Below are 144,179 nucleotides of genomic sequence, written 5' to 3'. Positions count from 1 at the left end.
ACAACCCCATACCCAATTTCTCATTTTTGTCCATTACGGGTGGTGGCAGTGGTGGCTTTACTGCCACCCCCCTACGGCAAAGTTCTTGACCGCAGGTGGTTAGATTGATAGATTTTATCCATATCTTCAACTCGTATCAATTCCAGGGTGGGAAAGTGCACCTGAAGACTTCACTGTCCATCCAAAGTCTGAGGTACCTATACAGTAATGGGTATGGGCTCACGTTTTCACTCTTTCTGTACAGTTCCCTACGGCAAAGTTTTTACCCACACCTAGTGGGATTAAAAGCTTGTCCCAGACCCTTTTATTCATGAAAATGCCCGGGTGGGAAAGTGCACCAGAAGCTGACAACCCCATACCCAATTTCTCATTTTTGTCCATTACGGGTGGTGGCAGTGGTGGCTTTACTGCCACCCCCCTACGGCAAAGTTCTTGACCGCAGGTGGTTAGATTGATAGATTTTATCCATATCTTCAACTCGTATCAATTCCAGGGTGGGAAAGTGCACCTGAAGACTTCACTGTCCATCCAAAGTCTGAGGTACCTATACAGTAATGGGTATGGGCTCACGTTTTCACTCTTTCTGTACAGTTCCCTACGGCAAAGTTTTTACCCACACCTAGTGGGATTAAAAGCTTGTCCCAGACCCTTTTATTCATGAAAATGCCCGGGTGGGAAAGTGCACCAGAAGCTGACAACCCCATACCCAATTTCTCATTTTTGTCCATTACGGGTGGTGGCAGTGGTGGCTTTACTGCCACCCCCCTACGGCAAAGTTCTTGACCGCAGGTGGTTAGATTGATAGATTTTATCCATATCTTCAACTCGTATCAATTCCAGGGTGGGAAAGTGCACCTGAAGACTTCACTGTCCATCCAAAGTCTGAGGTACCTATACAGTAATGGGTATGGGCTCACGTTTTCACTCTTTCTGTACAGTTCCCTACGGCAAAGTTTTTACCCACACCTAGTGGGATTAAAAGCTTGTCCCAGACCCTTTTATTCATGAAAATGCCCGGGTGGGAAAGTGCACCAGAAGCTGACAACCCCATACCCAATTTCTCATTTTTGTCCATTACGGGTGGTGGCAGTGGTGGCTTTACTGCCACCCCCCTACGGCAAAGTTCTTGACCGCAGGTGGTTAGATTGATAGATTTTATCCATATCTTCAACTCGTATCAATTCCAGGGTGGGAAAGTGCACCTGAAGACTTCACTGTCTATCCAAAGTCTGAGGTACCTATACAGTAATGGGTATGGGCTCACGTTTTCACTCTTTCTGTACAGTTCCCTACGGCAAAGTTTTTACCCACACCTAGTGGGATTAAAAGCTTGTCCCAGACCCTTTTATTCATGAAAATGCCCGGGTGGGAAAGTGCACCAGAAGCTGACAACCCCATACCCAATTTCTCATTTTTGTCCATTACGGGTGGTGGCAGTGGTGGCTTTACTGCCACCCCCCTACGGCAAAGTTCTTGACCGCAGGTGGTTAGATTGATAGATTTTATCCATATCTTCAACTCGTATCAATTCCAGGGTGGGAAAGTGCACCTGAAGACTTCACTGTCCATCCAAAGTCTGAGGTACCTATACAGTAATGGGTATGGGCTCACGTTTTCACTCTTTCTGTACAGTTCCCTACGGCAAAGTTTTTACCCACACCTAGTGGGATTAAAAGCTTGTCCCAGACCCTTTTATTCATGAAAATGCCCGGGTGGGAAAGTGCACCAGAAGCTGACAACCCCATACCCAATTTCTCATTTTTGTCCATTACGGGTGGTGGCAGTGGTGGCTTTACTGCCACCCCCCTACGGCAAAGTTCTTGACCGCAGGTGGTTAGATTGATAGATTTTATCCATATCTTCAACTCGTATCAATTCCAGGGTGGGAAAGTGCACCTGAAGACTTCACTGTCCATCCAAAGTCTGAGGTACCTATACAGTAATGGGTATGGGCTCACGTTTTCACTCTTTCTGTACAGTTCCCTACGGCAAAGTTTTTACCCACACCTAGTGGGATTAAAAGCTTGTCCCAGACCCTTTTATTCATGAAAATGCCCGGGTGGGAAAGTGCACCAGAAGCTGACAACCCCATACCCAATTTCTCATTTTTGTCCATTACGGGTGGTGGCAGTGGTGGCTTTACTGCCACCCCCCTACGGCAAAGTTCTTGACCGCAGGTGGTTAGATTGATAGATTTTATCCATATCTTCAACTCGTATCAATTCCAGGGTGGGAAAGTGCACCTGAAGACTTCACTGTCCATCCAAAGTCTGAGGTACCTATACAGTAATGGGTATGGGCTCACGTTTTCACTCTTTCTGTACAGTTCCCTACGGCAAAGTTTTTACCCACACCTAGTGGGATTAAAAGCTTGTCCCAGACCCTTTTATTCATGAAAATGCCCGGGTGGGAAAGTGCACCAGAAGCTGACAACCCCATACCCAATTTCTCATTTTTGTCCATTACGGGTGGTGGCAGTGGTGGCTTTACTGCCACCCCCCTACGGCAAAGTTCTTGACCGCAGGTGGTTAGATTGATAGATTTTATCCATATCTTCAACTCGTATCAATTCCAGGGTGGGAAAGTGCACCTGAAGACTTCACTGTCCATCCAAAGTCTGAGGTACCTATACAGTAATGGGTATGGGCTCACGTTTTCACTCTTTCTGTACAGTTCCCTACGGCAAAGTTTTTACCCACACCTAGTGGGATTAAAAGCTTGTCCCAGACCCTTTTATTCATGAAAATGCCCGGGTGGGAAAGTGCACCAGAAGCTGACAACCCCATACCCAATTTCTCATTTTTGTCCATTACGGGTGGTGGCAGTGGTGGCTTTACTGCCACCCCCCTACGGCAAAGTTCTTGACCGCAGGTGGTTAGATTGATAGATTTTATCCATATCTTCAACTCGTATCAATTCCAGGGTGGGAAAGTGCACCTGAAGACTTCACTGTCCATCCAAAGTCTGAGGTACCTATACAGTAATGGGTATGGGCTCACGTTTTCACTCTTTCTGTACAGTTCCCTACGGCAAAGTTTTTACCCACACCTAGTGGGATTAAAAGCTTGTCCCAGACCCTTTTATTCATGAAAATGCCCGGGTGGGAAAGTGCACCAGAAGCTGACAACCCCATACCCAATTTCTCATTTTTGTCCATTACGGGTGGTGGCAGTGGTGGCTTTACTGCCACCCCCCTACGGCAAAGTTCTTGACCGCAGGTGGTTAGATTGATAGATTTTATCCATATCTTCAACTCGTATCAATTCCAGGGTGGGAAAGTGCACCTGAAGACTTCACTGTCCATCCAAAGTCTGAGGTACCTATACAGTAATGGGTATGGGCTCACGTTTTCACTCTTTCTGTACAGTTCCCTACGGCAAAGTTTTTACCCACACCTAGTGGGATTAAAAGCTTGTCCCAGACCCTTTTATTCATGAAAATGCCCGGGTGGGAAAGTGCACCAGAAGCTGACAACCCCATACCCAATTTCTCATTTTTGTCCATTACGGGTGGTGGCAGTGGTGGCTTTACTGCCACCCCCCTACGGCAAAGTTCTTGACCGCAGGTGGTTAGATTGATAGATTTTATCCATATCTTCAACTCGTATCAATTCCAGGGTGGGAAAGTGCACCTGAAGACTTCACTGTCCATCCAAAGTCTGAGGTACCTATACAGTAATGGGTATGGGCTCACGTTTTCACTCTTTCTGTACAGTTCCCTACGGCAAAGTTTTTACCCACACCTAGTGGGATTAAAAGCTTGTCCCAGACCCTTTTATTCATGAAAATGCCCGGGTGGGAAAGTGCACCAGAAGCTGACAACCCCATACCCAATTTCTCATTTTTGTCCATTACGGGTGGTGGCAGTGGTGGCTTTACTGCCACCCCCCTACGGCAAAGTTCTTGACCGCAGGTGGTTAGATTGATAGATTTTATCCATATCTTCAACTCGTATCAATTCCAGGGTGGGAAAGTGCACCTGAAGACTTCACTGTCCATCCAAAGTCTGAGGTACCTATACAGTAATGGGTATGGGCTCACGTTTTCACTCTTTCTGTACAGTTCCCTACGGCAAAGTTTTTACCCACACCTAGTGGGATTAAAAGCTTGTCCCAGACCCTTTTATTCATGAAAATGCCCGGGTGGGAAAGTGCACCAGAAGCTGACAACCCCATACCCAATTTCTCATTTTTGTCCATTACGGGTGGTGGCAGTGGTGGCTTTACTGCCACCCCCCTACGGCAAAGTTCTTGACCGCAGGTGGTTAGATTGATAGATTTTATCCATATCTTCAACTCGTATCAATTCCAGGGTGGGAAAGTGCACCTGAAGACTTCACTGTCCATCCAAAGTCTGAGGTACCTATACAGTAATGGGTATGGGCTCACGTTTTCACTCTTTCTGTACAGTTCCCTACGGCAAAGTTTTTACCCACACCTAGTGGGATTAAAAGCTTGTCCCAGACCCTTTTATTCATGAAAATGCCCGGGTGGGAAAGTGCACCAGAAGCTGACAACCCCATACCCAATTTCTCATTTTTGTCCATTACGGGTGGTGGCAGTGGTGGCTTTACTGCCACCCCCCTACGGCAAAGTTCTTGACCGCAGGTGGTTAGATTGATAGATTTTATCCATATCTTCAACTCGTATCAATTCCAGGGTGGGAAAGTGCACCTGAAGACTTCACTGTCCATCCAAAGTCTGAGGTACCTATACAGTAATGGGTATGGGCTCACGTTTTCACTCTTTCTGTACAGTTCCCTACGGCAAAGTTTTTACCCACACCTAGTGGGATTAAAAGCTTGTCCCAGACCCTTTTATTCATGAAAATGCCCGGGTGGGAAAGTGCACCAGAAGCTGACAACCCCATACCCAATTTCTCATTTTTGTCCATTACGGGTGGTGGCAGTGGTGGCTTTACTGCCACCCCCCTACGGCAAAGTTCTTGACCGCAGGTGGTTAGATTGATAGATTTTATCCATATCTTCAACTCGTATCAATTCCAGGGTGGGAAAGTGCACCTGAAGACTTCACTGTCCATCCAAAGTCTGAGGTACCTATACAGTAATGGGTATGGGCTCACGTTTTCACTCTTTCTGTACAGTTCCCTACGGCAAAGTTTTTACCCACACCTAGTGGGATTAAAAGCTTGTCCCAGACCCTTTTATTCATGAAAATGCCCGGGTGGGAAAGTGCACCAGAAGCTGACAACCCCATACCCAATTTCTCATTTTTGTCCATTACGGGTGGTGGCAGTGGTGGCTTTACTGCCACCCCCCTACGGCAAAGTTCTTGACCGCAGGTGGTTAGATTGATAGATTTTATCCATATCTTCAACTCGTATCAATTCCAGGGTGGGAAAGTGCACCTGAAGACTTCACTGTCCATCCAAAGTCTGAGGTACCTATACAGTAATGGGTATGGGCTCACGTTTTCACTCTTTCTGTACAGTTCCCTACGGCAAAGTTTTTACCCACACCTAGTGGGATTAAAAGCTTGTCCCAGACCCTTTTATTCATGAAAATGCCCGGGTGGGAAAGTGCACCAGAAGCTGACAACCCCATACCCAATTTCTCATTTTTGTCCATTACGGGTGGTGGCAGTGGTGGCTTTACTGCCACCCCCCTACGGCAAAGTTCTTGACCGCAGGTGGTTAGATTGATAGATTTTATCCATATCTTCAACTCGTATCAATTCCAGGGTGGGAAAGTGCACCTGAAGACTTCACTGTCCATCCAAAGTCTGAGGTACCTATACAGTAATGGGTATGGGCTCACGTTTTCACTCTTTCTGTACAGTTCCCTACGGCAAAGTTTTTACCCACACCTAGTGGGATTAAAAGCTTGTCCCAGACCCTTTTATTCATGAAAATGCCCGGGTGGGAAAGTGCACCAGAAGCTGACAACCCCATACCCAATTTCTCATTTTTGTCCATTACGGGTGGTGGCAGTGGTGGCTTTACTGCCACCCCCCTACGGCAAAGTTCTTGACCGCAGGTGGTTAGATTGATAGATTTTATCCATATCTTCAACTCGTATCAATTCCAGGGTGGGAAAGTGCACCTGAAGACTTCACTGTCCATCCAAAGTCTGAGGTACCTATACAGTAATGGGTATGGGCTCACGTTTTCACTCTTTCTGTACAGTTCCCTACGGCAAAGTTTTTACCCACACCTAGTGGGATTAAAAGCTTGTCCCAGACCCTTTTATTCATGAAAATGCCCGGGTGGGAAAGTGCACCAGAAGCTGACAACCCCATACCCAATTTCTCATTTTTGTCCATTACGGGTGGTGGCAGTGGTGGCTTTACTGCCACCCCCCTACGGCAAAGTTCTTGACCGCAGGTGGTTAGATTGATAGATTTTATCCATATCTTCAACTCGTATCAATTCCAGGGTGGGAAAGTGCACCTGAAGACTTCACTGTCCATCCAAAGTCTGAGGTACCTATACAGTAATGGGTATGGGCTCACGTTTTCACTCTTTCTGTACAGTTCCCTACGGCAAAGTTTTTACCCACACCTAGTGGGATTAAAAGCTTGTCCCAGACCCTTTTATTCATGAAAATGCCCGGGTGGGAAAGTGCACCAGAAGCTGACAACCCCATACCCAATTTCTCATTTTTGTCCATTACGGGTGGTGGCAGTGGTGGCTTTACTGCCACCCCCCTACGGCAAAGTTCTTGACCGCAGGTGGTTAGATTGATAGATTTTATCCATATCTTCAACTCGTATCAATTCCAGGGTGGGAAAGTGCACCTGAAGACTTCACTGTCCATCCAAAGTCTGAGGTACCTATACAGTAATGGGTATGGGCTCACGTTTTCACTCTTTCTGTACAGTTCCCTACGGCAAAGTTTTTACCCACACCTAGTGGGATTAAAAGCTTGTCCCAGACCCTTTTATTCATGAAAATGCCCGGGTGGGAAAGTGCACCAGAAGCTGACAACCCCATACCCAATTTCTCATTTTTGTCCATTACGGGTGGTGGCAGTGGTGGCTTTACTGCCACCCCCCTACGGCAAAGTTCTTGACCGCAGGTGGTTAGATTGATAGATTTTATCCATATCTTCAACTCGTATCAATTCCAGGGTGGGAAAGTGCACCTGAAGACTTCACTGTCCATCCAAAGTCTGAGGTACCTATACAGTAATGGGTATGGGCTCACGTTTTCACTCTTTCTGTACAGTTCCCTACGGCAAAGTTTTTACCCACACCTAGTGGGATTAAAAGCTTGTCCCAGACCCTTTTATTCATGAAAATGCCCGGGTGGGAAAGTGCACCAGAAGCTGACAACCCCATACCCAATTTCTCATTTTTGTCCATTACGGGTGGTGGCAGTGGTGGCTTTACTGCCACCCCCCTACGGCAAAGTTCTTGACCGCAGGTGGTTAGATTGATAGATTTTATCCATATCTTCAACTCGTATCAATTCCAGGGTGGGAAAGTGCACCTGAAGACTTCACTGTCCATCCAAAGTCTGAGGTACCTATACAGTAATGGGTATGGGCTCACGTTTTCACTCTTTCTGTACAGTTCCCTACGGCAAAGTTTTTACCCACACCTAGTGGGATTAAAAGCTTGTCCCAGACCCTTTTATTCATGAAAATGCCCGGGTGGGAAAGTGCACCAGAAGCTGACAACCCCATACCCAATTTATGGCTGGTATAGCTATGAAAATACGGAAAGTCAAACAGAAAATAGCCTATTAAACATGTAAAAAGAACATTGATGTTTTTATAAACTATCTTTGAAGGCTAAATTAGTAGTCAGCTGTCTGAAAATGAATTTTATTGCACAACAAGTTTCATATATAAAAAATCCACAGGGGCCAAAATGCGAAACCAAACTCCTAACTGTGTATTGATGTCTTCTGGTTCCCCAAAAATTCCAGAATAAAAACAGGTACTAAGCCAACTCTACAACGGGGGGAATATGCCCTGTTTTTTATAAAAAATTTTCTGATTATTATTCAACACGGGTCTTTAGTGATCTTAAGTGAATATGCTTTCATTTGATACCAAAATGAACTACTAGTAAATATTATACTAATTGACAAAGATTTATAAATATGCATATTTACTATTTTGTTTGATATACTAGCTACTTTGATCGGGGCGATATCGTTATTTATTATAAAAATTAATGTAATAGGACTAGATTGTTTCCCTTTTCAGTTATCAATTATTTTCGACTGTTTTTTACTGTTTTTTATTAGCTTATATCATATTATATTTTCATTTTATTCATTCTAATTGATATTCAATAATTGAACATGACTGACATTCCAGATCCTTTTTTATTTGACGTTTGTTATAATTTTGTAATGTTATTTACTTTTGCTTACCATTTTTTTCAATACTTGAAATAATAATATTACAAATGTATCTTCATGTGTAATATATACTGACCGTGCAAGGGCTGTATAGCCGGTCAAGGTCGTTAAAAACTTCCATTTGTTGTAATATATAATAATTGAATTATAAATGTATAAATGTTGAATGATTGAATAAAGGTAAAATAAAAACAAGTTGATACCCAAATTCAACGAGCTATATTTAAAACTTAATCTGATTACATTTGAGAAGATAAGAAAGAATATTCACACAACATTAGTTTTTGTCATTAAATCAGAATTTTTTCTTGACATTGCATTGTGTAATTGATAAAAAAAAATACGAATAATTTATATAAAAAGAATGTATTGAATAAGGAATAATGTATAAAATGTTATCTGTTAGACAACTTATTACTCTTTTGTCTTTATCGGACACTTTATTGATAACATGCTACATAATGTCTGAATAAAGGTTGAAACTTGGGGAAAAAAAGTTGTATCTTCACAGAAGGAATTTACTTAAGAGGTTAAACAGTAAAGTTGACCTTATACAGTATAAAACATTATATAACTATTCTGTATGAATACTTGTGTGATGCAAGATGTATGAGAAATATTTTTGAGCAACACTTTTTAAAGAACAACCGAAGGATTCATAACATTTATTTTCTAATTTTCGTGTTGATTATATATGTCATTATACTTAAAACATTCTTGTGATATTTTTGAGTAATATGTAATAAATCTGTTGTATATAAATATTAAAGATTTTAAAAATGCATCTGGCTGAACGTAGTTTAAATGTTTTGACTTGATGATGAATGTTGCATTGAATAAATTTTCTTTTTTCTTTCTATTATATTTTTATTTGTTTTACTGCTTTCAGTATTATCTGAAGTGCCTTGGACTATACCCATTATACTGTTTCGAGAACCACTCCCCTCAAACCTAAATGGTTTTTCAGGAAATACTCGATATTTTTCTAGTTCCTTGTTCACTTAAACATTTTATTTATCTCACCGTGAGTGGACATTTGAACGGCTGTACTTAATTTTTTTTATTCTGTTTTACAATACTTACGAATATGTTCCGAACCATATCAATATTTGGACCATATGCGTGCGGTCATGACCATATGCGTATACTCATATGGTCTGACCGTACGCGTATGATTGGACCATATTAGTATTATATTCGTTTTATTATCAACGGGCTGGACCATATGAGGTATTTGGACCATAAAGGTTTTTCTTTTTAAATATCTAATCTGGAAACAGTATATCTAGTTAAAACAAAAATCTCGATTTGAAATAAATGTATAATACCATGTAATATAAAGTCTTCAAAAACTGAATAACTGATTTAGAATATTAGCCTCCAGCAAGCAAGCACGCTACTCATGTTTTTTTGTTGGAATCCAAAATAAAATTGAAACAAAATTAATAGGTGTTTCCTTTGCAATGTTTCCTTTTCAAAGTATATTTAGTATGTATTTTTTCTATCAATAGCGATACCTCATGTATTAAATATTAGTAGAACGTTGTAGTATATGTCATTTTGTGATTTTCAGACATATCTCGAAATGGTTCTGTTATGTGTTTATGCTCAGTGTTAACTTAAGTGGTCGATAGAATTGGTCGCTAGGTTGATTGGTCGCTAGAATTGGTCGCTCGCTTGAGTCTGGTCAGTAAAGACCGTAATGTATCTGATCTGTAGGTTTGTTCGTTCGTTCGTTTTTCCGTGTATCCATCTATTTATACTGTGCGAGCAAATTATCATAGACAAAAACTGTTGTTTTTTTTTCTTCTAATTCAATTCGTTTACTTTTTATTCTCATTTCGTATCCGTAAATTACTAAATAACTATTATGTGATGGGGGATATACGATCCGTTTTTAATAGTTTATTTGCAATCCTTGATTTTTGTTTACCATCTCGGTTAAGAGTTTGGAAAACCGAGAAAACGTAAATTAGACCTCAAAATATAGTATAATATGCCTTTCTCTATAGAGTAAAACACGTAGAGGAGCGCACTTTCCATTCTATAAATACATATATAATAACATAAAGTATGTGTTTATGTAGGAGAATAAAAATCGTTCGCTAAAAAAGATTGTTCCTTTGCTTTTTGTGTATTTTTCGCTGTGCATTTGCTGATTAAAGATACCCTATCTCCTTTGTTGTTCTATTGTATTACGATATTTTGACTTTTTACGATTTCTGGGACGTTCTCCCTTTACTAATTTATATTGATGCTGACATTTAGCAACCAAACTAGTCAGTACATTAGGCTACAGACAACATTGATGTTGTAGTGTCTCTTCTGACTTGATATGATGGATATCTCTAGTTATTTAAAGGTTAAAAAACAATATAAACCGTATTGGTAGCCATATTTTATTTTTAACAGAACGTTGTTTCATTATGTCGTTTTGTGGTTTTCTCATATACCACATTATGATTCTTTGACAAGTTGATTCTCATTGTGTTCTTCAGTGGTCGCTAGAATTGGTCGCTAGCTTGATTGGTCGCTAGGATTGGTCGCTAGCTTGAGTCTGGTATCGTATATCGATAGTACAGATAACAACTTCAACAGATAATGTTATTTTTTACCAGGGTCTTTCTATATACTTGATTTTTTTACTGTGAAATTATTTAGTCATGGACTATATTAGGCATCTCCGGTTATTTCTATGGAAACAGCTAGTTCACCGACTTCGGGCACTATCAAAATAGTGAAATTGTTGTCACCACTGGGAAAAAAATAGAAAATATATTATTTTGCTGGCATTATATTAGGTAAACGGAAGCCAAGCTAAAACCGATATTGTTTACACATATGCAATTCAAATAAATGACGTTATTTCATGATCAAAAGCAAGTTTGATTTAACCATGTTTGAAGTTATTTTATTGATAATGTTATATAGTATCAAATTTATGATGCAATACGATTTTTAGCTTTTATTTTTCTTATAATTAACATAGTTTATAAAATCTGGTTTAACTATGCGTCTCAAATAATTTTAGCTGTTTTCGTATACTTAACTACTGGTATATCAGTATACTTAACTACTGGTATATCAGTATACTTAACCATGTTAACTGATTGATTCTTTAAGTTGACAGTGCACATTTTCATAGTATTTTTCAGAAGCAAAAACTAAATTTTATTTTTTACAAAGAACTGGGAAAATAACATATTCACTATATTGCTGGTGCCAGTAAAATAGCAATTTCTATAAAACTTGTGACATGCTATTTTGCTGGCTTGAATGAATATATATGTTTATATAGTCAGAACTGGCACTATATATTATAATATATATTTAGCCACTGCCAATTATTTATCGGTATACAGTATTCATGTTCTTACAAATAATTTTATATATATTTTTTTTATAAATCAGTTTAATATAATCGTCTAGTTTCTGGACGGATGCCGCCAGACTCACTGTTTATAATTTATCTTTCATTATATATGCACGTCTTCAAGTCCCCATAGATAAATTATATTTAAATATACAGGAAACGTTTGAAGTAGAAAATAGTTTTATTGATAAAATTATAAAATACCTCTTCAATCTGCCCAGCCATCTGTCCCTGTTTATAATATCAGTACCACCATGAGGGAGAAGTCTCATAGGTGTTATAGTGCTTGATACTCAATGATCACGAAATTCTACAGAAGTCAAAAGTTTAAGATCAAATAATAAACCAAAGGAAGTAACAGAAAAGCCACTGACAACAGTCCCAATAAAGACAAGTTTTCCACCGGGAAAGGATAGGGATAGAGTATTAACTTCCTCAACACTACAATACAATTGTGATGATGAATTGCTGATTAGATGAGCGGCAGTTGAATAACTATGCATATTCATGACGAGGACATGTTATTAATTCTTCTTCATACTTGAACGAAACGCTGAGCCGAACTTTTATTAACCTGCTAGTATCAGTCATCACGAGACATTTTACCTTTCCTAGACACATTATCACGGTGGGTATGGTTGTCCTGCGAGAGAACGTACTGTGCTGGTGATTTGGTCCTGACGGGTGCTGGTGGGTCCTGATTCTGTGCTGGTGGGTTTGTTTACATTGTATCAGAACGGCAATAAAACGACTGTTTTGTTGCTTAATTTTTCTCTGATGTGTCATAAGTACCATGCAAAGTATATTACAACAATATTATATTGCAAAAGTCGTACACGTTCGTTAAACGGAATTGTCCTGACGCTGTGCTGGTAATAAGAAAAACGGTCCTGGTTCTGTGCTCCTATGTCCTGGTTCTGTGCTTTTATATTTTAGTTAAAAGTGGCATATATTCAAGATCATTGATGCTGTACTTTTATTGACTTATTAGCTGTTGTCTGCTTTCTTGAAATTGACATTATTGTGAATCTGTTTACTGGTATTATGAGAGAAAAAAAAACCTATTTTTTTTTAAATAACTGTAATCTTATTTATTGGCCTGTTAATGGAACCCTTCTTGCCCCCTTTTAAGATAAGAAATATGTTAACGATTTTCGGGATTACGATCATTTTGCAAGATCACCAAAATACGTTGTAATTTATACAATACTTATATAAAGTAGATGATGTGGTATGTTTTTTGGCAATGGACAAATTTCCATAAGAAACCAAAGAAGTATGTGTTAACAACCATACGCCATCGTACGACCTTAACCCATAAAATAACAATGTAAAAGGTTTTGCATAAAAATGGAGAGCAAAAATATAGAACAAAGGACTTTCTGAGCGTTTGAATCATGTCTTTAGCAGCTTAAAACACATTTGCTTGTGAACAATTGAGTGCTGACTATAAGAATGACAATAGTATTGCGGGTTTGTTTGGTGTGGTTTTTTTTTGGGGGGGGGGGGGGAGGGATGGGGATAAGTTAGAGCGAGGTTACAGTGAAAGCTTGGAATAGTTTCCCGTAAGATTTAAAACTCGTATTGTAAAAGAAAAATGTATCTTATAGCTATTAAGAATCACTTGCTGTAAGATTTTTCCAACAATTTTTTTTTGTCTAAACGGTTATCAGGTATTTTTTTTCTTCTCGAAAGTTCGATAGAACACTAAAAAAAATCACTATTTTACGAAAGGGCAGGCTAGAATATGTCAGAGAATGAAGACGAGATAACCTAGAGAACACTAATAAAATTAAGATTTCTTAGCTTTTTTCATTTCAAAATAAATATTTTTGATAAAGAATTACGGGGGAGGAAGTGAACAATGTGTATATAAATATTTTTCATGAATGAAAATAAAATGTGCCTTGATTATAATTGAAAATGAGTAAATGGAAAAAATACCCAACTAAAATACACATTTATTTTAATATTGGTAATATCACTAAGCTTTTAAGTTTTGTGTGTCAAACACACCATCTCTGTAGTAATGACTCCTTACTAAGATATTTCACTTCATTAATTTTTTTTCTGCATTTTTTTGATATTGTGAATTCATAGAATTATTATTTTAAAATGTAGCCTTAATTTATATTTAAAAAAAAACTGAATCTAAAGCCAGATATATCAAACATTTTTGTTTCCATCTATCCGTTTTCAGGACTTTAACAATCAACAATAACACGCCTGGAAAGTAAAATGCGTACTCGGCTGTCTGTTATCGACCATTTTTAGACACCCCAGGCTCCTAAAAAAACAAGCCTGTGGGTTCAAAGATGCAAATTAAGTACTTCTATCAATATTTTATCTTTTCGTGTACGGGTTATGACCCCTCCTGTGGCCTGTCAATTCCGAAATGTGCAAACTGCAATAGTATCAAAACAGCACAGACAATGAATAATAGTGATATAATTTTGTGCATATATCAAGGGGAAACGTTTTGCAAAGCATTAATATTTATAGTTCATTATTGTATTTAGTAGAAAAAAAGAATTTAGTGAATTTTTTTTTGAACAAATTGACACATAAAAATGAATTATATAGTATTGTGGAATTTTTAACTTATTTTAGATACTATATATTGTTATCTGATATTGGACGAAAGATGCTGCCCTTTTATGTTATTATGTAATACAAGTTCAGATCATTTGAAAACACATATTAAACAGCCAAATGGATACACAAGAGCTAAATTAGGAGTCATAGATCATGTTGGCAACAATTATCTGGCTAATTTTATTGATTTTGTAACATTTGTTTCAAATATGACCAACTTCTTATCCAAAATCACCAGCACCGTATCAGGACCCACCAGCACAATGACAGTACCCACCAGCACAGTATTAGTGGAAGATATTAGCAGGCAAAATCGAGGGAATTGTGCAAATGATGATACAAGCATGAAAATTAGCACAAAGCATCATTTTTATATACTTTTAAAGAAACAACTGCTGGCCATTAAAAATGGCTGTTTTTTCAGTTTGAAAATACTGATTTTTTTCTGGAAATCTTCTCGTTTACCTTCTTTTAGTGAAAAAAGCTGTAAGGTTTGGTAGCTACCTTCTTAACATGTGAATAATTCACAAGACATGAGTATTTGACACATACAGGGTTTGTGCATGCGCGAAAATGTAACAAAATTCATTAAAAAATATTTTAACTATTTACAATAAAATAAGTGATTTGGGATTTTCCATAATATTATGATTTGGTTTGATAACATTTTTCAAGGTTAGGACACACATGATTTAACAATTTTGCGCATGCGCAAACTATTTATAGACATAATGAGTGATTTGTATGCATTACCAGGGCAAACTGGTACAAATCGTAGTTCATCTCATTACTCTTAAAAGCAAGTAAGTGTAAAATCTATGATGCAACTGTTTGAAAACAAGCCAATTCAGTTGCAATGATCAGATAAGACGAAAAATGTGGTTAAAACAAAGAAACATCAATAGTAACGGCAGATCAGCCACTTTTGGTAATGGATATTCATTGGGAATTGCCTGATTTGTACAGAGAAGATAAGTTTATCGTCATGTAAGGTGGATTTCAAATTGGAATGACTTGTTATAAAATTCTGGGTGATATATTACGTGCAGGTAGATGGTCACATGTGTCATGTGTCCTCACTAAAACTATTATTGCAACACCTAGAACGGCATATTCTTGTATGTATGTTCAAATGTACCTATGACTAGACACGCGCATCAGATAACTCTATGTGTTTTAGCTTGAAAGGTATATATCGGCTTAAGAAAGCTACACACAGAAATTATAATCATGTCATGACTATGTGACGTTCAATGATTTGATAGACTGGCGTAAGAAAATATAGTCATCTCTACCACAGTTCAATTCCTGGCGTTCAATTATAAAATAAGAACTTATTGTGAATTTGGTAGACGATGAGTATGCTTATTTCATGAGTCAGATTTTGTGCAAACAGTCCATATAAAGCATGATACTGTATTCATTTAGGTCTTGCTCATGTAAAATATTCTCGATCGCGACCAACCTTCTCCGAGATATGGCTTTCCTTCTCTTAAGTCACCCACAGGCGGCAATTGATTTTGAAAATGATAATTTTACTGTACGTAAGTCCAGAAAATATTTTTCTTATAACACAATTGATCAGACAAAAACAGAATAATGCAATTGTAAAGGGCGATGTGTTGTCATAGGTTTACCCGAAGACCTCATTAAGACGAATTGATGGTAGCTAGACCAGAAGTCAGTAGACTATCAGATAAATTTGCAAGATCTAGTGGTTTGAGACATTCTATAATAGATAAACGACTTAATGAACACACAAGGGTTTCTTTAAAAAGATTAAAGGCAAATAATTTGAAGATCGTTTGAAGCAATTACAAAACGAAGAAGAACCGGTTTCTTATAACAACATTCAAAAGAACAACTCCTATTATGTCGGTAAAATAAAACTGTAAACGTTTTTGTAAAAAACAAAGCTAGAGCTCTTAGATATCTTTTCTAGACTTTTATTTTTTGTCGCAGTGGACAAATTGATTTTGGAATATTTCTTAATCCATAACGACAAACTGCTCCTCCGTTTTTGTCTTCGGATGTCATTTTAAACAGTGGTATTAAACCGGTGCAAATGGATAAACTTGAAACGTTTTGTAATATGCAGATCCAAATTCTGACGCATTTATCGTTGATAGAGCAGCAATGGTTAATTCCAGGCCACCTTGTAGAGAATCAATATTGGATGATTTTGTAATTGTGTTATACGGCCTTAAATAAAATCTTGCATCGATAAGTATTCAAGAGTAGATATTGTGTTAGATTTACTAAATGAATCATTGAAAGGCTAGATGTGAGAAGACAAAAGTTGGAGTAGTTTTTTCTATGAAGATGAAAACGAAACGAAATTTTTCAAGTGTCTTGCCGACAAAAATGCTTCTGTAGAGACTAATAAGGATACTTTCCAGTTACTCCTTGTAAGCATTGAGAAGCAGTTATACGAATCTTTGTCCATGTTCGGCATGATTATGAAAAATGTTGTAGGACGGTAATTTAAGGTAGCACCGACACAGAGGTAGTAGTATTAAGAATTGCAGCACTCCAAAAATATGGTGGAACAAACTGTGAATAGGTTTTGGCAGGAATGAAAACTTTTGATGGCTTCCTGTACGTGATATATCTAATGCGTTTGGTCCTCGTGTAGCTACTCTTCCTTTCATTCATACATTCAGTGCATGTGACACTAAGGGAATAGGTCAGTTTGGATGACATAGGAAGTATTTCAACATGTAAGGGACGTACTTATTTCTTTGCTGAAGTATAAAGACACATACAAGGACATAAAAGAAGCATTTATTTGCATTATGAATGACAGAACAACATCACCATTTGCTGTTAACGAGGCACGATGTAAATTTTTACCCAGGAAGCAGCGGCATTGTGATGTAGTTCCGCCTACAAGAGGGTTTTTTTCGGAGCACACCCAAAGAGCAGCGTATCAAGGAGGATAAGTTTGAGCTCAGCCTAAGTTATGTACCAATTCATGAACACTGGGGTTGGATGAAAGAAAAAAATTGAGGACTTCTTCGGCTATCGTTAAAGTTGCATCCTCCTGTCGGGAACTTTTGAAATGAGGAGGCGAAAAATCCAGTTGTGTTGGTGACTGTAAATGCTACCGTTCTGTCCTTCCTTGTACGAGTTTTGTTATTGGCTACTTTCCGATAATTTTAAGATAACGAACCTGTCTTTCTAACAAAAGTAGGCATTTAATCTTAACAAAGAATGTGATATCACTTGTTAAGTTGATGAAAATTATAAAAGAATACATTTTCAAACATTTTGCCGCCATTTTGAAACTGGAAATCACTCTTTTTTGTCATTTATGTGTTGTTTTTCCGTACTTTAGGAGCTGTAATTTACGCTTAATAAAACTTTACATTGGATTATACATATAACACAACTTTCAAAGATTTACAACTGGATATGCCGCCATTTGCAAAATGATCGGTGGCCATCTTGAAAAAATGGAAATTTTTGATGGCCAGCACCTGATTTCTTTTAATTATCGTTTAGTCCACCCGTATGCTTGTATTTCATGCTTGTGTTATTAATTGTTAAGTTGATGAAAAGTATTAAAATATTTTTTACGTATTTGCATCTAATTTGGAACCGGAAACCACTATTTCTCTTCAGTTATGTGTTGTTTTGTCGTACTAAGGAGCTGTTTTTAACTTTTTATCATATCTTACATTGAATTATACATAACACATCTTTCAAGGATTAAAATCCCTTGTAAAATTGCTTGAAAGTAAAAAAAATCGAAATTTTTGACTCGTTAGCCGAAATTTTGAAACCGGAAGTCGCCTTAAGTTTCATTAATGTATTGTCTAGTCGTTATTTATAAACTGTCATTTTCTTTTTATCAAATCTAACAATGGATTTTACATATATCACACCTTTCAAAGGATTAACAAATATTGGCTGATTTGTTATGACGCCATTTTCAAAATGTGTGGTGGCCATCTTGAAAAAATGATTATTTTTTCTGGCCAGCAGCGGATTTTTTATAACTATCATTTAGTTAACCTTTATACCAAATTTCATGCTTGTATCACGATTTGCACAATTATGTCCATAATATCTCCCACTATATCAGGACATGAATAAATTGAGAAAATGCTAAATTTTAATAAATTGCAATGTTTTTTCACAAAATTGTTTTGTCGTGTGGATTGCGGTATAGAAAGCGGACTCTATGTGAGCCTTTTTGTTTTATTTTTTAAGTTCGAGATTTTCTGAAAATGAGCATTTTGTTGTTACGCTAACTGAAACAGTTTAGAGGGTCATTTTTTAATGGTTTATATATGAACCCATAAGAAACGAAATTGAAAAATCTCAACTGTTTTCTTCCATTTTTTATGAGTGAAAACGTAAAAAATCATCATTTTCGTCTTTGTTTACATTTTTTCATTGATCACCAGCACCCGTCAGGACCGAATCACCAGCACAGTACGTTCTCTCGCAGGACAACCATACCCACCGTGATTATTTTGATGCCCGTAAAAGAGGCAACTGAAATAACAAATTTAAAGTCTTCATAACTATACGAGAATGTACCAACATCAGGATTTAACTTTTGGGGTAACTATTATTGAATAAAAAGGATGAAATTCGTCAATTTTGCAAGCGTAAACACAAGGGACTCGACAATTGTAATTTGAATCAGGGGGGGGGGAGGGCTTGAAATCCTTTTTAAATGAAGAGGAGGGTTGTTCACTTTGCAAATACTTCAGATGAAGGAAAGGGCGTCGACAGTTTAAGTATCGAGATTTTTATGGAAGAGGAGGGTGATTTTTTGTTTCATTTCTTCTGAAGAGATCGGGGTAGCGGATTTATTTTCCTTCGATCCTTAATGGGGGATGCATTAGATATATATGAAAAATTTCGATAATAAGTATGAAATGATTAGTCAGTTAATTAATTGATTTTGATATTAGATTATAATTATGTGTTTATTTTTTTATGTATCTTGTTGAACCTTTTTTTATCTAATCTATGTATTTTGCCATTACGCTGTGCCCTTGGAGTTGAGTGCTAGTCTTGTGTTTTATGAACCAAAGGCTGTCTGGTGTTTTGTAGTGGTTATGTCTTTTGGTATTTGGGAAAACTTGTGATGTTTTCGCGCCAGTGCCCATGTTAAATCATTTTCATATGTGTACCCATCTTGTCAGTCAACATGAGGACAGATAGTGATTTCCAAAGCTCTCATAAACTTTGAAACTTTGCAACTTGATATAAGCTGACTAGTCGTCGTATATACTTAGGCATGCATCAAACAAAGTAACTGCATAATAATTCAAATGACAAAAATATTTTAAAATTATTAAAAAAAATATAAAAGTATAAGATTTTTTTTATTTTAATATATGATCTAAAAAAAAATAGTTTGCGTTTAGCAATTACAAAACCTTGTTTAAAAGATTAATTGGGATAAAAATTCATCCCGAACTCCAGAGAATCAAGCGGTAGCTCATTTAAACAGATTATTTTTTTTCTTCCATTTTGTCTATACTATTTAACAAACTATAGATTGAAACCTCCTGGAAATCCATAACCAAATAAGTTACTCCAACATGCACCATACACTATGACTCCAAACATTTGCTTCCCTGATACGCTTTGTAGAGTTTGATAACCAACTTGTGAAGGAATAGTAATCGAAGAATAAATCATATTCTTCACAACAACAGTCCTTGTGGTTATGTATTTTACATGACTTAGTGGTGAACCGTTATACAAAATATCATTTTTGACAAAAGAATCTGTTGTAATTGAAATAAAACGCTGATTACCAGTTCTATTAGACCAAGTTTCTCCACATGCTATATCAAAAGACAAATACGCGTCCTCAATATACGTATATGGTACTACAATCATGTGTTTTTCTTTATAATGTGTCAAAGACGGAACTAATGTTAGAAAACCTTCTTTAGAATTTCCATGTCCTTTCCCAAACGCATTGTATCCAAAAATAGCGGTTAGAATTGGACGACTCGATTTGACATATAATGGTCCATCAGTTTTCATAACAATATCTATAAAATCTCCATGGAATATGAATCGAGATATAGATGTTAGATTACTTACTACAGACACTTTAGTGTTCGATTCATTAGCTACTATCCTTAAAATACTTTCTGGTTTTTCAAAATTTAAAGATGGAACAATGAATTCCTTTCCCCATTTCTCAATTGGAATTAGTTGCTCCCTCAATGGCGAGCAATCACCGTTATAACCAGAATATCCTAAAAATGCACACTGATTTCCTGAGATAACAGATATAGGTTTTGTACTCTTAATAAATGTCCCTGTCATGTCACTTTTATGGGATACAACAAAAGTCATTCCCTTGTTAAGTGTAACTGTTAAAATGTCCGAATTAGTGTAGACTTTTGCTTTGTAGGACAAACTTCCAGTTATTCTCAGATGTAAATTAACCACAGTATTATCCTTAGTTGATACTATTCCTATCAGACTACCTCTTGCAGGTGTGTATGATAATGCCATATATTCCGTAGACAAACTATGAGCAGGTAATACATAAAAGCCTTCCTTATTTGTAAATTCTTCATTGTAACCGAACACAGAAACAGGTATTGAAGATATCAAGTGAATCCCTTTGTTTTCAATTGTGGTTATATTTGAAGATTTCAGAACTTTTGGTAGGTCAATGATAGTCATACCTTGACTTAAAGTTTTATTAAGAGTCTTGGGTAATGCTGAACTTTGTATCAACATCCAACCTTTTTCTTCCGAGGCAACACTAATATAGATATGGCGGTAATGTTCGATATCTGACCCGCCTATAGAGAGTTCATACTTAAGATGAAGAAACATAAGCCAAAATTCAAACTTAGAACCTACAAAGTACAGAAAAAAGTTACTCGTTCGATCATTTTGATAAACAATGATATAGTATTGACAAACATTTTCAACATTTTCTTATTTATGTAGATGAACTTCCCATTTAAAAGTCCGTGTATATTTTTAATTTGAAATTTTTAATGGTAGTTCATCCACAATTCTATAGTATCTTTTTTGTTTTTGGTAAAAGTTCGTGTGACATTCGTTTGAAAAGTTTCACATGAGTTTCATGCGAACCTTAATTCACATGAAAATTTTAACTTGAGTTTCATGTATAAGCTCATTTGATGTGAATTTCATGTGAAATGCATGTGATCAAGTTTTGCCTGAGTTGCAAAATGAAAATTGTGTTTTTAATTTCCCTGTATTTATTAAGCATGTTAAGTACTACCGATTACACTTTTTCATTTTGTGGTGTTTACATTGAATGACTTATTTGATTTCCTCATATCTTCACCTTGCAAAAAAATATGTATAAATGCGGTCCCATTATAAAAACTGTCGGTTAATTTATATGATTCGGGAAAGGTTCTATTCCCTAGAATGAGATGAATAATTTGGATAATTTCCCAGACAGGAGAAGATATAAAATATAGAATAAGGTACAGTATAGGTAGTCATGACCCGCACGATGAATAACTTTTATTTTTAGCCATGGCTTTGTCAGCTTATTTTCTATCTATGAGTTTAACTCTCCCTCTGGTATCGTTCGTCCTCCTTTTGTCTTTACTGGTTTACATTGTGTGTGAATCAACTTCAGGCTGATATATGATTTTGATCTGCTTGTCATGTTTTACAATTTTTCGGAATCCTCTTCTTTATCAATTTTAATGCCTTAAAATATCCCCTATGAACACCCAATTCTCTTTTTATCTTTAACATGCATAATTATTATTCATTTGTAAAAGTGGTATAAAATTTTGTTTAACTTTTGATTGTATTTAAGAACTTAAACTGGTCAATGATGAAGCTATGAAAAATCAAGAGAGAACATTTCCCCGCCAAAGTTCCAATTGCTAAGAAAACAAGCACACTGACCTTATATTTTTTTTTTTGATTTCTCAATTTATTCCCTATCAATACATACTAGTTTTATGAAAAGCTATTTATTTTGAAACTGAGCAGCGAACACCCTTAAGGATGAATAAATGCTTTATTTGTATTTGCTTTGCAACACTGTGTGAAGCTAAATGTTTGTATGGGAATAGTATAATGTCAATATATCTAGTCACACGCTTCATTACTTTGCAGCCCTCTAGCAATTATAATTTAACAAATATCGTGACAGAATATATCATATGATATAAAATACTATGACATCACTAGAGACCTTACTCGTATTTTGGTGATAAATGCTAAACGTGATAAAAAATATGTACACTTTGAATTTCAAAGAGTGTCAAACCAAAACTCAATGTAAGACCAGCTCATATTATACGTTCATGCACTCTGAATTTCTCATTAACCATTCTTCTCAAAGCAATTTTACTTAGGTTGTTTTGTGATCAAAATATACAAGTCACTGACAGATATTCATACAATTTCATTTGGTTTTTATTATCATTCCAATTTCCATGTTTTATAAGCTTTAAATGAGGAAATTATTTAATTTACAATAACACAAAAGAAAAATCATTTTGAGTTCTTAAAATAAAGTGTCGTTTTCTTTATAAAGTTTGAAAAAGTCTTTAACTAATCCTTGCAACTTTAGAACTTATATTGTTACGAAAAAATGAATTCTTACGAATGCGGCCACTTTCATTGTTGACAACAACCACTTGAAAAGTTACGATTTTTTGCATATTTAATAGATTTTTCATATTTTAGCTTGAATCGGAGAGTTTTTAATGACTTAACAGTTAAAATCTGAGGCAAAAACTGGCCCTTAACGGACTTACTTCTTTCCATATAGATACTAGCTTATTATCATAAACAACCTTCTGTCCCAGTTTGGTAGAAATCCAGGATAGGAAAGTTATTGAAATTTAAAAAAATGAGTGAATGTAATGTTTCCTGGCAGAATACTGAGTCCATTTTTTGTAAAAAAAAAAAACCGAAAAAATGTATTTTTTTCACAAAATTTATTTCTTTATACTATCTTATGATTATAAACAAGCCGTTCTATACTATCTTATGATTATAAACAAGCCGTTCTGTCCAAGTTTGGTAGAAATCCAGGATATGAAAGCTATAACAATTTGTGAAAACTTTTAACTTCAGAGTTCATTTGTAAGTAAATATTACTTCTGGATTCTATCTTATGATCATAGATTCTGTTCAAGTTTGGTAGAAATTCAGGATAAGTTAAAGGGACATTAGCTGCGTGATATATAAAAAAATATTTTTTTTTTGGCTCAATCATTAATGAAATGCAAAAAGTGAAATAATAATTCGCTTTTAGCATCCAATAAGGTTCAATTTTGTCAAAATAAGCTTAAAAAACATTGATTATGTATTATTCACTTGCAAGTGAATAATTCGACTTCATTGAATCCGTATTCGATCATGTGAACTTCAATTTAACCCCTTAGCTTGAGGTGAATAACATGGATAGCACATGAAGTGTACGTGTTAAGTTATTTAAAGGAAAATAATGTCAACATTGAAAGTGAAACAAAGGTTTCGCATTTGATTAACAAATTTTCATACAGGTAAAAACTATGATAAACTTAAATTTTTCAACTGTAATATGAAATGAAATAGACTTACAATAATCCAACAAAACGAGTTTGCATAGTCTATTTAGATCTATATTTATCTTTCATCACTTATATGGTAATAGGATGACTTTAGAAGTCAACTCGATGATTAATTAGGTGGCGTCTGGACTAAAACACACACGAAACGAAGCTACGTATTTTCTTGCCCGTGTCCTGTTTAATTGCTAATTGTTAATTTAAGAATTTTAATAGTTTGGATACATATTTTAGTTACTATTTTAGTATTATAAAAGCAAATATGAGAACTTGATTAAAATCGGTAAACACGAATTTGACAGCTAGTGTCCCTTCAAGAAAGTTTTTAAAATTTCAAAATTTAAACAAATAGTGAATATTCGTGGACGCCGCTGACGCCATCACCGACGACAACTACGCTGACGACGGAATGTAGGATTGCTATGTCTCGCTTTTTCGACAAAAGTTGAAGGCTGAACAAAAACAGAGCTCGTACCAATAGGTATATCGGTAGTTGTTTGTACAAGATCAAGCTTAGACGATGACGCTGTTTGGAAAGATGCTGATCTAGTTGTAACTGTCGTTGAATGTATTGTTGTAGCCATTGACATGTTACCTACAATGCAAATCAAATAACACGCGTAAATATGATATAGCTATCAAATGGAACGTTAACTTAAGACAATATACCAGTACTTGTAGTAGTGATGCTGGTACCAGATTACAAAATTCAGGATGAAGGAGCCTTAATGATTCTTGATTAAGAATGTTTGTGTTTAAGGCATTAATAAGGTTTATTTACTTATCAACAGTGGTATACAGCCGTGATATCGTTTTGTTTTATTTGTTGTATAAAAAAGGATAAAAAGAGCAAAAAAAGGTCACAAAAGGGACATTCAAAGTCATGAGTCAAAAATAAACTGACAACGCCGTGGCGAAAAAAACAGACAAACAATTGTACACAAACCACAACATAGAAAACTAAAGATCGAACAACATTAACAGCTTTCCCCATTCCCATTTTATAACAAACTAAATTTTTATGAGATTTACAACGACCAAAACGACTTTTTATATGTCATTAAACTGAAACTTACTAATATCGTTACATAAATCTGTGGAGCAGCAGCTGTGCGTTGTTCGGGATGAATGAAGGTCACGTTTCCCAAACCCATGCGATACTTCCGATGGACTGCAAGCCTTAAAAAAGTATTTGACATAAATACTATTTACGCACTTATAAAACATGAATATCGTGTTAATTTATAGAATCCTAAACAAAAGAAAAGCATTGAACTGTTGGATTTAACGTTTACATGTTTTAAATAAATATTTTTAGTCCGTAATGTTTCATACAAAAGAGGCTGATGAGCAAAGAAAAAGTTGAAGTATCATTCATATCCAATGAACCTGTGTAGACCAGTGCCATGTTACGTAGTATTTGAACTTGGCCTTCCAATATGTTGCAGCACGATATGTGAGTATTTTAAAGGTTGCACTGATCAGCTTTTAAATGCCTTTAAAGAACTAATCGTCATAATATAGTCTTCGAGATATATCGTAATTTCTGTACAGAACTGTATTTATAAGTGAATGTAGCCGATGACAATTAACATTTTGAGAAGAACAAGGATTTATCACACACTTACAGAAGTCCGTCTACAACCAGCGGAGAAGAAATGATCGCCAAATTCCATAACCTTGTCAATGAAACAAACCTAGAAACAAAATTTGAAGGATTAATCAATAAGCAGTGGACAGAAATTCTGAATCTAGATATGGAAAATTTTCTAATTGTGATTTGATTTTTAAAGAATTATCGCAATAATTAGTACCATATATAGCACTGAAAGTTGGTCACGTTTTTTCTTTCACGCATGACCCTTGTGATTCAAAGCAAACATTCAATCAGGATCTCATGCTACAAAGGAGAGACAGTCACTGTGTGTGTCGACACAATAAGCGTTTCCTTTTTTGTGATTGAATGCACCTTTAACAGGACTTGTTCAGACTAAAACAAAAATAGACAAGCTTTAGACGACTATTTTCGAACAATTAGAATGATCTGATATACACCTAAAACTTGCATTTAAAATCGGTAGTAACCGATATGATGCTGTTCATTTTACATAGAGGATTTCTTGACTATGTTTAACATACTTTTTGGTGTCTTATGATTTCATTAGCTCTTTAGAATTGGTATATGGTTTTGGATATTACTATGCCAGTAGTTTGGCATCGGGCATCACAGAAGAGAAAGTAACTGTCGAAATGCATAGTTGGTGCATTAAAAAGCATTTAAACATGTTTGAAGTGGCACGTTAATCTTATTCATACACCAATTGCGAATATTTGGCAAAATATAGCTTACTTCATTTGTTTCACATACTGATACTGAATGGCAAATAGAAGGATCAGGCGTTAAGTTACAGGATAAACAAACTGGACCTCTCTGTGCTGGAAAATCTAAAACAGAAAACAATGAGAGCGCATCATCATAGGAAATAATTAATTTGGTGCTATTGAAACCGACGGAAATTTAAATAAGAATGATTACGTGTAACATTGTGTAAAGAAGGAGCTGATACGAAGAAGAAATTAATTTTTTGTGATAAAAGACCGAAAAGAAAAAAACAAGTGAAACCGAAGAGCCCGAGTTATTCAACCAGTAATTTTACTGTAAAATAAGGCGTATTGATATATATCTTTAACTATATTGTAATCCTGTACGTTTATAAAATTGAGAAAGGAAATTGGGAATATGTCAAAGGAACAACAAGCCGACCATAGAGCAAGCAACAGTCGAAGGCCACCAATTGGTGTTCAATGTAGCGAAAATTTGTTTATTAGTATATCTCAATCAGTGATATAGTTTTAGATTTTGTACTGATGATACATTTACTGTTTTCAGTTTATACCTATCTATCCAAGATTTAAACAAAAGCAACAAAATTATTAAAATAAGTGAACAATCGTCATTTAAAAGGCATTTAATCCTATACGAAATTTTAAAGTTGACTTATATGTAGATCCTACTTGCCAAAAAAATCTGAAAAATAAGTTCTATATGAGTTATCGGTTATAATTTCAGTCATAACACCAGATCGCAGATCTTATTGTGCTCAACATTATTAATTGTTTCTCTTTATCAAAGTATGCAAAAATGGGGGGAAATCAGTAGTATGAAAAAAATGTTTCTTAATTAAGATGCTATTCCTTGATCTTGAAATAACATTTTGTTTTAGTTTCAATTCATGAAGTTTAAAACATCTATCATGTATCTCAAACTGTCAGTCTGTAAATAGTAACTGTAAAATACCGAGAGAAAAAATGTATTTTTTAACCTTCTGCTTCAGATATCTCAAAATATTGAAAGCGCTTCGGTATTGACATGAATATCAATTATATGGTCATTTTTATAAATTTTATGTTTACAAAACTTTGAATTTTTCGAAAAACTGAAGATTTTCCTACCCCAGGAGTAGTTACCTAACCCGTATTTGTCACAACTGTTTGAAATTTTGGGTCCTCAATGCTCTTCAACTTTGTATTTATTTGGCTTTTTTTTTAACTATTTTGATCTGAGCGTCACTGATGAGTCTTATGTAGACGAAACGCGAGTCTGGCGTATAAAATTATAATCCTTGTACTTTTGATAACTATTTGCCAATGTTTCCTAAAAAGCTTTTGAGTTGTTGCAGAGTTAATAATGTATAACATACGTTAACCAAGAACTGCTTCTACCCGTGGATTTAAACATTTCTAGGAAACTCATATGATATTGACTCAAGAACTCCGTTTGAATAAAATGTTTGGCATATTCCTCAACTTGTAGTTAAAAAAGTAATAGTTGTTACGCCATGTTGTTCGACAAATATGAATACTGGAGTAATTCAAACATCCATATTGTAAAAGTACTTTTGATTTATCTTTAGTCATTCTTTAAAATGGTAGTTTGTAATTATAACAAAAAACACATAGTTTATTTATTGTTACCGACATAAATAAATAACTGTGAATTTTAGTAGAAATTTGAATTACGCTTTAGATATGACACATCTACGAATAGTATTAAGAGATTTTAATTGAAGATACCCATTCTTGATTTCACGAAAGTAATGACGATTGTTGAATTGATAGCGCTTGCGACAAATACAATATTTGGACGTTCGTGCTTATTTTTACTTCTGTGATCCTACCTGGTGCACCGCATCCAACTGAATTACACATGTTGTTACTGCAGCACTTCATGCAGTCAACGTTGTGGTCTGTATATCTACTAAAGTCTGATTCAACATAGGAGCTGTTCATCAACATAGATCTTTTTGATTGTCCGCACATCTTTGTGAAGAAAAATTGTATACATTAAAAGTTATTTTCATATTCTGCTATTGCTCTTTGTATTCAAGGTTGCATCAGAATGTTGCAACTAACTGTCATAATATCATCCAAACTAACTAATAAAAGAAACCACAAACATAATTGGATATTGAAATTGACGCGGAGGATACTTCAGGAAAACAAGAGATGATTTCAGCCACATACAAGTACCTCCATATGAAGCATGCTATATCACTCATATGATACGATTTCCTAAGACTGCTTTATATGGTTAATCAAGAGTTATCATTTGTCAAGTTGAAGTCACAATGTTTTTGTTGAATGTACATTTATAAACGAAAAAATTGTCGTTGCAAAAATCCAGTACTTTTGTCCTTAATTATGACATAAGGTACAAATGAGATCTGCCACCAAATATTTATTAACCATGATCACCGGCTGGCCATTAGGGGGTGTCAAACGTTGAGCAGCATATATTTACCTTAACGGTGTATCTGATTTTATAAAGAGTACCGTGTAAATAATACTTTTGTTTTCTGTGTTTTGTTTGAAAACGGCTATTTTATTTTTTCTGTCTCTTATTTGTTTTATCGTATATTCAACCGTTTTAATAATAATTAAATTTTCCAAAAATGAGATAATCTTATTTACTAAACACTTGTAAATTTGCCTTAATTTGTTTGTTAAATGTATCACTTATTGAAATGGTAGAACAGTTTTGCAATAAAGTGACTAAATTGTATACTTTCCCTTTTTGGTTACTAAAATTAATACAATATTTTACAGTTTCCGAGTCAAACAACTGGCTGTTATGATACCATGCATGACATTTGCAATTATGTCTTTTTCATATGGAAAGATACACATGTACCTGTTTAACACCACATCCAATCTTGTAGCTGTGACTGCTCCCATCGTACTGGTATTTCTCAAGAATACAGACCTGAAAGGTGTACTTGAAATTGATAAACTGTGGACGGCATGTATTCCATTCTTATTTGACGTTTAAAAGTGTTTTTTTTTTAAATTTGATTATGAAAGATATTCTATGGCAAAATGTGAGAAGATGTGACATGATAAGAATAACAAACAACTACATAACTAAAATGGGTTCTTACATATATGGAATACAAAATTACGGACACACACAAAAATAATAGAAAACATAGCTTAAAAATGAGAACGATCTGATCAATTCCCCACCAGACCATCATAAATTCTAAGTTTGAAATGAATGAGACATAGATAAACAATCTTAGAGTTTTTGGCGCCTTCCAAAATACGAGATTCTGTATGTGCGTGTCCAAAGTTGCATTTTCTTTTCTCATTCCGCTTGTTTGTTGCAATTAAAATTTACTATCCACATGTGCATATGTAATTAGTTCTGATCTGATGATGATCTTGCTTATATCAATTGATTATGTTCAAACTACACAGAGCTTTAATAATAATCGGCGTCCTTTCAATATATGACTCAGAATATTGAAGAAACAATTGTTTTTGAAGTCTACAAAAAAAGGCAATAAAAACTCATAAGTAGAAAATAAACTGACGATCCAATAACTTAAAGAAGAAAAGATAAACAATAGTACTCATACTACAACATAAAAATACTCAAACCTGAACAACACGAACCCCCAAAAAATCTTTGAGTGGTATCAGGTGCTTCGGAAGTTAAAGCGGATCTTGTTCCTCCTGTGGCATCCCTCGTGTTGCTTAAATTAGTACAGGCCATAGTGGATCATAGTGAAAGGTCTATTTCGGTAGGTCACATGCGTGGGGAAACGGGGACATGAATGTAAGTACGACAGAAAAGTCAAGTGTAAATTACTATAAAATTTGGAATGAAATGATTCTGTTAATAATGTTGACACGGTACAGTGTCAGAATATTCAAAGTAAAATTCCTTCGATCATTGATGATGCGTACAATTTCGATAAAGGCTAATTTTCTAATAGGTTATATAATTTAATATATTCATCTTTTTGGACAACGTCATAGTATTGCATTTTAACATCGAAAATATGGTATAATATTTGACAAATGCATTAATTCATCATATTAACAGGATTATTGTATTCGTGTTGCTGTTATACCCAAGAAAAACAGTAAGTCGCATAGATAGTGTATGAATCAACATTTAGTTTTTGTCCTTGTTCAGTCACGTAAATATTATTATTGTATAGCAATATAATATTTCCCACAGAAAGTAACCAAAAGTTAGCGTGCAATAAATTCTAATATTGCACTAGTACAATAAATCTTCAAAATTCATGACGTCATCAACGACAAAATCTTAGTTTACACCAATTTTTACTCTCAAATATTATATTGCTATACAATAAAAGGGTTATTGTATGAATATTGGGGAATATTGTCCCTCGTAGAACATATATTGCACTCGCAAGCTCGTGCAATATAAAGTTCTACTCGGGACAATATTTACCAATATTCATGCAATAACCCTAAATTATCGATTCAATAATACTCAGGGAGAATAAAAACAAACCTCATTTAATGCACAACGTTCAATAGTTTTGCAGTGACGTGGCTGGAAAACTTCATCACAGGATAGACATATTAGAGCGGATTTTGTTGAAACTGAAATAAGTATATACCTTATGTTAGGCATGGATTTCAGAATTTAAACAAGGAGCCTCGTTGGCCGAGTGGTATAAGTAGTTACTTATGTAATCACTAGCCAGTCAACACTGAGGCTGTTATAACAGGAGCAGTTTTATAGGACACTTTATACATCTAAGTCATTCAATAATGATGACAATCATTTTTAATCGTGACATAAAGCTCAGTGCAGAACAAAGGCTTCTTCGTGAGGGAAACTTACCTTTTAGGGAATGTCGGGAAGCTTTAAATCAGATGCAAAATGGCAAGTCTCCTGGATCTGATGGATTTGCAGTGGATTTTTTCATTTTTTTGGGAAAGATGTTGGTCCATTTGTCTTTAGATCTCTGCAATTTGGATACGAGTTGGGTAATTTTTCATATATTCGATACCATATATTATTACTTGTATTCCTAATTATAAGGAAGGGAAAGATAGGAGGTACATGGGTAACTGGCGACCGATCAGCTTTATAAACACAAAAAAGAAAATTGCATCTGCAGTTCTTCCTGGTAGAGATATAAAGGTACTGTTCGCCTTTATTAGTGGCACACAAAACATGCAAAAGGGCTTTATGAAAGGGAGATTTATAGGAGAGAACACTAGACTTCTATATGATTTAATGCACCTTGAAAAAAATATATATAGAAGGATCGTTATTACAAGTAGATTTTGAAGAAAAAAACATTATTTAAAGTAGGCTTTGATTAGTATTACTTTTGGTCATTCATTTTGTAAATGGTTTGATGTGCTTTATGCAGATGCGAAGAGCTGTGTTATTAATAATAGCAATGTGTCCCAATTCTTCAACCTTTGAACATGTTGAAAGAGGCTGCCGCCAGGGCATTATCTCCCTATTTGTTTTTTATTGGAGTGGAATGACTTGCCATACAGCTAAAAGGGAATCTAAAAATAAAAGGGGTGAATATAAATGGGAATCTGCCACTCATTAGTCAGTATGCGGATGATACGTTTCTTACACTGGATGGAAGTAAAGATTCATTAAAAGATACTCCTTCTTGTCTTGAAAATTTTCACAATGTTTAAGGATTAAAGATAAATACAACTAAAACAAAAGTTGTTTGGATTGGAAGTAAGAGATATTCTGACTTGGTTTTATGTCCTGAAACACATCTAAGTTGGTCCTGTTCAAACTTTAAGGTTTTAGGATTAAATTTTTCTTAAGGTCTAAAGAGTATGCCAAAATTTGTTTTTCAGAGCAAAAATCATTGATATTTCAAAATTGTTGAAAAGTTGGCACCATAGGAAGCTTACACCAATCGGCAAGGTTATTGTTTTTAAGACTCTTGCACTTCATAAATTGATTCATTTGCTTACATCTTTACCTAATATAATTCAATCCATGTTGAATGAAATCAACAGATTATTCTTTGATTTTGTATGGGATGGATAAACAGAAAAAATCAAACGTGATACACTAATTATATGCACTATTACAGTTTAATATCAAATATCCCTATAGAGTGTACTAGTATTAGGGAAAACACTGATACTGAGTAAGAAAATTTTACTCCACAGGATATTTTTTGGAGGAAAATTACTAGCAGTAAAAACATCAAATTCATATATAATAATCTTATTGTAAAATGTGCATATCCTCCAGTTGTAAAATCTTCAAAATGTGAGAATGAGCTGCATTCTAACATGAAAGACTGCAAGAAATACTTATATATACTTCAAAAAGGTTGTAGAGATAAATATTTGTATAATTTCCAATATAGGATTTTACATAGAACTATTCCTACAAATACATTTGTATATAAGATACAAAGTTATGTTCTTTTTGTAGATGTGAAGATGAAACTATTGGACATTTATTTTATGAATGTTAAGTTACATCACATTTTTTATATTTGTTTTGTGCTTGTCTGAAAAATTTCAGTCTATGTAATCATTGAATTGAACAAAAATGTGTAAAACTTGATAAAACAATAGTCTTTTGTGGTTATATATTTGAAACCCTGTACCACATTAGTCAGGTGGTGTAGTAAGGTTGATGTTTAATCCTGCCTATTGCAAAAATAAATAATAAAAAAAAAAAATGAAAAACAACACTGAGGTTGTAAGTTTGAACAACGTTCTTGCGGGTGCATTCGACTTCAACCTTAATTGACTAGGAGTGTGAATTTATTATACTGTTTGTTCAGAAGAACAAATAATAATCAAACTTACCAGCCAACCTCAAGAAGAGAAGATAATTTGAAAGTATGTGTCTGAAACAAATAGATAAATAAGGCTGTAACTTTTCTCGTCCGAAATATTTACATTGTCATCTCGGGGTCGTTTATAGCTGAATATGCGATATGGGCTTTGTTCATTGTTGAAGGTCGTAATGTTGCCTATAGTTGTTAATTTCTGTTTCAAGTGGTCTCTTTTTGGAGAGTTGTCTCATCGGCAATCATATCACGTCTTCTTTTTTTTTTTAATATATTTCATAAAGTAGAGTGACTAGCAATAACTATTACATTTTTTATGCCCTCACCAAATATACGGCTAATATACGGCTAATAAAAATAACATTCGAAAACTCAAAATCTCTACTATCTGGTTTACTAGTAATCGGTAGTTAAAAATAAATACGGTGCAATTTCCGCTTATTTAAAGATCAAAGGTCAAAATTACAAATGTAGATATACAATTTTGTCTTAAAATATTGTTTGAAACAAAGTTAAAATATTTATAAAAAAAATATTTCATCTATTGCCTGACGTATAAAGAATTTATGGAAGTAAGGATACTACAGATACAGTTAAGTCGGCTTCATATCTTGACTTACATCTAGAAATTGACAATGAGGGTCGGTTGAAGACTAAACTTTACGACAAAAGAGATAATTTCAGCTTTCCAATTGTGAACTTTCCATTTCTAAATAGCAACATTCCAGCAGCACCTGCATACAGGGTATATATCTCCCAATTGATACGATATTCCCGTGCTTGCATTTCCTATCATGATTTTCTTGATAGAGGGTTACTGCTCACAAGGAAGCCATTAAACCAAGAGTTCCAAATGGTGAAGTTGAAATCATCCCTTCGTAAATTTTACGGACGCCATCACCAGTTGGTTGACCGTTATGGAATAACCGTTTCACAAATGATATCGGATATGTTCATTACGTCGTTACTACAATCCCGTTCCCTTTCAAGAATGTGACCTACCGAATAAGATTATTTACCTGATTTGTAATCACATAAGCAACACGACGGGTGCCAGATGTGGAGCAGGATCTGCTAACCCTTCCGGAGCACCTGAGCTTTTGGTGGGGTTCGTGTTGTTTATTCTTTAGATTTCTATGTTGTGTCATGTGTACTATTGTTTTTCTGTTTGTCTTTTTCACTTTTAGCCATGGCGTTGTCAGTTTGGTATAGATTTATGAGTTTGACTGTCCCTTTGGTATCTTTCGTCCCTCTTCTAATATAGAAGCGGATATTCATATTTTGTGTGGTGAGAGAGTTTAAAAATTAATTATTTGAACTTAAACTTTTGGAAAAATGAAAAACAATCAGTTTGTTTTTGTTAGAAATTTATTTAGAATTTCACTTGGGTGAAGAATCACTAATCGAGTATTCGACTATTCGTTTCAGTAATAGCTTGACAAAAAAAACCGCTCTAACGGTGATTTATACAATAATACTTGTTTTATTATCCGATGGGTGTTTACAAGAAAATCAATTTAATTAAAAAGCTACAATGTTCCAACTGTCATCCGATTATTTTGATATTCAGAACTCGATTTATTACAGAGCGATATCACATAGGTACGACATTAAGCATTTAAGTTACCTTGATTATCCCTGCTTATTAATTGCTTTTTCTGCATAACATAAAATAATATAATCTAAAAAAAAACAATTATCTTCCCTTCCAAACCTACTTCTTTAAATCAAATGGATCGGTAATAATTATAGGCTTTAAATTTTGCTGTATAAATCAAGTGTTTATGTATTTCCATTATAAGTTTCAAATTTGGTAAATTCACATTTTGTGTATGAAATGTCAGGTTAATGACAGCTTTGTTAAACTACATATCCAATGAGTAAAATCAACTGTGCAATGAACGAAGAATCTCAATACTTACAAATTCATTAGGCTAATAGTGAGACGTCGATTAACGTTTTTTTGTTCTCCTTTCCCACTGCAAACTGATCTTATCTAGTACACGAAGACATAGTTGTCCCGCTAATGGACTTACATTAGAATTGAAATTATTTATAGATATCGGAATCTATAACATGTACAAGGAAGTCCCGTTTAGAACGGATAACATATAAGATTAAAGTTAAACCAATCCTATCAGTTCGAATGCTTTTAGGAAAGGCGTGTTATAGCTGGCGCATGTCATTAGAGCGAATTAATTTGAACACTTGATCATGTTTATGTTGTAAGGCATGAACCATTCATCTTGTGTTGGGGGGTTAAAGTTTGGGTTCATGGACTCCCTTTGTTTTTAAAATGTATCATGTCATTCGGTATTTTTGTTAATATCTATTTTTTCATTTATTTAAAACACACCATCGACTCTCCGTAAAATTTTATTATTTGATCAATTAAATACAATAACAAACAAATTTTTTCCTTCTAATCGTAATGCCGTATCGATAACACGTGGTGTCAACGTAGCAAACTGTTTTTTACACTTCTTTGAAATCATTTGAGAATATATCGATCTATTGAGGATTTCAGCCGTCGCAGTAAAAACAATATGTCCATAGCACACGGATGCCCCACTCGCACTATCATTTTCTATATTCAGTGGACTGTGAAATTGGGGTCATCATAAACTACCTGGACCAACAACTTCAATCTAAAACTCGAACTATATATATCATTTTTTTAATGTTCAGTGGACGTTGAAATTGTGTTAAAAAATCTATTTGACATTTTTAATTAGAAAGATCATATCAACGGGAAAATATGTACAAACTAAAATGAGCTTCAACTTCATCGAAAACTGTTTTGACCGAAATCATTAACCTGAAGCGAGACAGACCGACGAACCAACGGACGAACGGACGCATAGACAAGAAAACATAAATCTTTCGTAAAATGAACTTGAAATGTGAGACCAAAACCGGCCCTTATCGGACCTACTCCTTTACGAAAATTGTTTAAATTTGAATTTTCATGAAGAGTTTATGTTTTGATGAACTCGTACTGCTGATTTTTCTACAGTTTCTCCTTACTTTTGAATTATTTGGCCATAACAGAAGATATGGGTAACTTATCATTCAACATATTCAAGAGCAATTACTTCAATAAAAAATATATGTACAACTTTTTACTAGAGACTCCCAAGAGCCTGTGTCGCTCACCTGTATTTACTGATGCTGTGGAAATCATGTAAAATAAGGTTAAAATCATAATTAAAATTATAAGATATAATATCAGGCATAGATGACCTAAGCCGTATTTGGCACAACTTTTTGGAATTTTGGATCCTCAATGCTCTTCAACTTTGTACTTTATTTGGCCTTTTTAACTTTTTTGGATTCAAGCGTCACTGATGAGTCTTGTGTAGACGAAACGCGCGTCTGCCGTACTAAATGATAATCCTGGTACCTTTGATACCTATTTACAACACTGGGTCGATGCCACTGCTGGTGGACGTTTCGTCCCCGAGTGTATCACCAGCCCAGTAGTCAACACTTCTGTGTTGACATGCATATTAATAATGTGGTCATTTTCATAAATTTCCTGTTTACAAAACTTAGAATTTTTCGAAAAACTAAGGATTTTCTTATCCCAGACATAGATTACTCTAGCCGTATTTGGTTCAACTTTTTGGAATTTTTGATACTCAATGCTCTTCAACTTTGTACTTTATTTGGCCTTTTTAACTTTTTTGGAATTTAGCGTCACTGATGAGTCTTTTTTAGACTAAACGCGCGTCTGGCGTACTAAATTATAATCCTGGTAACTTTGATAACTATATAAGTTATTACAATGATATCTAAAATAATAACAAAAAACTGCAAACATTTCTGTAAAATTAATTACTCAGGGGCAGCAACCAAACAACGGGTTATTTGGAACGGATAGTTTGAAGACGGGGTCGTCAAACAAATAGTTTAGACTAAAAACAACAAAAAATCTGATTATGGTCAAGTATGGTAAAATTTGTCTCAATGGTTTCAGAGAAGAATATGTCTGTAAAAGATTACAAAAAGTTACGAAAATTGTTTAATTTGACTATAATATAAAAGGCAATTACTCACAAAGGAGTCGACTGACAATTTTGGTCATGAAACTTATTCGTAGATCATACTTTGCTGAACATTATTGCTGTTTACATTTTAACTCTATCTATAATAATATTCAAGATAATAACCAAAAACTGCAAATTTCCTTAAAATTACCAATTCAGTGGCAGCAACCCAACAACGGGTTGTAAGATTTTTCTGAAAATTTCGGGGCAGGTAGATCTTGGCCTGATTATCAGTTTCACTTGATGTCAGGTTAACTCTAAATACTTTGGTTTTAGAGATATCAGCGAAAATCTGCATGTTACCCCTATGTTCTTTTTTTAGCCATGGCAACCATCTTGGTTGGTTAGCGGGGTCATCGGACACATTTTAAAACTGATGATTATGACTAAATTTGGTTAAATTTGGCCGTGGTTTTAGAGAAGATTTTTATCAATGTTAGCGACGACGGAAGTTGACGACGACAAAGGACGGACGTCGGCCGCCAAGCGATGTGAAAAGCCCACTTGAGCTAAAAAGGAGAAGAGACATACCAAAGGGACAGGACATTCAAACTCACAATTCCAAATTGGACAGACAGCTCCATGATAAAAATAAACAAGAGACCAAAAAACAAACTAAAGGACACAAATCAGAACATAGAAACCCAACGACGGTGCAACAAAGCCCTACCGACAACTTGGGGTGATCACAGGTACTTTGAAAGCTAAGGCAGATCCTGCTTCTAATGTGACAAATCGTGAAGATTATAACAGAGCAAACCCAGTGATAAGTCTTATTAGGTGTGTCACATTCGTAGAAAAAAGGGCGGGATTATGGTGAGGACAATTGGAAACTTTCCATCGTCATCTGCAAAACAGATATTTTATAACGATCATCCATGTACTAGTATCAAGAAAATAATGATTGGAAAAAACATATCCTGGAATAGCATTTAAAGTAGAAGATCAACTAGTGTATCCGTCATACAGGCGCTGTTGCAATGTTTCTACATTAAAATAGAAAGTTCTCTTTCAATGACCACCAGCCAATTTCAAGATTTTAGTTTATATCTAAATAAACACGACCTCAAAACATAACATTTGTGTACCAATTATGAACTCCAGTATCTTGATAATATAAGTTGCAGAAAGTGTTTTTTTTTTTAATCAGTATTTTTCCGTCCCTAAAACATGATCCTTGTGTTAATGTTTGCCGTTCTATTTTCTACTTTGGGAAAGAGATTTTGAAGATGATTTTTTTTCTAAATACGACGGACGACAAAAAACAGATGGCAAACGACGAGCAATAGCACGACTTAGTAATGGCATATTAAAGCTCAAATTGACAGTTTGGGAAAACTGAGCCTTACGACAGACTCACATAAATCTATGTTCATACATATAAAGAGTAAGATTTCGTTTATATATATGCTGCTAATTTTGCAAGTTTTGATTTTATATTTTTTGTTAAACGTCAGGCTGAATAAAGGCAACTGTATTACACCGCCGTTCAATATTCGTAATTCGATTAAGAGAAAAACAGATCCGGGTCACAATCTCAAACAATCAAAACTATAAGAGGTACACAACGGTACCAAAGAAACACTGAAAAACAACAAAGACAAATGCTAACATACAGAAAACGAACTTAAGTGACAACTGCCATATTCCTGACTTAGAAAAGGACACTTAAAAAAATGTCGGGTTAAACCTGGTTTTATGGCTAGTAAAACATCCCGTTTATATGGTAATATACCACTAAAATGACAAACTATACGATACCGGAATACAAACGCAAGAACACACAGCACAAAGAATTACATTAATAAATCATATAATTGTACATTGTATCATGTAAACCGCAGAATGATAATGGGTATCATTCGAGGGAAATGACTCCTTTGTATACAGGTGTAGCAATTTGGGGTTATGGTCACTTTGATTTAGGAATAAGGGGTATAAAAAGTGGTCATATTAAGCATTTTTCTAGTGTCCAGACAATAAGTTGACTCACGATTTCGACATTTACAAATTCATTATTGTATTGTTAGCATCAACCCTGCCCAAAACAGATATACCTCTAACATGAAGGATTGTGCCTGATATTCATATGAAGAAGACATAATTTTTTTGTTTCTTTTAGTGATGTCAACGAGTATGTGAATACTCTAATTGCGCTCTGTACATTGAAGACCCATTGGTGGCCTTTGGTTGTTGTCTGCTCGCTTTGACACATTTCCATTTCCTTTCTCAATTTTATTTGTTCATACTCGAAAACTAAATTGATTTAGAATAATAACTTGGTCTTTGGGCTAGATGAGCGAAGAAGCGTCTACTAACTTATTTATAGATCTTGTCTCGCAGATCTGACACTAATAGACTATTTAAAGTATAAATGTATCTTTAATTTATAGGCATAAACGTGAATAGTTTGTTTTAATCGTCTTTAACGAACAAGAACAACTATAAGGAGTCAACTAATGATTTCGGTTATGTTAATTTATTTGTAGAGCTAGTCTTGTTCATTATTTTTGTTTTGTTTTAAAAGTGACGATATTGAAGACTTATTGAAGGCCTCGATGTGATTTAGTGATGGAGAACAGCAATAACAGCACTGTCATTTTGCTTTTTTTGTGTATTTTGCTCTATATGTACTGACGTGGTGTAATAAATAGATAACCTTATATCCATTGTTTTTTCTAGTTCCTAGCTATAAAAGCTCACAAGATTAAAGGTATACAGTAATACTAAAAAAAGAAGTGAACTCCAGATTTTTATTCAGTAGACGTATTTGTAACTCTGGTGTCGCTGCCCCGCTACTACCCTTATGACGATTGGTTACATTTGGCCTAGTTGTTACAGAGAAGACGGACGACGACTGACGACAAGTGATGAGAAAAACATAACTCGGTCCCTCTAGATAGATGAGCTAACAAAATGACAACAAAATCCAGTTCAATTTTTACTTTTCTGAAAAATCAAACGTATCAGAATTGTTTAAATCTATATTCTAATTACCCAAGATGAAAGCTTAAGTTAGTATAACAAGAGTGCACACACTGAAATGTCTCGCCTTCTATACTAATCATTGATATTATGTTGATAGTACTAAGTATAAAGCTTTATTAAAAACTGTCACATGAACTTAACATTAACCATGAAAACTAAATAAAGACCAATGAACCATGAAAATGAGGTCAAGGTCAGATCAACCATGCCAGGCAGACATGTACACTTGTACAGCTAACAATGCTTACATACAACAAATATAGTTGACCTATTACTTATAGTTTTAAGAAAAATAGACCAAAACACAAAAACTTAACACTGTGCAATGAACCGTGAAAATGAGGTCTTGGTCAAATAAAACATGTGCGACTGATATAAAGATCATAAAATATTTCCATACACCAAATATAGTTGACCTATGGCATATAGTATTAAATAAAAATACCAAAACTCAAAAACTTAACTTTGACCACTGAACCATGAAAATGAGGTCAAGGTTACATGACATCTGCCCGCTAGACATGTACACCTTACAATCATTCCATACAACAAATATAGTAGACCTGTTGTATTTAGTATGAGAAAAACACACCAAAACACCAAAACCCAAAAACTTAACTATAACCACTGAACCATGAAAATGAGGTCAAGGTCAGATGACACCTGCCAGTTGGACATGTACACCTTACAGTCCTTCCATACACGGAATATACAAGCCCTATTGCTTATAGTATCTGAGATATGGACTTGACCACCAAAACTTAACCTTGTTCACTGATCCATGAAATGAGGTCGAGGTCAACTGAAAACTGGGTGACAGACATGAGGACCTTGCAAGGTACGCACATATCAAATATAGTTATCCTATTACTTATAATAAGATAGAATTCAACATTACAAAAAATCTTAACTTTTTTTTCAAGTGGTCACTGAACCATGAAAATGAGGTCAAGGACATTGGACATGTGACTGACGGAAACTTCGTATCATGAAGCATCTATATACAAAGTATGAAGCATCCAAGTCTTCCACCTTCTAAAATATAAAGCTTTTAAGAAGTGAGCTAACGCCGCCGCCGTCGGATCACTATCCCTATGTCGAGCTTTCTGCAACAAAAGTTGCAGGCTCGACAAAAATTGACGTAAATAAAAAGAGAGATATAAATAAATTAAATAATGAGTCTATCATGAGTGGGTTTTAACAAAGCGTATCTGTACATGAGTTTATCTGTCTTTCTTTCATAAAATGATGCAGACGATTTTTAACAAACTTTCAACCAATCATGTTAAGGATGGGATTTTTAAAAGACTATCCCCCCTCTAAAAAAGTGGGTTTCCTTAAAGCAATCTTACTAATGGGTTATTTTTTTAGTAAATCAAAGTTAACTCTACTAAATATATTAACAACATATTATAAATTGCATGTGTCCAAAGCACTGTCTTAGATTTATCTTCATTAGGAATGCTCAATGCAAAATATTTGAAAGCCAAGTATGTGAAAGTAAGAAGTCATTATTATAAACCATATATGTTTTGCAAGTAGAAAAATAACATGAATATAAATCGTTTACTGTGAATTCATTATCTTAGTTATGTTAGTGGCGATCAATTTTCTTGGATTGAGGATTTCCTGGTTTTGCAAATTTGTGCATACAAAGAAAACGAAAGAGGAAAGGATTAATATAAGTTTCAATAACTTAATTCCCATTCCACTTAAGATAAATATGTTTAAACTAACTAAACATATGAAATATTAAGTTCGTTTGAGGTGGTACCCAACACCTTCACTAATTTAATTTGGCTCATTTGATTTTCATAAAATTTTGACAAAGTATTTACTTCCACCCTTTGACAAAAAAGGTTATACAGCAGTTTGACAAACACTAATTTTGATCATTGAGGCTTAATATTTCCTTAACAACACAAGTAATTAAAACGTTTTGCTGATTTCACAGAGTTACCTCTCTGCAGTGTTAGGTACCACCTTAACATTTGAGTTCGTGGCGAAACCAAGGAAATTTGGTATCTAACGAATTCTGATGAATCCACAGTAGCAAATTTGTGATCAAATTATATATATTCTTATCCAGAGCTTAGTTTCATGCATGCATAAGACACCAATCAGACAGTACTATTGACTTTTGAATACAAAGACATTAACCATCCAAATGTCCTTAACCACTGTTTAAGACGTCCCCGTTTTTCGATCAGCAAATCAGCAATATCATAATAATTCAATTCTTCAGCTAGTACTATTGAAGTTTTTCCTTCTATCGTTATTTCACAATTGGCTCCATTGTCAAGTAATAAAGAGACTATATGTTTATTCCCATTCAGTACAGCTTCCCACAGACACGAGTGTCCTTTCCGATTTGTGGCATCAACATCTGCTTTATTGTGTAACAACAGTTCCACCATCTCTAAGTTTGACATACGTCCTGCAATGATTAAAGCAGAATCATTGTCAGTAGTTTGTAAGTTCACATTAGCTCCTGCACTAATTAGATACTTAGCAACATTCAAGTTCCCAAGTTCTACTGCCCTAAACAGTGGACTGATGCCCTTTTTATTACATAAATTTACATTTGACCCAGCATCAATGAGGCATTGTATTAATGAAACATCTGCATGTCGACTAGAAGCCAACAGCACCGATTCTTCATCCTGGTCAGTTGAAAAAATATCTGCATGATAATCTAGCAAACATTGCATGCAATCCTTTTGACCATAGAAGGCTGCTATCCATAATGGTGTTTGATGTTTACTATTTTTTGCCTCCATTTGGGCACCTGATTTGATTATTAAGAGTAATATTTCAGTATGTCCTTGTCTTGCTGCATACATTATTGGGTAAAGTCCTTCTGAAGTTGCCAGATTTGGATCAGCTTTGTTTTTCAATAGAAGTTTAATAAGCTTAGCATCACCATGAATGGTTGCCCTCAAAAGTGGACTAACACCGTCCTCTCTGCATAGATTAACATCAGCATTGTTCTCAAGGAGTATAGTGGCTATTTGATGTAATCTCCTTTGCACTGCAACAAACAGTGGTGTTCGTCCCCTATAGGTAGGTATATTAACTGAGGCTTTCATTGATAGAAGATATTTCACCACTTCAATATTTCCTCTTTCAGATGCTTCAAATAAGGCAGTAGCACCCTCGACACCTCGGTAATCTATATCTGCTCCATTTTGTATCAAAACTTTCACTACGTCGAAGTGATTGTTTAAAGAAGCCATAGAAAGTGGACTTGGAGGAATGTTGTTGTTGCATGGAATATTCTTCTCACAGATTGATTTTGAACTAATTGTTTCATGATTGCTGATATTTACACTAGCTCCATTTTCGATCAACATTTGGATGATTTTGACCTGCCCTTTTCCAGCAACTACTGTCAATGGTATGTACCCATTAGCCATACTTTGATTGACATTACATTTTCCTTCAATTAAAAGTCTTGCAATTTCTTCATGACTGTTTTGTAATGCAATGAAAAGCGGAGTTTTACCAATCTCTGTTGAGATCTCTGTATCAGCATCATGATCCAGTAGAAATTGCACAATTTTTGAATTTCCAATTTTACAAGCTATGAACAATGGTGAGATACACCCCTTAATTTCAAGCCCAATTTGATCAGCCTCACCTAATAATTTCTGATGTTTGCATAAGTTAACATCAGCTTTTGATTTATGTAGTAATTTCACAATTTCCAGATGTCCTTCATGACACGCAACAAACAGTGGAGATGCTCCATTTTTCTTACATTTATTTACGTCTGCACCATTCTGAAGAAGAAGTTTTACAATTTCAACATGTCCTCTTTGTGAAGCAATGAAGAGTGGAGTCACATATTGCTTGTTTACAGAATTAATACGGAACTCCTTTAAAAAAGGGAACTCCTTTAAATATTTAATAAGGAACTCTAATACATCAATCTGCCCTGAATAGGCAGCAACCCAAAGAGCAGATTCTCCCGATTCTGTCTTTTCAGGATATATTAGGTCTCTCATGTGCAAAAATTTAACCAGTTTAAGGTTTCCAGTAAAACACACAAATATGAATATTGGGTAGTATCTTTTATCATTGGCATCCTTCTCAAATGCCTCACGTGGATATTTCATTAACAGTTCACTCAAAATTTCAGTTCGTCCTTGTAGAGCTGCTAACGAGACACACAGGTTATAGTTCTGCATAATTTTCTCTTTAACATATTTTGGAAACCGTTCTAAAACATAGCTAAAAGCTCTGTCTAATCCTTGAGCCATCAACCAATGAAAAGTGCTAGTCTCCTCTTGGTAAAGTAAAGAATTCATGTAAGAAAGATGAAACTTTGCTATTTCATCCATGTCTTCAGATGAATTGGTAAGGTTCGGAAATGAAACAATTGTAGAATTGCTTCTTTGGAAGGAATTTCCACAAGTTTTTGAATAATCCCCGCTTTTCTTCATCATCTTTTCAAGATCATCATCATTCATTCTTTTAAACTGTTTGAGTAGAGCATCTTCAAAAGATCTATCTTGCATTTGTTTATTGAAAAATACATCTTTTATATTACCATCCATAATATCTGCAAACATTCTTTTGAAATAGTCATCTTCATATGCACTATCAAGAAGAATTATATTTTCATCATCATCTTTTTGACCTCCATAAAGTCTTACTCTTTCTCTAATAAATGTACACGGAGAGTATTTCAATAAGCAAAGTCCAACAGTTGGCCCTATTTTTGATGAGAGGAAGTCAAACATCTTGTCATGCAGGCTTCTGAACTTTCCATTGACTTTTCTCACATAAATATTTTCCAAACTTTCAAGTTCTTCCATAATACTTTGCCTTGAAGTGCCTTTTGGTTGACCTACTTTTCCACATATTGCATCAATTTTTTCTTCATCTTCCTTATCTATTTCTAAATCTGACAACATTTTCACAGTCAAATTATCATTAAAAACAACTAAAATTGCTAAGGCACAGTATTTTAGTGACCTTTTGTTCATTTTAAGTCTTTCTAAATTTTTGCTATATTCTTCAAAGGGCTTTGAAAAGAATGCCTCAGGATTGTTTCTCAAAGATTTGTTTTCCCCAAATAATTCACACAAAAGTGGAAAACAATTTTGACTTTCCAAACTTTCTTGGCTTATCTGAATTTCATCAGCTTCATCATTTTCAACATCATCATCTTCATTTAAAAGATGCCTATTTAAAATTGCCTTTCTTTCAGGCAAACTTAATCTATGATGTGGACTATTAAGATTTACTATGCACGGGTCTAAGAATAACATCATTTTAAAGCATTCATCTTGAGAAACAATAAGTCTTGTATTAATTAGGAGTTTCATATCAGTGTTATCAAATAAAAGTTTCAAATCCTCTTCAAACCTGATCCATTCCTCAATAATAGCAGTATCTGCATAATATTTTCCACAAGCATCGTCACACACAAAAACTTGTGATATATTAGGATTATGATATCGGAAAATGTCACCTGGCTGTATAATTGGGAGTATTTTATACCCTATGTTCCTAAGCTTAAGAGCCACATGATGTATGACTGCAGATTTCCCAGCCCCAGAATTCCCTGTTACCAATACACACTGATTCTGCTCAATCCCTGTCCAGATAGCATCATATGAAGCCGTTTCTATAAACTTTTTGTCCTTCTCTTCCCATCGTTGAATTCTCTTGTCAATTCTATCTAAAAATTTAAAAAGATACAGTAATAATCTAATTTAAGATGTAATGCGTCTTCTGATTGGCTGACTTTGTTTTTTTTATCATATCACAATTTTATCATGTGACTCATCAACATTTTTTCATGATTTAAGCCGGTTTAAATGAATTTAGAATTAAATTATAAGAAATAACTGTATCATTTTGTCAGTCTATTCGAAATAACATAAAAAATGTGGTGCACACTGTTAAATAACCTGCTACACACTTTATTCAGTGTGAACCACATTTTATGTTATTTCTTCATAGACAGAAAAAATGTAACAGGCATTCCTTTAATGGATTAACATGATGCTGTGTTGTTTTAACCCTTTCAACGCTACACAAAAAAATAGCAAAATGGCTGCTGCTGCTGCATTTTTTTTGTGTTCATTCATTAGAACAGTATATTCTTTTTCAGACTGCTGTATCTTTTTTATTATAAGAGATACAGAGAAAGTTATTGCATGAAAAATGTTCAGAAGAGTATGAACTGTAATGTAAGGCAGTTATTTCAGTAAATTTTTTATCAGGTTACCTGCATTTTCAGGTAATTTACAGGTAAAAGGTGTAATTTATTACATTTGTGTTGAATTTGGAATAAAAACTACTTTTAGTCTTCATCTATTTTGTTGTTTTATCTGCCATATAAATAAAGAAGACAACAATTGCACGATTCCGTAGCGTATTGCACCATACACAACGTATTATGTAATCGTGGCACAAATCAGAGGCTCCGTTCTCAAAATTTCAGTCAACCTCCGTTTTCCCCCCTTTTTCTACGTCTCGTAATGATCTATCAAATCATATTTCCCACACGAATTGAATGTAATAAACACATTCAGATAACAAGAAACCTTTTAACTAATCCTCGTCGTCAGTTTCGCCATAGAAATGCTGAAATATTTCCATATTTACAGCTTCGTTTCCGATTTCCGCCATTTGCATTTGTCAAAATATTTGTTTTTATTTTCCTTCAATTTTCCTTCTACTGCATGATTTTACAATAAAAATTGCCGGGATTTCAAGCGCAAATGAGACCTTGCATATCCTCGATTCATACAAGGAAAAATTAGAGAGGACCCGAATGAAAACCGAATGGTTTAAGAGTCCTAATGAAAAATCCGTTGTCATCGCGGCATATGCCGCGAATAGCAGTGTCGGACGGCGTATGTCATCGCGGCATATGCCGTGTATAGCGTATGATATTCCCAATTTATTTACTTTATAAACATTTATAAACAGATTCAAATGTCAAATAAAACAGAAATTCAATAGTGCTTTCTTGTAGGAAATAAATTTTAATAGCCTCAATTTGTATTAGTCTGTAATTTATGCATCAAACATGATCAGAGTGAAATAATGATCAAAACTTTTTAATGTCCAAAAATTGTGTAAGGGTTCCGCGGAATCCAGTGTCTTGCCTCCTTTGCAGGCTTAACAACAAATTGGGGAAAAAATTATTATAAAAAACATTTTCCTCTAGGCCAAAAATAAAATATTGTTTGTTTCCCCTCACACGACCAACCCGGTAAAATCACTGCGACCCGAAAAGTTTTATTGGCCATTCTTGTCCACTATTTTTTTGTTGTTGCTATGTTGGTTATTGGTGATATCTTTCCAATGCTGTTGTCAACGAGCGTTGGGTTTTGGTGGTACCTTTTCGATGCTGTAGTCAACGAGCGTTTTAAATCAAGGTATTTTTGCATAGAAGCATCTACATGATTCGAAATCAAGGAAAACAAACAAAATGTTTTGCCACACGATTTGTTTGTGTGCAAGGGTGCTCTTTTTTTTAAAATAAAAAAAAACTGAAGCATCTTTCAACCCCCTGATTACATCTTGATTTGCTTTGTGTCTTACCTCTGTTCCTGTTTAAAGGATAAAATCTAAAAGACTTTGAGTAAAATTGGTCTGACTCGTGCTTTAAAATCTGTCTACTTTTGTCTTTGAACAGGTTGTTTATTTTGACAGTCAAATAATAAAATTTGAGCCACAACATAGAACTTATGCATTGTATTTAATAAATAACTTGATGCAAATTCTATTCATTGTCCTTTTAGATTATCGATTTTGATTGGGGTTGACAAGAGAGTAACATTGAAAAAAATTGTCACCCGCTTGTGAGGTATTGTTTTTATTTTTTAATCTGAAAACACTTTTAGGAATTTTGGTTCTCAATGCTCTTCAATTTCGTACCTAATTTGGCATTTTAAACTTTTTTGGATTCGAGCGTCACTGATGAGTCTATTGTAGACAAAACTCCCATCTGGCATATATATACTAAATATAGTCCTGATATCTATGATGAGTTTATTTTCACAAAATGTTAATTTTGGTCAAAGCTCCTATTAACTTAAATACCGATCCCAACCCTGTCATACAGATTTTTTGGCATGTTTTTAATTATAAATCAACAGAAGTCATTTCTAACCTTGCTCTGTCCAGGGTACTGTTTTTTCTCGTTCTTCTTTGAGTTCTACTCTCAGCTGTTCTAGTTTTTGGTTTGTATTAAGTACTTCTCTGTAGACTTCTCTGTCAGAACCATCCAAACAAGCTATTCTTAGGTCATTAGAATCTTGGTCATATCGACCAAATCCTAATCTACTAATCGCCTGAAGAAGACAAAAACAACATGGAAAACTGGAATGGCTTTTGTGACGACCCAAAAAAACAATCTGGATCTGTATTTTGTGGTCATAAGCATTGTGTATAAGAAAAAAGTAAAATCACAAAAATACTGAACTTAGAGGAAAATCTAATCGGAAAGTCCATAATCACATGGCAAATTCAAATAACAAAACACAACAAAAACGAATTTAATGACATTTGGTAACGGCAAACTAAAGTTAGAGAACAGAAAAGAAAAATTTAGCAATTTTTTTGGTTTGTAAAGGGGCATAAGTCTAGAACAGTTAAAGTGACACCAACAACATTCACACTTAATTTGTGTTTTGTGGGAACATAAGCATAGTGTATAAGTTTCATAATATTTGGTTGAAGGGTAAAACTTGTATGACTAGTATCTCATTTTGTTGATCTTATCTTGATAACATATTGCGTTAAGATTTTTCTTTATTCTTTAGTTTTTTGAAGAATTAGCAAAACAAATCATCAAAGGTAAACATGGTAAATGACTCTAAAAAGGAGTCATTTGAAAAAATTTCAGCCATTTGATAAATTGACAAATCTTGTTGATAATTTTTGCTTATGGCACTTTTTCTAAATCTATTTAAGTTTGGAGAATTCAGCTATTTGTTGACTAATTGGAAGATCTTGCTGATCATATCTGCAATTACGGTCTCTTTATCATGTTTATCATTGATTCTTTCAAGATAAAAAGAAAACCTACCAACCTAGCTACATGGACACATTATTCTTACTTCAATCTAACCATTATTTGCTCTTTAGGCTTAACATGGCCTGTTTTGCGTGGAAGCAAGATACCAATCTTTCGGTCTTTGGTTTTACATGGTCGGGGTTCATGACCTCCTGTACTAGCTTTACATAGACAATAAACATGCTTTGTTTGCACCTGTCCTAAGTCAGGAATCTGATGTTTAGTAGTTGTTGTTTGTTGATGTTATTCATTACTAGTATATATTTATTTAGGGGCCAGCTGAAGGACACCTTGGGGTGAGGTAATTTCTAGCTACATTGAAGACCTGTTGGTGACCTTCTGCTGTTGTTTTTTCTATGGGTGGGTTGTTGTCTCTTTGACAAATTTCCCATTTCCATTCTCAATTTCATTATAGTTATTTATAAACATGCTTTGTTTGCACCTGTCCTAAGTCAGGAATCTGATGTTCAGTAGTTGTTGTTTGTTGATGTTATTCATTACTAGTATATATTTATTTAGGGGCCAGCTGAAGGACACCTTGGGGTGAGGTAATTTCTAGCTACATTGAAGACCTGTTGGTGACCTTCTGCTGTTGTTTTTTCTATGGGTGGGTTGTTGTCTCTTTGACAAATTTCCCATTTCCATTCTCAATTTCATTATAGTTATTTGTTTTTTATATAGATTAGACCATTGTTTTTCTCTTTTGAATGGTTTAACACTAGTAATGTTTTGGGGCTCTTTATTATGCTTGCAGTTCGGTGTGAACCAAGGCTCTGTGTTGAAGAGTCCAGACCGTACCTTGACCATATGGTTTGCTTTTATAAATTGTGACTTGGATGGAGAGTTGTCTCATTGTCACTCATACCCCATCTTTCTTTATCTATTTTCACAAAACATTAGCAACAGTTATATAATGAATTCACAGTATATTGTACCTGAGATAAGCCATTCCATGCTGTGTTAAACTCAGTATAATTAAATGTTCCATCAGTATTATGGGCAATAAGATTTCTGTAATATTTGATTCTGGCCAAATCAGCCCCTTCTGTTATATCATGATTATTTGGTAGTTGATCAAACCCTGTTCCAGGTTTTCTTATAGCAGGTGTTGCTATGTTTCTGAGCAAACAGATGAGCAAAGTCAAATCAAAGGTACCAGATCCTACAAATATAGATAAAACATATACAAACATTTATATTGTGCAACTGGTTTTCCTAAATGTCTTCTTAAATATAACGTCAAAGTATCTAGAAAATTCTTTGAAATTACAAAATAAATTTTAGAATCAAGTTTCTGTATATTGGTACTATGGAAATTTGTCTTATAATAATTTATAGACTAAATACAGTTTTGCAATAACTTAAGGTCACTGTAAAACTAACAAGGGCAATGCAGGAACATATTGTAGCCTGACTTAGAATTTTGTTTCCTTTAATTACTGTTTATTCAGTGAGGTACATGCAAGTTGAGTGCTAATCATGCTAATGTTGAAATGTAAATTTAGAATTTATAACAAGGGCTGTATAAGTGGAACTGTGAGCCATTTAAATTAATTCACAATTATAAGTAAGTTTATTGTATAGCAATATAATATTTCCCACAGAACGTAACCAAAAGTTAGCGTGCAATAAATTGTAATATTGCACTAGTGCAATAAATCTTCAAAATTCATGACGTCATCAACGACAAAATCTAAGTTTAAACCATTTTTTACTTTTAGATCATGTAGATATTATATTGCTATACAATAAAGGGTTATTGCATGAATATTGGGGAATATTGTCCCTCGTAGAACATATATTGCACTCGCAAGCTCGTGCAATATAAAATTCTACTCGGGACAATATTCCCCAATATTCATGCAATAACCCTATAATATTATACAGTCAGAGATGAACGTACAACTCATGAACGTATCTGTAACACACACAAGTTATTTTCTGGAATAACCCTATAGTAAATCAAACTAATACATGTTTGATTGACCATGGTAAATCAATGAGTCGAGGCTCTTAAGGAATAAACTTAACTGTGATAACAAGGCTCAGTGATTAAGGGACGACATCAAAAGTTCAATGAAGGATAAAAAACTTAATTCACATAGTTTTTTCACTGACCCCCCCCCCCCCCCTCTTAACTTAATTTGGGAAAAATTGATTGACCAATAGGGATGTATGTAAAATCGATTTTGGATTAACAAAACTTGCAGCAATGTTGACCCCCCCCCCCCCCCAAACTATTTGATTTAAGTATTTTATCCTACATCGATCTTTTGATGTCGTCCCTGAAGGAATGTAACTTATTATATAAGCCAGTTGGGAATTACTGAGAAACTTGCGCAGAACCTCATTACATGCTCTGGTCATTATTTCTTACAATAAATTAAACTACATTGTAATTAAGCATGATGTATGTCTGAGCAAATGCAGGAGGGTAAAGATTGCATCAATTTATCACTGTGATGAAGAATTTAATATTGCATTGGTTGTAGTTGATTTAACAGCAATTTTAGACAAAGGCAGATAACTCCAATTTTTTAATATGATTTTAACAATAAGATTCCTGCACCTTGCAAAAGATAGGCCAGGATTTTTTAATTTCTTGGTTTACAGATCTGCAAACCCAATTTTGACGATTTGCAGAATAAAAATAAAATTGACTTTTCATGCTGTTTTATTCATGAAAAAATAAATAAAAAAAATTTAATATGATTTTAACATAATATCTGAGCATATATTAAATCGATAAATTTCTGGAAATGTTCATGGATAGGATGTGTAAAATGTTATGATCTATGGCAGATTTTACAATAAGAAGGAATTATTGTTTTTTGTATCCATCAAAAAAGCAATTGCTGAAACTGTGAAACAGACTGTGTAATGGAGTAATGCATTATGTTATTGAATAAAATGTGCCTTTCTGAGTAAATAAAAATAAAAATTACTCTGTGTTTGTGTTTTATGTTAGAATTAGAGGGTTTTCAATTTCAAAATATTGGACATGGAATAGACATCATGACCTACTTTACTGACATCCAGCTTATTTGGAGTGGAATTTTGAAGTATTATTTATAAGTGGAGCCTAATAACATGGACTTATATTTTAATAAAAAGTCTTCTTTTGTGTTTTAATCATAACTTTAAGGCAGATTTTTATTGGTAAAGGCTAAAAAAGGTAATTTAATAATATTGTTGCTAACGTCACGTCTTTTCCGTCCATTGTGGTATGTCACGATCGCAATTTTCTTGTTAGTTCTCAGACAGCCCATTGTAGTTATTTTTATCCCGGGTTTTATAAATAATTGAAAATAGCAATCATGTTAAATTTGGATGACGTAAGGGGGTCAAAGGACTTGAGGAATCAATATCATTGGCTGTTTTATTTTTTGCGAACGTTACTGTTCGAGGTTTCCGTCCAAATCAGTGTCACGTGAGCAACATATATTTATATCTGTAACTCTCCTGTATAGGAGTTACGATATCGCCCTTTGCAGAAATAGATTCAGAGTCAGTTCCTTCACATGATGGAGAAGCAAAGAAGGTAAGTTGTATGTAATATCGTTACAAGAGGACCTTAAATGTATTCCGTCCATCAAAAAGACGTTCGCAACAAAACATAATGTCATGATAGTAGATGTTGCTAATGTTACTATTACGAATTGGTTTCTTGTGTATTCATTTGATATAAAGTACACCTGCAAATGACATTCTGTATATTTAGAAATTCTAAACCAGACTGTACAATTTTATTACTCCAGGCATATTTTAAACATCACTGTGTGCATACATTTTAACTTTTAAAGATGTTGTTGCTCATGTGACATGTCCAAATGTCGCTAACGTTACTAATTTTTTGGTTTCTTGTGTATTCATTTGATATAAAGTACACCTGCAAATGACATTCTGTATATTTAGAAATTCTAAACCAGACTGTACAATTTTATTACTCCAGGCATATATTAAACATCACTGTGTGCATACATTTTAACTTTTAAAGATGTTGTTGCTCATGTGACATGTCCAAATGTCGCTAACGTTACTCATTTTTGTCTCCGTCACATTAGCAACATGAAAGTAGGAGACAGAACACAATACTGTAAAATCTGCCATATGCACTATATTTTGTGTATCAAAAAAAGTAGTGATGAGCCTTGGAACACTTAGACATTTCTTGATGTCTTACCCTTATTGGCTGGATACAACAGATCCCATTGTGCAAGGTTGATAATTTTCTTGTCATTCAAACTTTTTAACTTGGATAATTTTCTTTTTAAGATATTCGTCAGATCTGTTGGAGGAAATTTGTTATCAAACAAAACTCTGACAGCCTTAGGTGACAACTTGATTACAAGGATGGTAAGCCGCAGGAAGTTAGTTTCTTCTTCTGTCAGTGACATGACAACAATACATCCAGTATAACTGAAAGAAAATTGTAAAGGTTATGAACACATGACATGACACAGTGTATCCCGTCGTTCTGGCCCCAAACTGATCCGGCCCCAAGTCAGTCCGGCCCCAAGTCGATCCGGGCCCATGTCGATCCGGCCCCATAATAATGATAAGGAATAAACTGCCCATGTCGATCCGGCCCCATAATAATGATAAGGAATAAACTATGTAGACTTTTAATCAGTATAAATTGATTTTGTAAAAAGTATCAATGATTGATGAGAACAGTTAAGTGTCAAAGTCAAATATACATGTATTGGAGTACATGTGTACCAGTAAGATCAAATATTTTAAGTCAATACCAAAATGGTTATGATTGTGTCTGTTTATTTGTATAGCAGCTTCACCATATTAATATTAAAGTATTTTCCTTAATAACTTTGAAATTTATCACATTAGTTAAGGATACATGTACATTGTACATATAAGATTTTGAATTTGAATCCTCTTAATAATTAAATCAAGAAGATATCGTGAAAACAAATGATTTTTTTTTTTTAAATAAGGGGGCTCGCGGGTCTGAATCAACTTTTTTTTTTTAATATAGAATTTTCCTATGTTTTTCTATGATTAAACTTTATCTTATACCTAATGGAAATATAAAATAAAAATATGGGGTCACCGTTCATTTAAGCTCACAATTTGCCTCCGAAAGAAGCATACATTTTTGTTACTGTCCTTTTTTTCTGTTGAACTAATAGGAGAAATATTGGTAATATCGAAATTAAAAAAGTACTGAATTACAGAAATCGCTAAAATTTTACAATTATTTAGTTTATGTACAGCTTGTTTGAAAACAATAATAAAAAATATAGGTCACCGATGTGTTAAATAAGATATTTCAATTTAAACGTCCAAAACTGACATTTTTGCACCAAAGGGAGATAATTTGGAGCTTTTTCAATGATATGAACATTTTAAAAGTCATCTGTGGCCAAACCAAATCTATTTTTCTTGGTGATTTTTGAGCCATATTATAAAGTAATAGCTAATTGTGTAATAAATAAAATTTGTAATGAAAAAACAAATGTTTAATTTTTTGTCGATTTTTTAAACCCGCGAGCCTCCTTAAGTCATCCATTACATGCATTACTAATGATGACGATTATACGACATCAAAGTTCAATGAAGGATAAAAAACTTCATTCACATAGTTTTTTCACTTTGATGGCAGTGTCTGCAAGTACCAGCATGTGGGCACAAATAGTCAAATTGCCGTTCGTAGGCTATGCGTACCCACACCGGGTTTTATAATAAAATGGCATCAGATCGGGAATGAAACGTAAATAAAGAAGTTTTTTAAATATTTATATATACTAGGTATAAAGTGAATGTTTTTTTTCTCAGTTAATAAATAAAATGGAAGAGAGTGACATACATGTGGGGAAGACTTTTCAAAGTTATCATGAATTGAAACAATTTCTTAAAAACTATCTGAATCAGTCAATTAATTTTATACAATTGTAGCTGCAGAGCTTAAAAGAAGAACTGGAACACAAAAATTTAAGATAAACAGAATAAATTCTTCCTGTATTCATGGTGGCAAAACAAATCCAAACAAATTCGACAGGAAAAAGGCCTTTTAACAAGGTATTTGTTTTTAATTATTAGTTATTAATTGAATTTGCCGTGTTTCATTCATTCGTCAAGTTTATTTTTTTATGTCAAATACTTCTAGTTTTTCTATTGTAAACCGTTCATAATTATAAAGCATTTACATTTTATAATAGTATCAATTTTTATCATGTGTTTCTTTTACAGGGACTGTACGTGTGCAGCTTCATTTTCCATCAGTGTGCATTTAATTTGCAATATTTATTGTGTATCTAATAAATACCCGTCTGGCACCAAAAACTAATTCACCTACTTGTCTAAACACCAATATTCTGATATTATTCTTATTTGGCCAAACAAAGTTTTGTAAAAACTTACTAGTCTGAATGAAATTTTACTAGTCTGGGGCATTGGACTAGTGGCTAACTAAGCAGACTGAAATACAATTTGAAAATAATATTTTTCATACTCTTCACTTGTTCTACAGGAAATCCCCATTTTACCCTTAATTTCCATTTATATTTCATGTTTCACTCACAATCAGATTGCATTGTATTATTGACCCAGATGTGGGTACGCCTAGCCTATGAATGGCAATTTGACTATTTGTACCCGAATCATGTACCCGCCAGACACTGCCTAATTTGATCAGTCACAGCAAACCAATTCATTAGATTTCATTCTTCCTGTTTAATAACATGTACATGTGCTGAATTTTAAAAAAATGTATGAAAGGTACCTGTTTGATTATTTCATTAACCATGCATGTTTTTTTGGGTCTCACTAATTAGCGACGACAACAAGCGTCAAGAAGCGACAAGAAGACTATTTAGCGACAAGAAAACATTTTTTTTTTTATTAGATATAAAGAAATTTGTATGTAATGTTTTTTTTAAATTTACTAGCAGATATGTCTAATTAAAATGTTTTATTATATAGATAGACGAAGAAATGAAACATTAGTGAGGAAGACAGAGATTGTGAAGTTTATATTAGTATATTGGTAGATGAAGAAATTAAACATTTGTGAAGAAGAAAGAGATTGAGCTTCTTTTTTTTATTTTTAAATATTAAGAATATGTATAAGATAATGTATGTATCTGTTTTCATCAAAGTCAAAGTATGAATAAACGAATGGAGATATATATTGAGTGGGCATAATGGAATATAATATTTTGATTCATTTGCTTAATACTATGCTCTAAGTGTACTCTTGTTATGTTAATTCGATGCTTTATTTGTAGAACTCTCAGCCACACTTTGCCATCTTTATTATTTAAGCGTGTTTCCAGACCCCACGACGAGGACGTCGTTCTACCTTGGGGTCCATATATTTTTTTTATTTTTTTTTAATTATTTTTAGTCATTATATAGTAATATGTACATCCCTATCTAACATAATATTTATATATTTTGTACATGTTGGTCCCTGATTTTGATAAGCTGTAGATTTTTACCACTAAGGTTCACTGTATTTTTGCCCTTTTTGAAGTTGTAGTTTTAGCATTTTTAATACGTTTCCGTTGGCAAGGTTTACGTGCACATGCACTTGTTTTGGGGATTTGTCAGCCCACCATATGTTGAAGAAGTGGACTCTGGGATTGCGTTTAACTTTCTCCCATGAGTCAAGATTTTTTGCAATGCAAAGCCTTTTCTTTCTCCAATTTAATCTGCCATAGAGCTTTTTGTTCAGTCAGCTTGGTCATGTTTGTAGTGCAAAGGAAATGCACACTCTATAAAATTGAAACAAAAACAAAAAAAGATCAACTTTCCTTTGAAGGATTTATTGAAACAAAAACATGAAATATTTTTTCCTTTCTAACAGTATAATTCATTGTTTTTGATAGGAACAAGTTCAACATTAGATGTGGCTTCACCCTAAGGTAATAACAATACACACAATGGAACATCAAGTGAGATTAACGACGCGTGTGTCCCTTGTTTTATTGCTACAATAACATCCAATTAACACCTTCAACTTTGTACACGGGTCAGACTATTATGACTATACAATTACACGTGCCAGAATATACAATCATTGTAAATAGTGAACACCTGTTGAAAACTCAAGATTGTCATTAATTTCCTTTCATCTTCAATCAACATGATCAATATGCATAAACATGATAAATATCGTTTAATGAGGCAATATACAAATAAAAAGATGAAAACATTCACATTTCAATTTTCTTTTCCTCTCGTTTGATTTCAGTTCTTTGTATTTCACAATTTGTGTCAATATTTTCAGGACAATGATGCACAAATATTTCATTTTGCGAGCTTAATATATATATATTGCACGAAAAGAGTTTTAAAAAACAAATTATAAGATAAATAATATGTTCTACAACACAAGGAAAAGTAATCTCATAATACAATAATTAAACGTAATACTGGCTGTTATACATAATAGATGATAAAATAAATATGTAAAAAATGTTTAATTTTTTTCTATCAATTTTAACTTTCTTGTTGCTAAAATTATTTTCTTTTGCATATTCTTTTAATATTTATTGCAATTATTGATTTTAATTAAAAAAAATATGTTTTCTTGTCTCTCGTTGTCGCCAAAATAATTCTTGTTGCTTATTGACGCTTGTTGTCGCTAAAATTCTTGTTGTCGCTAAATAGTGAGACCGCGTTTTTTGCATGTTTTCCAATTATAACACCATGTTGTAATCACAATTGCCATTTATGGCATTGAAAAAGGTAAAAAAAAAAAATACAAGGTGCCAATTTAATTAGATGTCCATTTAATCAGGTGACGCTAACACTTTTTTAATATGTTCTCAGTAGACCAATCATACATCAGTCCTTACCAAAAATATATGTTGAAATTTTACATAATGTAAATTCATGAAATACGGTTTGCTCTAAAAAAAATATATATATATATAATTATGATTCTTGCAAATGACATATTTTCACTATAGATTCATACACACATGTAACTTTTAAATTCCTGACACTGTTAAGCCATATCTATTCACTGCTCCCCGCATTGAACTGTTGAAAAAGAAGCAATGACCCAAGTTCTGTTAAAAAAATATCTCATTTTTCCTTTTCTGGTTCTTGTGCTCAAATGGAAACCTAAATGAACAATGGAAAATTTCTGGAAACCAGTGTTTACTGAAAGTAAAACTAAGAAAAAAAGACGGACAAAACTGATTATCCGAAATTTATTGTTGAAATGAACCAATTTCTAATCATTTAAAAGTTTACAGAACAGAGAAAATGGACAAAAAAAATAAAATTGAGATTTATTAATGAGGTGTTGAAATAAAATTAAAAAAATAGTAAGGGTTCCGCGGAACCCCAGTGTCTCGCCTACTCAGTGTTGCTGTTAATCGCAGGTTCAACAAAAATGAGAAATTTTTTAGTAAATAGTTATTAAAGGTATACCAGGATTATAATTTAGTACGACAGACGCGCGTTTCGTCTACATAAGACTCATCAATGACGCTCATATCAAAATAAGGCTCCGTGTTGAAGGCCGTACTTTAACCTATAATGGTTTACTTTTTAAATTGTTATTTGGATGGAGAGTTGTCTCATTGGCACTCACACCACATCTTCCTTTATGGGAACTCAAAAGGATAGTTAGTGCGTGAGTTCAGCTATGATTGTATATTCATTGTGAATTGAAACATTGTGCAAGTGTAAATGTGTAATTGTGTTATTGTGGTTAGTTGTAGATTAACAAGGTGATATTAAATATTAGTGGACATTGTAAATAAAAGTTGTATATATGTGATTTTGTGTTTATGCGTTTTGTGTGATACTTACTTGATGCATGTTGCAAAGTTATCTGTTGGTGACATGGTGTAATAAAGGGCCGTATGCATGTTGCATAATAATCTGTTAGTGACATTGTGAATAAATCGGTCTGATACATGTTGCATAGTGATTGCATAGTGACATTGTGTATATATATTCCGTTATGATACAGTGTGTTTATGGATTGTGAATGAGTTACTTCACCTTGCATTTTGATTTATGTGCATTGTGCTGTGTATATAGTTTTTGTTGTGAATCAATTTAAGGATGTGTTAATAAGTTAACTGGTTGTGGTGAAAAATTGAGGTGAACACTTGAAATCCTGATTTATTCAGATACGGATCCATTGATCGTCCGGTTACACGTTACACTATATAAAGCCAAATAAGTACAAAGTTGAAGAGCATTGCATCAGGACCCAAAATTCCAAAAACTAAGTTGTGCCAAATACGGCTAAGGTAATCTATGCCTGGTATAAGAAAATCCTTAGTTTTTCTTATGTTCCTCTCGATCCAATTTTGATTTTAAGAAGCTTCTGTCCATGTTTGGTAAAAATCCAGGATAGGTTATGAACTAATAAACGGTAATTAAGTTTTAAAAACTTTAACTGCAGACCGTGTGTAATGTTGAGTCACGGTGGAAGAAATACTAATTAAGTCCATCATTATTGGAAAATCAGGAAATAAATCATGCAGTTTAACCAAATTTACTTGAAGATAAAAGCTTTTGATCATAAACAAGCTTAATTATTTCCAAGTTTGGTACAAACTTCAAGGATAGTTAAAGAAAGTTAATAAAAATTTTAAAACTTTAACCGCAGAGTGAATGTTGTGTTTCCCGTTTTCTGGCAGAAAAACTAAATCCATTTCAGTAAGTAAAATACTGAAGAATTTTTTATTTATTTATTTTCACGGCTTAATATACTTCTGGATAATATCTTATTATCATAAACAAGCTTCTGTCCAAGTTTGGTACAAATCCAGAATAGTTTAAGAAAGTTATTAAAATTTTTAAAACTTTTACCACAGAGTAAATGTAATTTTATTTACAAAAAAGCTAAGTCCATTTATAAATAAAATACGGATAAAATGGAATTTTACTTTTACAAAAGTTACTTCTGGATACAATCTTATGATCAAAAACAAGATTCTGTCAGAGTTTCGTACAAATCCAGGATAATTTAAGAAAGTTATTAGAATTTCAAAAACTTTAACCACAGAGTGAATATTTGTGGCCGCCGCCGCCAACGACGACGCCGACGGAATGTAGGAGCGCTTTGTCTCGCTTTTTAGACAAAAATAGTAAAAAGTGTAAAAAACAGAAAGAAAAAAATATCTAAAAACAAAAGTAAGTAAATAAATGTTATCTAGAGTCGGGCATGATATGTACAATTCAACAAGGTAAACTGTAGAGCTCTTATCCGACTTTATATTTATAACAAATAACAAATTATAAGCACATTTGACAAACTGCACATACAAAATATAATAGCTAAGCAAACATGCATAAATCAAAGCAAGAAAGCTAAAAAGAAAGGAAAGGTAAATTTTGCGTTAACTGGCACAAAGACAAAAGCTAAGAAAAAAATAAAATAAAAGCAATCAACAAACAGAACTAGAGCCAGCAGATTCCAGCTTTGAGACAGCAAGGTTATTGTCTACATGCGCTACAGAAGCAGTTTTCTGAAAAAACATCATGTAGAAATAAAATGTTTGAACTGTTCCAAAGTAGATATCGAGCCTCTGTGCATGGTAAGGCAAGGAGTTCCTCAACTTTGCTGCCTCAAAGTGAAATTAAGTCCTTGTAGTTTTTTTGGTTGTGGTAAATCAACTGTGAGTTATAAATCTTCAGTTATATGAGTTAATTTTAAAATTTAAATTATTGTGCAAGTACTCTGGACTCGATTTTGTCAAAATTTTGTAAGTTTCAAATGCTATGGTTCTGATGCGTCTGATTTTAAGTGTTGGTAGTTTAGATTGTTCAAGAAGTTGTTCATATGAGTTATTGTATACGTAGTCACTGTAGATGAATCTTAGCACTCGTTCTTGCAGATTTTTCATATTTTTTGGTGTTGCGCTCGCTACAAAAATGCCACGTGAGTGGACAGTACCTTAAGTTTGACATGATGAAAGAATGGTTAAAAAAACAGAAATGAAGAACCTTCAATCCAGAACACATGAGATAATCGACCGTTTTTGGAGGTTTTTGTGTTCATCTGTTGTCTTTTAGTTTTCTGTGTTGTTTTAAATTCCATTGGTGGTCTAGCTGTAACTCTTTTAGTTTTCTTGCTTTAAGTGCGTGTTTATTTATTGACTTGTGATTCTTTTCCATTTTCCCTAATCAAATGGCAAAATCAAAAGATCAAACACATCCAACACATAAAACGAATGCATGTACAACTCAGTTACTGTCTGCATATTCCTGACTTGGTACATGCATTTTCATTTGCAGAAAATGGTGGATTAAACCTGGTTTTATAGGTAGCTAAACCATTTCACATGTATTACCTTTCTTCCACTTAAAAAAAAAGTAACATATTTTTTTTTATTTTGTAACATGTGGTACAATTTAGGCGACATCAATTCACTTAAATACAAGTTATCGTCTGAAAACTAGAAATATGCTTGTTTTAGATCCTTTTTGGCACTTAATTCCTGAGCAGTTTAGGCAATTACCTCCAAAACGAATCCAATCTTCTACTTGTGGTATTAAACCTTGTGGTATGATTTCAGAGAAATCAGAATACTGATACACAAGTTGTATTGTCCTGAAACTGAACAAATGATTGTGTTTTGTCCCTTATTCCTAAACGGTTGGGACAATCACAACAATCCTTTTTGTGGCATTGAACCTTTTGGTTAAATTTCATAGAGATCTATAACTTTAAACAAAAGTTGTTTTCAGGAAACCAAATGTCCTTGGACGACAACTCTGACCACATCGACGACGACAACGTGATATCAATATACGACCCCCAATTTTTTTGTACAGACGTATAAAAAGTGCAGAACACTGATTATTTGAGAGAATTTTCTTTGTCCAAGGACCACAACTCTGCACATGATCACCAGACTGAAACAAAATTCGAACTTGATCTGTAACTTGTCATGATAAAACTATTATCTATATACAAATTATCAAATCAATATTTGCATGCATGACATAAAAGTATGGAAAGCTGATTATTTGAGTTAATCTTCAAGGACCATAATTCTGCATGCATAAAATCATCAGACCAGACCAAAATTTAAACTCGATCTGTAACTTGTCATGATGAAACTATATACCGAATATCAAATCAATATATTGAAGCATGAAGCAAAATCAGACAGACAGACAGACAGACAGACAGACAGACAGACAGACAGACAGACAGACAGACAGACAGACAGACTATAAAAAGATTATCACTTATATTTCAATTTTATTAAATTGCAAAATATTTAAATGATTGCGTCTTTGTAACCTGATAATGATTCTCATTACAAAACTACATTGTAAGAATCTGGATGGGGGTTACAGAATAGAGGATAATTACATTGTTTACAGAATCTGGATGGGGGTCACCAGAAATTATTGCGATGTTTTTATTATTGCGAAAAATACGAAAGGGTTACATGTATTATCGCAATAATTAAAACTTGTGTTTTTGAAATTTTTTCATTGAATCAAACAGGATTTTTTATGAATATCTCAAAAATAAAAATGACATTTTAATCTAAAATGACAAAATCCCCCCAAAAAATGCACACAGTTTAATTTACAGTAATGGGGTGATATAACATAGAGTAGGGAACAACAGGCAAAATATAATTATAAAGAATACAAAAAATAGCCTAAAAAAACAATAAATACAGGTATGAAGCACCCCAACCACACCCTCTGGCCTGGTCTCGTATTGGATTTAACCTGGGACCTCTGTGTTACAAGGTAATTCTAAATGGGGCATAAAAAGAATTTCAAAAAGTTAAGAAAACGAAAGAAAAACTACTCTAGGTTAACCATGTTATTCTTTACTTTTACAGATGAATGAATTGGTAACCATTCAGTGGCAAATATTACACAGAAATATCAGTAAATTACATGTTGATTTGACAAGATACTTTTATTCCTATTAAAAAGGGCACATGAAAGGCAAAGTTATTTATTACAATTTTTTAGATATGTTGTTCAATGCAATATGATTATTAACCTATCTTTGAAATATAATGATGTACTACCTGAGTCAGATTTTCAAAGTGCTAGTTCACAATGTTCATTTATCAATGTATCTGTTTCAAGTACTGTGGATTCAATTATTTTGGTGGGTACCAGTTTTCATAATTTCTAAAAACTTGCATTTAAATGGATATGTAGTTTTGTGGTTTTGCCAAAATATGCAAATTTGTAATTTGTTGAACATCAAAACTAGTAGTTAACCTAGCTTGTAACCCTAAAAGTCAATATCCAACAAATATAATGAAGCCATAGTATCCATTTATTCATTGATAAATGGACTAGTGTATATAGGTATAGCAAGATGTGGTATGAGTGCCAATGAGACAACTCTCCATATAAATATCAATTTATAAAAGTAAACCATTATAGGTCAAGGTACGGCCTTTAACATGGAGCCTTGGCTCACAACGAACAAAAAGCTATAACATGTATAAAGGGCCCCAAAATTATGTGTACATGATCTAATTTTGTCCAAGATTCTGGTTAGAGTATAAGTTATTGAAGGCTCCCACAAGTGGATTTTCACTACCATAAGTTTCGTTGGTATGTCTTTCTGTATAGTAATTCACAGGAAACCCATTCACAGTGTTCAATTGATGAACATTCTGAACAGGTTCTCCATGAGATGTGTTCAAGTGAGGCACATTCTGTACAGTGTCCCTATGAGAAGTGTTGCTATTGGAAACCAAATTCCCATTAGATTTACAATCAGCACTATAAATGTGATCTGAAAAGCGAGTTTCACCTGTCATGTATATACTTGAGGGATCTACATCAATTGTTGAAAAATTATGCTTTTGGCGGGGAGCATTTTCAGATTGATGAGTTAAAAGATGTTTTTTAAGGGTTCTGTTGTAAAGAAACGATTTGTTACACACAGAACAGGAATATTTCTTATCATTTAAATGTATTCTCATGTGAATCTTGAGCTGTTTCCTGTCTCTGAAACTTTTATTACATTCCAAACAACTAAACGGCCTTGCACCTGTATGCTGTCGTATATGATAATCATATTTTTCTTTGTTCGGTAAAATCTTTTGACAGTAATCACAGGTATAGATTTTATATCCCCTTTCTTTGGCAATTTCTAGATGTTCTAGAACCAAATGTCTTCGGACTGCAGCAACGCTCAGTGTTTTAATTCCACAAATATCACATTTCAACCCATCTTCCCGATGTGTGCGTTTATGTTCATAAAGTCTATGCTTTTGAGTGTAAAATTTCCCACATATATCACACATGTACGATTTCTTTGGTAGATGTATAGATTGTTGGTGGTTGTGTAATGCGTCCCAGCTACGGTAAGTCTTTGGACAAGATTTACATTTGTACGGTCTTTCTCCTGTATGAGATCTACGATGTATCTACAAATAAAAAAAACATGTCAGCCATGTACATGATGTATATTTATTACTCTAATCTCAAGGCTTAAAGAAATTATTTTTCATTTTTTCGACCGACATATGACTGGTTTAACCAAATTTGAGCAATTTTTAGTAGCCTTATAGCCTTTAGCAAAGCCTTAGTAGTTTTTCCTCATTGTTGGAGGCCATATGGTTGCCTATTATTGCTGACATCCACTTCAATTGTTTGATTGATTGATTGTTGGTGGCACTTAATTTGAACTTGGTGGATAATCATAGCTGTCTCATTAGAAATCATACCACATCTCCTTATTTTTATATTAGTGGCTAGCCGCTACAATCACATACCAGATGATTATGTTGATGATCATTAAAAGAAAGATGGTTTATATCTAGAAAATTACAATACATATGAGTACTGTAAACTCAGAAACTATTGCTTTGTTTTTATCATTGAGAAATATGCGACAGGGATATAATCGCAATAATTAAAACTTGCATTTTGATTATTTTTATACGAATCAAAATGGATTTTTTTCTATTATCACAAAAATTTAAATGGCATTTTAGTCTAAAATGACAAAATTGCAATAATAAATGCACACCATTATTTTAAAGTAGTCACATACCTTTAAATTTGTCATATCTCGACAACACTGGCCACAGAATTCACATATAAATTCCTTCAATTTGCTGTGGACTAGAAAATGTTTCTTCAGACAGGTATTAGTGGCAAACCCTTTGCCACATTCTTGACATCGATGTGGCCTCTTCTCATCAGGTAGATGTAAAATCATATGATGTTTAAACGTCTCTTCATTTTTACAAGTTTTGCCACAATGTTGGCATCTAAAGGTAGACTGATTGTTGTGTAATTTTACATGACGTGCAAAAGCAATTCCAAGTTTAAAAACACGACCACAAAATTTACATTTAAATGATTTCCTAGCAGTACCACATTGTTGACTGCCTTTACTGGAAATGTTTTCTTTCTTATTATCCTTTAAATCATTTAAAATTGTTTCATTTTTTGCTGTTTCATTTTCATCTATTATCTCTGGATTGTTTAACACTTTCAAAAATAACTCTCTTAAATTTGTTCTTCCAGTACTCTCGCCATTATCATGATTATTTATTTGCCCGTTATCTTTTTCAACCACATCTTCATGACCTAAATCATAAAAACTTCTAATATCCGGATTAATTTCAGACTTTTTCTCATTTTCTAAATGTGTCTCTTCATGCTCCTTGAGTTCCAATTCATCAGGGAAATACCTATTACAAACCAAACATAAATAATAAGCATGGCTATCTCTCATGTGTTGTTGCAGCAGCTCTAGGTTTTCAAATTCCTGCTTACACATAAAACAATGTTTTCTTTCCTTATGAGACCTCATGTGAGACTTGTAATTATTATTAGTGCCAAATGCACGGTTACATAAGTCGCACCAAAATCTAGCGGAAGAGTCGGCATGAACTGCCACATAATGGTTCCTGACGCCATTTTTACTTTTGTATCCGCGTCCACAAATAGTGCACTTAAAAGGGTTTTTGTCACTGTGTTTTTCACTAATATGTGTTTCAATACTCTCATCTTTGACATGAATAAGTTCATCACAAATGCTACAAATCTGATATTCCTTGTGGGAGCGGATATGATTAACATAGGCAATTTTACTGGACCAGTTCATCTGACAGATTTTACAGGTAATTGAATAACTAGGCCACTGCGCTCCTATTCGATGCAATTCATTATCAGTAGCCATATTTTTTTTACTTTTGTCTACACTGATTTGTCCGTCAGTTTCAATTTGTGTATTTTCTTGAGTTATTTCCCTTTCACATTTGTCTTTTTTTCCTGTTCTACTTTTTCGGACTATTGGTGATGTGCCCTTTCTTAGCACTCCTGTTGTTTGGTCATTTTTCACAGACTTTGACACTTTTCTTTTCTTGGCATCAGAAGTATTGAATGTCTTTTCCTTTGAACTGAAAGAACAAACATTTAATAATTTAAATATGTAGGTGATTCAGGAATTAAATGTGCAGGTTCCAAAAGGTGTCTAATATTAAGTTAAATTAAGTAAGAATAAGTTCCAGAGAACATTACATGAAGTAAAATTGTTTGGATCAGGGTTTAACTTCCCATACAAAAATATAGTGAATGTTTTTTTGACTTGATAAGAGCACTTTCCAAAGGAAAATAGTGATAAGCTAAGGTCAAAGTGCACATTTAAAACATTCAAAAGATTTACAAAAAAATATACAGCTAAATTAAATTAAAAAACACATTGTGAACTACTGTATATTCAGAAATTATTGGGTGAATTTATTATTGTGATTTTGTCATTTTAGACTAAAATGTGATTTTAATTTTTGCAATATTGAGAAAAAGCCAGTTTTATTCATATAAAAAAAAAAAAATGCGAGTTCTTATTATTGAAATTATAGCCCTGTTGCATTTTTCGCAATAATAAAAACATCACAATAATTTCTGAATTTACAGTAAATATAAAAAGAAGATGTGCTATGGTTGCCATGCAATGAGACAACTCTCAACAAGAGACCAAATGACACAGAAATTAACAACTATAGGTCACCGTTTGGCCTTCATCAATTTCAAAGCCAATACTACACTTGATTACCTGGCAACTGTACTATCAACTGTTTTGTTCTTTAGTTTTAAAGTCTTCTTACTTTTAATTTCTTCTTTTTTGCTTATTTCAGATTCTGTAATAAAATAAACTGTTAACACAGACGTGACAGTGATATATCAACGTTTTGCTATTGTAAAATGCAAAAATTAAAATCAAAATATCAATATATTCCAAACCTAATAAACCTGCATACCAAATATCATTGACTTACCACTAGTGGTTCCCCATAAACTGACCTAATCACAAACTTGAAAATGTAATCTAAGCATAAATTGTAAAGTCAATAGACCATGAGGGACGTGGTAGAGCCAGATAATCTTCATGGAAGTAAGATGTGCCAATACTAATACAATGACAACTGCATACCTAACATCACTGACCTACCACACGTGGTTTCACATGACAAATACATTTTATCTTTAATCCACTGACAAAAATAAAGTAATCATCAATGGTATATTTTTGAAGTGCATGATTTGTATTGCCTACTTAAGGGATCATGAAAATTTCTGGATCTGGGAAGGTGGTCAAAGTAAATTATGCAAAAAATAAACCAAAACAAATGGTACAACAGAAATAATAAATAATAAAGGGTCATCACTTTGTTGGTTGTGATATATAATTGAAGGGAGCATAATTCATAATAAAGAAAATTTAGACTTTTTCGTTTCCATCTTTTACTGATTTTTTTTGTCAGAATTATCTCCCATGAGCCAAAGTTTCATATTATCTTTTAATCTTAATTTTCATGTTTTGTTGTATTCATGTTCCATTACATGGCTTAGAATTTAGTCTATTCCATTAAAATGAATATAAGCGGGTAGGAATGGAAACTTTTTAAACACAACCCATGGGTAATTTTTTGTGAAATCTCCATTTGTGTTATGCAAAATTACTTAAATTATGTTGGTTGAGAAATGATTTTTGAAACATACCTTCCCCCCTCTTTGTCCTTATTTAAATAAAAAATCCCTCACCTAAAAATATACATCATAACCCTATTGTAGCAAGTGAGAGATACATATCAAAGAATAAAGATATGATCATAAATGGGAGACAACTCAATATAAAGAATTTCAAAATACTTAATAACAGGTATATTACCCAATTCTTTATTCTTTTCCTGTAACTTTGTCTTTGTGTTTTTTGTTGTCCTTAAATTTATAGGAGAATCTTTCACAGTTTCCTGAAAAAAATATAATAAAAAACTTTTCACAATTAAGGTAAAAATAAAAGAGATTTGGTTTATGTATTTACAAACAGCATCCCATTATTTGAAGTTTACATGCTGAAATTTCTCTCCTGACTTTAAAAAAGTGTGTTCTGGATTTACAATTTAGATGCCCGATTTTTTTCAAATGCCACTGTTATGACAATTTCCCAATTTCTTTGTAATGCAAAAGTGTTTAAAAATTCCAATGCAATGGCATTTTTTTAACTCAATTTGAGTCAAAATCAGTATATTTCACAAAATAAGTCAGCAGGTGAAACTTTGAAGTAAACAAAATTACTATTTCTTAATAATATATTTTGTGGCAAGGAAACCAAAATTTTAAGGACCAGAGTTTAATATGAGGGGGGCAGGACCTTTTGGGGAACGTTGGGATCAGGAGTTTTTAAGCTCAGGAATTCGGGATTGATCTTTTTTGGATCCGGGATTTCTTTTTTCGAATTTTGGGATGTCAGGATTAAATATTTTTTAAATTCGGGACCTCAGGATTTCATGTTTTTAAGCCTGAGATTTCGGGATCAGGACCCCTCCAATCCCCCCTCTAATATGCATGGACACATGTAAGTACGTATACTTAATCAGTAACATATATATATATATATGTACTTTTTTGATAGATTAACCAGGGTCAAAGTTTACTTACATAATCTGAATAGTCTTCTGTATCTTCATCTGATGACTGGTTCCCTAAAACGGATGAATTCATTTTTTCACAGCTCTTATCTTGACCTTTTGTCTGATCTTCATTTTGGATTGAACCAGTTGAATCATACAAAGACACTATAAATAAAAACCACTGCTCAATTAAAATTAAACAACATTACTCACTATGACCACCCTAATAAAAAAAAATTCTAATGAGCTGCCTACCATGCCTATTCATTTGGGTAGGTAGGTAGGAATTTTTTTGTATGTTTGCCAAAAAAATAACATTCACATTAACAAAAAATATCATTAAATTGGAATTGGAATTCAGAAATTAAGTTCCCAGAAATAAGGTAGTTTTTACATATTTTTTCTATTTTTCTATTTTTTTCTGTAGTGAGAACATACATCATTTTGTTGCAATTTTTATAGATAAAGTTAATAAAATTGAGAATGGAAATGGGGAATGTGTCAAAGAGACAACAACCCAACCATAGAAAAAACAAAAGGTCTTCAATGTAGCGAGAAATTCCTGCACCAGGAGGTGTCCTTCAGCAGGCCCCTAAACAAACATATACTAGTTCAGTGATAATGAACGCCATACTAAACCTGCTTAAGAGACCACCTGTATTAACAAAAACCTGTGTTAAGAGACCACAAATTTTAGATCCCTCTAGAACATTTCATATAAATTGATCCTGTATTAAAAGACCACCTGTCTTAAGAGACCATTTTTTTGCTCTCTCTAAAGTGGTCTCTTAAAACAGGTTTGACTGTATATAACTAAAAGTAGAAATTAGTGGCTTAAAAAATTGGTTTCAATTGGAAAATAACCCAGAACACAACTTTTTTTTTACCTAGCTTTATACATAAGTCTACATTTTTTGTGCTTCTTTAAGGTGGTACCTAACACCTTGACTAAAATTAATTTGGCTTGTTAAATTTTCATAACATTTTAACAAAATATTAAGTTGACTCTTTGTCACAAAAATATTAAAATTTCAATTGAACCACACTTTATCAGAAAAATTTCACTGGACATATAGCAGTTTGACAAACACTAATTTTTATCATTAAGAAGCTTGATATATTCTTAACAATTGATTGTGATTAATTTTACAGAGTTATCTCCCTGTAGTGTTATGTACCACCTCATAGTGTCTTCTGACATCAGACTCGGACTTTCTCTTGAACTGAATTTTAATGTGCGTATTGTTATGCATTTACTTTTCTACATTGGCTAGAGGTATAGGGGGAGGGTTGAGATCTCACAAACATGTTTAACCCCGCCGCATTTTTGCGCCTGTCCCAAGTCAGGAGCCTCTGGCCTTTGTTAGTCTTGTATTATTTTAATTTTAGTTTCTTGTGTACAATTTGGAAATTAGTATGGCGTTCATTATCACTGAACTAGTATACATTTGTTTAGGGGCCAGTTGAAGGACGCCTCCGGGTGCGGGAATTTCTCGCTACATTGAAGATCTGTTGGTGACCTTCTGCTGTTGTTTTTTTCTATGGTCGGGTTGTTGTCTCTTTGGCACATTCCCCATTTCCATTCTCAATTTTAAACTCACAACAAAAATCTTTAAACTTCTGTAAGCAATCTGGATTCTTATCTAGGAATGTATTAACTCCATCTGATGTTTGGTATGATGTTTTCTCCGTTTGTTTATTCATTGACATGATAATGGTCTCATTTCCAAAGTCCTGTAGCTTCTTACACTAAAAATAAATGAATACACATTTAAATAAAACACTACAAAATTCTGACATAAGCAATGATAATGATGATGATGATGATGATGGAAAATTGCTTAACCAGCAGCAAATTAATATGCATATTCAGGTAAACATGTTAACGTTACAATGTATATGAATACTGTGAATTCACTATTATTCATTGGATACCATTTTGGGGGGGGTTTGTAGGTACAGGGGAACAACAAATTCAAATGTTGAAAAAAATATCATATGCTCAATAGGCTTTGAAAACAGAGATTGACAAAACCATGAATTCAAATATCCTCGAATATGCAAAGTGGTAGATCCAGAACTTTTCCTAAGGGGGGGCCTGCTGACTGACCTAAGGGGGGCCCGCTCCAGTCATGCTACAATGATTCCCTATATAATCAACCAAATTTGTCCCACAAAAGGGGGGCACGGGTCACCCAGGGCCCCCGTGGATCCGCCTGTGATGCAAGTATGCAGCAATCCACGAAAATTGATACCCACAAAAAATAAATGAATCCACAGTATTAACCATACTTTGTTCTAGACCAAAATGTTGGGTATGATTATAAATGTGCCAGTTCACAATGTCATGAAAGTAACAGTCCGCAGGAAGACATGTCACCCTACCTGGACACCTTCTTCTGAGTCCAAGCTGACCAGTCTTTTCTCTTTTTTCTAAATGCTGCATATTTAGCAGCTGGGAAGTAGCAAATTTAAATTTTAAAGTCTTTTATGTGATTCAACAAACTGATCCAAGGCGTGGTTTAAACCCACCTTTTCTGTGATCCAACAAGGGGACAAACCCACTACCTCTGTGATCCAACAAGGGTTCAAACCCACGACCTCTGTGATCCAACAAGGGTTCAAACCCATGACCTCTGTGATCCAACAAGGGTTCAAACCCATGACCTCTGTGATCCAACAAGGGTTCAAACCATGACCTCCTACACTTAAGGTGAACATGCTACCACAAGACCATCGAGTCAATTACAGAATCTAGTGCATTCTGGGTAATATTTTCAAAAGCGTACACAAAAACATTTAGATTGGTTTTAAATGTTCTTAACAATTGAAATTCAACCAATGATGTGACTTTATTTACATTTTGGTGTACAAAAATGAGATTACCTTTTGACCTTTAGATTCTGAAAAGGCAAATTCTGACATGCATCCTACATAATTATGAAAACTGCCATGTACATTAATGTTAAATTTAAGTTGAATTATACATGTATAAGAAAACATTTTTATTAAGAGGGAATTTGTGCATCTGTCCTCAGTTAGTAGACTCTGAGCTTTGTTAGTCTTCTTTGTTTTTTTAATTTGAGTTCATTTATATGTTTTAGAGTTTAATCTGGCATGCATTTACACTGAACTAGAACACATTTTTGTTGATGGGCCAGGTGGAGCCCGCCTTCCGTTGTGAGACTTTCTCACTGTGTTGAAAATCCTTGGTGGCCAAAGGCTGTTTTCTGCTCTTTGGTTGGGTTGTTGTCTCTTTGACATATTCCCAATTTCAATTCTCAATTTTACTTACTTTGTAAATCTCCTCCTAAAAAAGTCAGTTTTGAACCTGTTCACTCAACAGATTGGCTGAAGATATTGGTCTAGATCTCAAATTTTCAATGTAAGAGCTCATAATCTATCATGAGTTGCCTCCAATAATTTTGTTATCCAATTGTGTTTAAAAAATATAATTTAGAGCTGAAAAAAACTATTGCTGTTTTAATGGTTTTTAACATGTGATTAATATTACCAAAATTCTAGCTGCTTGCCATATATCCTCTTCGGTTTCCATCACTGACCACTGTCTTTCTGTCTTTTCCAAATTTTATGAATACATGATCTAGGACAGAGATCTGAAATGTATAGGGATAAGTTGATTAAAATGTGTGAAACAATTCAAAAGAGAAAACCAACAGCCTGATTTAAACTTCCACTATGAGTGAAAGAAAATTGAATGGAGACAGCACTCAATGACTCATTATCCATGACAAATTTTACAACTCTACTTTATACATATATATATTATAAAAACAAGCAATACATTTGTAATTGGTTTATTTTCCAAAAACTCTGTGGTTTTGTTAGATGTGTGTTATTTGTATCCATCTGATGAGTATAGCCTTTTTCAAGTGATTTTAGTGATAGTTTGTTCTTATGTTGTACTGTTATACCTGACTGTCCCAGGTTAGGGAAGGGTTGAGTGTTCACAAATATGTTCAACCCCCCCCTTCTATTTTTTAAAGTGCATGCCCCAAGTCAAAGCCTGTAGTTCAGTGTTTGTCGTTGGTTCATGTCTCTATGGCATATTTGTTTTTCCTAAAGTGTTTTTGATAGATTAGGCCATTTGTTTTTATCAATTGAATTGTTTCATTATGATATTTTATGTCGAGCCTTTCATCATGTTCATCATGTTCATAGCCAACATACATTATCAGGTTTTTATTCAAGATTTTAGAAGGCAAGTCCATGGACTGGTTTAGTAGGCCATGGTGAGTTCAATGGTAAGAAGATATTTTTTTGCAATGTTTAATTATTATTTTAGTCTCCATGACCTACATGTAAGAGCAATGAATTCTGAAATGACATAAAATTAAAGTTTTTCTCATTGTAGAAAGCCGTGCTATGCCTAATTTAATTGCTTACATCCACTTTACTGGAACTTTGTTGAATAGTGGAATGTGATCTATATTTATGTATAAACTATAGTTTAAAACTCTATTTAAAATTCATTAGCCTTTCAGGACATCATAATTATTTGGACTAAGACTAGTGACATCCAACAGCTGTTTTGCCAGACAGCCGTTGGACGTCAGAGTAATCTCAGACTAGACTAATTATTAAAACTGGCCTAAATTTAGGAGGATATAATGTATGTTGTTTTTTCTATGGTGTGGTTGTTGTCTCTTTGACTCATTGCCGTGGGTCTCATTGGGGTCTAAGCGTGACGCGGGATTGTCGATTTTTGTGTAAGCGTGACACGTGAAAGTCAAATTATTGTCTCGTGAAAACGGGAAATGAGGTCTAGCAGGACCCGGGAAATGACAAAAAAATGAGAATTGCTTGCCTACGTAGTGTAAGCGGGATACGGGAATCTGACAAAACAGTAAGCGGGATCTGGGATCGTAACTCCCCAATGAGACCCCCATTTCCCATTTCCATTCTCAATTTTCTATATGTCAAATGTATGTAGTTTTTTAATACAATGTACTATTGTCTTTTTGACATTTGTTTGGTATTTTTTTCCTTTGGTTTTTTTTTTTATAAATGCATGGTTTGCAGTTTGATTCTGAACTTGCTTAGCCTTTAGGCTAGTCATTACAATTTAAAAGCTACCAAGGACGCGCTCTAAACACAGGAAAGCTTAATTTCTAGTGCTCTATCATCTATGCACGTCTAGTTTGAGTGTTCCATAGCTATAGTCTTAGCCAACTGATGTTTACGGAAACTTACCCGTTTTTGTTTACAAATTTATAATCCGCATCGAAGTCTCTCAGACGCTTAAATTAAGAAAAAAATTGTAAAATTGTAAGATTGAAGATATTAAAGGTCTGGGGGCAACTAAAACATAAGCTATGAAGTACCATACTATATATGTCTCTCTACAAATATGACAATGTAAAAAAAACCCGACCAAACTGTTTACAATACATCACAAAAAAAACTCAGGGGTTAAAATTTTTTGTTACAGCTAACTAGCGGGTCGCCCCGATATTCCGACAACCCGTTAGTCCGACACCCCATTGGTCCGACACCCCAATAGTCCGACACCCTATTAGTCCGACACCCCACTAGTCCGACACCCCGTTAGTCCGACACTTTTAACATAGATTATGACATTATATATAACTATGCAAATGCTTGAAATACTGAACATAATTGCAAATTGAATTCGTCGTACATTAAAAGATATATAAAATTTACACTCAAAAACATGTTTACAAATCTGTTCCTTGTGTCTGTTTCTTGTTGGGATGTACAAGTACCCGGCCACGTCCACTTGTATTTTTGTCCATTTGATGAGTTTTTTCATTCTCAACTGATTTGTATAGTTCGTTCTTATGTTGTACTGTTATACATTTGTACCACTGTCCCAGGTTAGGGGGAGGGTTGGGATTTCGCTAACATGTCTAAACGCACCACATTATGTATGTATGTGCCTGTCAGGAGCCTGGAATGCAGTGGTTGTTGTTTGTTTGTATGTTACCTATTGCTTTTGTTCATTTTTTAAAGGATAAGGCCGTTAGTTTTCTCGTTTGAATTGTTTTACATTGTCATTTCGGGGCCTTTTTTTTTAAATTAAAAGCTGACTGCGGTATGAACTTTGCTCATTGTTGAAGACCGTACGATGACCTATAGTTGTAAATTTCTGTGTCATGTTGGTCTCTTGTGGAGATTTGTTTCATTTGCCATCATACCACATCTTCTTTTATATATATATATCGGCACGATTAAAACAACGTCATTACACAATTTTAGGGAAAACAACTTTCATTTCAGGGATCGCAATTGACTTATAAATTCCTAAAAGGTGTTTCATATATCCACTTGTTGAAGCCTACCTGAAAATTAGCAAAATCATAAAAACTTTAATTGAGGAACGTCGATTTTGTTACAGTACTATCTTCTGATTTTTTATCTTAACTTTTACTTCAAATTATTATTTATGTTATCAACTACTCCTTAATTTTATTCAATGATAATCAAGCTGTTCCTTAGAGTCCGTGTAAGGGAGCTACCATTTTTAGGGGGGGGGGGGGGGGGGGGGGGCGGGGGGCTAGGATGAAATTTGAAAAAAATAGGCAGGACAGGAGTTTTGAGTAAAAAAAAAGGCAGGATGAGACACTTGCAAAAAAAATAATTCAGGACGACAATTTAGGTAAAAAAAGTCAGGATAAACTTTAAAAAAAAAGGCAGGACCGATCAGAGTGAAAAATAAAAAGGCAGGACAGAGATTACAGCTAAAAAAAAATGCAGGACAAAATTTTTCATCCTAGCCCCCCCCCCCCCCCCCCCATAAAAATCAAATGGTAGCTCCTTAATATGACTATCATATGCTAATAAATAGGTACAGTTTTAGCTCACCTGACTTGAAATGTCAAGTAAGCTTTTCTCATCACTTGGCGTGTGGCGTCCGTCGTCCGTCTTCGTCGTCGTCTGTTCACTTTAACAAAAATCTTCTTCTCTGAATCTTATGGCCAATTTTTACCCAAACGTGGCCACAATCATCACTAGGGTATCTAGTTTAAAACAGGTGTCCAATCGATGACCGCGCCTGCCAACCAACATGGCCGACATGGCTAAACATAGAACATAGGGATAAAATGCAGTTTTTGGTTTTTATCTATGAAACTAAAGCATTTAGAGCAAATCTGACAGGTGTCAAAAATGTTTATTTATTTAGATTTATCTGCCCTGACATTTCCAGAAGAATCCGACAACCCGTTGTTAGGTTGCTGCTCCTGAGTTTGTAATTTTACGGACATTTTGCAGTTTTTTGTTATCATTATAGTATCTAATATTTAATACTATTAATTATGATTTCAACCTTATTTTACATGATTCTCTAAGCATCAGTAAATGCACGTGAGCGACACAGGCTCTTGAAAGCATCTAGTTGAATTATGTACAGTCATGAGATGATAGTATATATTGTCTATGTATGTTATAAACTACTAGGTATAAACACAACTGGTGATAGTTTTCAAAAGGAAAATGCCTGTATAAGTACGTCCGTAATATTATGTTAATAAGGAGCATGCATACAATTCTTGTAATGCATTCGCGTGCATTATGACCAATAAGACGACCCATGTATCTAGGTACCTGCTAACGCTATTATGCGTTATATTATCATGACTATGATATATGCATGATTTTTACTGATATATATTTCTGAAGAAGTTTGAACATTTTGACAAAGAAATGTTATATGCTCTTTGGTTGGGTGCATGGTTGTCTCTTTGACATATTCCCCATTTCCATTCTCAATTTTATTAAAACAAATATGCTCTTGAAATGTCATTGGTTATATTAATATACAGTATAGCGGGTTATTTTCGCGGGTGTAACAATTCACGATTTTCATTGAATAAGGTATACATGCGAAATATTTTTGAAGTTATTATTTTGGTGGATTCATAACTTTATCATACCTTTGTCTTGTGTGTGATCTTTTATGCAATAATCATAAATAAAAGTTTCATACATATGGGGTGACATGCGAGAACCCTCCTTTTCATAAAAAAAAATCAATAACTCTGAAATAAAGTTTGAATCATCACCAAAAAGTAAACAGATCTTAACATTATTATAACTAAGAATTGTATAAAGTTGTAAGCAATAATCATAAATTGTTTTTGAGATACGGCGCGACATGTGACCCACCCTTTCTTTTTTTTTTACAATGAAATTTTGAATCATCACCAAAAAGTATACAGATCTTAAGATTGATATAACTAAGAATTGTGTAAAGTTTTAAGCAATAATCAAAAATCGTTTTTGATATACGGTGCGACATGTGAAAAAATTAAACCCCTGTTTTAGTTACAAAGTGCCGTAACTCAAAAAGTTTTAATCTTATTTTCACCAAAAAATATACAGATCATTTGACCATCATAAGAAACAACTATAACAAGTTTCATGAAATTTGGATAAGTCATTCTCAAGTTACGGTGCGACATGTTTACGCCGGACAGACGGACGGACACCGGACATTTGTATAACATAATACGTCCCGTCAAAATTTTGACGGGCGTATAATAACGATCTGCTGATGAGACTTTCTTTATAGTGTTGTTTATATCTTTTCATATCACCTAGTTACATTTCAGTTTGTGAGTGCGAGTTTTTATTTTGAACAACTTTTATTTATTAGATATAGGAAGATGTGGTGTGAGTGCCAATGAGACAACTCTCCATCCAAATAACAATTTTAAAAAAGTAAACCATTATAGGTCAATGTACGGCCTTCAACACGGAGCCTTGGCTCACACCGAACAAGAAGCTATAAAGGGCCCCAAAATTATTAGACTAAGTGTAAAACCATTCAAACGGGAAAACCAACGGTCTTATCTATATAAAATAAAAAAACGAGAAAAGAGAAATCCAATTGAGCATAGAAATGGGAAATGTGTCAAAGAGACAAACAACAATCAGACCAAACAACAAACAACAGCCGAAGGCCACTTATTGGTCTTCGATGCAGCGAGAAACTCCCGCACCCGGAGTCGTGTTTTAGTTGGCCCCTTAACAATACTGTATAGGGATTGTTTTACTTGAACATTTGTATTGTCCTATTTTTTTATATACTTATAGGTCGATTTTTTTATTGCCATTGATATAGATACTCTAGGGGTACCCCTTAATCTAAGTCGCAAAATTCATGAATTTGTGTTCACTTTTATTTCAAATACAATAGATCTATATGATAGGACAAACACTAAACAATCAAATAAATACGGAAAGAACTCACAGTTTTCGGTTTCGGTCAAACTAACCAATGAATGTATATCTTTAATCAACAATATTGAATCAATTCATTTACCAATAAATGAGTTGAAGTTGAAGATTGTTGTTTGCATCTCCCGCAATGGAGGGGTTAGGGGTAAGCAATTCCGTTCTGATAGCGGGTTAATTGATGTGGAAAGTGTGTGTTCACAGTTTCAGTATGCAAGTTATCTTATGTTGTTCCTGGTAAAGATAAATATTTACATAATAGTACTATCGATGTGCCCCTGATTACTCTCTAAAAACTGGTCTAACACTAGATTCACAATTAGTAAGTTTCTGTGTATCAGCTTACTACTATTAGTCGGGATTAATTGTATTGTCGGACTATTGGTGTGTCGGATCAATGGGGCGTCGGACCAATGGGGTGTCGAACCAATAGGGTGTCGGACCAGTGGGGTGTCGGACCAATGGGGTGTCGGACTAGTGGGGTGTCGGACCAATGGGGTGTCGGACTAACGGGGTGTCGGAACATCGGGACTGCCCCCAGGACTTATAGGCAGCAGTATTTTACTAACCCTGTTGGAAGAACAGTTTGTCCATCAAAACTGACCGGCTAGTCCGAGTATGAATTAATAATTAGATTTTGCTTCATAATACAACAAAGTGGGTGTCCCTGTTTTGAAGGCGATATTATACACTTTATTTAATATTCTTTGTTGATCTGCTATTTATTCTGTTGGTGCTTGACCTAACTTAGTTGTTCCGTCATACAAAGCAGGCTTTTTATTGGCCTGGTTTTATTGCTGGGGGAAATAACGGCAATATTCACAGAGCATCGTCTCTGGGTTTCTTTCATCAGCAACAGCCGACCTTGCCCAGGGGAATCCATCTGTAATTTTCCCCCCTGCTTTTCTCGGTCGTATTTGGCATATTTGGGGGATGAATTTTCAGCCTCGTTACCCTCTTCATCTACAGTTTTTCGTTTTGAAACTGACGAAGTTCCGTGGGTGCCTGTACTAAAATATTTAGGAATATTGTGTTGCATGGTTTCGTGCTCAACAGCTGTCCGCGCCAAGATGATCAATTCTCGAAACCCCCAGTACAATTAATTGAAAAATCTCGGCATAAGCATAAGAAATCAAATAAATGTACAATACCACAGGCCATGGTATGAGAAATCAATATTTAGAATTGCGATCAATACATGATACCGGACCACCCAGAGTTATTTGTTCTATTTAAAAAAAATATATACAAAACCATGAGAGTACAAACCAGTTCAAATTCAGTCTTGGAATCCCATATATGACGTACATTGTAATTGAATCTGATTGGCTAAGATAGAATAGTGATGAATGGATTTTCCACTGTCTTCCTTTTTATTTTGGAAACGTCAAAAAAATTTTGTTACTAGTCCGTCGGGCATATTGGGTTACACATTTTGATTGCCCGATGCGTAAATGCTCTAGTCCCGGGCGTCGGGCTAGTGGATTTTTTAACCCCTGAAACTACATATAAAATTTGGACGAGTACAACATCAACCAGGGACTCTGTTCAAGGGCACTTGTTTCTATCCATTGGAAGACCAACTATCAACATATATTTACGAGCTCGTAAATATACGTTGATAGTTGGTCTTCCAATGGATAGAAACAAGTGCCTGTGACCAGTGGCGGATCCAGGGGGGGGTTCCGGGGGTGCGCACCCCCCCTTTATTTTTGCCGATCAATGCATTTGTATCGGGACATATGTTTTGCACCCCCCTTTGCCCTGGGTGCCTTGGGTTAGCACCCCCCCTTTCGAAAATTCCTGCATCCGCCCCTGTGTGACTCTGGTAGTCAAATAATGAAATATTGAAATAATAGTTTGATATTACTCTGACTTCAAATTGATGATTTGCCAGTCAAGCTGGGACAGTCTGCTCCAGAAACAATGTAGCAGTGCATCCATTTTGGACAGGCATATATCAACTTTTTGGTATGGGAATAGCTCTGATGTCCCACAGCCCTAAACAGATCAGGAATAACAAGCAATTGGTGGATTGTAGAGTGGGGTGCGCATATTCGCCGGGGACACAATTTCGCGGTTTTATAATTTTGAGTTGTAAATACTTCAAAAGATGGCTGAAATGGAAGAAATATGCCGGTAACTAAGATTTTTATAACAAATATGATTTTATTTTAAACTACGACAAAATTGCGTCACTTACCGCAAAGGACCGAAAAACGGATAACGATTTTCGGCCAATTTTCTGAATGAATAACACGATTTCAAAGAAGTATTTCTTAGTAACTCTTTGACTGATTGCCCTAAATTTCAGTTCTGTACACCTTTAAAATTTCTGCTATTGCTATCTATAATGAAATTGATTTGAAAAATATTGTTTAAAACTGCAGTTATTTGGGTTTAAATAGATGTATAAAAACGGGGAATATGTGTCCCCCATTGACAAAACATCAGGCAATTTCAAACACCCTTTAATCTAACTTTTCAGATGATTATTTTCAAACAAACACGTTTTCAAGCTTAAGAATATTTTGCATTTGAAGTTATCTTCATATAGAAATATCAGTATACTTCAAAAACATATAGACCTGAACATAAACTGTGGAAAACATGGAAAGATATGGCCTGATTTAGAAAATCACTGATTTAAGTAATTCCTCTGACTGATGAATATAGACAAATTCAACCAAGGTCAACTTTAATTTACATGAAGAAGTTGGAACTGTAGTTTCTAAATAATTTCTTAATTTATCAACATTCAAATAGATACAAGAAGATGTGGTGTGAGTGCCAATGAAACAACTCTCCATCCAAGTCACAATTTATAAAAGTAAACTATTACATGTCAAAGTACTGTCTTCAACACAGAAATTGGAACCTTGGCTCAGCAAGCTATAAAGGGCCCCCAAAATTACTATTGTAAAACCATTCAAAAGGGAAAACCAACGGTCTTATTTATATAAAAAATGAGAAACATATATGAACCACATCAACAAACACCAACTTTGACTGAACATTAGATTCCTGACTTAGGACAGGTGCAAACAATTGCAGCAGGTTTAAACATTTTAATACTCACTAAGGTACCAACCTTCAAGTGTATATATTGATAACAGCTTTATCATGTTTATCATTTTAATGATTATTTTTTAAACTTTGTAGAAATGATGATTAAATGATTCACAATGTCCTACACAGTTGACCTTGAGCAGTTAGAAGATGAAGAACTATTGTGGAGTATTTTAGAAACTTTGGTATGACATTTATTGATACAAAAAACTTCAGAATTCACTGTTGTTTATAAATACTGTGGATTCATAATTATTCGTTGGACACCAATTTTGGTGGACTTCCTGGGTACAGTTAAATCACGAAATGTAATGTTCAATGAATGACAAATGTTCTATAAGCATGATAGGCTTATATGCAGACCTCGACAAAATCACGAAATTAGGCCACAATTTAAAATATTTTGGTTTGCCCAAACCCTACTCAAGGTTGAGACAGTGGGTAGGTAGATAGGCATTTTTTGGAAAATGACGCAGTCATTGTTCCATAACTGCCGACCTGAACTTCATTACATTTCTCTGCCTACCGCGCTTGGTTTCGTATTTCCTATTTTCCATACAAACTGGAATCTGCTTGTGTTATCATTATGCATCATTGTGTAGTATTAAATCAGCCAGGACCCAGTTTACACTGGTTTTGGCTTGTATTCCACTACACTCGTACAAAGTGTTGTAGTTTGACGGGAACCAGTTTTAGAATTTGTAAACTACAAAACGTAATCGGTTATTGTTCATTCCGTTTTGGTGTTTCATACCGACTTATATGGTTTGAATAAGCTTAAGACCCTTCAAACATTAATGTGATAGGTATATTAAAGATTGTTTTACAAAAGGATTGAACTGTTTTACTTTCAAAGTCGTACTATAGGGATATCTGTCATATACGGATTTCCACTCTCACCGGTTAATTTCTTCTTTTACACGAGCTTTGGAAACTTCCTGTTTAATCGCAAGTTTTAAAATTGTTTTTGAGTGAATTAAACTTATTTTAACAATCATGAAGCGTTCCAGAATCATTTTAAAGCAGTTTCTTCTTCTCTTTGATGATGGAAAATAGGTTTTCTCAAGAAAATACCGCAAACGATCGCAGAGGAATTGAAACGTACAAGTCAAGTCGGCACCTGGTTAAATTGGCATCTAGTCAAATCGGCACCTATTCGACGTCAATTCGGCATCCAATAATATTTGTTATAATATTTTCTATTCAATTAATTAATTACTGTTACCAAGTACATAGTGAATATGTTGTTGTGTATTTTGGTAAACCACGAAACGAAAGTGAATATGTAGTGTATAAAGGTAAACAACGAAGCCCTTACCAAAGCTGTTGTTTTAACAATTAGACAATTTGTGTAATTGTAAAAACAAGTCAATTATTAAAATAAAATGGAAAACTATGAGTCCCTTTCAATAAATCAAACTTGCATGCCAAATAATTAGCAAATTTAAGGTGTTTGTTTTTCAGTAAAGTTTAAACAGCATTAAACCAACAATCCTGTAAAATGCTCAACTGGTTAAAATAATGCAGAAAAATACACAATATCTCATGTATAAGTCCAAATAATTATGACGTCTGGCAAGGCTATTTTATTATTTTTCTGGGACGCCTTCCTACGACGTTCGTAGGAAGGCGTCCCAGAAAAAAAATTAACATAGCCTTTTCGGTCATAGGAAACTGTTCCAGAATAAAATTAAAAAAGCCTTGCCAGACGTAATAATTATTTGGACTACTCATATATATATATATATCATTAAAAATACACCAAAAAAGTCATTAGTTGAGAAAAATAAATATATACAAAATGTACATGAACACCCAAAAATGTGAAAGTTAGTATTTAACTCTTTTTGCTTAAATACTGAAAAAAATTCTGGCAACCCCTTTCTTATTTTTTACCCTATTGCTTAAAATACTGTTAAAAATATATATTTAACATGGGTGACGAATTGACTATATCAGGTGTCAATTTTAACCAGGTGCTGATTTGTCCAGGTGCCAATTTAACTAGGTGCCAGTTTGACTAGAATTCTTTGACAAATGTTTGAAACTATCTGAGTTTCATTAGACCTTTGATAGCAGTAAAAAAAAGATTATTTACTTAATATTTTGTGGGAGAAGGGAGTTCAGACTGTGTGGTATCAGGTCTGTTTGTGCCCAATACATTTTCGCACCCTACACGTTCGCACATTCACACTCTACTCATTCGCGCCCAATTTTAATTCAAATTCAAGTTGAATAATTGGAAAATCATGGTTGTTGTTTTAAATTGCTTTGGTGTAAATACTGAATGTATTTATAGCTTGGTATGAGTAATTGAAGATTTTAAAGGAAAAATCACAAAAGATAATTGTTTTTAACAGCTTGGTCCCATTGATCTGAAACAACGAAACAATAAAACATAGAAACCAAAATATAGCAATCCACTAATATAACCAAAACATGATAAAATTTATTCAACACGCAGAAACAAACATAGTCAGAATCTCACTTCATTTTGAAAACAAGTCAATGAAACAAGTTATAGCAATACACTAACCAAAACATGATTAAGAGTTATTCAACACAAAATAAAACGTTGACAAAATACCACTTTATTTAGAAAGGATTATTATTATTTTAAGCAATACCTTATCCAAAACATGATTAAGATTTATTCAACACAAAAAAAATTATTGCTGTCTCACTTTATTTTGAGACAATGACAACAATTATACTTATAAGAAAACACTTGCTTACAGAGTTATTAAACACAAAACCAATTAAGATTGGGTGCGAACATGTAGGGTGTGAAAGTGAAAGGGGTGAAAATGAGTGGGCGCAAACGTGAATGGAAGCGAACGGACCCAGATTCAGACTATGTACTAGTGAGAAATATACAAGCCTTTCTACGGTATTTATTTGTACAATTCAGCTAGTCTTGACCTATTCATTTGTCTTAAAAAACCAGCCAGTTGTCACCTTCACTTCACACATACACACATATACGAATATCAATTATATGCTCACGATACATGTTGCATTGTTAAACTAATTACGGTATGTGAAAATCAAGACTTGCATAAAAACTATCCCAATATTAGAGACAGTGGCGTCATTTTTCTTCAGAGCTTTCAGCTCTTTGATTAAATTTTTTTTTTAAAGAAATTGAAGTATCGGGTGTTTATCATGCCTATCTGATTAAAAAAAAATTCTTCAAATCAGGACAATAAAAGAATTTGAGTAGGCAGCTTTTTTCTGGGTAGGTAGGGTTTGGGCAAACAAACCTATTCTTTTTTATGGCCTTAGATATCCATGAACATACAAGTTTTCCTTTATCCACAAAAATTGTCGCCATGAAAATAAATGAATCCACAGTATAATACAGTTAATTTATATTCTCTGAGGGCTTGATCTTCACTTTTTCAAATACAAGAAAACAGTGATATATTAAATATATACCATTATGCACAATGTAGGAAAATAAACATTCAATTTGGCTCTTGTCTCTGAAAATTACTTGTATACTAACCTTAATCATGTTGATATAATGTACACTAGGTACAAAGTTCATATTTTGTAGAAATAACACTAAGTCACAAACTTCTGTTCTATGGTCAGGTTGTTGTCTCTTTAACACATTCCCCATTTCCATTCTCAATTTTATTATTGTTAAAAATCTATATTAAATTACTGTAAACTCAGAAATTATTACGTACATTTATTAATGCAATTTTGTCATTTTAGACTAAAATACGATTTAATTTTTTGCAATATTCTGAAAAAATCTGTTTAATTCTTATAAAAAATCTTAAATGGAGTTTAAATTATTGCAACTATCTGTTGCAATTTTAGCAATAATCATGATAATAAAAACATTGCAATAATTTCTAAATTTACTGTATCTATAAAATGGTGTACATGTATAACACATGTGTTTTTGTGACTGAACCATTGAGGTATATTCGTAGGGTTTTTCAGAGACAAATGCTGGTAATTAAGATTTAGGAGATTATAGATTTTAAATGCAGCTGAACAGATGTCATATCATAAGATATTAATTAGGCTCCTGTCTAGTACAAATATACCAATAACTATAATTTCAGAAATAATTGCGTGCATTTATTATTGTGATTTTGTCATTTTAGACTAAAATTCGATTTTTGAATTTGCGATATTTAGAAAAATCATGTTTAAGGTAGTACCTAACACTACAGGGAGTTAATTCTGTAAAATCAGCTAAACGCTTTAATTACGTTGTGATGTTTAGAGAATATAAGGCTTCTCAATGATCAAAATTAGTGTTTGTCAATCTGCTATATAACCAGTGTAATTTTTCTGATAAAATGGTTAGTTCAAATTTTTTGAAATTTTTATATTTTTGTCAAAGGGTAAAAGTAAATGTTTTGTCAAAATTTTATGAAAATCAAACGAGCAAAATTAATTTTTGTGAAGGTGTTGGGTCATGTGGGTACTACCTTAATTAATTAAAAAATCAAAATGCGAGTTTAAATTATTGTGATAATTTCTGAATTTACAGTATTCTGATACATGTATTACAATTCTAGAATAAATGAACACTAGTGCAATCATGTTATATATGTTTTTTAATTAGATGATATATAATTACTGACATTTTGAATATGTAAAGACACAAAATATTTATTTTTTTCAGGGTAAAAAGTTAAATCGCAAAGGAAAAGAATGTATATTTTTAGTTTCTGGAAAAAACAATGAAGCAGTAATGAGCTGGGCCACAGAACTAGGAGGATATTTTTTATCAACATATCCAAAATGGTCGTCAATGTTTCAAGACTTTTGTTGTACAGGTAAGGTTAGGAAATGCTCCTTAGAAGGTATGGACTTGGCTCAGTGTTGAAGGCCGTATAGTGATCTATAGTTTTGGTCTCTTGTGGGGAGTTGTCTCATTGGCAATCATAGTGATACCACATATATATTCTTTTTTATATCCTTGCTAATTTTAACATTGCCAATATCTTTAATTTGCATTGAGTGAGGGAAGGTGTTAGATGAGAACAAATATAGTAGATATAGGAAGATGTGTATGAGTACCAATGAGATAACTCTCCATCCATGTCCCAATTTATAAAAGTAAACCATTAAAGGTCAAGGTACAGTCTTCAACACAAAGCCTTGGCTCACACCGACCAGCAAGAAAACCAACTGTCTAATCTATATGGAAAACTAGAAACAAGAAACACTTACATGTATGACCCACATCCACCAATAACAACTTCTGAACATCAGATTCCTGACTAAGAACAGGTGCAAAAAACAAACAAAAAATGATTAAGGTAGATCATAAGTATATTTATTTTTTGAGACACAATTTTCTTATATTTTGCTAAAATGAAGATTTTACTATGCTCTTTTCAAAAATTTAATAAAAAGTATGGGTCACCGTGGAAATTGCCAAAATCTGGTTAGTTTGTTCATGAAAAAACACATTAGTGTGCATAAAAAAAATTCTATGAGAATTTTGAAATAAATTGTAAGAAGATAGAATTTTGAAATAAAATTGTGAGAAGATAGAATTTTGAAATAAATTGTGAGAAGATAGAATTTTGAAATAAATTGTGAGAAGATAGAATTTTGAAATAAATTGTGAGAAGATAGAATTTTGAAATAAATTGTGAGAAGATAGAATTTTGAAATAAATTTTGAGAAGATAGAATTTTGAAATAAATTGTGAGAAGAAAGGTTTCATAATGTTTTAAGAAAATAAAAAGAAAACATGGTGTCACCAAACTTGTTTTCTTGCTACAAGCAAAAATAAAAAAAATCCCTATTAGCCCAGTATAAATTTTGTACTAAAAGAGTTATCTCCCCTTAAATGGCTCATTGGAGAGAAAAAAAAAAAAAAAAAAAAAAAAAAGGATTTTAAAAACCAAAAAAATAATATTTGTTAAAATATTTTGTATAATACAATTAATTAACAAGTTTTATTTATATAGAAAAAATAGTCTAACCATTGATTGCAAATCTGTTTCCGAATTTGCAGATTTAGGCAAATAACTAGACCTATTTTGTACTGTGATTGTACAATCCAAGATGGCGGTATACCATGAATCTACCTTAAGACAGTCAGGGGTACTACTTGTACAAGTATTTTTATTTACTTGAAGAAGTAAAAAGAAATATACTTATACAAGTAAATTATAATGTTTGAATAATCTCCACTTAATTTGCTCAAAAAATTACTTATACAAGTAAATTTTTATTACAATCCCACCAATATTCTCAAGGTTTGAGATGTAAAATTCATGCCTTTAATGATTTTTCCCAGGTTAGCTCATAATTTTTGTTTAGAGTTCAGTTTTCCATCTCATTAATTCAACAAAGAAACTGATTGCGCAAAGCCTTCAAAAATTGCTCCTTTGGGGCTTGTAAATGACCAGAGTTCTGAAGATAACGGACAAATGGGATTTTCATTGTCCATGAAATTACACTTAAATTATTAATAAAGATATCAGCAATGGGCAGACAAATCAAAATTCTAATAGAGCAAAGAAATCCTAAGAATTTAAGAAATAAAGATAAGATGACTTTTTCACTTATATAAGTAAAAAAATCTGAATGTCTAAGGGACATAACTAAGTCATTTTTTTTACCTATACAAGTAAATAAATTTCACTTGTATAAGTATCTTACAAATTTACTTGTATAAGAATATTTGTTTACTTCTTCAAGTAAATAAAAATTACTTGTACAAGTAGTACTCCTGACTGTAAGACCAAATAGAACAAATTGACAAGTCAACACTAATTTTCATTAAATAGTGAAATTACTTTTTAGCTCACTTGGCGTCCGTCGTTGTCCGTCGTCTGTCGTCGTAAACTATTTCAAGAATCTTCTCCTCTGAAACTACTAGGCCAAATACTTCCAAACTTTAACTGAATGTTCCTTAGGGTATCTAGTTTATAAATTGTATCCGAAGTTTTGATCTATCAACAAACATGGTCGCCATTGCTAAAAATAGAACATAGGGGTCAAATGCAGTTTTTGGCTTATATCTTAAAAACGAAAGCATTTAGAGCAAATCTGACTGGGGTAAAAATGTTCATTAGGTCAAGATCTATCAGCCCTGAAATTTTCAGATGAATCAAACAACCCATTGTTGGGTTGCTGCCACTTAATTGGTAATTTTAAGGAAATTTTGCAGTTTATGGTCATTATCTTGAATATTATTATAGATAAAGATAAACTTTAACAGCAAAAATGATCAGCAAAGTAAGATCTACAAATAAGTTAATATGACAAAAATTGTCAATTGACCCCTTAAGGGGTTATTGTCCTTTAATGACAATTTTTCACAATTTGTTCATCATATTTGCTAACTTTAAAAAATCTTCTCCTCTAAAACTACTCAACCAAATTCAACCAAACTTCAACTGAATGATCAGTAGGGTGTATAAAATAAAGTTTGTGTTTTATTGGTGTCATGGCTAAAAATAGAACACAGGGTAAAATGCAGTTTTTCAAGAATCTTCTCCTCTGAAACTACTAGGCCAAATACTTCCAAACTTTAACTGAATGTTCCTTAGGGTATCTAGTTTATAAATTGTATCCGAAGTTTTGATCTATCAACAAACATGGTCGCCATTGCTAATTTATATAGATTTAGTTATTTTTTAGGTTTCTACACACTGACTTAAAATATGCAAAGAGAGATAACTCTAATTATTATTAATTTTAAATGTTCTTTCATTTCCTTTTACTTCAAGAAAAATAGCCAATGTTGCTAGGGGTAAAATGCATTATTTTTGCCTGTGAAGAAAATATGACAGATACAAAGAATGTTTGAATGGCATATTTTAGCACACACTGAAAAGCAAAAATAATCATTGATGAATGGTTAAACAAAAAAATTGAAGGTGAGCGATTCAGGCTCTTGAGAGCCTCTTGTTTAAATTATAAATTTCATTTTATATTTTTAGGTGAAATGCCCACAATGGAACAGCTTGTGTCACCAGGTGAATTTGCAAACAAAAACACAACGTTGAATAATGTTGAACCACAATTTAAAACAACTTCAATAAAAAGCTTGAGTGAACTTAAGAATATATGCAAATGGCTTCAAGGAAAAGACAACTCAATGTTTCCAGTTAAAGAAATTAAGATAAAAGAAGAAGGGGCCCTGCACAGTGAAGTTATTAAACATTCATATAAAGATATTGATGTCAAGATTGAAGACAATTCTCAACATTCAGATGAAATGACAGACTGCAACACTTCATATTCAAATGTCCAAATTGAAGATTGCATCCAAGGTTCAATTGAGACTGGTGGTGATGAAATGACAGACTGCAACACTTCATATTCAAATGTCCAAATTGAAGATTGCATCCAAGGTTCAATTGAGACTGGTGGTGAAATGACAAACTTCAGCACAGTCGGTTCAAATGTCCTAACTGAAGATAACATCCAAGGTTCTATTGGGGATGGTGGAAAAATGACAAACTGCAACACTATTTGTTCAAATGTCCAAAATGAAGACAACATTGAATTTGTAAATGAATTCACTGGCAGATGGAAGGAACACAACAAGTTATGTTCAAATGTCCTCAAAGAAAAACTAAAAGACATTATTCTTAAGAGAACACATTTGAATAATTCTCTTGATAACTGTACATTTAGAAATGTAAGCACAAGCAAGGGTGAAACTGACCAGAGTTATGTTGCCAATGAGAACAATATTGAAACAGTTACCATGGTTACAGACCAACAAGGTGCAGATAACTCTCAGAATAAAGACAAAAAAAGAAAAAAGGGTTCAGGTGGCTCTCAGAGAAAATATCAAAAGAGAAAAAAGTCTACACCTGTGCCCTATAAATGTGTCCCAATTTTACAGAAAAAAATTGATGACAATACTTGTACCGTTAAATATTTTAGGTATGGTGGTATAATACAAAATTCAACAAGCAAGGAACCTTGTGAGCCTCTTACGACAGAAGAAATAACTACAACAGACGCTGTTAATCGTTTAATGGATAAAACAATGAAGCAAAATTCAACAACAAAGGAAACTGATTTCCCACTAGCGAAAATAGTAAAATATATACCAGAGGCCAGGAATCATTCAATAGATAGAACATCTATGAATGATGAAAAATGGAAAATGTCACCAACAATGGAACCTTTATCTCTTTCAACTGTAGTCTTCACTAAAATAGTTGGCAGCAAGTTTCCAACAAAAGAAGAGGGAACAAAGAATTTTGTTAAAGAAAACATGATGATTCATGTCCCTCCCGAAATTTTAGCAGGTCAGGTTGTTTCTGATTCATTTACTTCCTGTCTGGATACTCATGATATTAGTGCATCATCTAATACTACTTCCTGTCTTGATACTCATGATATTAGTGCATCATCTAATACTACTTCCTGTCTTGATACTCATGATATTAGTGCATCATCTAATACTACTTCCTGTCTTGATACTCATGATATTAGTGCATCATCTAATACTACTTCCTGTCTTGATATTCTGGATATAAGTACTGGTAATTCTGCTTCCTGTTATGATGTTAGTGAATATTCATTACAAAAAAACATGAATTGTTCACTGGTGAAAGGAAAAGCCAATGATTTTGCTGATAACCATGATTACCATGATAACAAGGGAAATAATCATACAGATACACAAATTGAATCATTGCCTAATGCGACTGAAAAAGATTCTGGAAAAAATGATAACGAATATGGATTTCAATTAAATCAAGAACTGGAAGAAGAAAAAAGAATATTAGTCATTTCTGAAAAAGAAACTGCGCATACATATAATAAGTCTAAAATATGCAAATTTTGTAATATGAAGTTTTCAAACACCTTTTGGTACCACCAGCACCTGAACAGTTTTCACCGATCCAAGTTCAACACTAAATGTGTACACTGTGATGTTATCTTCAAATCTAGTACGTCTTTAAGAAATCACATGGCCATACATATACCCAGCAATGAAATGCCTTACAGATGTGATGTATGTGGAAAGGGTCTCTTTACAGAGAAGTCTCTAAAGCAACATAGTTGTGCACTTAAAGTTAAAAACAGACCACAGTTTATGTGTGAAATTTGTGGGAAGATTTATCATTCTACAGACACATTAGCTGTATGTATTATTAATATTTGGAAGAATAACATGGTATGATTCTCAATGAGACAACTCTTAACCAGAGATCAAATGACATGTCATCATAAGGCCTCCAATAATAAGCAAAACCTTTACCCCATTGTAGGCTATTCATAAGCGCTAACAAAAATGAAAACATGTTTGATAGTTATAAGAGTCTGAATTGTTTTTCAGCATTTACCTTGATCTGGAACACTCTAAGCCAATTATTTGAATGCTGAGGATGTAAAAGTAACGAAACAGTTGAAGAGCTATACGACACAAAAATGCCTAAAAAGCTGATATATGACCAATAAAACAGACAGCAAAAAACAAACGAAAACCATTTAATTGTGCAACAAAATAATAGAATTGAGGATGGAGACGGGGAATCCCCACCAAAGACCTCAAAATTTCATGTTTTAAAGCCCAGGAATTTTGGATCGGGACCCTTCTGACCTCCTCTCTTCAAGGGCCAAATTCATATGTTCGTTTTTCCAAAAATTATATTCTGATCCCCAATTTGATGGAAAAATATGTTTGGTGGAGCAGATGATGTAAAAAAAAAAATGAACCTGGATTATCCCCATACTAATTAATAATTTAAAATTTCTAAGAAAAAATAATTTAAAATTTTTAAGAAAAAAGAAGATTGATAGTGTTGATAAAACAAAAAATTCACAGATTAAATGAAACAAAATTTCTCAATCTAACAAAAAAAATATACCTCCTTTTCAATTTAAATTGTTGCTTCCTAAATGCTATCTTGTTTTAGTTTTTTGTTTTTCTTTCAGGTCCATAAGAGGAACTATCATACGGAGAGCACTCACTGTGTTCGAACCAATAGATGTTGTAATTGTAGGACACGATTTTTTTCCCGGTTAAAGTTGAATATTCATCAATCTGCATGTAAACCTCAGGAACCATGTGATGTATTTAAGCAAACATGCCGAGCATGCGGACAATATTTTAAAGAACAGAGTGCATTAAATGTACACATTAAAGAAGCACATCCTTTTCTTTGCTTCATTTGTGGGAAAAATTTAAAATTTGCTGTTTCATTTGATAACCATATGAAAAGACACAAAAGGGATCAGCAGTTTCCGTGTAAACTTTGTTCGGCAAAATATTATGAAAAAAATCTGCTGGATGTACATATAAAAAATACTCATGGACAAGCTTCGTCTTCTGCAGACTCAACCGATGGTAGTGATGACTTTCGAATAGCAGGATATTACCAGGGTTGTAAAATTCTTAAAGTGTCTTAATAAAATGTATAAAATAACTGTTACTATGGTTGCAGAAAAGACTTAAATAATTTACTTGTTTATTAGAATATTTGAGCTCTGTGTTGAAGGCTGTACATTGACCTATAATGGTTTACTTTTTTAAATTGTTATTTGGATGGAGAGCTGTCTCATTGGCACTCACACCACATCTTCCTATATCTATTTGAAGAAGTCTTTTCAATTGCTTTAAACAGATGAAGGGCCATGTGATATTTTCCCATCACTTGGAGTCTATCATCAATATATATGACCAAAGAACCATTTAATTGTGCTACAAAACAAGAATGTGTCCCCAGTACACGAATGCCCCACTCGCACTATCATTTTCTATGTTCAGTGGACTGTGACATTTGGGTAAACCCTCTAATTTGGCATTAAAATTAAAAAGATCATATCATAGGGAACATGTATACTAAGTTTGAAGTCGATTGGACTTCAACTTCATCAAAAACTACCTTGACCAAAAACTTTAACCTGAAGCGGGACAGACAGACGAACGGACGAACGCACAGACCAGAAAACATAATTCCCCTCTACTATCGTAGGTGGGGCATAAAAATAAAATTGAGGATGGAGACGGGGAATGTGTCAAAGAGACCACATCCCCACCAAAGAGCAGAAAACAGCTTTAAGTCATTAATGGGTCTTTAGCACAGCACAACAATCTCTCAATCATGGACGGGCTTCAACTAGCAACGAAAGTCCTATAAAGAGAGACATAGGTATAGCTCTAGGGCAGCAGTGACAGTGCAAATTATTTGTATGAAGCTTTATATTTCAGAAGGCAGAAGATCTGCATGCTACATATCCTGTATGCAGATACCTTTTCCTACAAAGTATAAAAAAGAAGATGTGGTATGATTGCCAATGAGACAACTATCCACAAAAGACCAAAATGACACAGACATTAACAACTATAGGTCACCGTACGGCCTTTAACAATGAGCAAAGTGTCCATCAATCATGTTTTCATGGTTGAGCAACTGTTTGAAAAAAAAAGTTTTTTTTTTACATTTGAATTTCTCATTTCTAATTTTGAGCAGTAGGAAACCTATATTTGGTATATATATATATATATTGGTTCCTTGCAACGTCCACATGTCAGTCAGACAGTGTTCACTGACCTCGACATCATTTAATGGTTCAATGATCAAGGTTAAATTTATGTGATCAGATATCTCAACTACTGAAGCAGTAGGTCTATATTTTGTGTATGGTTAAATTGGTATAATTGTAATAGGTACATGTATGTCTGGCAGACTGAACCAGTAAGTCTATATTTGGTGTATGGTTAAATTGGTATAATTGTAATAGGTACATGTATGTCTGGCAGACTGAACCAGTAAGTCTATATTTGGTGTATGGTTAAATTGGTATAATTTTAATAGGTACATGTATGTCTGGCAGACTGAAGCAGTAAGTCTATATTTGGTGTATGGTTAAATTGGTATAATTGTAATAGGTACATGTTTGTCTGGCAGACTGAAGCAGTAAGTCTATATTTGGTGTATGGTTAAATTGGTATAATTGTAATAGGTACATGTTTGTCTGGCAGACTGAAGCACTAAGTCTATATTTTGTGTATGGTTAAATTGGTATAATTGTAATAGGTACATGTATGTCTGGCAGACTGAAGCAGTAAGTCTATATTTGGTGTATGGTTAAATTGGTATAATTGTAATAGGTACATGTATGTCTGGCAGACTGAAGCAGTAAGTCTATATTTGGTGTATGATTAAATTGGTATAATTGTAATAGGTACATGTATGTCTGGCAGACTGAACCAGTAAGTCTATATTTGGTGTATGGTTAAATTGGTATAATTTTAATAGGTACATGTATGTCTGGCAGACTGAAGCAGTAAGTCTATATTTGGTGTATGGTTAAATTGGTATAATTGTAATAGGTACATGTTTGTCTGGCAGACTGAAGCAGTAAGTCTATATTTGGTGTATGGTTAAATTGGTATAATTGTAATAGGTACATGTTTGTCTGGCAGACTGAAGCACTAAGTCTATATTTTGTGTATGGTTAAATTGGTATAATTGTAATAGGTACATGTATGTCTGGCACACTGAAGCAGTAAGTCTATATTTGGTGTATGGTTAAATTGGTATAATTGTAATAGGTACATGTATGTCTGGCAGACTGAAGCAGTAAGTCTATATTTGGTGTATGGTTAAATTGGTATAATTGTAATAGGTACATGTATGTCTGGCAGACTGAACCAGTAAGTCTATATTTGGTGTATGGTCAAATTGGTATAATTGTAATAGGTACATGTATGTCTGGCAGACTGAAGCAGTAAGTCTGTATTTGGTGTATGGTTAAATTGGTATAATTGTAATAGGTACATGTATGTCTGGCAGACTGAAGCAGTAAGTCTATATTTGGTGTATGGTTAAATTGGTATAATTGTAATAGGTACATGTTTGTCTGGCAGACTGAAGCACTAAGTCTATATTTTGTGTATGGTTAAATTGGTATAATTGTAATAGGTACATGTATGTCTGGCAGACTGAAGCAGTAAGTCTATATTTGGTGTATGGTTAAATTGGTATAATTGTAATAGGTACATGTATGTCTGGCACACTGAAGCAGTAAGTCTATATTTGGTGTATGGTTAAATTGGTATAATTGTAATAGGTACATGTATGTCTGGCAGACTGAAGCAGTAAGTCTATATTTGGTGTATGGTTAAATTGGTATAATTGTAATAGGTACATGTATGTCTGGCAGACTGAACCAGTAAGTCTATATTTGGTGTATGGTCAAATTGGTATAATTGTAATAGGTACATGTATGTCTGGCAGACTGAAGCAGTAAGTCTGTATTTGGTGTATGGTTAAATTGGTATAATTGTAATAGGTACATGTATGTCTGGCAGACTGAAGCAGTAAGTCTATATTTGGTGTATGGTTAAATTGGTATAATTGTAATAGGTACATGTATGTCTGGCAGACTGAAGCAGTAAGTCTATATTTGGTGTATGGTTAAATTGAACATGTGATCAAGGTCAAATGTAGTTGACATTTTACGTATGATAATTGAAATACAGTCCAAAACACAAAAACTTAACAATAACCAATGAACCATTGACCTTTCAATTATCATAGTAAAATGTCAACTTTATTTGGTGAAAAGAAATAGTAAGGTGTATATGTCTGTTTGACACAATATGTCTGTCCTCGAATTAGGAGCCTGTTGTTGATGTTTGTAAGTCTGGTTTATAAGTGTTTCTCGTATTTTATTTGATAGATTAGGCCGTTGTTGTTCCTGTTTGAATTGTTTTACACTAGTTAATTTGGGGCCCTTTATAGCTTGCTGTTCGGCAATGATCTAAGGTTCTATGTTGAAGGACGTATTTATACATATAATTGATTATTTTTTACACAATGAGAATATGGGGGATAGTTTTTTAATTGGCACTCATACCACATCTTCTTTATATTAAAAAATGTCCAGTTTGATATGTGATGCTTATAGTAAAACGTTGGTATTGAAGACTTTCAAGATAAAATCAATGGTCAGTAAAGCAGGCGAGACATTTCAGCATGTGCCGGCACCAGTTGCGGAACCAGAAATTTTTATAAAGGGGGTGGGGACTCTGGTCTTAAAATGGGGTCCGCTCCAGTCATGCTTCAGTGATTCCCTATATAAATCAACCATTTTTTTACCACAGATCCCTCCTCCCCCCCCCCCCCCCCCCCCCCGAAACCGCCTATGTACAATCTTGTTTTCCTTCACTAGCGTTTTGTGCATACTATAAATATATAAGATAGACGCAGCATGTAAACAGAAGTCTGCAGATGGTTGAAGATGCACATAAATATAGGTGATCCTCTATAGCTTTTGTCTCGCCTGCGCAGTATGCATGACATATACCATCCAGCGGCGGTAAAGATATACGAAGTTTTCGTCAATAATATGTCCATTGCAATTGTTCTTGACTTCATTTTCGGATGTGTTCGTCATGTGAATTTCATTTCTTAGGATTAATAGGATAATGATGATTTGAATTAAATCGTGGTTCAGTAATCAAGGTAAAAGTTACTAGTACATAAATTGTATGTCCATGTCTCAGATACTGTGTTCAGTATATATTTGAACGATATTTGGTGTATGGAATGATTGTAAAGGTCTGTTTTGCAGGAATCATCTGACCTTGACCTCATTTTCATGGTCCGTTGGTCAATGTTTTTTTTTTGTTTTTAATTTTGGTCTGTATTTTAATAACCATAAGCAAAGCTGAGGTCAATCTAATTAAAAACCGATCTCTCGTCGCTCCTCTTTTCTGATATGTGGCGTGAGCCACGCGACATATCAGAAAACGGGAGCGATGAGAGATCGGATTTTAATTAGATTGAACTGAGGTTAAAATAGTTTTGGTGTATGAAATACTTGTTAGATGAACATGTCTGTCTGAGAAGATTTATCTGACTTTGTGCTCTTCGTCATAGATCTTGAGAAATGTTAAGTTTATGTGATACGTGTAGTTAAACCAATCTCTTAAATTGAATTTGTATAGCCCTTGAATCAGGTTTTCAAAGTTGCGCATAGTCGTCCTTTTCATTGTGTATTCAAACAAACAATTTACAATGATTATTGTCAGATATATAGATATAGGAAGATGTGGTATGAGTGCCAATGAGACAACTCTCCATCCAAATAACAATTTATAAAAGCAAAGTTTAACAATTATAGGTCAATGTACGGCCTTAAACACGGAGCCTTGGCTCACACCGAACATCAAGCTATAGAGGGCCCACAAATTTTACTAGTGTAAAACCATTCAAATGGGAAATCCAACTGTCTAATCTATATAAAAAACGAGAAACGAGAAACACGTATAGATAACATGAACAAACGACAACTATTGTACATCAGATTCCTGACTTAGGACAGGTGCAACATTTGCAGCGGGATTAAAAAATTTTAATTGTTCCAAACTTTCTCCTTTTTTCTGAAACAATAGTATAACATCACAACATAGATCAAAAATCATATATATGGATAGATTTGTATGTGTTGGTATTTGCTGGTTTGTCTGCTCCGGCTGAAGAGCAATTTACATGGATTTTTGCTCATACAGGATCTTATTTCAGATTTGTTTCAGTTTAAATAGATTTTTATATCGCGGAAATCATTGAAGTTCATTCGTTGTCAAATAAACTTGAAATAAACGCTTGTTTTGGTAGCACAATGAAAAGGACGACTATGTGAAACATTTGAAACTTGATTCAAGAACTATTATAAAACTTATATAAACTAGAGCACCAGGCAAAAAAAATAATAACTAACTAGTCATTCAACTTCTTTCAATCGATTTTTATCTAACTTGGTGTACACTTTGGAATGTACTAGTCGTAATATAGTGCATGCATAAAAACATTAATATATATATAACAAATAAACTGACATATAATTGTGTTATTCTCGCAAAACAACCAAATCATATAAACAAACTGTTCTAAAAAACAGTTCATATCTGCAGTGGCGTCATCGCCGTGTCAGTTAGCACGGATCTGGTTTTGTAACACTCTTATGGCTTTTTGATGTTGCTCAGTGAGTTTAATTCTTTAAATTACAAAACTTATGCTATATTTATGCCCCATTTATGGACATTACGTTTTCTGGTCTGTGCGTCCGTTCATCCGTCCGTCCGTCCGTCCGTCCGTTTTTTTTTGTCTGTTCGTTCGTCCGTTCGTCCCTCTCAGGTTAAAGTTTTTGATCGAGGTAGTTTTTGATGAAGTTGAAGTCCAAGCAATTTGAGACTTGTTAAACAGGTTCCCTATGCTATTATCTTTCTAATTTTAATGGCAAATTAGAGATTTTATCCCATTTTCACGATCTACTGAACATAGAAAATGATAGTACTTGGGACACATTCTTGTTTTATTATGATTTTGAATTATAGTATCAAAATTAATATGCAGCATGCTTTACTTATGAGTTTTATGTTCAAAACAGTCAATATGTTTAGAGACTTAATTTTAAAGGGGCACTAGCTGTCAAATTCATGTTCACCGATTTGACTCTAGATAATTTTCATATTTGATTTATATAATATTATACTAATCCAAATTACAAAAAAAAGTCTTAAATTAAAAATTTACAATGCACGGCCTCAATAACATGTATCCGAATTTCGTGTGTTTTATTCCCACTTTCATTGTCAGCTCTTAAAAATACAATTAATTTCTGGCTTCATATCACTAATATGGAGAGTGAGAGTATGGTAAAGAAAGCATACAATGCAAATTTTAACTTGCCTATTGGTTTTTGTAGTAAAATAAAAGTGCTATTAGGTAAACTTGGTTTTCAGCATGCCAAAGACCAAATTACTTTTTTTCATTTCAAAAGAAATTAGAAGAGGAATTCATAAAATCCTGAAAACAAGCTCTTTTTTGTGACTCTAATACAGATAGCCAGGGTAATATTTTAAAACTAAGAACATATCGTAAAGTTAAATATAATTTTGAATTAGAAAAGTATCTCGTACTGGACCTTAACAAAAGTGTTATTTCTAAAATGGTAAAAATCAGAATTAATAGCAAATTACTAATAGAAGTTGGTAGATATACTATAAAACCTTTAGAACAGAGAATTTGTCCACTGTGCAAGGATGGAATTGAAGACGAATTCCATTTCCTCATTAAATGTGAAGCGTTAGAATTTAACAGAAATGTACTCTTTTGCACAATTTCAGTGATATATAGTTCCATCTTTTGTTAATATGTCTGAACAAGAAGTTTAGTTTTATTTTGAAAAGTAATGATACGGATATTAGTACTGTATGATTGTGTAGCTGGAATAAGCGATATGTATGATTCGAAAATTAATTTAAAGCAAATATAATGTTGTTAAGAACTATTATAGTATTGAAGCTTATTGTAATGGCTTGAATTAATATAGACTAAGTATGAAATAACACCTCCACGCAATATACATGATATAGATATAATATATGTGTCTCTTATCATTAGGAAAATATGTCCCTGGGTTTTTTTTGTATTTTTTTTTTTTTTTTTGTATTTGTATTTTGTAAATGTCAGCTGGTACCGGGGGGGGGGGGGGGTTGACTTCCTATACTTTTAAATTTCAGTGGTATGAGTGTGCCGCAAAACAGGGTCGCTTTTTCACGTCTGCTGGTTAGAACAGGGTCCCTTTCCATGTCCTGCTTGATAGAACAGGGTCGCTTTTTCATGCCCTGCTGGTGAGAACAGGTTTTTTTTGTCAAGCAAAATATTTGTCTAGAGCAGGATCGCTTTTTTAACTGTTTAAGATAAAGTCTAGAACCCTGGGCAAGAACAGCATCTATTTTATACGGTTTACATATTTTCTGACCGTGTCTAGAACAGGGTATGTTTTTCGATATTTCTGTTTAGAACAGGGTATGTTTTTCAATGTTTTCTGGTTAACACAAGGTATGATTTGGCAAGTGCTGTCGGCACAGTTATACCCAAAGGAATGGTCAGTAATCCCGTCACCGTGAGTATTGGAATTTAAACCAATAAAATTATTTAATTTGATTTGATTTGATTTGTGCATTCTAGTCTAGACGCCATCTATAATTAACCATCGAGGTGAACTCCGAAGACTGTCTAATATACTGTAAACGTTAGCAATCAGGGAGCCAGGACCCCATGCTAGGACATGTATTCCCTTGCACTGATGTTAACAATTTATCAGCAATGTTTAAGTTAACTTGAAATTAACTTATTTTGACAAAATTGAACCAAACTGGCTGCTAAATTTAAGAGAGTACTATCTAACTTTCATAAGTGATTGAATAAAACAAAAAAGATATTATCTTTTTTTCTTTATCTCGTAGCTTGTGTCCCGTTAAAAGTAAGTAGATACTGGGCATACATACATTTGCTATATCTGTATCTGTATCCAATGAATTTCTGCCAATATAGGCACACCTCCGTTATATGGAGTAAAACAATAAAAGTAGTTCCACCACCGCAATAGTATAGAATATTAATCCATCAATATATTTACACTATGAGCACTATGTACACAGTTCACAGTTCAAATTACGATATTTATTTATCCTTTTATATGTAAAAGATAAAAATAATCTGTATACTATTAAAATAGGAATATAATAATTCTATTTATTAAAATTTAGCCTAGGCGATCTGCAAAAACCCTATTTGACCTTTCTAACTGACTTTAAAGTTCATCTTCCTCCTACTACTTATCAAGTCCATTTTTGAAAGTATTTCATATCTCTTATTGTGTAAATTATATATTAATTGTCTACACAGAGGTTCAATTCTACAGCTTATATCATTTTCTGACTCAACACTGCCAGCATAGTGGAATGGATTAATAATTAGTTGCATAATGTCTATAGCTGAATATTAGAATGTTGCAAAGCAAGAAGCTCACTACATTTACATATAATGTTTTTCAATATTGGTGTACGAATTTGATCTAGTGCTCTACAACATAGCAAAAAGTGTGATAAAGATTCTTCTGCCTGATCACATAATTTACAAGTTGGATCAACGTTGTTTTGATTGTAAGCTGCTCTATTCGTCTGTAGAATGTAGGATCCAGTTGCAATTTTTATTCTTATTGGGATTCTGTTAATGTCTCTTTGATTAGCACTATTCGCTAAAGCCAAAGGATGAATTTTCCCAACTTTAAATGATGATGTTGGGATGTATTTCAAGCTGGAGTAATACATTATTTCTTCATTAATTCTTGTCGTCCAATATTTATGTACTGCTGTTGTAGTCATGTTCTTCCATTTTCCTTTTGACATTTCATAATAAAGTAGTGATAATGGGTTTTCTAGATTATACTTGATACAGATCTTTTTCATATCTATAAACCAGCTGTTACTGTCAAAGCTCTTAATCTGTAGTTGTCTTTCTGCTAGCCTCCACTCAGATGAGTTTTTATTTGCTCTTGCAATATTTCCAAACATTGAAAGGATTTTTAAATGTATTTCTGCTTCTATGGGTAATAAACCAGATATTAAGTACACAGCAGGATCAGCAACATTAATATTTAGCGAAAGAATCTGCTTGAGTAATTTTTTGTATTGGATCTGTAAATTGTCAAGAATTTTGCCTTTTGGTATCACAATTTCAAGCCCATATGTAAGTATTGGAAGAATATAGGTTCTCAACATTGCAATTGATGTTTCGGGATCAAGACCATTCTCCCCATGCAGACCAGTTCCCATTAGACTGTAGATAGCTCTTCTGGTTTTTTTTCAAATTTTCTTCAACAGTTGTTTGTGCAGAATTGTTTTGAGATCTTGTTATTCCAATATGTGAAGCTTTGTCTACTACTAGCATTACAGTATCATTCAATTTCCAAAATCCTAAATTAGTTTCCATAGATTTAGCTTTGCTTTTTACAGGTAAAATTACGCTTTTTGAAGGTTGTAGATGGTATCCTTCGCGCTTACTGAAATCGACGGCAATATCTACCATTGTTTGTATATCCAATGGGTTACAGGCAAGAAGTGCAACATCGTCTGCACAGGTCGGTGCACAGCAATTAATGTTTCCAATTTTTCCACCTAGTCCAGAGTCGCATAGAAAATTCAAAAGAGGATTTATATAAAGTTTGTATAAGTCGGCACTGAGAGTTCCCCCTTGCCGAACACCTTGTTCTATTTTAAAGTAATCTTCTGAAAAGCTATTGTCCCATTTGACATATGAAACTGCATTTTGGTATAGATTGTCTATCAATAAGATTGATTGATTAGAAAAACCATATTGATGAAGTCTTTTAATTAAGTTTGCATGAACCACGACATCGAAGGCAGATTTTGCATCCAGAAGGCCTATATATGTTGGGCGTTTAAGATCTTTATTCTCCCTTTCAAATTCTTCTACTATAAGTTCACAAAGTAATGGTGATGAATTTTCTGTGAAACCTCTTTGTAACGGATTTTGACATATTATTATTTTACAGTTCTCTCTAATTTTTAGTATCTTCTCGATTACTTTTGAGAATGTTGGTGTTACAGTAATTCCTCTGTAGTTTTTCGCATTTTTACAGTCGCCTTTATTTTTAAATACCGGAAAGAGGGTTCCAATTTTGAGTGAATCAGGAATAAAATGTTTTTCAAAAGACTTGTTGATTAAAGTTTGTAAATATGTTAAAAGGTTGACACCTCCATGGATAATATTTTCAGCTGTAATGCCATAGAAATCTGCTGCTTTATTTCGGTTCAAACTGTTTATAGCTTTTAGAATTTCTTCCTGTGTTACATCAACATGTATAAATTGCTCACTGCAGAGTTCAATGATGTTTTTATATTCCTTTTCTGTAGTCTTTAAATAATTTGAATCAAAATTTTCATCAAGAGTGTTTTCTGCTAATTGTCCAAAATGTATTTTCCAACCCTCCATTATTTGCTCTGGCGTGTTATAAATGTTGTCTCCTACATTAAGCTCATCTATACGTCTGGATAATGCGGATCGAGTGTTCCTATTCCGGATCCGATATAAGATTATAATATATATTATTATTCAAAGTCATGCAGATGCTTACGTTTGTTTTGAGTGTTTCCCAAATTTTGTGAATAGACTCAATAGTGGATTGACCACTGCTTAACGAGGTTCTTTCTCAAAGTAAAGACAACATTTGTGTATATCTCTTTGTACCTTTCGCTTTAGCCTCATATGACTTCCTGAAACCTCGTCCCAACTTCTGAAAACTTAGACAGTTACATCACACTGAGGGAGTCTCTCTAGACTAGTCCAAATAATTATGACGTCTTGAAAGGCTTTGATATTTTTTTTCTTTTTACTCAGTAAGGCGTCAAAGAAAAAAAGTAAGGCGTCAAAGAAAAAAATATCAAAGCCTTTCAAGACGTCATAATTATTTGGACTAGAGTCTCTCATGCTAACCTGTCAAAAATTATAACAATTATGATGTCTTGAAAGGTTATCTTGATGTTTTGCAGTGACTTTCTGTTTGAACTACAAGCTAACCAAGCCAGTGGTGAATAAAAACTTAAGTCTGACACAATAATTTTTGTCAAGCCTGTGACATTTGTCGCAAAAGCGATACATCGAAAGCCTACATTCAGTCTGCCATGTCTGTGTTGTCTGCAGCAGAGGCTACAAATATTCACTCTGTGTTTTAAGTTTTTGAAATTTTGATAACTTTTTTAAAGAGTTGCATAGCTGTCAAATTCATGTTCACCGATTTGACTCAAATTCTCATCATGCTCATATTTGATTATTAACAATGTATAAAAACATTTCCAATTATGAAAAGTCTTAAATAAACAATATACCAGGCATGGGCCTGATAATTTGTAGCTTTGTTTCAATTGTATTTAAGTCTAGAGCAGGGGCAGATTTAGAGGGTTTTTCAGGGGTCCCGGGTCCCCCCCTTTTTTTAGAAAAAAATTGGTTGATTTTGTAGGGAATCACTGAAGCATGACAAGAGCGGGTCCCCTCTAAGGCAGCCAGTGGACCCCCTCTTATGAAAATTTCTGGATCTGCCACTGTAGAGGCCATATAAGTAACTGTAGAGTTGACCTCAGAACACCTCTGATTGCCATACAAGCAATATAAACATTAATATAGATCTAAATAGATATCAATCTCATGCATTTGGATTTTTTTTTAGGTCTGTTTAAATTCTTATTACTGTATTGTTAAAAATATATATCTTGATCATCAATCTCATGCATTTGGATTTTTTTTAGGTCTGTTTAAATTCTTATTACTGTATTGTTAAAAATATATATCTTGATCATCGTTTTTACCTGTATACATGTAAGACTGATATTTTGTGGATCGAGTCAGTTAATCATATGATTTATCTTTGTTTCACTTTCAATGTTGACATTCTTTTCATTTAAATAATCATGAAATATAGTTGAACATGCAATAAGCATGCTGTATCCATCTCTAGCTAAGGAGTTAAATTGAAGTTCACATGAATACAGATTCAATGAGGTTGAATTATTCACTTGCACGTGATATTTCATCATCAATGTTTCTTAGATTAAAAGCGATACATTATTTCACTATTTCTCTTTCATTTATATTGATTGAACAAATTTTTTTTTATATATCTCGTAGCTAGTGTCCCTTTAACCTATCCTGTATTTCTACCAACTTAGACAGACATGACAGAAGCTACATGTAACTGTTAGTTTTATTTTGTATTTCACCCTGTCATTCCTGTACCCACAAAATCTATGAATATTGATATCCAATTAATAATAGTGAATCCACAGTCATGACAGTATCAGTATTTTACTTATAAATGGACTTAGTGCCACTTAAAGTCCATGTTAACATGACCATGATGACAGTCAGTCTTTGATTTAAGTTTTTTTTCAAATATTCTCGATTTCTACCAAACTTGAACATTTTTTAAACTAAATACCCTTATGTTGGAAATCTGTGCACTGGGTATTTCCAAGTAAAGGAATATTGTTAGTATTGTATTAAGAGAGTTTATATACATGTAAGTTATCAAAAGTAAGTTAAGGCCATATGCCTATGGTGACCTACATGTACAGTTGCTTAATTCTACATCAGTTGATTTCTAGTGGAGTGTTATCTCATTGGCAATCATATCTCATCTTCTTATTTTTATACTTTTGTATTTATAGGAGTCATTGGTTTGTAACTTTAAGAAGATACCATGGAGCAGGATGGTTCCAAGACTGATGACGAAGAAATGTGGGAAGATGTGGAAAAATTGGTATGATCAATATTAAGAGAGTTTCAGATATATAAATTTTACATTTCAGGCAGTCATAAAAAGGAAAAAATACAAATGTATCTGCCTGGGCAAACCAAATATTATATAGTATAATTTGACAAGTTAGATATATACTGTAAACCAACTTATTTTCGCGGATACTTAATTTTGCGTTTTACCCTTCCTAGACCACTTTGCGGCTATTTAATTTCGCGATTTTCTGAAGTTCAATAAGGAATGATCCAAGTATTACATATTTGCGACGATTAATATTTGCCTTTATTTTACTACTTGCGAAAGTTGCAAAAAATAAATCGCTCGCGAAAATAAGTTGGTTTACAGTATGTAGGATGCAAAATAAAAGTAAACTGTAATTTTTACAGTTGATTTAGAAAAAAAATCATACATGACATCAATGACCCTTTTCAATCTGGGCTTCGTTTACATATTTAGTTCAGGTCCTGTGCTCTGACCTTACCAGGAAAAATGTCAACCCTTGCTATATTGTATATATATATGATCCTCCTACAGTTAGAGCAACATCTAATTATATATTGCTGTTTGGTGTGAGCCAAGGCTCAGTTGAAGACTGTACTTTGGCCCATAATGGGTTTATCTTTTACAAATTGGGATGGAGATGGAGATATGTCTCATTGGCACTCATACCACATCTTCTTGTATACAATGTGTATCTATAAACAAACAAAACAATTTGTACCTCAGGTTCACAAAACTAAAAAAAATATACCCAGTTGTGACAGAGGGGGCATTAATTTTTACCCTTGACCTTCCGCCCATCTATCCATCAGTCCCATTCCTGTTTCCACACCCTAACTTAAGTTAGCCTCTACTAAATGTTATTTAACTTATACACAATGCTAATGACCACGAAACACATATTAACTTATCAAGTTTGAATTTGGTGCCATTACTTCTACCATTTATTCATTTATGTGGATAAATTGCAGATTTTTTTTTAGTCTCTTAGTTAGTTCGCCTTATCCAACTGTTATCATGGTTATGAAACTTATATATATTGCTCCCAGAGGCGGATTTAGAGGGGGGGGGCCCTTTTGGGGGAAAAAATTGGTTGCTTATATAGGGAATCACTGAAGCGTGACTGGAGCGGGCCCCCTCTTAGGTCAGTCAGTGGGCCCCCACTTTTGAAAATTTCTGGATCCACCACTGGCTCCTGTTACATTCTCCATTTATTTCAAGCTTTATATTGAAAAAAAAAATGTTTTCATCCTAATTCATTACACTAAAGGCTTAGTAAAAGGATGTTCTATTATGTCATGTTTTTTATTCCAGGGAAAAAGATTTCAAAGCAAAGGAAAGCAATGTATATTTCTGGCTGTTGGTGATAAAGGAAATGATGTCCAGAGTTGGAGTACTGAAGCTGGTGTACAGTTTATAGCTCAATATCCTAAATGGACTTCTATGTTTCAAGATTTCTGTTGTAAGCTATATATTACACTCTTTCAGTTACTCATTGTTTAAATATAGATTCCATCTATGTAACAAGTGTGTAATGATATTTCTCTAAGTTTTGTGCTATTTCTTGATCGGTGTGAGAAAAATATTTCTCCTCACTAGTGATATATCTGTTTTCATGCAAATGATTAGTCGAAATTTGATTATGAAGTCAAACTGTATTGTTTTCTTCTGAATTTTCCTATTGTGACATCATGAAAAAAGGTGACCATGTCTTATAACGTCGCATATAAATAACACAAGTTTCTGAAAATCTTTGAAAAAGAAAGATAGAAACAGATTCCAACACTATAACTTGTGTATTACGATATTTCTCCCCTCTCCCCAGTTAAATTTTAATTATTTAAAAAGCTTGGCAAGCCTTGCGCTTTAAATTATAAAATTTAACTGGCTCAAGTGGAGAAATATCGTAATACACTTGTTTCCTTGTAGGAATCTACATTTCTCTACTCCAGTCAGTTCAATTCTTCTATATAAAACCTGAAGCTTTTTAAATAATTAAAATTTAACTGTTGAGAGTGGAGAAATATCTTAATACAAGAGTTATAATGGTGATATCTCTTAAGATTTTTACCCTTCCTTTTTCAAAGATTTGCAGAAAGTTGTGTTCTTTATATATGTGACATCATCAGGCATTTTAGCCTTTTTAAAGGACGTTGGACACAATTGGAAATTCAGAAAAATCTGAAAAATTTACGTCAAAATTAAAATTCAACCAAGAGACACAATAAAGGAGATGGTTTGAGTATATGTTTCCTATTTATAACATGTGTGCTTCTGGACATTATTTGAGATACAATAAAATAGGGCATCTATCACTTTTGATGTGGTGACATTTCCCAAAAGTGTTTTCTGCTACAACATGTTTTACACAGAAATGTTGACCATTATTATGTACATATAAGATATATCTTGTTGGTTAAAAACCTTGTTAAATTCTAATTTTGCTTCAAATTTTTATGCCATTTTAGTTCAAATATTTCAAAGACGACATGTTTATGGCAAGGATCCGGAAATTTTTTCACCTAATTGCGGTCATTTTCATATAACTTAAAAGTTGGTGCCCCTTTTCAAAAACAGATTGTCAAAATCTCATTTACTGCACGAGTATGCTCCTACTCGTAGCATCAACGAACTTGTTTAACTGTTGCATTGCGTTTACTTCATGATTTATCCTACCATTTTCCTAAAATCGATCAAGAGCAATTAAAGGAAGGCAACAGTTTAAGAATAAAATGATTTTAATGACTCAAAATCGTAATTTTCTCAGTCATCGCTTCCGTTTCTTTCGATTCTGAAGTCGAAATTCAAACCGGATGTAATGCGACAATACTAAAACAAACAATTCCGGACTTATACCCGGGGTTAGTTTTGTTTATCAAATTCACAGGAAAACATCGTTTTTTTAATATTGTACCTTTAATAGTGTTAAAATATTAATGAAAATAGTTGCACTTGCTTTATTTAGCAAGAAATCATTTTAAATTTACGATTTAGTGTCAAATCTGCGGAAGAGAATTTTAGGCATGCGTATCAAAGTAAACAAAGCACGTGTGTTAGTAGTGAAAAAAATCTTTTTTCTACGTAAATTAAATCAAGTTTTAATTTAATTTTAAATCATAATTGACAATTGTCTTAGCTGAAAAGTAATTAAATAATGAAGACAGTTGGTATTGAATTTTAATTTCTTTATAATATTAGTTCGGAGCTTGTGATTAATAGCCAGGTGTGAATTAAAAACACAGGTAAAGAGATTAGCAATCATTAGCCAATAGCTCCCCGAGGCATTACTATAGCTATTAGGAGGGCCCTCAGGATTATAACACTTTACTGGAGTGGCAGTTTAATTACATAAAATCGATAACAAAACAAAAATATGTTTAAAATGGCGATTTTAAACTCGCGATATCAATCTCAACGAAATGACCGAAATTATTTCTGTTGAAAAATAAAATTTGACCTAAATCCCAATAAATGATTTAGGACTTTTGAGTTTCCAAATCGGTCATGTTTCCGGACCCTTGGTTTATGGTCTCATTGTGACATGACGAGTCCACAATTTAGGACCTTAATTAAAAGCAACCATATTTTTCATACTATAAACTAATCAAATAAATTAACTATATTTTGAAGGGCTGGAAAAATTAATTTTAGTTTATGCAAGCTCTATTCTTGTTATATGATAGTACATGTAGTGGTAAAGCTTATGGTATTTTAGTATCATTTACATTAGTTGTAAACATTGTTATTTTGGTTATTCTTTAAATAGATTTTCTTAAATTTTCAGCGTATTATCAGACCAGTGCCTGTAACAATAAGGGAGATTATCCAATTCTTGATCAGTCTGCAGACCAGTTAGGGTTGATATCCAATAGTGGAAATGAAAGAACCGGAAATGATAAAATGCCCAGTACAGAAAACACAGTTGGTTCTATGATTACTTCCCTTGATCAAACTGAAGACCAGTCAGAGACGTCCAAAAGCGAACAAGAAAGTACAAATATAGAAAATGTAAATGAGTCCATAGTTAAATCCTTTGGTCAAGAGACAGATCATTTAGTAACAACTCTTAATGGACGAGAAAGTACAGTTTCAATGTCTGATATAGTATGTATACAGTACACTCATGGTGTTTCAGTTGAAAACTAATCATTTTGTTTTGAATTGACAACTTTCGAGTTCAATGCATTTCCATCAAAAACTTGGGTTTTAGTGAACATCATTCATGTGTTAAGGGGCGTCGTCACTTCTGTTCCCATACTGAGCAATTGGTTGGAAAACTATGATGATATATTGCACGAATTATTCAGCAAATTAAATTATCATAACTGACAACCACCACTGCTGTCATAAGGAAATTTTGATTAAGTACCTACCGAACAAACATTATTTCTAGTTTGTTCTGCACAACTAGGATCACTTAGAGGCATGCTGAACTTCCATAGTGCAGGGATACAGGCTATGCCCTTAACTGGTAAATGACCTCATAAAGGCACACATGATTGATGATTTTTTTTCTAGTGAATAATATTTTAGATTGGTTTATTTTTTGTCGAGCCTGCAACTTTTGTTGCAGAAAGCTCGACATAGGGATAGTGATCCGGCGGCGGCGGCGGTGTTAGCTCACTTCTTAAAAGCTTTATATTTTAGAAGGTGGAAGACCTGGATGCTTCATACTTTGTATATAGATGCTTCATGTTACGAAGTTTCTGTCAGTCACATGTCCAATGTCCTTGGCCTCATTTTCATGGTTCAGTGACCACTTGAAAAAAAAGTTCAAATTTTTTGTAATGTTCAATTCTCTCTTATTATAAGTAATAGGATAACTTTATTTGATATGTGCTTACCTTGCAAGGTCCTCATGTCTGTCAGACAGTTTTCGCTTGACCTCGACCTCATTTCATGGATCAGTGATCAAGGTTAAGTTTTGGTGGTCAAGTCCATATCTCAGATACTATAAGCAATAGGGCTAGTATATTCGGTGTATGGAAGGACTGTAAGGTGTACATGTCCAACTGGCAGGTGTCATCTGACCTTGACCTCATTTTCATGGTTCAGTGGTTATAGTTAAGTTTTTGTGTTTTGGTCTGTTTTTCTCATACTATATGCAATAGGTCCACTATATTTGTTGTATGGAATGATTGTAAGGTGTACATGTCTAGCGGGCAGATGTCATGTGACCTTGACCTCATTTTCATGGTTCAGTGGTCAAAGGTAAGTTTTTGAGTTTTGGTCTTTTTATCTAATACTATATGCCATAGGTCAACTATATTTGGTGTATGGAAATATTTTATGATCTTTATGTCAGTCGCGCAGGTTTTATTTGACGGTGACCTCATTTTCACGGTTCATTGCACAGTGTTAAGTTTTTGTGTTTTGGTCTATTTTTCTTAAACTATAAGTAATGGGTCAACTATATATGTTGTATAGAAGCATTGTTAGCTGTTAGCTGTCTGCCTGGCATGGTTCATCTGACCTTGACCTCATTTTCAAGGTTCATTGGTCTTTGTTGAGTTATCTTGGTTAATGTTAAGTTTATGTGACAGTTGTAATAAAACTTAGCTTTATACTTAGGACTATCAACATAATATCAATGATTAGTATAGAAGGCGAGACATTTTAGCATGTGCACTCTTGTGTTGAGTTTTAAATGTCTCTATTTCTACAACCATATCTGTTTGAGGGTTTTATTTTTTACGCTTTTCTAAGAAAATTCACTCAAATTGTAAGTTTTCCGCACTATTTTTGTTATTCTTGAAGATATTGATTTGTAAATTGGTGTATAGTTTTATAAGATCAAGTTTGCATTTTCTTCCGGTCTGATGACTTTGTACAGTGTTATATTTTGTCCTTTAACTTTGAAAAATTCACTTGAATAATCAGTTGTACACACTCTTTTTTGTCATGCTTAATAGAATAATGCTTTTTCAATGTAAACAAAGAAAAGTTTTTTTTGTTTTTTTTTGTATTTGCGATCATCTTTGCTTAAAAGTTAATTAATATCAATGTAACTTGTATTTTACTACTTATCCAGAAATGTAATATATACAAAACGAACTTTCTAGAAATGCTGTAACAAGCAAAATTAAAAAGAAAATCTTTACATTAATTTCATGTTTTAAATTTTCAGAATGAGATGGAGTGTGGGAATGATGTTGAAGATGATGACACAGATGATTACACTGTCAATGATGATTTTGATACTGGTACAGACATAATTAAGCATCCAAGGCATAGCTCTACAACAGGTAATGAAATAAATGTCCAGGGTAACAGAATATATTTTGAAGACAAAAATGTCATTCGATAAGTGCAACCCAATCTATCCGGGGCAGAATTTTTTTTATGAAAGTTAAGTTTGACCATACTGTTTTTTTCAACAAACTTTGAAGAGTTACTGCCCCCTTGATTTCCAATTTTTTATTGTGCTAATTAACAAGAAATACATAACTTTTTATGCCCTCGCCGTAGCGGAGGGGGCATCAGATTTTACCATTGTCCGTCTATACGTACGTATGTACGTCCCAGTGTTGGTTTCCGTTCTCTAACCTTTGACCTTCTGTCCATCTATCTGTCAGTCAAATCCTTGTATCCACACTAAGTTAGCCTCAACCAAATATTATAAAACTTATACAAAATGTTTATCTCCACTAAATACTGGTCCGGTTTAAATTATGGTGTCGTCACTTTTACTGTTTTAGTGTTATGCCCCTTTAAATGGAAAATTGCATAATTTTTCATTTCCATTCTCTAACTTATTTTATATTTATGTCCTGAAATAAAGTTACAAACATCAGACAAAGTTGACCAGGAAGAAGTATTTTCAAGTTACATTGAAAATGACATGGCAAAAAAAAATGATTCATTTTTCTTGTTATGTATTTCAGGAAAAATCACAAAGAAAGTGACAGAAACAAAGAAGAGTGCAGATACTCTGAATATCAGAAATTCTCTAAGACTAAGACAATCTTCAAAAAAAGGACCTAAAAAGTCGTCAAGCAATAAAAATAATCCAATATTGCATAATATCCGAACCAGAGGTTCTATCAAGGTCAACTTGTCTGAAATAAAAGATTCCTCCAAGAGGTCAAGAGGTCAAATTAAAGATAAAGTTCCCAAATCTTTGACATCCTGTGTGGTTAAACTTGAAAATCTGTCGGAGGGGACTTTGAAGAATGGGGAAGGAGTTGACAAAATTTGTGAGAATTTGTCAGTTTCAAAGAAAAGAAGGAGAAGTAAGGATGGAATTGAAAAGAGTTTGAGTGACACAGAGAATGAATTGCAGGCAACTGATAGCTGTACCAGGAAGACAGCAGTAAATAAGAAGGATCAGATCAGCACACAACCGAATGGAAATGCAGACATGGTCTCTACAAGGACCAGAAAGACAGCAGTTGATAAGCAGGAACCAATTAAAACAATACACAATGAGGTTAAGGATCTCAACCAATACTTAAATCGAAAAGAATATATTTGTGGAGTATGCTCAAATGAGTCTAGCAATGCATTCAGCTATTTTAACCATGTCAAAAACCACAGAAACTACCAGCTTTGTAAAGTTTGTGATGTTATGGTACCATCTAACAACGAGACAATAGAAAAACACCGAAAGGAATTCCATAAAGATGATTTATTCTTCAAATGTCCCAAATGTAACAAAGAATTTAAAAGTAAACTTCAATTGAAAACTCACTTCCCGTCTCACAATTCTAATGTTAAATATCTGGAACGCTTGTCTGACACTGCTAGCAGCAAAGTAAAGGTGATGTCTAAAGAGCAGGAGCGTTTTACCAAGATGCACCCAGATTTGCAAGAAATAAATAAATATTTAAATCGGACTGAATATGCATGTAGTCTCTGTTCCAATGTGTATAACAATTCTGTTAGTTACTACAATCATATAAGGTCTCATAAAGATCATCAACTATGTAAAGTGTGCGACACGATGATCCCTTGCGGTGCCGGAAAAATGGAAAAACATAGAAAGGAAATTCACGGAGACGATTTCTGCTTCAAATGTCCAGATTGTGACAAGAAGTATAAAAGTAAGCTTGGTCTGAAAACACACTTTATTCTTCACCATGCTGATCAGTCGGTTCGCTTCAATTGCAAAATCTGTAAAGCCTCGTATGGGAATGCATCAATGTTGAAAAGGCATGAGAAGATACACACGTTCGATCATTCCTGCTTCATTTGTCAAGAGAAAATAGAAACAAATTTGAAACTGAAAGAGCACATGTTAGAAGCACATTCATTCCATTTCTGTGTTACCTGTAGTTTGTATTTTGTTGACAGTTTGGAATTAGAGGAGCATGAACAAACTCACTTTAATAATTCAAATTCATCAGATGATGATGATGATGAACCTGCCACCAATTCTACTTCCTTTGAGGAGAGTTCTTCCTGTATGCCACTATTAGAGAAAGAAAATGTTTCTTCAGAGATGGAACCAGTAGAAAATGCAAGTAACCATAGAAACATACAGGAAGTTGATGTTGACAAGGAGAAAATGTCTACCGAGGCTGAAGTTACAGATGCAATAGAAAGTTTGATAATTGATTTGACTCCTGAGTTGTCTGAAGTAACATCAGACATGCCAGACATCAGTGTAGATGAAATCGATACAGCCGATCATGAAATCAGCCAGATAAGGCAGAAATTTAATGAAAATCTCGATAAAAAATGTAAATTTTGCGGAAAGAGGTTCAAGCATGGAAATGCCTTAGATAGGCATGTAAAACTTCACAACAATAAAGCTAATTTCACCTGTGTCCATTGTGGACAGGTATGTAAAACTGATGAGACATACAAGCGCCATCTACTGGTGCACCTACCAAACGCAGAGAAACCACAGCATTGTGAGAAATGTGGAAAAGGTTTTGCAACATACTCAGCTCTGAAGATCCACTCGTACACTCATTTTGACAAAAATCACTTCATGTGCGAGTTTTGTGGAAAAGGGTACAGGGATCCTAAAATGCTGAAAGTGAGTATTAAAGTGAAGAGATTAATCAAGCATAACAATAAAATGAACTAAGGTTAAATATGCAGATAACTATATCAGGGATGGGGTCGATTACTTTAAAATGTAATCGATTAAATTACAATTACTTTGCTAATAAAATGTAATCAATTACATTACAATTACACCCTATTTCATATGTAATCGATTACATTAGATTACTTTTCTTTATTGTAATCATGATTACTTTAGATTACTTATGATGACATTGTATATTGCTATATCAAAGTTTTTTTATAACTTTTTATCCGCTTATTTTGGTGATTTTTTTTAAAAACCTTAATTTATTCATCTTTTAAAAGAATTTATAGACAAGACAGTTACAGTTACAGTGTAACATGTGTAATTTGATAAAATAGCTGTAGACAAGTGTTCTTTCTTTATGTAAAAGATGTAACTTTATTTTTAACTATAAATTGTAACCAACTGCCTAATTAACAAAAAAAAAATGAAAATAAGGAAAAATTAATTAAGTATAGTTTTATTGTCTGTTGGGACATAATTGACACATCCATTAATGTTTTTTTACAGGTGTTAATCACTACTTCCATTTTTTTAAACAAACAATGGGTGGGCTTGGGTATTAAAAATTTATTGTCTTAATAACGATTAAAATTGGTTGTTGATTGTCATTATTTGTTTGAAAATTTTTAATACTTGATCTAATTGAAATTAATAGAATTATTGTCAGGTGAAAACACAAAACTGTTTTGTAACTTAAGAAAGATTATACATTTCTCTTTATATTAAGTAACAGTTTATTGTATTGATGAAACTTCTGATGTCACCTATTGTTTACTATGCATATTGTTTGCAATATTTATGCCATATGTATACACTGTACATGTACAAAATGTACTTGTTTATACTGGTGAGTCTTAAGGCTAATAAAGAATAAAAATAAGAAAGCACATATTATACACGAATTTATGGAAAATAAAATTCATTCAATTTTGTCAATAAATGAAACCTGGTTTTAACTTCCATTTTGAATTAAGTGGGCTTATATATTTATGCCAACCATCAAAGTCAAATAGGAACTAAATGTTTTCTGCATTTTAATTTCAATGTATTTATGTAAAAATATTGGTTAAACTAATATGAAATTGGAGTTAGTATCAGAAGTTTTCAATCAAGGAAAACAAATGCTTTCAAGGCATATTCTTGTATCATAAAGGCTCAATTTCACAAAGAAAGATTGGACAGTAAATTTCTTTTTGTAAACTGTAAAAACAAAATAAAACACTTGGTTATACAAATTTGTTATATAGATGATCACATTAAACAAGGTCCCATCATTGTGATTACTAGTTTCATGATTTTTCATTCAAGCTTTACATTTTCTTATTTTCATCTTGTCTATAAAAAACTATTTTCATATTTATACAAGATTTGTAATCATCAAGTAATCTTATGAATGTAATCTTAAAGTAATCTAAAAGTAATCATGATTACACCTGTTTTTTGCCATGTAATCGATTACATTACGATTACTTGTAATCAGAAATGGTTTGATTACTGATTACATAGGATTACACTGCAAAATGTAATCGATTACAGCTGATTACGATTACTGATTACGATTACCCCATGCCTGAACTATATGGTTTGAGGGGGTTGATGTCTTAAAAAAATAACTACATGAACTAGGTGGGTAGCCTGAAAACTGAAAATTATTCTGTATCACAGAATTTGATATCATTATTGTACAGTCATGTACATTATCATTGATTAGAATAAATATTAATGCTGTTTTGATTAATTGTTAAATAATAAGTTAAAATAGGATGAAGAATAGGATTGCAAACACTAAGTGACTTATAACACCATTTATAATGACTTTATAGTTTATTACTACTTTGAGTTACGAAATGCTAATCAAATTAGAATTTATGGTCGTGAAATGCTAATTTATAAAATTCAAAACTGCTCAGCAAGACTAAATCTACCAGTTTACATTTTGCAATGGTTGAAAATTTGACATAAATAAAAATGCCAGATTATGACAATTTCAGGAAAAGCTGTACATTAATAATAGTATCAAAATTTGAATTGCAAATACTTTCACTTTTACTTTACTGTTCGAAATAACAAATATTTACTTTGTTCTTAGGGAGATAACTGCGTTTCTCACTTCTGTATTTAAACGTCTTGTAATAATACATTCTCATGGCGTACTAAATTATAATCCTGGTACCTTTGATAACTAATTACACCACTGGGTCGATGTCACTGCTGGTGGACATTTCGTCCCCGAGGGTATCACCAGCCCAGTAGTCAACACTTCGGTGTTGATATGAATATCAATAATGTGGTCATTATTATAAATTTTCTGTTTACAAAACTTTGAATTTTTCGAAAAAACTAGGATTTTCTTATTCCAGGCATAGATTACCTTAGCCATATTTGGCACAACTTTTTGGAGTTTTGAGTCCTCAATGCTTTTCAACTTTGTACTGGTTTGGCTTTATAAATATTTTGATATGAGCGTCACTGATGAGTCTTATGTAGAGGAAACGCGCATCTGGCGTATTAAATTATAATCCTGGTACCTTTGATTTAACTAAGTAAGCACAGTTTCTCATAAACATCTGGATAGATCATGTAGATATTGATGAAACATTACAGTTATAAAACAGGATTTAGCGTTGAAAGAATTTATATTAACCTATATACATCTCCACGGAGTTTATTGAATTTACTGCAATATTCAAATATCTTGGTATAATCTTGTGTAAGCATGGTAAGAGCTAATCCTCTTAGCTAGACAGATATAAATACAAATTTTAAGACATTAAAAAGCTTAACAAATTATATTGTGGATTCATTTATTTTCGTGGGTACCAATTTTTAAGGATTACGGAAAACTTACATGTTTGTGGATATTTATTTTTTCATGGTTTTGCTGAAGTCTTAGCCTATAAAAAACTTGCTATTCATTGAACATTTAATTTCATGGTTCACATGTACCCATGAAATCTACGAAAATTGGTGTCCAACAAATAATAAGGCATCCACATAATAATTTGAAAATTAAAAAGTTGTCATCACTATTTTCTTAATTTAATTATGCCCCAATGTTTTGTTTTTTCCTCAGATCCACAGAAGAAAACACACTGGGGAATATCCTTATCATTGTGCTATTTGTGATAAAAAGTTCAGAAGCTGGGACTTACTGGCCATGCATAAGATTACCCACAAATCAGACCCTGATGTTATCTGTGATGTATGTGGGAAAACTTTCTCCCACCGCATAAGATTGGCAGCACACAGAAAACGGCACACGGACGAGAAAAAACATAAGTGTACTCTCTGTGTAAAAGTATTTAAAAACCCATACAACCTGCAACAACATTGTATTTCTATGCATATAGAATACGCCAAAAGTCGTGGATGGAAAATGCATGAATGTAAAGACTGCAACAGACTTATAGCCACAAAAGAACGTTTCCGTCGCCATGTAAGAACTCATACGGGAGAACGTCCATTTGGATGTGAAATTTGTGGCAAGCGGTTTGCTGAAAAAGGAAACTTAAATTCGCATATGAAAATACACAATGATGATAAACAGTTTGAGTGTATATATTGTTCCAAAAGGTTTATACATAATCGTACATTGAAAAAACATCTTTTGATCCATGAAAAGCCTATTCCAGAGAACACCCTTGTAAACCGAAGTGGATACACCCCTGATGAGCTACTAGCTATATCAATTGTCGCTGATTCAAATAATTATGTTTTGCAAAATAATCCATCTATTCCATTAGCAGGACAACAAACAGTGACGGAAACTAGAAGTTATAATTTAGAGCTAAACAAAAACCTGGAACAGAAAACTCATGCATCAGTTCAGTCTGAAGATAAACTTGTCTTTCAACAAGCTCAGCAAGTAGACATACCTGTTGAGGCCATTCAGAGCAATGATAGTGATTGGCGAGATAAAATCAGACTTATGTACAACTGATGTAAGGCCATTACAACTGGTTTATATATATAATATGAAAAGCTGATATATATATCACTTTTAACTTACTGTGCATTCATTTATTTTTTGTGGCTATCAATTTTTGTTGATCTAGGAAAGCATTTTCGTGGATATTTGATTTCATGGTTTTGCTTATCTCTGCATACAAAACCTATAGAAAATATGTATTAATTACTTTAAACATTTGAATTTGTGGTTCAACTGTACCATGAAACCCATCAAAATTGGTATCTAACGAAGAATAATGAATGCACAGAATCATACCATTCGTTTACTCAATTACATTCACAAATTTGTGTATTTTTCAATTTTTGTTATTTACGCTTAAATTGAAATACATGTACTGTGGAATCATTAATATTCATTGGATACCAATTTTCATGGATTTCGTGGGTACAGGGAAACTACGAATTTAAAGGTTCAACAAAATGCATATTTTCTAAAGGAATGCATGTGAATTTTGTCAAAACAACGAATTTAAATATCCACGAATATGCAAGTTTTCCTCTATCCACGATAATTGGTACCCACGAAAATTAATGAATCCACAGTAATATTTTTTTAATTTATATTATGTAGATATGTATAGTTGATAACATAAATTTTACAGATAGAGATACATGGATTATATACTATACTGAGAAACCATAAAAGTTCTGTTTATATATATTTTTTTGAATTAATCATAAATTTTATTAACTTTTAGTGAAAAATAACTTCTGGTATCAAAAGAATGTAGCTTAAAATAACATCAAATGAAATATTAAAGATCAAAAGATATGAAAATCTTAAAAGGTTACATACATAACACACAGTTAAATTTGCTCTGAAGTCTTTCATTGTGACTTAAAAATTTATGTCCCTCCTAATGGAGATTAAAGCAATTACAGGAAGTGGAAATAAGACTATTGTTTATTGCATATAATTAAAATTTTAGTTTGTATTACATAATGTATGCTTAGTATTATAATCACTTCAATTAATCTTTCATTATCATGATTATTGTTGGTACTGTAAATTCAGAAATTATTGCAATGTTTTTATTATTGCTAAAAATGTGACAGGGTTATAATCGCAATAATTTAAACTCATATTTTGAAAAAAAAGATTATGAATTAGATATGATTTTTGTCGAGCTTCGACTTTAGTCGAAAAAGCGAGACATTGCAATCCTACATTCTGTCGTTGTCGGCGGCGACTGAGGCGTCCACAAATATTCACTCTCTGGTTAAATTAAATTTTTTGAAATTTTAATAACTTTCTTAAACTTTTCTGGATTTCTACCAAACTTGGACAGAAGCTTGTTTATGATCATAAGATAGTATCCAGAAGTAAAATTTGTAAAAATAAGTTCCTAATTTCCGTATTTTACTTGAAAATGGACTAAGTTTTTCTGCGGGGAAACATTACATTCACTGTGTGGTTAAATTTTTTAAAATTTTGATAACTGTCCTAAACTATCCTAGATTTGTACCAAACTTGGATAGAAGCTTGTTTATGATCAAAAGCTAAAATCTAGAAGGAAATTTGGTTAAAATTTTGTACCTGTTTATCAGTGTTTAAATTATAAATGCACTTTGTTTTTGTTCCAGTAACATTATTTATGATCATAAGATAGTATTCAAAAGTAAATTTGTTAAAAAATAATCCATTTTTTCTGTATTTTAATTATAAGTGTACATTGTACTTAGTTTTTCTGCCAGGAACCAAAACATTCACTCTGTGGTTAAAGTTTTTTAAATTTTAATAACTTTCTTAAACTATCCTAGATTTGTACCAAACTTGGATAGAATAAAATTGAGAATGGAAATGGGGAATGTGTCAAAGAGACAACAACCCAACCATAGAAAAGCAGAAGGTCACCAACAGGTCTTCAATGTAGCGAGAAATTTCCACACCTGGAGGCGTCCTTCAGCTGGCCCCTAAACAAATATATACTAGTTCAGTGATAGCTTGTTTATGATCAAAAGGTAATATGTTGAAGGAACTTTTGTTAAAATTATTTTGTACCTGTTTATCAGTGTTTTAAATTATAAATGCACTTTGTTTTTGTTCCAGTTAACATCACATACAGTCTGCAGTTAAAGTTTTTTAAACATTTATTAGATTCATAAATTATCCTGGATTTTTTCCAAACTTAGACAGAAGCTTCTCTCAATTAAAAGATAATATCAAGAGGAATATTTTTAAAGATTTTTTTCCTCATTTTTTCTGAACCTGAGATTAACAGCTATTCCTTACAAATTTTATTCTCAATATTGCAAAGATAAAAAAATCACATTTTAGTCTCAGATGACAAAATCGCAATAATAATTGCAAGCAATAATTTCTGATTATACAGTAATCGTTGATTAAAAGGTCGAAATTCTGACGTATTTTTAAGTGAATATGAATGTTTTTTGTTTCCTGATTTTTTTACTGGATATTTTTGAATATACAATGTATTGTTTATTTAGGATATGTTGTGATTGTGTGACATTGCTTTTGACTTATTATAGTTGTCTTTTGATTTACGCATTGCTGTCTTTTTCTATCAGGGGGTGGGTTTTTTTCTAGGGGCAACAAACCTAAGTCTTTACTGAAATAAATAAAAATTTATAAACTTGTAATAATTATCCATACATTATTTAAAACTTGAAACTCTTTCTAAACTTACACTTATTGCCATTAGTAATTGTTTTTAAAATTCAAAATAAACCACAATAATGTTCCATTTCTAGCTTACCTGGCTAAGTGAGCATTCTCATCTTTTGGCTTCAGTCGTCTGTCGTTGTTAAAGTTTACAAAAATATTCTTCTCTGAAACTAGTGGCAAATTTAAACAAACTTGGCCACATTAATTTATATTACGTTTAGAAGCTGTTGAAGAATTTGTGACACATATTCTAATTTACCCTTTTGTGATAGATATTCCTTCAAAGTCCCATGGTATTTTAGCCTCAAACATCAATATTATGAAAATATTTTAAATGAAATTAGTGTATAGTAAAATAAAGTTAAACAGTTAAAGGAAGTATATGAAAAAAATAATTTACACAATTGTTTTTCTATAATTGTAATAATGTATGAAAAGAATATAAAGTTTTATTTCAATATGTATTTGAATTCTATTTGTTGCAGATTTAATCTTTTTTCCAAAAAAAACGTAAATATAAGGAACAATGTTAAAGGGTGACAAAAAAAGGGGAAGTAACTCATGTTGAAAAATGTTTGTAAAACAACAGTGAAATTTATTTACGACCTAAAGCTAAGGTAATCGGTGTTAATTAACAGTGTGTTTGACACCAAAGCTGTCAAGTGAAGCCATACACTTAATAAGTCACTTGATTTGACAGTTTATATAGCTAGCTGAACTACCTGTTCATGGAAAAATAACAACTTGACCGGTATTTCAAAGGAAAATCACTTTTGAAATCAATCTCAAGGCTAAGAAATCCAGATGAAAACGGGTCATTTTCGGAATTCCCGGGTTATTCAATGATCCATCGGGTCACACCCGCAAAATACGGGTCAGTTGACAGGTATGTGTTGGTTTAGTACAAAATAGGTTAACATTCATATTACATTATCACTTTCTCGTCCTGAATGTACATATTAATTTGCTGCTGGATGTTAAACAGTCATCCATCATCATCTAATACTATATACAAATGATTAACTATGTTTAATGTATCTATGGAAATATTTTACGATGTACATGTCTGTCTAGCAGAGTTTATGTGACCTTATTTTTACGGTTCATTACTCAGTGTTAACTTCTCTGTTTTCTTAACTATAAGCAATAGGTCAACTATATTTGGTGTATGGAAAGATTGTCAGGTGTTTATGTCTGTCTGCTGGCAGAAATCATCTGACCTTGACTTCATTTTCATTGTTCATATAAGTTTTCATGGTCACGTTTGTTTCCTAGATACTATACACAATATATGTGTCAACTATATTTAATGCATAAATTGGTTATAAGGTGTACATTCAGTCTGGCATGGTTAACCTTACCTTGACCTCATTTTCATGGTTCATTGGTCAATTTTAAGTTTTCATAGTGAAACTATAAGCAATAGGTCAACTGCACTTGGCTTATGGAATGATTGCCAGGTGTACATGTAGTCCTACGGCTGTTTTGCCAGACAGCCGTTGGACGTCAGAGTAATCTCGGACTAGTGTACTTGTAATTCCGGTTTGATTTATCTTGGATCATGTTAAGTTTATTTGATACTTGTAGAAAAGCTTTATATTTTATAGGACTAGCAACATAAAACCAATGATCAGTAAAGCAGGCGAGACATTTCAGTGTGTACTCTTTTTGTGTGTGACTATTACATGTATTTTGAAAACTTTAAAAGAGATAGAGAAACTTCAATTGCAAAAATAATCAGTAAATTCAAGTTCTACAATTAAGTATAGTGGTACAGTGGTATAAGTTATTGCCTTTTTAACAATTTATTTTAATATTTTATAAAAGATAAATAGACACTTTAAATAAAAACAATCAAATTTTGCCGATATACTTAGAAGACTATCACTTTTTAAAGGAGTGTTTCTTACATTAGGATTGTTTTACCCTCTTGTGTTTTTTAGCAAAAACCAAAAGAAGATAGAAAGAGACTAAAAAGTAAAATCACAAAAATACTGAACTTAGAGGAAAATCAATTCGGAAAGTCCATAATCACATGACAAAATCAAATAACAAAACGCATCAAAAAACGAATGGACAAGAACTGTCATATTCCTGACTTGGTACAGGCATTTTCAAATGTAGAAAATGGTGGGTTAAACCTGTTTTTATATCGCTAAACCTCTCACTTTAATGACAGTCTCATCAAATTCCGTTATATTTACATATTTACATTAAACAGACTGAATTATCAGCAATATAAGATAAAAAAAACTACGAGATTTTTGTCATAAATTAATTCTATTATAGTCTACAGTTTCGGAGTGTGTCTTTTGTAGAATAAGTATGTAGACCAAGGGGAACAACATAGGCTCTTTGGGGCCTCTAGTTCTTTTGACAATGGTATTTAAATTCGATTACATATACATTTCCGATTATTTATATATTTCTTATACATGCTCATCATTATTAAAACTTTCAACATGTTTTTATTCAGGGATTTTTATATTGTGGTTTATGTCCAGTAACAAATATTTCATGCATATTCAGGCAAGGAACAAGTTTAAAATAAATCTGAAAGGTAGGCTCTGCTAAGCATTGTGATGGATTGAAAGGCTGGATATATTTTTTTGACAGAGGCAGTAACTTGATACGTTATACGTAATTAAGTAAATTGTATGTAGATTTGGCACAGATGTACAACTAGCAATCTATGATTACTTTTTGGACTATTTTCTCTGTTCTCTCTTTTTAGCTCATCTGGCCCGAAGGGCCAAGTGAGCTTTTCTCATCACTTGGCGTCCGTCGTCCGTCGTCGTTAACTTTTACAAAAATCTTCCCCTCTGAAACTACTGGGCCAAATTTATTCAAACTTAGCCACAATCTTCATTGGGGTATCCAGTTTAAAAAATGTGTCCGGTGACCTGGCCATCAAACCAAGATATAGGGGTAAAATGCAGTTTTTGGCTTATAACTAAAAAACCAAAGCATTTATTGCAAATCTTACACGGGGTAAATTTGTTTATCAGGTCAATTTCTATCTGCCCCGAAATTTGTTAGGTTGCTGCCCCTCATAATAAAAAAAAATGGAAATGTATATACGAAATTATCTAGGTGTGTGCAATGACTTTTACTGCGGCCTATAATCATGATAAAATTGAGAATGGAAATGGGGAATATGTCAAAGAAACAACAACCCGACCAAAGAGCAGATAACAGCCGAAGACCACTAATGGGTCTTCAACGCAGCGAGAAAATCCCGCACCCAGAGGTTGGGTCTCAGCTGGCCTCTAAATAAAAATGTGTACTAGTTCAGTGAAAATGGACGTCATACTTAACTCCAAAACATATAAATGAACTGGAATTAAAAGATATACAAGACTAACAAAGACCAGAGGCTCCTGACTCAGGACAGGCGCAAAAATTAGGCGGGGTTAAACATGTTTTGTGAGATCTGAACGCTCCCCTATACCTCTAGCCAATGTAGTCTGAATAAGGAAACTCACAGCAATACGAACTGAAAAACTCTGTTTAAAAGAAGTCCGAGTCCGATGTAAGAAAAGAAACTAAGCAAAATGGCAATGCTACATAAATTAACAAAGGACTACTAGCAGTTACTGACATGCCAGCTCCAGACCTCAATTTAACTGATTGAAAGATTATGTCTTCATCATATGAAAATCAAGCATAATCCCTCCCCTTATGGGTTTAGTATCATACCATCATAAAATATATGAGAAGAACATAAACCGTATCATGCCAACAACTGGTTTTAAAATAAATGTGTTTATTTCCGATGCAAAGACCCTACGAGGGAATCAATATTAATACCAAAATATGCCATCTATCTATCTATCTATCTATCTATCTATCTATCTTATCTATCTATCTATCTATCTATCTATCTATCTATCTATCTATCTATCTATCTATCTATCTATCTATCTATCTATCTATCTATCTATCTATCTATCTATCTATGTGTTTATTTCCGATGCAAAGACCCTACGAGGGAATCAATATTAATACCAAAATATGCCATCTATCTATCTATCTATCTATCTATCTATCTAATCTATCTAATCTATCTTATCTATCTTATCTATCTTATCTATCTTATCTATCTTATCTATCTTATCTATCTTATCTATCTTATCTATCTTATCTATCTTATCTATCTTATCTATCTATCTATCTATCTATCTATCTATCTATCTATCTATCTTATCTATCTATCTTATCTATCTATCTATCTATCTATCTATCTATCTATCTATCTATCTATCTATCTATCTATCTATCTATCTATCTATCTATCTATCTATCTATCTATCTATCTATCTATCTATCTTATCTATCTATCTATCTTATCTATCTATCTATCTATCTATCTATCTATCTATCTATCTATCTATCTATCTATCTATCTATCTATCTATCTATCTATCTATCTATCTATCTATCTATCTATCTATCTATCTATCTATCTATCTATCTATCTATCTATCTATCTATCTATCTATCTATCTATCTATCTATCTATCTATCTATCTATCTATCTATCTATCTATCTATCTATCTATCTATCTATCTATCTATCTATCTATCTATCTATCTATCTATCTATCTATCTATCTATCTATCTATCTATCTATCTATCTATCTATCTATCTATCTATCTATCTATCTATCTATCTATCTATCTATCTATCTATCTATCTATCTATCTATCTATCTATCTATCTATCTATCTATCTATCTATCTATCTATCTATCTATCTATCTATCTATCTATCTATCTATCTATCTATCTATCTATCTATCTATCTATCTATCTATCTATCTATCTATCTATCTATCTATCTATCTATCTATCTATCTATCTATCTATCTATCTATCTATCTATCTATCTATCTATCTATCTATCTATCTATCTATCTATCTATCTATCTATCTATCTATCTATCTATCTATCTATCTATCTATCTATCTATCTATCTATCTATCTATCTATCTATCTATCTATCTATCTATCTATCTATCTATCTATCTATCTATCTATCTATCTATCTATCTATCTATCTATCTATCTATCTATCTATCTATCTATCTATCTATCTATCTATCTATCTATCTATCTATCTATCTATCTATCTATCTATCTATCTATCTATCTATCTATCTATCTATCTATCTATCTTATCTATCTTATCTATCTATCTATCTATCTATCTATCTATCTATCTATCTATCTATCTATCTATCTATCTATCTATCTATCTATCTATCTATCTATCTATCTATCTATCTATCTATCTATCTATCTATCTATCTATCTATCTATCTATCTATCTATCTATCTATCTATCTATCTATCTATCTATCTATCTATCTATCTATCTATCTATCTATCTATCTATCTATCTATCTATCTATCTATCTATCTATCTATCTATCTATCTATCTATCTATCTATCTATCTATCTATCTATCTATCTATCTATCTATCTATCTATCTATCTATCTATCTATCTATCTATCTATCTATCTATCTATCTATCTATCTATCTATCTATCTATCTATCTATCTATCTATCTATCTATCTATCTATCTATCTATCTATCTATCTATCTATCTATCTATCTATCTATCTATCTATCTATCTATCTATCTATCTATCTATCTATCTATCTATCTATCTATCTATCTATCTATCTATCTATCTATCTATCTATCTATCTATCTATCTATCTATCTATCTATCTATCTATCTATCTATCTATCTATCTATCTATCTATCTATCTATCTATCTATCTATCTATCTATCTATCTATCTATCTATCTATCTATCTATCTATCTATCTATCTATCTATCTATCTATCTATCTATCTATCTATCTATCTATCTATCTATCTATCTATCTATCTATCTATCTATCTATCTATCTATCTATCTATCTATCTATCTATCTATCTATCTATCTATCTATCTATCTATCTATCTATCTATCTATCTATCTATCTATCTATCTATCTATCTATCTATCTATCTATCTATCTATCTATCTATCTATCTATCTATCTATCTATCTATCTATCTATCTATCTATCTATCTATCTATCTATCTATCTATCTATCTATCTATCTATCTATCTATCTATCTATCTATCTATCTATCTATCTATCTATCTATCTATCTATCTATCTATCTATCTATCTATCTATCTATCTATCTATCTATCTATCTATCTATCTATCTATCTATCTATCTATCTATCTATCTATCTATCTATCTATCTATCTATCTATCTATCTATCTATCTATCTATCTATCTATCTATCTATCTATCTATCTATCTATCTATCTATCTATCTATCTATCTATCTATCTATCTATCTATCTATCTATCTATCTATCTATCTATCTATCTATCTATCTATCTATCTATCTATCTATCTATCTATCTATCTATCTATCTATCTATCTATCTATCTGTCTATCTGTCTGTCTGTCTGTCTGTCTGTCTGTCTATATCTTCTGCCAATTAAGGCACACCTCATGGAACCCGGAGTACGGTATATAAGAAATGTTACACTGAATATCCTCCACCAATATTTACAGTAGATCCGTAAGAATTATTTACACTGATAAAAGTTCTTTATCCACACATAAAATACTTGTGTATGATTTAAAATCTAAAATTTATATTGTAATCCTTAATGACCTGACAACAGTATCGTAACTGTATCCCTTCTGAATAAGTCTGTTTTAGGGTTTGGTTGGCTTTTTATGTGAATGCCGACATTTTTGTGCTTTGTGAAGAATATTACCATAAAAGATTGGATGTGAAATACCTGAACGTATAAGATATTTGTGTTGATTTATATTTACAAATGATGTCCTTGTACATGATCATGATGTACCAATGAAAAAATTTAGTAAATGTTTGACTAGTTTGTGATATCGAAAACCCTGGTGTAATAAATTTTCAGAAATACAGAGATTTCTTTCGTAAAATCAAATACGTTGTTACATACACGAGCGAATCGAATCGATAGTAGCTTATAGACTTTATGCTTTTTGTCTCGCCTTGACGGAGACAACAATGTCTTAGTTTGTGAATAGATCTAGTTTATGGCAAACCACAAATGGTAGGTCAATAAAATTTTGTATGCAGTTGTATAAGCATTGTCACATCTCATTGCCATGATTATTTGGCCGTGCCCCCTCAGTCAAACTTAGTTTACATGTATTAGTTTGTGATTAGGTTACTTCAAGTGGAACTGTTAGTGGTAGGCCAATGATAATTGATATTCAGTTGTATAAGCATAAGCACATCTAATTTTCATGGAGAATATTTGGCCCTGCCCCCTCAGTAATGGTCTCTTTACTCAGTAAGAAACATTTACATAGTTTACTAGTTAATGTTTGTGTATAGGTTTGTTTAAAGGGAACGACTTATGATAAGTCAATGATATTCGGTATGCAGTTGTATTAACATTGGCACATCTCATTTCCATGGAGATTGCTCAGCCATATACCTTCAGTTATGGTTCATTGACTTTGAATATTTGCATAACTTTCCTGTTAAAGTATTGCTATTTTAATTTCAACATGTGCATTATTGAAATTACAAAAAGGCGAGACATATTTCTGTGATAACAGTTTATCTTTCTTTTCAACTTGTATAAGAGGTAGGGCCAATTTGCCGGGATTTTTTTTCATTCGATTAGATTGGTAAATCACGTTTTAAATAGCCCGATAGATGCTAATTATAGTACACGAAAATACGTCACATCATCTATTTTCATACCTTTGAACAGGTTTTCCTACAAAACAAGGCCAAGACTATTGATGTTTTAATATTGATTTTATTTTATTATTAACACCCTTTATGCAAGGTATCATACCACCATTGTCAAGGAGCCAAATAATATCGAACACATTCAAATCGTGTTTTTCTCATTCTGAATATATGTATATCTGTATTTGTTCTGGTCTTTTAAGGTTTTATCGTCTATAAGATAAGATAATACATGTATATATTTTAACCGGGGAACATCTTGCATCAGTTGGTCATAGACCACCCTGTTTTACTAACAGACGGTCCTACTTATAAGCGCCCGGGAGCGCCCGGGAAAAGAAAAAGCGCCCGGAGAAGAAAAATTAGCGCTCGGAGAAGAAAATTAGCGCCCGGGAGAAGAAAATAATAATATTTTATAACAATATTTTTTTCCTTAAAAAATAACTAATCATTGCTTGTTTTGTCCTTAATATAAATGGGGATATGTACGATGCTACATCTAAAGTGTTCAAGTGTTGTACTTTTTTTTAGATTTCAAAATTGTATATTAAAGTAAGTAAATAAATATAAATAAGAGTATATAGAAGAATCATGAAAGACATTGTCCTCGATCAAAATGTATATTTTGTTACTAAAAATAATCGGTGCCTGAGGTCTAATATTTTCGCAACGGCATGGTGAACGCTTTTTTTATACAGATGCTGAGATAGATTTATTATATCTTTTTATAAAACTAAAACTGTTTCAATGGCTATGGTTATCAGGGTTTTAATGCTTAGACTTAAATATAAACCAAACTTCTGCTTTTTACCCCCTTGTTTTAACTACGGTACATATCTTTTTTGAAAAACATGTCTTTTGATGTCTTACATTTTAGCCCCTAACAGATTTTATATTGCCTTTTCTAGCATTTTAACAAATCGGCCCTTCGTTATGAAACAGATGCAACAGCCTTTTTTTTTTTTTTTTTTTTTTTAGACTTGAAATAATTTATTGAATATCACGTGAATATAATTTACCTTGTATGACCCAGGGAAGTATACACAAGGGGCCCTGTGTTTACAATGATCCATCGTCCAGGGTAAACGGTGGACTCTATTATTATAAAACAGCTTCTTGATGTTTTACTTACAATCACGATTTGTAGTGTAATTGATTTGTTCTGTTGTGTTGTTTTATTTTCTGATGACTTAGGAACAGGTGTAGGGACGGTGGTAAAAAAAGTTCAGTACTGGTATCTACACAATTGTGAATTGGCGACAAAATTACTGTTGCCTGCATTTGTTACATATAATACCATGTTCAAAAAAGATTTCGAAAAAATGTTTGTGTTGTTTTGAAACTTGTATACAATGGCCTTATTTTAAGTTATGTGTATATTGCAAAGAAATAACACGACGGGTGCCGTATACGGTGCAGGAAATGCTTACCCTTCCGGAGCCCCTGATTTCACTCCCGGAAATCGCAACATTTGGGCTTCATTGCTATAGAATCAATTCTCGTGTTATTGATTATGTATAGTCACCTACTTCAGTTTGACGGCAGTTATTCCTTGAATATGTGTTATAAATGTAAACACATGAATAGAAAGTAAGTCAAGAGTATGGACAGTCATAGGAATGCACACAATAAGCGATACATTATTTTTTTCTTCAATACATGTAAAATGATATACTAGTAAATTATATGGTCAAAATGAACCATTCATTCATTCATTCATTATTTTATTTCCTCTATTAAGAGATTAAAATTTAATATAACAACACAAAAAATGCAAATATTCTGAACGAGATTCGAACCCTTTCTTCAAAACCATCATTCATTAGAAGTTCTGTGCTGAACAAAATTATAGGACTTCTGCCCTCAATTCTAATAACTGTTTTATAAAGGAACCATTATTTAGCATGTTCCATGATAGAGGGGTTTAGCCAATCGTCACAACTCGGCCGATTCGGAGAGAAGCGGAGTCACCCGAGGATTGCCGAATGGGGGTTTAGCGTTTCTTTTACTTTTTGTTCTTGGGACATATAATCATGAAAAGGTAAACAATTTTCAAATAAATTATCCCTTAGTTTTTTGTTAATTTTACATTCAAGGAGGAAAGTGTGTTCATCCTCCAGCAAGTTTCGCAGTTAACATATTCTATCCTTTCTAAGAATTTTAAATTAGCAACCCTTTTCTATTCATAAGTTTAATCAACAAAATACAATTAGATAAAAATTCCAATAAATGGACATTTGTGTATGAACTATATCTTAAATGTTCATTTAATGATCTTTATGCAAATCAGTTTTCTAAACATGTTACAAAATCCGTGTTATCGGTGTTAAAGAAAATTATTGCGATTTTGCTTTGATATGGAAACTTTCAAATTCTTAGAAATGTTAAATTTATTCAAAATTTAAAAAATTAAATGGTTTTAAATTTTTATTTGCAATTTCATGCAACATTTACCTAAGGTTTACGTGAAAAATAACCAAATAATAATAAATGTTGATATGATAGATTAAATAAAATCCTAATGATTCTATTATTACCTCGAACAGGATGTAGACATTTATTGGCGCATAACATTTCATTTGGAAATATCTCCACCTACGCAGATCCTGTATCCTACACAGATATTAAATGGAAGAAAAAATCATTTTACAAACGTCTTTAATTTTTATATATTTTGAACAATTTTATGTTTAAGGATGTTCGCTCCCCTTGTTTTGGAATTTTTTGCAAGATATTCAGAATCCTCTGGTTTTATCCATGCAGTTCTACAAGGAATTTCGCCCACTAACCCCATCTTTTGTTTTTATGCCCCCACAGTAGCGAAGGGTGAATTAAGTTTTACCATTGTCTGTTTGTACGTACGTCCGTACGTCCCAAAATTGGTTTCAGTTCTCTAACTTTAGTTTGCCTCAACCAAATGTTATGAAATTTATACACAATGCTTATTAACACAAATTGACAAAACACAGATCAGTTTTGAATTTTGGTGGCTTCACTTTTACCGTTCTAGAGTTATGTCTCTTTACAAATGGACAAATACCAAAAATGACACAGAAAATAACAAATATAGGTAACCGTACGGCCTTCAACAATGAGCAAAGCCTATACCGCATAGTCAGCTATAAAAGGCCCCGAAATGACAATGTAAAACAATTTTAACTTTAGTTTGCCTCAACCAAATGTTATGTAACTTATGTGCAACGCTAATTACCACAAAACACAGATCAAGTACAAATTTGGGTAGTGTCACTTTTACAGTTCTTGAGTTATGTCTTTTTATAACGCAAGCGGGGGCATAGGACATATTACCAAATTATCATAATCTTATTACATATATAGTTTAAAATTTCATATTTGAAAATCTTAAAAATTTTCTTTTTTTTCGTGGTTTTTGAAAGAAAAAAGATGCCACTGTTAAATGTATAAAAAATCTAGAAAAATAATATCCGCCAAATTTTCAATGGCTTATATCTCGAAAACAAGCACACTTCATTGTTTTCTGCTTTTTAATTCCTTCATTTACATGCAATACATTATCAACAGTCTTTTAAAAAGCTTGCTATTTTGAAACAGAGTAGGAACATCCTTAAAGAAAAATAGTATAATTTGAACAAAAGAACATGTGTGATAACCATACACGTCATGCGACATGAACCCAAATATAAAAATAACCAAATGACATCTAGAGGACATACAGTCTTTAACAATACACAGGTGCCAATTGCTATTTAGTTCAATCCGGAAGGAAAAGTCACTTGGTCAACTTCCTGTTTCGGTCAAGTGTCACAAAAACAAAGGTCATCAGTAACGAACTGAGGAAGGAAAAATTCTTAATAGTTTATGATTAAATTTTTTAAACACAAATCAAAGTTATAAAAATGCTTTGTATGAACGTGTTTACTCTTTGAACATGTCCCTAAAAGTTTTATGCATAATATATTATTTAACTAGGGCCCAGATAGCTTCAATTGGATAACAGTAAACATTTGTGTAAGTTAAGAACTTATTCTGAATGAAATAAATAGCGATAAGGTCACTGGCGTATCCATAATTCGGGGCCCACTGACTGCCTAAGAGGGGGCCCGCTCTAGTCACGCTTCAGTGATTTCCTATATAAGCAACCAAATTTCTTCCCAAAAAGGTGGGGCCCGGACCCCCCTCAATCCGCCTCTGTAGGTGTATAATTAAATACAACAAGTCAAACTCCAAATCATTTGACCGAGTCTTTCCGCCTCTGTAGGTGTATAATTAAATACAACAAGTCAAACTCCAAATCATTTGACCGAGTCTTTAAAAATTGTGAATGGATTAAGCAGAAAAAAATCAAGATCTGCTAATACCACTGAATTCTTGTAATAAATGATTTTAATCATTGATATTTGACTCGAATAAATCATATAGATTTCACTTGAATAAATAACTGAGATTTGATTCTATATACGACAACTACTTGTGATAAGGAAAAATGCAACAGGTGCATACAAATATGGCGTTTTGAGTATGAATACAAGGATGAAAGCGCCAAAAAGTTTATTATAGTAAGATATGGTTTTATAATGTTTGAAAAACTTTAACCAGAAATTTTGCATTGTATGAAGTTCAGTGGTATAGATTATATCGAGGTGCAATCTCCCATGCAGAGTTGTCTGTCTTTGCTCTCTCAACTCTGCATTTGATATTGATCAAAGTGGTGTGTTATGTCTGTTTTTTTACCAGTTGTATTTCGTCTATTTCATGTATTTGGAGAGAACGTTTCTTCAAAATTTTATAACCAAACGCAGCTGAACGTTTCTTCCAAATCATATAGCCAAACAAAATTATAATCAAACCAGTTGTCAGACCGAAAACAACAGCATACACAGTTTTTGCTGAATCTGAAAAACATAAAAGCATCAAAATTACATTATTATTACACCGACCTTCAAGGTATAGAACCAGTAATAGGAGCCCGGTAAGAAAGAACAAACAAGAAAGTAGTACATATTTTAAACAAAATAGTTCCTACGCACAGCTGTAACTTTGACAACAAGTAAAATGTTTGGGTAATTTTGGTATCAAATGAAAGCGTAGGGACTTGGGATCACTGTAGACCCCTTGTTGATTTTTTTTTAAATAAAAATAATATATATATATATATATATATATATGAAATTTTAATAATTTGTCCTGTTGTTCAGATCAAAAGTACCCGTTTTTGTACTATCAATTTTTTGGGAACCAGTGCGTTCTAATATGCAATTAAACGTATGTAAAATGTTTCAGCACAAATCAAAATAAGGTATAGTTTTGACATGGAATGACTACCACTTTATTTGAACTTCAGACAAAGTAGCTACTAACTGCAGAGTTTACCATAGAAAGCAATGGCTATGAATAGGTGGTTTTATGTATCAAAAGAGACAAATATTACATGCATTTCAGAACAATAACAAGTTAACGTCAAACAAGGAAAAAACTAATTTGCACACGATACAGTCTCTTAATTGTACTTTTAACGGTCAAGTCAACAAGATAACCCGCTGTTATAGATATGTTCCCCTTCCCGAACACAATGTTCTGAATTTAAGCCGAGTTCTTCCTATGAGTTTTATTAAAGTCTTTGTCTTGCACTTGAAAAACAAAAACGTCCAAAATGCATTAGATTCTGAAAGTGTAATCATTGTTTAGTAATTTAGAATGACAGACCGGTTGGAATTACCTTTACATATTTTACACACTAATTTCAGGGACAGGGACCTCGAAAATGGTGTATGCAGACATTTATTGCTAGCAAGATTAAGGTAAGATTGAGTTGAAAATTGACATACCTGTAGAACTTTTTTGTTTGGATGACAAATCATTTACAACGCCTGCCATTGTCCTTAAATAACTGTGGCATGTTGGAAGTTCTTTTGGAATATATCTATTCTGATTTTCAAATGATTCATTAAGCATGAGCGCCATTCCATTGACCATGTGTTTATCAATATGACAGTGCATGAACCACACTCCTGGGTTCGTAGCATCTATTCTAATAATCACATAGCCCCCATATGGTATAACTATGGTGTCTTTTCGTACAGTATCTTTCAAGTTTATTCCTGGAATATTCTGATAATTATTCCACGATGCATTTCTCCATTTTGCGTTATTGCATTGGCTTTGTTCATTAGAGAGCGTTTCGCTGCATTTAATGTCATTTGTTAATATGAACTGGCCATCATTTTTAACCTCAGGAAAACCCATCTTTAGAACTTCAAAGGTGTGACCATGCATATGGATAGGATGAGAAATGGCTGCTCCACTTCCAAGGTTTAAAAGGATCATTGTGACTTCGGATCCAGATTTTAAGTTCAATGTATGACTACATATACAGGTGTTTTCATCACCACATTTATCACAATCGGTGTCGGTTTCAGACGGCTGTGTCAGAGGTGCAACTGTTGGCCAACGAAAAATGCGTCCATTTATGGATGAATGATCACCGGGAAAACCGAAGTTCAAGAAATGTAATGCCTTCTCATTTGTTTCTTTTACATGTTCTGCATTAAAATCATTATCATCTATATTTCCAAGTGATTTTAAATCAGTCACGGGGACGCAAATGAAATCATCCCTTTGTGGGTAGACTTGAAATGGGCAATTTAATACCCGAAACATGTGATCATTAGTGTGAAATTTCATGGCTGAAGAATCTCCCTTCTGAACATTAAGAAACCCAAGTCCAATATTATCTCCAATGGTAAGACTTGGCGACGAAAGAACACTTACAGTAATGTTGTACACTCTCTCCTCAGCATAATCCAAATCTATTTCAAAATCATACCGTTCCGCAGGAAATATGATTATTTTATCTACGACAACCGGCACAATCTCAAATCCATCAGTTTCAACCACATTCAATTTTAAACCTGATATTGAAAATAAGAGGGTACAATGTGATCCAACTGCAATGAGTCTAAACCGATGTTGACCACCTTTCCTAACATTGAACGTTTCTATTGGGGCAAGAATATCTTTAAACTGTCCTCGGCCATTGATTAAGATTGAATGAGGGGATGTATCATATAATTGATCATTTACATCTAGTAATGTCTGTGCATCATACTGATGGTTCCATTCTTGAATCTGAAGTATATGCTGATTCATAAATGGTACTCGGAGGTGGTGCTTTTTGCGGAGGACAATAAAAGCACCAAATAAACCCATGTCTCTTTGGTTGCCTACATGAGAGTGATACCAGTAAGACCCTCCAAATTTAGGATGGAATGTGTAATTAAAGGATTGACCTGGCATTATTGGGCATTGCGAAACAAACGCAACACCATCCATGGCTGGATGTTCAAGCTGATCTATACCGTGCCAATGAATGGTTACAGCCTCATTGATCAGAAGGTTATTAACGATTATAGTAATAGTTTGATTTTCATAAATGAAAATAGATGGCCCTGGCATGGTTCCGTTGGCGGTGATAAGATTTCTAGTCAAGTTCCATCCATCAGCAGAAATGATATCATCTATTGGAATTGGAATGACTGGGCTGTCCTCTAAAGATTCTGACTTGGGCAATTTGTATAATTCCCGAGACTTTGCATACACCTGGCCCACTGTATTCCCATTCATTGTAAGAGCAGTCTTGATGTTAATAGATGTAAAACAGTGGTCAACCGTCTTGTCACAATGAAATCCAATAGTGACTCCAAGAATTCCATAAAAAACAAAAAGAAAGGCATTCGACATCTGCAAGTAAAGAAAATATTTAATAACGACACGAATTTCTCTATATATTATACTGTTATGTTTTCTGACCTGAAATAAATAAAATTTTGCGTTTATTCTTTACATGTGACTTGAAATATCCTTTACGACCTTTTTTAATCGCACAAGAGCTAGAGCTGACTCATTACAGAAAATTACTGGTCGTATTGATGGATAACATACGACGGGTGAAAAACAAGCATACTTTAAAAGCGACTGCTATCTTTCAAAGGAGTAGGTTCAGTAAGACCCTTTTTGGCCCCAAAATATAGCAGTTTTACAAAATTGTTAAAATGTAAACCTTTAGTTTTTTATTGGACAGTAGAATGCTTCTACTACATAAATATGGGCTGTTTTTTGACAATACAATGCGCATATATCCGGTACTAGCACCATTAAGTTATGCTAAATTACTGAAATCCTCATAATTCTAGCATTTTAGTTAAATTTTATACGGTTTTCGTGTCAAACGAAAGTGGCCGCATTCGTGTTCATCCTTAATATTGAAATGTAAGTTGTATTTTATGATAATACATAACATATATAAAGGTTGAGGATGAACATGGATGCGGCCACTTTCATTTTTACAAAAAACCATCTGAAAAGTGACATTTTTCGTCATATTAAGTAGATTTTTCATATTTGAGCTTGAATTGGATCGTTTTTAATGACTAAATCTGTTAAAATCTTTCACATAAACTAATTAATTCAAATAAAATAGACACTTAAGTGTTTAAAAAGTGGTCAAAATCTTTCGTCAGATGAACCTCAAATTTGAGGCCAAAATCGGTCCTTACCGGACCTTCTCCTTTTGTAAAGACTTGTTAGTGTTTTCTATTTTTTCAATAAATTGTTGTCAAATCCTTTCCCAGCAACCCATCTCCATAGATCAAAAGGTGTTTCGAACATCTGTTTAGACCAATTAGAATTAACTAATTAACCATGGCCATGTCCATCACCAGGAGCCCAAGCCATTGCATAGTGACACTTATTATAAAAATACTGTATTTTGTCTCTTAATGTGTCTGATTTAAAGTATGAACTATTGCCATCATTTTGACGCAGTGGTAGCAGAAGATGTGTCCGAGTGGCTAATAAGGGAAGGGGGTGACCATAAATGCTCCAAGTTAAAAAGAAAACGTTTTGTGATTATCATGAATATTTGACTAGCAACAAAAAAGGAAAAAAGAAACTCTAGGAGAAAGTTTATACAATTGTACGTATATAGGATAAAACATTTCCAAGTGGGAATTGTAGCCTTACGCCACCCTATTATTTTCTCCTAATCCTAAGTATTGGCATTCGTTGTCCATTCTAACCTGTTTAAAAGATTCTCCTCTAAAAGAAACTTTGTCAATTGGAGCAAAAACATAAGTGAAGAATAAATCAATAAACAAGTCAAATAAAGAAATATCAAAGAAAATTATACTTGACATATCTCATGTACAAATGTCACTAGTATAGTACGCCATTTTTTTATCTATAACGGTCATTTTAAACACATATTAATAAATTCATCATAGATACCAGGACTAAATTTTGTATATACGCCAGACGTGCGTTTCGTCTACAAAAGACTCATCAGTGACGCTCGAATCCAAACAAGTTAAAAAGGCCAAATAAAGTACGAAGTTGAAGAGCATTGAGGACCAAAATTCCTAAAAGTTTTGCCAAATACAGCTAAGTTAATCTATGCCTGAGGTAGAAAAGCCTTAGTATTTCAAAAATTCAAAAATTTGTAAACAGTTAATTTATAAATATAAAACACAGAATGACAAACCTTTATGTCATTTTAAATTTTCAGACTTATCCACTGCGGTACCTGTCCAAACAATTCGCTTACAGCCAATTAAGATCTGTCAAGTATATGTTCAGTAACTGCTGATTACCTGTTAATATCAACATCATAATGAATTGTCTAAAAAGCTACTGAAAATTACTGAACTGACTGCAATCGAATATTACTGAATTTACCGCGGTGGATCAATCTAAAAAGCTGCTGAAACTTACTGACCTTACTGCAATCGAATACTACAGAATTTACCGCGGTTGATCAATCTAAAAAACTACTGAAAATCACTGACCTGACTGCAATCGAATATAACTGAATTTACCGCGGTGGATCAATCTAAAAAGCTGCTGAAAATTACTGACCTTACTGCAATCGAATACTACTGAATTTACCGCGGTGGATCAATCTAAAAAGCTGCTGAAAATTACTGACCTTACTGCAATCGAATATTACTGAATTTACCGCGGTGGATCAATCTAAAAAGCTGCTGAAAATTACTGACCTTACTGCAATCGAATACTACTGAATTTACCGCGGGGGATCAATCTAAAAAGCTGCTGAAAATTACTGACCTTACTGCAATCGAATATTACTGAATTTACAACGGTGGATCAATCTAAAAAGGCTGCTGAAAATTACTGACCTTACTGCAATCGAATACTACTGAATTTACCGCGGTGGATCAATCTAAAAAGCTGCTGAAAATTACTGAACTGACTGCAATCGAATATTACTGAATTTACCGCGGTGGATCAATCTAAAAAGCTGCTGAAAATTACTGAACTGACTGCAATCGAATATTACTGAATTTACCGCGGTGGATCAATCAAAAAATTTACAGAAAAAACTGAATATGACTTGATAAAATATTGTCCAGACTTTTCAGATGATGTTATGATCAAAATGACCGTTTAGCACTAAAATTACAAGTGTTTTAGTTGATAGACCAACTGATATCAGTATTTATTTAACCAACAATTTGCCCTGTATGTTCTTGAATGTGACATGCATGCCATAAAAACAGATTTTATACATCACAAAAGTTAATACTAGAATGAATGAATGAATGAAGGGCTGAATGAATAATAGGAAATAAGGCGCATGATACGTCCGTCGCCCTTTTACATCGTCTTTATGCTTTAAATGAATTTATATGAACAACTAGATATACTGAGATTTTCAACTATTTTCAACAAATAAAGTTCCATAACTCCACAAAGTCATATCAAAAATTTATATAAACAATATATGTAAACAAGTCACCAAAGTTTCATGAAAACTGTTCAAAACGTCTATTGTCCGAAACTTGTCCGTCAATAGATATAAACAATTAACCAAAGCTTCATGGAAATTGGTAAAAACCTTTTGAGTTACCGTCTGAAGTGTTGACGACGGTATGTCTTAAACGGTCATAAAAATCAGTGTTTTATTTAAACGGTTTAAAGTTGGCGAATATAGCATACTAGTATATCAATAATGGATATCTTTGAAAAATAACCCGTCACCCGAATTTATCCCTTTTAATAATATATTTAATTGAAATGTACAGAATGTTATGATATTTCAAAGTCTATTTTACCGTTAATAATATGTACGGCTTTTTAAAAAAAAATTATACTAGTAAATAAACTCATCACAGATACCAGGATAAGAATTTTGCACTCAAGACGCGCGGTTCGTCTACAAAATACTTTTAAGTGACGATGATTTAAAAGGCAAATTAAGTACGAAGTTGAAGAGCATTACGGATCAAAATTTCCAAAAAGGTTTTGCCAAATTCGGCTAAGGTCATCTAATCCTGTGGTAGAAAATCCTTAGCGTTTTGAAAAAGTCATAGATTTGTAAGCAGCTTATTGGAAAATATTTCAAGAAAATGTAAAAAAATAATGTCAATTTACGTTAATAACCGTTTAAAATAAGTCATTTAAAGCTGTTGTATTTGTTAATTTCATTAATAAGCTCTTCAAAGATATTATTATTGAAATTTTGTACGCCAGACGCGCGTGTCGTCTACAAAGGACTTTTCAGAATGAATGAATGAATGATTTTATTCTCATAAACTAGTACATAGCTACAGAGATAATAACAGTTCATATATAATACATATCTTTGTTTCGCATGTGTGAAAATGAATAACATTATAATAATATTACAGTTCCTCTAACCAGGGGGACAGACTTTCAATGATATATATCGTATAAATCTACACAATTTTTCTAGTTCTACAACATTTTCAGATGAGAATACATTTTTATATTTAATCAGTGACACTCGAATAAAAAAGTTAAAACAGCCATATAAAGTACGAAGTTGAAGAGCATTTAGGACCCAAAATTCCAAAAGGTTTTGAAAAAAACAGCAAATAACATTAACGGTACTAATTTTAAAGTTGATTATAACACTAAAAAATTAAATGATATTTAATGATAATGTTTGTGCAACTCAGTTCACATTATTAACTAACCTTGTGTATTCTTAAGATCTCAATGCAGTTATAATTTATTTCATTTCGAAAGAAAATTTAATACTTTAAATCGTAACTAATTCTAGGAAATATAAGGGGGTGATTTCCGTTAAATCTGATATGTATTCTTGCTGATTAAATGAATTGGTAAAACTTCATCAAATTATCCAAATGTTCAATCAACCAAAAACCTGAAGGCGATAGTCTAGGCTTTTAATAAATGAAATGAGTAGCAAATTAGTGTCATAAAAGGTTTGTTTGATATCAAATTCGTGTTTAACATGCTTAAATTGTGGCAGAGTTAATAATTTTTATACGGTTTTGAAGTCGACCTTACAATTTGAAGGAGAAAACAATACAAATATTTAATTGACAATTTTTAATTTTTAGATGACATAAAAAAAGATTATGGTATAAGTAAATTAGGCAATTCATTAAAAGTAAGGAATCAAATTCTGACTATCAAGTAGTAGCAATTACAAAAATTAAACAAATCTTACAATCGGTGCAATTTTGGAAAAACTTCAATTGTTTTATGTTTTCGATACAAAGACAAAACCATGCATCGGAAAACCATTATTTTTCCCAAAGTTGCATCAATGGTAAGCTTGTGTTTTTAATTTTTTTAGCTGTAAAAGAGGGACGAAAGATACCAAAGGGACAGTCAAACTCATAAATCTAAAACAAACTGACAACGCCATGGCTAAAAAAAAGACAAACAAACAACAGACATGACACAACATAGAACACTAAAGAATAAACAACACGAACTCCAACAAAAAACTAGGGGTGATCTCAGTTGCTCCGGAAGGGTAAGCAGATCCTGCTCCACATGTGGCACCCGTCGTGTTATAATTTGGCCAATTCCCAGAATGTTCTAGTACAGAGTAGGTAACCAGCCGAAACATTAAATACCGCGGGGTCAAAAGTCGGTAATATGAAAATTTGTTTTGTCTCAATTCAAATTTTGAAAACTACCAACTAGAACAAAAAAGGGACAGTTTATATGTAAACCTGGCATATACAACGTATATCAAATATTTGTAGTTCAATAATTTCAGGACACAATATTGATTTTATTTTGAAGTACATGTATTTATTGAATTTAGACAATAAAATGACTGACATTTAATTGTCCCCTCAATATATCGGGAACATTTAGCCGATCAATCGTTTAGCTATACTACTAATAATTTATTCTGACAAACATTGTTGATACATAGGGACAGAGATGCTGTTGTTTCGCGTGACTTATTGATTTGCAAAAATTATGTTTGTGTTTTATGTTTACCTGAGACTATCAAAAAGAAAACAAATAATATCTAAAACTGTAGTACAAAATTAAGAATGAAAAAAAAAAAACGAAAACAGGTTATATAATTTCATGCGTCCGAAGCGGTTTTCATGATTTGCCTTCACCAGGAACGCCCAAGCCGAAAGTCGAAGTACCAAAACATTTGAAGAGCTGTATGACAAAAAATAACCAAATCCATCTGAGATAAACTTTGACTGGGGGAGTTGAAACCTTAGTTTCTTAGTGTGTTTCCAAATAGCAGCAATTTGAAAATATGTGCGAAAAAGTGGGCGTTACCCCTCTAACAAAGATCCGGTAAGCTCTCCGTTTACTTCTGTTTTAAATATAAAAAAAGAAGATGTGGTATAATTGCCAATGAGACAACTCTCCACACGAAACTAAATGACACAGAAATTAACAACTATAGATCACCATACGGCCTTCAACAGTGAGCAAATGAGCCCATACCGGATAGTCAGCTCTAAAGGCCCCGAAATGACAAATGTTAAACAATTGAAACCAGAAAATTAACGGCCTAATTTATGTACAAAAAATGAACGAAAAACAAATATGTAACACATCAACAAACGACAACCACTGAATTACAGGCTCCTGACTTGGGACATTCACATACATACAGAATGTGGCGGGGTTAAACATGTTAGCGGGATCCCAACTCTCCCCCTAATCTGGGACAGTGGTGAATCATTACAACATAAGAACGAACTGCTGAAGACCTTTTCAGCAATATCTTTAAAGATTGAAACACAAAAAAGACGACTGTTTTTGTTCCCTATTGGTAATTTTTCATTTTTGGACGGTGATGTTACGTTGGCAACATCGTACGGTGTTTATCTATCGATCCTTTAAATAAACTTATTCTGAAAGGTTACCAATGCAACACTACAATTAGATCTTTGAATATTATTTTTTGTGCATAGATATTGATTTAGTTATCAGGAATTAAACCAAACTATATATTATTAACTGTAACTTGGAATTGCACAAGGTCATGTTTTTCTTTGACTTCACTGATAATGACGTCTTTTCACTAAATTCATTGGATATTGGATGTGTAATGATTCTGCGTGTGTCTGTCCGAAATCAGGAGCCTGTAACTCAGTGGTTGTCATTTAACGCTGTATATCATATTTGTTTTTCGTGCATTGTTTTGTACATAAATCAGGCAGTTAGTTTTCTTGTTTGAATTTGTTTTACATTTGTCATTTCGGGATCTTTAATAGTTCACTATGCAGTAAGCGTTTTGCTCATTAATGAAGGTCCTACGGTGATCTACAATTACTTACTTTTACATTATACCGTAATACCATTTACGGTGGAGAATTGTCTCATTTGCAAGCATACCACATCTCCTTATTTTATGTGTATCTTTAGTTTTACCTTTGAGTAAAGTGTCATGTGGAAATCCGTAAAATGATATAAAAGGATATGCAAATAAATTCAACCATACGATTAAGTGTTAACGCTCTTCTTACATTCCTTTTTTTCCTTTTTGGTTTATAAGCTCTTAATTTTTTTTAATTAACATTGTATATTAAAAGATTTTGGCCTCGAGCATCACCGAAGTTGTCGAAATGCACATCTGGTGCAACAAAATGGTATTATAATGTCTTACTTAAAGTTTGCAGGGTGTTTTTTTTTATACACCATTCTGCATGTGCACATGAGGTCATAATCTCCTGAATGTAAGCTGTTTGCTCTCTGAAGACTCATTATTTTCTTTGATGACATGCATAGAACACCAAAGTAAGTAGGGTATGACGTCTGGGCTCTTTAATTCCTTAAATATTTTGGCCAATTCCTTAAATATTTTGGACAATTCAAATAGTTTTTTGAAAATCCCTTTTTTATGTGGTTCTGGACATCTTTCTTTTCAAGTTTCGTTTCATCAAAATCTACCTTTTATCTGGATGCTGCAGTTGAGTCATTCTCTGTATGAAGAACACGAATCTGACATCCACTATCTTTAAGATTGTGAGTCATCTTTTATACCATGTTTTTACTTGAACCATGTCAATTCTGGCTACAGTCATGTGAAGATATTGTGTGTTTCTTTTCTATCAATGTTGTATCCACTCACTTTACAAGTCCGGCTCCTGTGAGAGAAATCTATCACTTTTCCTGTCATTGCACCAATCATACTGGCATGACCAG

At 33.3% G+C, this 144,179-nt stretch overlaps 6 protein-coding genes and 2 long non-coding RNA genes across 11 annotated transcripts; 3 read left to right on the top strand and 5 right to left on the bottom strand.

The window, feature by feature from the left end:
- Window positions 1–19,706: 19,706 nt before the first annotated feature.
- On the bottom strand, window positions 19,707–20,796 carry LOC143050749 (IgGFc-binding protein-like). The gene has a single exon (XM_076223869.1). It carries the CDS (start codon window positions 20,794–20,796, stop codon window positions 19,813–19,815), a length of 984 nt encoding a protein of 327 aa, XP_076079984.1. The 3' UTR covers window positions 19,707–19,812.
- An 8,244-nt stretch (window positions 20,797–29,040) lies between these two features.
- On the bottom strand, window positions 29,041–33,014 carry LOC143051129 (uncharacterized). The gene is made up of 3 exons (XR_012970610.1): window positions 32,985–33,014; window positions 30,679–30,770; window positions 29,041–29,112 (listed from the first exon to the last, which is right to left on the bottom strand). It is a non-coding gene; the product is annotated as an uncharacterized LOC143051129 (long non-coding RNA).
- Window positions 33,015–39,945: 6,931 nt separating this feature from the next.
- Window positions 39,946–58,084, bottom strand: LOC143052139 (uncharacterized). 2 transcript variants are annotated; one of them, XM_076225101.1, is made up of 5 exons: window positions 57,997–58,084; window positions 53,232–53,467; window positions 49,984–50,210; window positions 48,143–48,323; window positions 39,946–45,694 (listed from the first exon to the last, which is right to left on the bottom strand). In XM_076225101.1, exons 2-5 carry the CDS (start codon window positions 53,443–53,445, stop codon window positions 42,126–42,128), a joined length of 4,191 nt encoding a protein of 1,396 aa, XP_076081216.1. In that variant the 5' UTR covers window positions 53,446–53,467; window positions 57,997–58,084; the 3' UTR covers window positions 39,946–42,125. The 2 variants fall into 2 exon arrangements, with proteins under 2 accessions (XP_076081216.1, XP_076081217.1); XM_076225102.1 differs by having other exon boundaries at window positions 57,993–58,068.
- A 4,202-nt stretch (window positions 58,085–62,286) lies between these two features.
- Window positions 62,287–74,139, bottom strand: LOC143052137 (uncharacterized). Of its 2 annotated transcripts, none has more exons than XM_076225099.1 (8): window positions 73,994–74,139; window positions 72,425–72,527; window positions 70,512–70,659; window positions 68,939–69,075; window positions 68,169–68,250; window positions 67,053–67,137; window positions 65,040–66,396; window positions 62,287–64,410 (listed from the first exon to the last, which is right to left on the bottom strand). In XM_076225099.1, the coding sequence occupies exons 2-8, from the start codon at window positions 72,464–72,466 to the stop codon at window positions 63,508–63,510; spliced, it is 2,754 nt and encodes a 917-aa protein (XP_076081214.1). In that variant the 5' UTR covers window positions 72,467–72,527; window positions 73,994–74,139; the 3' UTR covers window positions 62,287–63,507. The 2 variants fall into 2 exon arrangements, with proteins under 2 accessions (XP_076081214.1, XP_076081215.1); XM_076225100.1 differs by having other exon boundaries at window positions 74,008–74,139.
- A 3-nt stretch (window positions 74,140–74,142) lies between these two features.
- On the top strand, window positions 74,143–92,586 carry LOC143052138 (uncharacterized). 2 transcript variants are annotated; one of them, XR_012971001.1, is made up of 6 exons: window positions 74,143–74,251; window positions 81,292–81,383; window positions 85,850–86,003; window positions 89,133–89,465; window positions 89,547–91,300; window positions 92,095–92,586. It is a non-coding gene; the product is annotated as an uncharacterized LOC143052138 (long non-coding RNA). The 2 variants fall into 2 exon arrangements; XR_012971003.1 differs by lacking the exon at window positions 74,143–74,251 and adding an exon at window positions 79,794–80,268.
- Window positions 92,587–103,109: 10,523 nt separating this feature from the next.
- LOC143050748 (uncharacterized) lies at window positions 103,110–109,437 on the top strand. Its single transcript, XM_076223868.1, has 4 exons — window positions 103,110–103,196; window positions 105,203–105,294; window positions 106,606–106,753; window positions 109,076–109,437. Exons 2-4 carry the CDS (start codon window positions 105,235–105,237, stop codon window positions 109,435–109,437), a joined length of 570 nt encoding a protein of 189 aa, XP_076079983.1. The 5' UTR covers window positions 103,110–103,196; window positions 105,203–105,234.
- Window positions 109,438–111,423: 1,986 nt separating this feature from the next.
- On the top strand, window positions 111,424–121,387 carry LOC143052136 (uncharacterized). The gene is made up of 3 exons (XM_076225098.1): window positions 111,424–111,536; window positions 112,176–114,274; window positions 117,408–121,387. Exons 1-3 carry the CDS (start codon window positions 111,425–111,427, stop codon window positions 118,272–118,274), a joined length of 3,078 nt encoding a protein of 1,025 aa, XP_076081213.1. The 5' UTR covers window position 111,424; the 3' UTR covers window positions 118,275–121,387.
- A 13,105-nt stretch (window positions 121,388–134,492) lies between these two features.
- Window positions 134,493–136,360, bottom strand: LOC143050747 (uncharacterized). The gene has a single exon (XM_076223867.1). It carries the CDS (start codon window positions 136,317–136,319, stop codon window positions 134,493–134,495), a length of 1,827 nt encoding a protein of 608 aa, XP_076079982.1. The 5' UTR covers window positions 136,320–136,360.
- Between the last annotated feature and the right edge of the window lie 7,819 nt (window positions 136,361–144,179).

Source organism: Mytilus galloprovincialis, chromosome 11, assembly GCF_965363235.1.
Source record: "Mytilus galloprovincialis chromosome 11, xbMytGall1.hap1.1, whole genome shotgun sequence".
NCBI lineage: Eukaryota > Metazoa > Mollusca > Bivalvia > Mytilida > Mytilidae > Mytilus > Mytilus galloprovincialis.
Note: the sequence above shows the minus strand (reverse complement) of the source record. Positions and strands in the feature narration are given on the sequence as shown.

What these genes read in the sequence shown, in the direction of transcription:
- LOC143050749 (XM_076223869.1), bottom strand. Translation starts at nt 20,796, where the DNA reads ATGGCATTATCATACACACCTGCAAGAGGTAGTCTGATAGGAATAGTA.
- LOC143052139 (XM_076225101.1), bottom strand. Translation starts at nt 53,445, where the DNA reads ATGTCACTGACAGAAGAAGAAACTAACTTCCTGCGGCTTACCATCCTT. An exon ending in GTTGTATCCAGCCAATAAGG is followed by an intron (nt 50,211 to 53,231) that starts GTAAGACATCAA and finishes CTATATTTGTAG; the next exon opens with GATCTGGTACCTTTGATTTG. An exon ending in AGTACCCTGGACAGAGCAAG is followed by an intron (nt 45,695 to 48,142) that starts GTTAGAAATGAC and finishes TTAAATTTTTAG; the next exon opens with ATAGAATTGACAAGAGAATT.
- LOC143052137 (XM_076225099.1), bottom strand. Translation starts at nt 72,466, where the DNA reads ATGGAAACCGAAGAGGATATATGGCAAGCAGCTAGAATTTTG. An exon ending in CAGAAGACTATTCAGATTAT is followed by an intron (nt 68,251 to 68,938) that starts GTAAGTAAACTT and finishes TATTTTTTTCAG; the next exon opens with GAAACTGTGAAAGATTCTCC. An exon ending in GGAAAAGAATAAAGAATTGG is followed by an intron (nt 67,138 to 68,168) that starts GTAATATACCTG and finishes ATTTTATTACAG; the next exon opens with AATCTGAAATAAGCAAAAAA.
- LOC143050748 (XM_076223868.1), top strand. Translation starts at nt 105,235, where the DNA reads ATGGAGCAGGATGGTTCCAAGACTGATGACGAAGAAATGTGGGAAGAT. An exon ending in GGGAAGATGTGGAAAAATTG is followed by an intron (nt 105,295 to 106,605) that starts GTATGATCAATA and finishes TTTTTATTCCAG; the next exon opens with GGAAAAAGATTTCAAAGCAA. An exon ending in TATGTTTCAAGATTTCTGTT is followed by an intron (nt 106,754 to 109,075) that starts GTAAGCTATATA and finishes TTAAATTTTCAG; the next exon opens with CGTATTATCAGACCAGTGCC.
- LOC143052136 (XM_076225098.1), top strand. Translation starts at nt 111,425, where the DNA reads ATGGAGTGTGGGAATGATGTTGAAGATGATGACACAGATGATTACACT. An exon ending in AAGGCATAGCTCTACAACAG is followed by an intron (nt 111,537 to 112,175) that starts GTAATGAAATAA and finishes TATGTATTTCAG; the next exon opens with GAAAAATCACAAAGAAAGTG. An exon ending in GGGATCCTAAAATGCTGAAA is followed by an intron (nt 114,275 to 117,407) that starts GTGAGTATTAAA and finishes TTTTTTCCTCAG; the next exon opens with ATCCACAGAAGAAAACACAC.
- LOC143050747 (XM_076223867.1), bottom strand. Translation starts at nt 136,319, where the DNA reads ATGAATGGGAATACAGTGGGCCAGGTGTATGCAAAGTCTCGGGAATTA.